A 133,985-nucleotide genomic window follows, 5' to 3' on the forward strand; every position below is an offset into this window, starting at 1 on the left:
ATAAAGAAATCAATAGAATATTGACCTTATGGGCTTATAACTTATATCTGGATAAAGGATCATTGTGTTTTAATAATGATTTATCACATTTTTACTGTCACTAAATAAGGACAATTGATGTTTAGAAGAGGTAAAGTTGTAAGGAATGAAGGAGCGAAAAGAAAAGAGTTGTGTGGGATGGAGGCCGGAAGAGAGGCTTGGATGGGTACAAAATTCGAGAGGATTTTTTTATATAATTGGTGGGCCAGGGATTTTATTACTTGAGGTTGGAGAATCACGATATTGTAAAGCATGAGTTCTTTCAGCACATCTATTAATATGAATGCAAATTCTTCTTCACATATATTAGGCTTTTTGACATTTCACCCGCCTAAATAAATATTATATTTACATTTCACCACCCAAATTAAAAATTGAATTAATATGTTACCTGAATTTAAAAAAATTTACAATATCATACCTCCATCTAATTCTGTCAACTTTTCCATTATTTTTTCAGGGGTTTTTTCGTCATTCCAAGCTTAATTCTCTCTCTCTCTCTCTCTCTCTCTCTCTCTCTCTCCTTTCGAAATCTACGACGACGGCAATATAGAACCCAAATTGGGGTTCAAATCCAGACTCAAAATCTAGTCCCAGAAGATGAGAATGTTGGAGGAAAGCATCTTGGATCCATGACGTTTCCAAAAAAAAAGAAGGGTTTGATGTGGAGGTAGAAAGGAGGAGAGAGAGTTGGGAGAAAGGAGGAGAGGTTGGGGTGGCTGGAGATTGGTGGTGGCGGTGGAGATGGAGATTAGGCTTGGAATGACGAAAAAACCCTTGAAAATGATGGAATTGGATGGAGGGGTGACATTGCAAAATTTTTTAAAATTCATGTGATAGATAGATTCAATTTTTAATTTGGGTGGTGAAATGCAAACGAGATCATAATCTAGGTGGGTGACTTGTAATAAAGCCCATATATTAATATCGATCCATGCCATATATTTTTCTTTAAGCAAAAAAATGATTGGGGTGCTGCCTCTAGTTTGATTATTGGAGCTGTCTATTTTTTAACTCTATTCAAAGATCATTCATCCAAAAAATTAGATCAATCGGAAACTATTAAATCATTTAATTTTGATCGAATAAATATACAAATATAATGATTTCTATATCTAAACAAGATCATCTAATCAATTATTTAAATGATTTTTTATTTATTTAATTTTTTACAAGAATGATTCCTTAAATTGAGACTTAGAAATAGATGGCTCCGATCGTCAAATAATAATACGGAGTCGCGCGGTCCCCTAAGTGATACATCACTATGGCTAAAATAAGGTATACCTCATTTGAAACTTTCTACTAGCTAATATATGTATATATACGAAATTGATCAAGTGTGAACATTCACTGTGAAAACTCGTTGCCGAGCACTTAGTGCTGTTTCCTTCGCTAATTTTTACCCTGTTTCTTGACAAGTTTATCTCCATAGTGTGCAAAATAGTTTATGAAAGCTTTATATTAAATTTTAACTCTAGTTATTTGAGCGGACACTGCGCTCAAGCAAAATCCAAACTTCCAAAAAGATCTTTTTGGATTTTTTTATTTTGCTTGCTTCTTTCAAAGAAAGAGAAAACTGACTGCTCCAGGAATAAGGAAACAAAACCCAAAAATATATAGACATTCAAACACGGATTTTGGGAAGAAAAAGAAAAATTATGTTGTTTTAAAACAGGAAGATGCTACCAATATGAAGGGCACTTCATTTTAACTTTGTAAAAATGGTGGAAACACTTAACAATGATTTTTCTTACAAATACTATTGCTCTACTAATAGCTAGAGAGAGAGAGAGAGAGAGAGAGAGAGAGAGAGAGAGAGAGAGAGAGAGAGAAAGCTGGAGACCGAGATGCATGTTGCCATTATGCCATATATGACTTGCTCTTCTTCTAAAACGTAGGTTTAATGAACACTACAAGGATATTGACATTTATATACTGGACGGCATAGTGGCATTATTTGCCTATAAAAGACTATTGGGTTGGAGTGTTCTTTTATCATTAGTCACTGGGTTGCCACCACCCATACTCCAGTGTCGAATACACCAATATGCAATGTAATAAAGCGGTAAATAAACTATACATAATAATAGGGTTAATCTGTCGAAAATTATGAATGAAAGTTATTAAACTTTTCTAGGGTTTCTCAATAGCTATACTTGGATGGATAATTCAGAGGGCTCCTAAGGTTTCTTGCAATATATACTATATATATGAGCCTTAATTTAGGGCTTCTAAGGTTCATCAAGGGTTGTTTTGCATATTGTGAGTGAGATCAAAACATGTCAGTTTCAGCTAGAAAAATAAAATAAAATTCCAGTGGAACTTCATGTCAATTTAGGAATTCATTCTGTTCACGAATCCATAATCTAAGTTTATTCTTATTACAATCCACTTTAAATGTGAAGAGCATAGATATATCTCTTCTGCTTAGTTCTTAATTAGAGCACCTCAAACAGAGGTAGCAGAGATCATGTACTATGCCACATAGGATTTACTCTCATTCAACCGAGGTAGCAAGAGCATGCAGCAATTTGAAGAAGGCTTCATACATTGGAATATTTGCCAGTTGAAGTAATTAAGTTGCATTTGGAGTTCATCCTAATATTGAATTGAGGAAATTACAAATTTGGTTCATCCCATTATTTTGCTGCACATGAACTTTAAAGTAACAAAAGATAAGGATAAATAGTAAAATAATATTTCTCTTAGCCATTTGCTTCATCCATTGGAATAAAAATTTTGTGGAAACAAATGTTCATAACAAAATGCCACATAGATGAATAAAGTAGATATTTAACCTATATATATATATATATTTGGTACATCCCGGAGATGCTTACAGTGATCTGTTTGCTAATTAGTTTTTATAATGGGTACTCTTTTTATTAATCTGAGAAGTAGAGGACATGTGATAAGAATGTTGGTGAGGAAGACAGTGGTCGATCTGATGTATATATAAGTGGAGAGTACGTGCTTGAGAGAGGACGAAAATAAAAAGGTACAAATACTTCTTTTGATGATTAATTTATTCAAAATTTCAAAAAAGAAATCTATACTATGATTAAAATAAAAAAAGATCTATTTAAAAAGAGTAAAAGAGTAAAATAATTGAACAATATTTCAGATAGAATCAGTTACGTACTTCTCAAACAAAAAGAAAATGAAAAACACTTGACATTCATTTTGCTGTTTTAATCCATTATCAAATATTTTCAAATAATTCCTCAAAGACAAGACACGTTGCTGTTTTAATCATATCCATTACCAACATTTCAAATAAAATTTAAACAAATATAAACACTGGACACGTTCATGTTACTGTTTTAATGCACTAACAGATATCTGCAAATCATTCCTCGATCAAATACACAAAAAAAATCCCTTATTTACTCTTAAATAAAGAATTTGCATTATAAAAAGTATGTTTAATCCAATACCAACATTTCAAATATAATCGATTATTCTCAAAACAAATAAAAATTTAAAAATGAAAATGAAAAAACTAGACACGTTGATGACATATTGCACCGGCAAAACTAAAAAGTGCATGCGTGTGAAGAGACTATATATATAGTATTTACATACAATAATGAGATTGAATAGGAAGTGACGTCACTGTTTTATTCCCGGAAGAGAGTCGGCCAAACAAACTTTCGGGCCAATTGTTGGAGATGGTCTGAATATCTCCTTATTATATATTTTTATGGACATATGGGACTACGTAATCCAACCAAAGTGTTATGATTATTCTTGAGCCCCTTAGTCAACAATATCCTAACAACCTTTTTGCTCCACATCATCACTTCCCCGCCCATCATGATCATCATGTGTGCTTAATTAACTATTACAATTAAGTAATTAACTGGTAATTAGCACACGTACGTACACATTATAATTAATATCATATATGTAGTACGTTTGTACGTACTAATCATTGAGTACCTCATGACTGAAGCCCAAAGCAGCTGCTAGCTGCATCGCCTCCGCTGCCGCCTCCAAAGGCGAATCCGGCCGCTGGTCTAGTTGTCGGGGTGTCGGTGGAGGCGGCAGCGGTGGTGGTAGAAGCATGATAGTGGTGGTGGTTGTTGTTGTTGTTGGGTGTAACACTAGTGATAGGGGACAGCCAATCAAGAAGTTGAGGTTGAGGGTGTAACATTTGATGATGATGATGATGATTTGATGATTGTAGTAACCGGACTTGCCTCTTCAAGAACTTGAGATAGCGAATGGCTTCGTCCAACATGGAAGCTGTGTCCATTTTGGTACCCCCGGGAACGAGTCTTTGGAGGATACGAATCTTTTCGCTTATCCTCTCTCGCCGGTGACGCGCAGCCACGCTCTGCGGGTCATCGCTGATCCGGACGTTTCTCCGTTTCGGCTTTCGGATTGTGGCCGGGTCAATGTCCACCGGCTGCATCGCCGCCATCTTGTACATCATTTCCTTCATGGCTCCAAGCTGCTCATCTCCTTCTTCTTCATCTGCCTCCTCCTCATCTTGATGATGATCATCTTCTAATTCCGTAAAATTATAGTTATCATTCGTAGAACCTACTTCTTGAAGTTGATCGTGAACACCACCAAATTGATCATCACTTGTTATTGTAGGCCGGGAAACTTGATGATGATGATGATGAGGATGATGAGGATGAGCAGACGAGGATGGCATTTGATGAAGAGGGAAGTTTGGCCAAACTGGGTGATGGACATAGGAAATTTGATGATGCTGATGATGGAGGATGGGATCTTCCATGGAAGTATGGTCATGATCAATATCTCCATGGCCATGGCTGCCAGAGTTGTTTGCGAGCTTATTTGTGTAATTCATGTCCATGTTTATGTGGGTGTGTGTAGGTTTCCAAGTTTTTCCTATATATTTAGAATGCAATTGCTAGCTAGAAAATATTGAAGAGAGAAGAAGTATATAATTCTATCCATCTATTGATCAAGTACTGGATTCTTGAGGTGGTTTTGGATTTGGGTTTGGGTTTGGGTTTGGGTGTGAGAGAGAGAGAGAGAGAGAGAGAGATGATTTGGAAGCAGATTTTTAGCGAAGGGATCATGGAGCATGATGCAACAAAGTACAAAGATGTTGAAATATAACAAGATATTGGGGGGACCCACATGGGGGGTGATGAAAAGTAATCAAAGGCTAGGGTTGAAACTTTTTGTATCTTTTTTGGGCAAACTTGCATGTGTAGGGTCTGCTGAGAGCTTTTTCAGGCCTTGAGCTAGACTACGTATGGATCTCTCCATTAAATTTAATTAATTATATTGACATATCACATATGGGTGGGGTGGGGTAAGAGAGCAGTACAAGCTAGCACTGAAATCCTAGATTCCTTGGGCTTCTTCTTTATGGTTTATGCTTCCTTCTTGTTGTTGAGATAATTACTTTCCCTACTCTTCCAGTCAATCTTGGACTTCTTTTGCTTTCCTGTGGTTTGGTTCCTTTTGGTCTCCACTCACACGCACGCAAAACCTTTTAGAAATGGGTGCTTAATTAACTTTTTAAGGGTTTGACAACTATGAGAAAAAAAATTTATGAGACGGTTTATAAAAGCATTTAATGTACGTATTTATTTTTTTCATCACGTAATTTGACAATTATAAAAGAAAAATTATGAGACCATATGTTTAATTTGTTGATTTCTCTCATCAAGTGACAATTAATCATATGATTAGAGAAATAAATACAAATTAAAACATGCATATAAGATAATCCCATAAAAAATTTTCGCTAACAATTATACGTCGCATTTCTTGGACGTAGTATTCTTTCTTCTTAATTTGATGTTGTACTTTAAGAAATATCAACACGCAATATGCTCGATATGTCACAATCTTGACAGATTAATTTTCTGTATTGAAAGATATATATTAATCAAATAACACCACCATATATATGATATCAATCATGACAAGAAATTAAGAAGAACCAGTAGTACATATATTTGCCTGATCGAAGCTAACAAGCATACATATTTAAATTGAAATGAAAACTCAAATTTTGACCTGCTAACTTCACGATATATATATATAAGACGTCATATCGATGGCACTTTTGATATCAATATGTTTACTTATGCTATAAGACTTTCTCATTATACCAACATAAACAATCATGAGAGATTTCTGGAAATAATTTCATGATCGATTGAGATGAAATCATATTATAAGGTTTTCATTATTAAATATAACAAACTACTTTTTTTTTTGGCCAGGAAAAGATGACAAACTACTTAATTAATTATCTATTAGATGCTTGTAATTAGGTGCATGTACATCATTGATAAGCCTTATTTTTTTTAAATTATAATAAACATAATGATACTAACAAAGAGCTCTAATGATCCTAAAACGTACAAATTCTCGCTTTTAGCTTGCTTTTAACAACGAAAAAGATCAACTCACTATTAATTTTGGATTTTTTACAATGTTGAATATATCTCAAATTTGAATTTCTTTCACGAAATAAAATTAAAAAAGAAAAAAAAAAAAACAAAGAAATTCAACTATGGTAGATGTTGAAACAACATAAATATTTATCCAAGAAACTTAATTTGAGGAATAATACATCTAAGGGTTAAATTTACTTGAATATTTATTGATTTCAAACCCTGCATGTGTAGTTAAAATACATATTTAAAGATTTCTATTATATATTTCAATTTTTCTGATTCATATATTAGGAGTTCTATCCGCGATATATACTACTGCAGGCTTTTTTGTTTTTTAGTGTAGGGGTAACATCAATGATCAAAAACTTACTGCTAGATAATGATATATGTACAGAAGGAATATTAATTAGACATGAAAACTTTCATTGCATCTATGTTATATATATTTCTTGCTGCTCTACACGTACAATTGCGCATGCACAACCCAATCATTCTAGGAATTCACTGAAACCCATGATGTAACATATATCACAGTTTTACATGGTTTTACATTAAATATGAAACCAACTATTTCGATCCATGCATATAATATATATATACATATATATATATATATGCTCTAAAATTAACTGGTTAGTAAATTAATACAAAGCTAACCACCCTGTTAGGGCCACTACACAATGAAATCAAAATTCGAACCGTTTATTTTTTAGGCCCTACTTTAAAGATCATCCCTTTAAAAAATTTTCAAAATCGAAAGTTATTTAGCCATTTGATTATAATGACAACTATTTATATGTTTTTATCGAAAATACTGATCGTCTATTTATTTGATCTCAATTAGATGACTACATGATTTTCGATTTAGTTAATTTTTTGCAATAATGATCTTTGAAGTAGGGCCTAAATAATTGATGGTTCGGATTATGAGATTAGTTATGTGGTGGGCCCCAAAGCATGGTTAGCTTCGTATTAACTTACTAACTGGTTAGCTTTAAAGCATTTCTCTATATATATATATGTGCATACATGTATAGTACAGACATATGTATGGTTAGCATGATTATATTGATGTACAATAGTTATTCTATGCACCAATACTTGGTACGCTCGCACACACATATATATATATTATATATGGATGTCTCTTTCATTGAAGTATATCTTATCTTAAACATGATGATGTATGATTTGTGAAACTCACTCTGCATTGTAATTTGATAATTAAAACTATTTATTTAATTTCTATCTTTTTTCGGTACGTACATATATAAGAGAAGCCAAGGCCGAAACAAGAAAACTCACATCAAGACATCTCTAGGCCTAGACACACCCAATAGTTAGAAGTGAAAGCCAAATGGAAGAGGGCATTCGAAGATCTTGAGTGTAAGAGTAATTACTCTTAACTACTAGAGCTACAAGCTCACAGTATACATATATAGATCACAGGCATAATATTAAATACTATAATATATAAAACACATGTCATGTTCAAAACTGTTGAATAAAAATTGAAAATGTGAGTAAAATTTTAGGAACCCAAAATTCATGTCCCAAAGGCCCTGATTTGGCATAAAGCGTGGGCATAGAGTAGTGATGAGCACATTTTATATAAAATAAATGCTCATAAATTATAGATAATAGTCCTTGTTATTTGCTAATTATAGTCTATTTTATGTTTCATTTTATTTTAAACAAGCTAGAGGACTGCTAGCTAATTTGCACACCATTTTTCCTCTCATTATACACCCATTACTTCTCCCTATACCACTTTTTAATTTTTTAAATTTCTCTCTACGTACACACCCTCAATTTTACCACGTAGCCATTGTTTTTGTCCATTTGGGATGGCATATGAAAGCAAAGCTGCATATTCTGGCTATTTACAAAGGTAAATTTAACTTTGGGTGCTTGTCGATACGGGCAAGCAAATTCATTGTCTTGCGGTGAAAGATGGGTTGATATCTTTTGTTTCTGTTGAAAATGCCCTTGTTACCATGTACGCAAAATGTGGGAATTTGGAATGAAAAAATGATGATATCTGGGCTTTCACAAAATGAGCAGGGTACCAAAGCATTAGAGCTCTTTGAGGAGATGCAATTAGAGGGCACAAAACCCGACTCTGTTACTTTTGTGAACGTTCTCTCCACTTTTACAAGCTTACCTTATATATTTATATATTTTTGTTTTATTGTCAGACCTCTTTGTGAAGTTTGAATTGATAGTACAGAATGGTAAATCATGTGCTTAATTTTTTCTAAGAAGCTCTAAACCTGGGAGCTGTTTTAAATTTTTAACATTGGTCTTGCAAGTTACAATCCAATCCCTCTTTTCATCAGAAGATTTTATTTTATTTTCGTTTTTGATAAGAAGCAAAAATTTGATTTGAAAAAGAGGAAGACTACAAAATAATTAATGAAAGGAGGATCAGTAGTCCATGTTGTGCTAACAATACAATATCAAAAAGCTTATGATAAAGCGAACTACATTGGTCTTGTATAAAGTATATTTCAAAGTTTCTTCATTTTCTTTAAAATTGTTACTTTCAGTCCAAATGACCTATAGGACTGCTTCTATTACACATCTGCATAAAATTTTACTCCTCTTCATCTTCTCAATTTTTCCAGAATCTATGCTGAAAAAATGAGAAATTGATTGAAGCGTTACCAAACCCAAACCACTTCCCCAGAACAAAACAATCTACTCCACACCTGTAGGGAACAACTGCACCATCTCCTTTGTATGGGACAACTGCATTTTGCTCTTCCTCTTATAATTTGTGGAATGCATTGGTATAGGATAAATTGAGTGAGTTTCTTGATATGTACATTTTTTAGTGGTTCCTTAAGATGGAAAGGTGTATGGATATCATATGCTATGCAATATGCTGGGAAGTGGAAAAGCTATTGTTGAATTGCCAGGAAAGTTGATAAGCTTTAAGTAAATAATCCTCTTCCATCCATCATTTAAAAACACCAATAATATCTAGAGACAATTTTTACAACATTTAAATTTTAAAAGTCAAAATAGAAGCTGAGAAAAAGTGAACCCTGTTATCTTCGGGAGCTGAAATGTCTGAGTGTTACCTCAAAACGACAGCAGCATTTCTCAGAGCCAGATATCTTTGAACATATTCATTCGGAAGTGATCTTATGAGCTTGAAGATATCAGCATTGGCATAGCGGAGGTTTGTCCTCGGATCATAGTAAGGTGCCTGCATGGTGCACAGAAAGCATTATTCTCCACAGTGAAGATGAAAAAAAGGACATTTGGGCATTAATTTATTCAACATTTTCTTAAGTTCGTTAGGAATCATTCACTTTGTCATCACATAGAAATTCTGCTTAAAAACATTAATCATACCAATAAATATAACAACCGGGAAACACAACAGGCAACATACAGCACAAGCTAAACTCATCAAAGTTTGATCAGCAATCTATAAAGCTGAGCACAAGTACAGGTACTGAGCAGGATTCTTAACAATTCAAGTTCAGGCAAAATTTCTCAGGTACATTAGGAAGGATTGATGGATGTACCAAGAGGTCTTCCTCATTTGTAGGATGTGTGAGAACAGCCTTGCAATTGATTTTTTACAGCAAAAAGACTAATATTATTTCTTTTTTGGAGAATGTTTATATTTCTTAGATTGTATAATGAATATTGATGGTTGATGAGAAAGGATTTATATGACTTACATGTGAATCCTCATATGGTTCATCAAAACAATCCTATTTGTTCTACCTCCATGACTTGCTTGGCTAAATTTTAGCTATATGAAGCATCTCCTATTTGTTTAAAACAATCACAGTCCCTACTATTTTTTCTACTTTTAGAATAATTCTTTCTTTAATAGTAATGAGCAGTGTAGATCATAATGGTGTTCCTGCCCAGCAACGTTCCATTTAATTTCACAGCTAATTGGCCTCATTATGCAAAAAATGTTACGCTATTTAATAGGACACAATCTGTTTCTTCATTACTTCTAAAATTGAAATTTTAATAGATTCTCATTGAACTTGGGTCATTTAATTTTCAATTGTTGATACTCATCAACAGGCCAGTTTGCCTCCTGAACAAGCTTGGCCCGAAAAACCATGCCTTGATTCTGAAACCAAGCTTGAATGACCTAACACTGCACTCAACCTAAAGAACGGACTCTGAGCGCAGCAACACAATCTTCCTTGATATTTCCATTTTAAAATATCCAATTACAGACTGTAATCACTGTGGAAATGTAAACAGAAATTTTGTTAGAAACTATGATCTGATAAGAACTCTATTGGTTGCTGTGAAGTTTCTTAAGATTAAAATTTATTATGGGAAGAAGAATTCATTAGATTTCAGAATTCTGTTTAAATAGACTAGGCAGCATAGAGAGAAAATTGGTAGAACTAGCAGGGTCTCTTTAAGAATGTCATAGGCTGGAAAGTCATGTGGTTAACTTAAAACAATACAGCTAGAGAGAATGAAAGAAAAGAGTTGTTAGGAAACTTAGCCAATGAATGAAACTCATGTGAATATATGAAATTTAAGATAAACAGATAAACTGATCCACCCACACCCTTAGTAATTAGATCGAATTAGATAATCATGCAGACCAATATCCATATCTGGGAAAACGTTTCACAATACCTCAAATCCTGTTATGTCACAAATTCTCTTGCATGGATGCATAGAGGGCGGCGACTCTATATTAACATCTGCAAATCATGGGAAAAAAAAAAGCTATTACTGGAAAGCAAACTATGTAACAAAATTTAAAAAGAAAAAAAAAAATTAGACAAAACACTTGGAACTGATATGCTTAAAATACAAGCTCACTATGTTTTTCTTGTACAAGTTAAGCAATTCATATGCACTATAGTAACACTTGCAAGTGGGTTTTCAATTTGATTGAAAACTATTCAAGGGGTAGAAAGTGAAGTCTTGAAATTAACTAGAATTACAAATTTTTTTATAAAAACTATAACTTACAATTGGGTTCATCAGGAGGGTAATTCTGGTAATTCTCGGCCTGAAGGATTTGCTTGAGGTGTTTCCAATGCCTCCCTCTTGATTGGCCTTTTGGGTACTTCTCGTACATCTGAATGCGCTTGAAGCTTAAGTATGTTGGCAACACTAGTTCTGCTTGAACCACCTCTGGCTCCATATTTTCCTTGTGAACATGAATGGATTGCAAAAATAGATCAAAAGCAAAATTATTCAATCCTAACCCCCAAATTAACGAACCCCCTCTGGCTCGGGACCAATCAATCAATAATGGGTTGAGATGGATTGGTCAATTAGCTGAGTTAACTGAGCCAACTCACTAGCCCCAAATTAAAGATCTGAAATGACTGTTGTCTTCTTCTACAAAGCTAACTGAATGAGCCCATTTTAGGTTTGAGTAACAGTGTCAAAGGAAGCACAGGGAATATATGTAATTCTAACAAAGGAAGGAGAAGAGGAAACTTACTGAAAGTGCCACTGCCCAGTAAATTAAGCACTTAGCTTAGTTCACGCCACGGTGACCACAGCAGCAGCTCCCAAAGCGTAGCAACGGCCAATGGGTAAGCAAACATCTATAAGAATGAGAAACACAGTGGAGAATTACCTTCAAGAATGAGGAACACAGTGGCCAAAGTAAATAATGAGAAATTTGAAGTCTATTTTTTACTACGGGTACAAGGGGTTAACACCAAATATTGCTCCGTTTGGTAACCAATAATTCCAATTCATAAAATATTTTCAAAAACAATGATTTATTTTCAAAAATTAAAATTTTCAAGAATAATTTTTACAATTTAAAAATCTGTTGGGTATGAAAAATCAAGTAGATTCCTAAATTTAATGATTTGCAGTATCCATTAAACTAATCACATATTTAAACAGTATTCACTCAACTATGCACATATTTAAACAACATTCACTAAACTAAGTGTGAACACAATTTTCTGCAAATTAAATTAAACAAAAAAAGTGTATAAAATATCTGTATTTAATAAATTTGAGGGTACGTTATAATCTCTGTATATATATTTTTTACAAGAATATTTCTTTTATTCGATCTTTAAAGTTGTGTTTGATCCAAGAGTGATGAACACTTGTTCTTGACATCACTTTTGTTCTTGAATCGAAGGATTGAATCTTCAAATCTTGTTGAACTGTTGATATTTTGATCAAGGGTCGTTGAGGCTTAATCTTAATCAATCTTTGACTACGAGGTGTGTTACGTAGTAATGGTTTTTTGGTTTTAGTGATAGAAGAATCGGCATGCGTGTATTGTGTTTGTTGATTCTTGACGATCTTGATGAAGAACTTTAAGAGTGTTTAAGTATTTTACTTTGGCCAGAGAGTTTGTCTGAATTTTGCCAAAGTTTTTTGGAGGTCCCTCTTATGAACAAGGAACTCATATTTATAAGCAAAAGTGATTTGGAATCCCCAATTTGAATTCCTAATTTATGAGATTGATTTTATTTAAGCCCTAATTTGATTGATTTAGGGCTAATTGGTTTAATTTGATATTTAAATCAAATTCCTTGATTTGTGGGATTGAGTCTTGATTTTGTAAATTAATGACTGATTGATTTAATATAAGTTGATTAATTTGAAATTTAGCTCATGTTTTAAATCAATTTCATTGATTAAGAATATTTAGCCAATCAATGTCATTAATTTAAGCATTTAACCAATTAAGGGTCATTTATCCTTGATTTTAGCCTTTGACTTTAGCTGACTGACAAGCTTTTCAAATGTCACCACGTGTCATCTTTGGTGACTTGTTTTGTGTTTATGAGTCACATGTCTCGTGTACTTGTATGGGGCACATAGCTTGCACTAGTCATCTTTGACTAGTGAAACGGTGAAACTTGTAGTTTTCACCAATTTTATTTTATCAAAATTTCGGTGTCTACACTAAGCACAAATTTAAACAAGCATATATAAAATTCTCATTAAATATAAATCAAAACGATGTGTTTCAATCAAAACGATGTCCAATCTAACATTAATTCATAGAGAACTAGTCGGTCAAATCTGAGATTCAACTTGGAATTGGAAGAGCCTGAGTTCACTAAGAATGGCGAGTTGCGATGAATTTCTCGATTGGAAACCAAACAGAATACTACTTTTGCTTGCTCTATGATCTAATACTCTTTTCAAATATGAGACTGCTTCTATATATCTCTATCTCTATCTCTATCTCTCAGTCTATAAGACTATGTGTTCTTTGTGCATTACTTATTTCTTGCCAAGTAGAAGGAGATGAAGCAGGGAGGTAGAAAGAATAAGTTCATGAAAGAAAAAAAATTAGAAAAACGATGTTTCGCCATTTTCATAAAGAGCATGTTTTTTTAGTTTTTTTTTCGAATATTCATTTTTCAAAATGATATGCCAAACGCATTTTTACTATTTTAAAATGAAATTATTATTTTTAATTAAAAAAAAAATATTTTGCCAATCGCCATGGGCCACTACCTTGAAATTGAGCAGCAACAGTCTTGCAGTAATTCTCTCTCTCTTGGATTGCAAAAACTATCTTCTCTCTGTACTTTCTTCTTCAGCCTTTTGGTTTTTTTTTTTTTCTTCTGAATCTCTCTTGCTTTATTTATAGAGACCACGTGAGGTTTAAATGATGAGATCAGATGAAGATAAGATAATTCTCTCCATTTAAATTCAAACTCATCTGATAAAAGATAACTAAACTTCCAGATCATTCCACATTATCTCATTTTCCAACCTATTTTTATTTGAAATGTGGCACATGGTACATGGGGATCCTATCTCAATCTTATCTTTTTTTTTTTTTTACGGTTCAACATAAACAAATTTGGAAAAATATTATATTAAGATGATGATAATATTATGTCAACATGAGGATACTATTATGTTATTTGGTTATCTAGGAACTATACAAATCCCAAAGACGAGCACACCCATTACCAGAAGTAGTATTCTTCACAAAAATGATAAAATGTTTTAACGTTGTTAACCCTTATTGTCCCGAGAGAGTTCTTAGACAGTTTGGAAAGGTACAGACAATCCTTCGTGCACCATGTACAATCTTTGAGGGGATACAAGGTGCAAGTGCAGAGTTTTAATTAATGTATTTGTGGGTGTGTACAAAACGGTGGGCACATTAAGCATAACATGTCAGATAACACGCGAGGTCACTACTACACCATAGTATGTCACAATGATATATCTCATATCCGGCATGGTTATCTAATACTCCCTTGGTGCAAGAGAGTATCTTCAAAATATTCAAGCGACTACTTCAACTCCGCAACTCGATCACGCCGCCCAAAAATTAACTAAGATAGGCTGGACATAGAACGTAACAAGCTAAATAAGTCTATATATGCACATTTTTCGCCACGCATCTAGATCGAACTCCATTACTGCAGCTACGATGCGATAATTACAATAAACGTCTAACACAACATTAGTGACACTGATAATGAATGGTCTAATGCTAGTGGCAAATTGGTTTGTGTACTTGTGTGTCAGATAGAGTGAATCAAATTGTCCTATATGTCTGTATTGTAAATCGAGAAGTTAGATTATGCAATGACTATTAGAAATATGTAGTTAGAATATTATAATACAATGAATTAACATTATACCTTCAATTTGCATGCTCATGCTTTTGATTTCTTTTTTGCCGAATTAATGCCAATAGTGCTAGAATATCATCTTTTCAGTTTTTAACATTTTTTTGTATGTATTCTGATCTTCATTTTGTTTTCTTGCATCTCTCATATCTTATCTTCTATTCTCATTTTTCTTTTTGGTGTTTTGTGGACTATATTCGGTTATGTTGTTTTTTCTTTTGGTTTTTTAATTATGACATGAACTTTGATTGTAGATGTTTATTAATGTCTGATTATGTATTATACACTATGAATGAATCCAAGTTAAATATTGATTGTGGATATTTATTAACGTGTGTTGTGGATTTATGTGTTATGCACTATACATTAATCTACAAATTGTAAAATTTGGAAAATATCTAAAAAAGCAAAGGGCATGCTGCCTAGTTTTTTGCAAAATTATTTAAAACAAACAAATGACATTTGACTCCTTGACATAAAGGGAAATAAAAGGGTCAGGCTTGATATGGTAGTCAGTCTTGGAGAAAAATAAGAGGGTTATGACTGACATGGCTAGTTTGGGCGAAACTAACCTTGTGAAGATACGTTGCGGCCAAGTGTGTGGTCCGCATAGCCCGCACTAGCATATACAGGTCCTTCGAGACGATCCAAGTAACAGAGGGCTTAACTTGACAAGAAATTAAAATAAAGTTATATAAATACAATTTTATAAACTTGATGTATTAACTATATAATTGAGGTATTAAAATGTAATTTAATATTTTTTTTTACCAATTTTTTTGAGTGCTACTATTTGCACATCTTTTTTTTTTTTTTTTTTTTTTTTTTATGCACACCCCCACTAACTTATTTTGTGAAATTACTTAATTGACACAAAGAGAAATGACCTTAAACGACAACTCACATTACTTAAAAAAAAAAACTCTCCTTACACACCTCAAACCCAACACTCCCAAACCACAACTACACACTCCTAAACCACAACTACACACCCCACCCTCAACCTCACCTCTAACCACAACCAAAACACACCCCACCTTCATCCCAAAATTGCCGACACCCACTTCTCGCCGTTAACCCGCCTTCATCGCCGCCATGCATCATCTCTCTACCATAGCCATTGGAAGTTGAAGGCATGCCCTAACCTAAAATTTTTAGATTTGAATGTAAATCTAATGCTTTCTTATCTAATTTCAATTGATTAATCAATTCCAATACATTTTTCGTCTGTTTGCGATGATTTGAAGTGAGGTTTTTTAGAGTGCAAAAGTGAATTTTCTGGTTATTCATTTTCGGATTCGCAGGTCGTTCGGCATTGGTCTGCTGAACATTTCGGTTTCGTTCGGTAGTAAGTTGTCGAACTTTTCAATTTTGTTCGGCAGTAAGCTACCGAACCTTACTATTGAACGAAACTGAAAGGTTCGACAGCTTGCTACCGTACGAAACCAAAATGTTCGGTAGCTTATTACTGAATGAAATCGAAATGTTCGGTAGACTAGTGCCGAACTACCTGCGAATCCCTATAACCTAAACCCGAAATTTCAATATTGAAACCCAGAAAACCCGCACTCCAAATTATCTCAATCATAAAAAAATAGGTCTTGAGATTGATTAACCGATTTAAATTTGATAAAAAAGCTTAGATTTGTATATGAATCAAAATAATTTAGCTTAAGGCATACCTATGGTTGACAACAATGGCTATGGTGTTGTATTAAGGTGGTGAGACCACCAACGACAGATTAACGGTGGCGAGTTGACGACAACTTCGACGGTTGAGTTGACGGCGGTGGTGATGGCTCCAATGATGATGTTGGTATACACGAGTGTGTTCTTGGCTAGGATCGGGTGGGCATGAGGTTGAGGTAGGGGTGTGTATTGTCTGAAAGGTTGAGTGTGTGTGTATTGTTTGAATTTGGGAAAGTGTGTAAGAGAAATTTGATACGATTAATGAGATTGATAATATTTTGATAATGAGAGAAGTGTGTTAATAATAAATTTTACATTTTAAAATATAGTAGAAGGTATGTAAGAAAAAAATGTGTGAAAAAAAAAAAAAAAGTGTGCAAATAGCAGCTCTCATTTTTTTTTTTTTTTGACATGTCAATACATGCCAAATTGCCATTAGCAGCTACCATACTCTGTGCAAGTAGTATTTCTTCACATTTAAATCATACAACCACCACTAGGCCGATACCAGGTACCCATCCTTAGATTTTAGTGCAATTAATATTTGTCCACATTTAAATCATTCAACAAGACAACAACCACACGAACCACACAGATGAAACTCCAGTCTGAATTGGCAGCTGTTAAGCACTGAGTGTCACAATTTTTTTCTTTTTTGTTTTTCCTAAATTTTCAATTTCTTCTAGGGATTGAAAGCCACGTGGATTTCATTTCCACACGCACAAAACATAAAAAACAGATAGTGAGAAAGAGGAGGAGTGAAGAGACTCGATTCAATTCAACCAGTCTTCTCCAATGGAGTCTACACTGTCCGCAGCGACACCGACAACGGTGTCTCTCCTAGCCGCCTCCAAAGCCCTCAACCGCCGACTCTCCAACCTTTTCCTCAGTCAACGCCTCCCGAGTCGACTCGTTGCTCGCAGACTCACTAACTACTACGGCTTTCAGAGGCCTACTCCTCCTTTCTCTTCGTCGTCGTCGCTGAGGAGCCTGTGCGTCGTCGACTCGCCGGTACGGCGTCGTCTGGAGTGCGTTGGCAGCTCCGCTGCGTCGTTTGCGTCCGGTGGTGGAAATGGTGGCTTTGGCGGAGAGAGCGGCGGCAGCGGTGGTGACGGCGAGGGTGGTTCCGGCGGTGGCGATGCGAAGTCCAAGGTGGTTGCTGCTGGGGGCGATGAGGTTTCGGCGCTCTCGGCTGACGTCATCATTCTCGATGTTGGAGTATGCATTCCTCTCTCTCTCTCTCTGTTTCTGTACATACACATTGCATATGTATTTGTGTATGTATTCTTTGTCTGTTTGTGTGTGATTTCTGAGATGAAGTTGCTGAATGTTTTGTTCTTTGGATGTTATCCGATAGGGAATGACATGTGGGGGATGTGCAGCCAGTGTGAAGCGAATTCTTGAAAGTCAAGTAAGTTATTTTTACTTCTTCCTTCTCAAAAATTTCATGTCTTTTCTGTTGGAAGTGAAATTTCATGCTCTGGGAATAGGCAAAAACATATTTTGGATACATTTTTGCTGAAAGGCTGCATTTGGTTACGTGCAATTGAATATCATTTGAAATTCCAGTCGTTGGGTTTGAAGACCTATGGAAGTGGATATGAGTTCTAGCCTTCATTTGCTCGACCAAATGAAGATCTCTTTCGTATAAAATTATAAATATCAGATTAGATATGAGCCACTTTGCCTTGCTGTCTCACATTTCAATCTTGTGCTATCAAAGACAGTCCAAGGCTAGTGGTAGGTTTAGTTTGGGTTGTTCTCATCTATACTATAATAAAGAGAACCCTTTTGCCAACCAGCATGTATGAAGTACAAGTATACCTAAAAGAGTATTAATGATATATTTAAATGTAGGGATTGTATAGTAATAATATAAACTTCCCATCTTCCACTACTTCTACTCATTCTCTTCCTACACTAATTCTCTGCATGTGCATTGCATGTGATAATTTTCTAGTGTGTATAAGAAGGAGAGATAAAAAGAAAAGGCTAACAATGGTCTTCTACTTATCATTTAAATGGCATTTGAGAAGGATGGGCATGTTGATTTTTCGATGAGCTTTTGCTCTGTTCTGCAAACTAAATCAATGTTATGCATTTTATCATATATATGGCAGCCACAGGTCTCATCTGCTAGTGTAAATCTCACAACAGAGACAGCAATAGTGTGGCCTGTGTCTGAAGCCAAGGTTACACCAAACTGGCAAAAGCAGCTAGGAGAGACACTTGCAAAGCATTTGAGTAGTTGTGGTTTCAAGTCTAACCTTCGTGGTAAGCATTTTGCTATTTCATAACGTTCAACTTGTTATTGTTATTTTATTGTGCATATTCAAGTATGAATTCCATGGTTCTCATTTACTGAAAAGTTGTATGCTTGGTCAATCTTTGTCATGGTTAATGTTCTTCCAGGGCATCACTAATTGCTTACAGTTTTTTCTGGGTAAAATTTGAACCTAAAATCACTTGTTCTTTATTCTTCATGCTGATTGGGGAGCTACAGTTTTTTGACTAATTTCATTGGAGTTTGTTTGCTGTGTTAGTTATATGTAGTAGGAAAAATAGAAAGAAACACCTGTTGCATTAGATTTTGTTTAGTTTAGATGGTGAACTTCTTGTTCACTGCTGGACATTATCTTTGTACTGTTTTGAATTTTTATAGAATGTCTGTTTATTATAAAAAAAGTCCAAGGGTGTGTCTTGTTATGCTTTATTAAAATTTTCAAACAATAATAAAAAACCAAAACAACAAATGAATCCCTAAGAAACAGCTCCTTTCCAAGGGGTGAGGAGATAGATTTGTTGTGGGATAGGGTTCAGCTCTGGTCTTCCCTTTGGGCTTGTTATCCTCTGAATTTAGGGATACTACTTTCCTAGCTTTAATGTTGGATTGGCATGCTGTTGTAATTTAGATTTTGGTGGTCTTTGTTGTTTCTGTTGCTTTGTGTTTTGTTTGCGCCTTGGGTGGTTTTTCTGAGCAGTGGACTTCTTGTCCCCTGTGTTGTACTAACCTTACTTTAATAAAAGTTTGTTTCTCATTAAAAAAAAAAAAAAAAAAAACCAGCTACTTTCCAATCAGCCAAACAGGAAGAAAGGTGTGTCCCGGAAATTTTTGTCTCTTATAAAAAAGATATAAATGGAAAGTCCTGGAAAACACTCTAAATGAAATAAAAACATTTTCTAAATCATATTCGGATTCATTTTAAATTTTTTTTATGACATAACTATTTTATGAATCTCCTGAAGGGTTAATTTGTCATACTATAAGTTCTTGCAATTCTTGATCCATTAACATGATGCTGATTGAGATTTGAACACTATGCATTTATATTTTGAAAGACATTCAGTGGTGATTGTTCTGAGGTTGGCTGTCAGGGTTTTTAGCACATTTATTTAAATGGGTACAAGGATATAGGGCTTCATCCGTAGAATGTTGAGTTTGTGTTTTTATCCTTGATTTCAACTCTAGAAAGCTCTGCAACATAAGGTCTGGGAATATATTGTAAGAAATTCGGCGAGTGAAAATTGGGAGAGAATGTGTGCGAGAGAGAAAGAGAGAGTGAGAAGGGGGCCACTGAGGGAGGGGGAGATTCAAACACTTAACTAGAGACTTTAGGATAGAATACAAGAGCTTTTTTATGGAGATTGATGACTATTCCTATAGGGATTCTTAATTAATCACACAAGTATAGGTCGAGTAGCTATCAACTTTCCGCTGGCTTGGGATTTGCTACTTGGCTCATAGGATGGTTGCGGGACCCCATGGAGAGGGAAGGCCAAGCTTTTTTTTTTCCAGCAATAAGGGGAAGCTCTTATCAATTATGGGTAGAACAATACAATAACAAAAATGGAGTGTTGGTGAGGCTTTCGACAAGTGGGGATGATGGTTTTGTTAAGAGCATTATTTTGCCTGAGGGGAAGGAGGCGGCAGGTTGGAAGAGGATAAAGGAGAATTTATGGTTAATTATGTATTGGGGACCAAAAGAATAATTTGAAGAATAGCCAAAACAGAGAAAGAAGAGAGTTTTTCGAACCCAAGGTAGAACCATAGACAACATAAAGGAAGCGGTGCTTAGAAGAAAAGACTCAAAAGGTGCATAAACAAGCCAGGGTAGGAAGGAAAAGATCCAAACAACAACTTCAGAGAAGGAGTTGGTGTTGGAACAAAGATGGGAAGAGAGGAATTAGAAAAGAAGAAAGACTTGAGAAGGTGGAATTTAACTGTGGATGTGTGGTGGTATGTGAGAGGCAGGTGGTTCACCAATCTTGGAGGACAATTCAGCAATCACTACCAGAGAAGTTAGGCAAGAAAATTGATCTTCATCCATTCTAGAGTAACAAAGCACTGTTTATTTGCAAAAGTAAAGAAGAAGCAGCAAAGATAATGGAAGAATACATACATTATATAAATGGGCAGGAAGGGCCTGCTTGGGAGTGTTTTTGGAAGTGCTAGAAGCGCTTTCAGATAATACAAAACGCTTCTGGTAGTGTTTTGTAGAAAACCTTAATGTTTTTTCTGAGTTATAGAAGCACTTTTAGTGCTTACTGCTGCTACATTTCTGAGGAGGAACTGTGGGAGACGGTTAGATTTTGGACATCTTTTTGGGCTTCAATTTCATCAGAATTTAGGGACATAATCTTCTTGGAAATCTTTTCAATTTGAAGGCTGCTGTGTTTTAGTTACTTGGTTGGCTTTGTTGTTGGTTAGGTTTGTGTGATATTATGTTAGTTGGTTATGTATATCTTGTTTTTGTTGGTCAGGCTTGTGTGAAATTATGCTGTTTTCTTGATGTTCGTGGGTGGATGTAAATATCTTTAGGAGTTGATCAGCAGACATTGCATGTCAGTGGACACCTTGTCCTCTGTTATCCTCTCTTTCATTTTTCTTTAATGAAAGCATGTTTCTGATAAAAAAACGAAAGATCAATATGTATTTAGTCCTTCAAGAGAGTTGTATATCTATTTCCGATTAGCACCCCAAACTTGTAAATGAGAGTAGCTATAATCATATATTTAGGGGTTTTCAAATGATTTATGTGAAGCTTGCTGGATTAAGTGGCAGGTCAGGGAGCTATGGAAGCAGATATATCACCATAGAAAAGCAAAAGATTTCTTGTCAGGATCAACCATAATTCTTTATGGTATGTCCCCAGATCATTGGATTTAATTTCGGTGATGTGTATATGCACAAAATATTTTACATCTCTCCACTTTCTTAGATATAAAAAAGAGGCTTAAAATCGTTATTAATTCAAAATTACTTGCTTCTTTAGGTAGTCTCAGCCAGCAGCTAATTGCGGTGGATTGGTTTGAGGGGCATTTCTGTTACAGAGCACCCATTTGTTTTGGACAATTTGCTGTTCCACTCCACTCTCTCAGCATAGCAGTCCCTTAATTGTCATTAGGAAATTAAGGATTCCTATCTTTTCATAAGTTGGTTGTATTTTATTCGTAAGATATTTGAGTATTAGACTAATCGTTTGCCAATATGGGCATAGTTGATGTTGGTATATGTTTTATCCACAATTGTGGAAAGCATTCAATATCTTCTTTCATAGATTTTGTAAACTGTACTTTGTAGTAGAAGCCTTGCTTCGTCCAAAAAAAAAAAGAGGCCTTGCTAATTTCTAGGACTCAATTATAGAATACTGAAATTGTATAAGCTTTTCATGTAAGCATTTCAATTATGGAAAATGTTATCTTCTGGTTGCATGGTGCTTATTTTCTGGGCAGTTTCTTTAGTTTTGTACTGTTGACTGTGTTTTAGGATAGGACAAATTTTTGTATTGGTTTTGTAAGTGGACTTCTTGTCCACTGATGTGATTTTGTTTTCTCTTCACTCTACTCATTAAAGTCTCAGTTTCTTAGATAAAGAAATAGAAAAAGGAAGCCTCTCCACAGTAGCAGCAACATAGAAAGCTCAAACAAACTGAAGGAAGACTGGCAAAAAAAAAAAAAAGCTGAAAAAAGACTTACCTCAATGAAAAAAAAAAACTAAACAAGGAACAAAGCCGAAATCACCCAATTCAATCTTGCCTCAACAAAGAGCTTATCCCACAATGAACCCACAGGTAGTGGAGGAATAGTGGAAGCAGTCATAGCATCAGAGATGAAGTCTTCTATCTGAAATACACAGTTTTGTATTTCTCCAATTTCAATAAAATTGATTTTAAACAAAAAAAAATACTTAAGTATTGTTTATCTGAATGTGTTGGCCACTATTACTTGGTCATTTTGTTTCCATGTTGTCATACTTGACTACTGAAGTAAATTACATTTTCTCCTAAATATCCCTCTGTCAGTCCTTCCTTCATCTTTAACTTCTCCTTCTCTCTTTACTTGTCTTCTCTATTAGTTCTCTACCAGTTCTACATCATTTTCATTCCTAGCTTCTTTTTTTTTCCTTGATAGGAAATGAAATTTCATTAATGAAAATGAAATCAGCCCTTTCTACACCTTCATCCTTCACCATTTTCACTGCCGGTTTCTTATTCTGTTTGGAAAGACAACATACTTACAAGGGTCAAAATACATATTCTACATGGATCTTCATGTCAAGCATCCTTTTATTTTATTTTTTGGGTGGCCATCATCAACCATCTTTAATGGGCTTGATTTTCCAATAACTTGTACCCTTATGAACTTATATGTATAATGGTTGGACTAATTGGCTACTCCTTGTGTGCAGATAGAGGAAGAGACAATTTTCTCGAAGTTTTTGAAAGGAAAATGGAAGAAAAGCGTAAACGCCTGAAAGAAAGTGGTAGACATCTTTAAGTAGTGAGCATCTCTAGTTTACTTGTATTTTTAAAGGGTGTGTAGCTATCTTGAAAACTGCTTCCAAGCTTTAACTGCTGATGAATTATATGCACTGCACTGCACTGCACTGTGCAGCTAATTTCTACTTTTTTGTTGTTGTAGGTCATGACCTTGCTTTCTCTTGGGCTCTATGTGCTGTCTGCCTAGTTGGTCATCTCTCTCATTTCTTTGGAGCTAATGCTTCGTGGATCCATGCGCTTCATTCGACAGGATTCCATCTGTCTCTATCTTTATTTACATTACTTGGTCCTGGGCGTCGACTTATCCTTGATGGCTTGAAGAGCCTTGTTAAAGGGGCTCCAAACATGAACACTTTGGTTGGTCTTGGGGCTTTATCTTCATTTACTGTCAGTTCATTTGCTGCCTTTATACCAAAGCTGGTTAGTGCTGATCCTTTTCTTTGTTATGGATCTCGTTCAATTTATAAAGTTTTAATTTGTATGGGTGGATGTAGAAATGGAATCCTCTGTTATTAGTGAGTTGGTTTAATGCATTGTTACCATGTTAAACCCTGTCGTCACGTTTATTCTGGAGGAGGTTAAGCTGGAGTGGGCTAAAGAGGGAGATAGCAACACTAGAATGTTTCATAGGCTGGTGAATGGTAGAAAACAAAATAACTTAATTGAGAAGATAGAAGTTGATGGGAGAAGAATAGTGGACAATGAAAATTTAATAGAAAGGGAGCTTTTTAATTTCTTTTGAGTCTTTGTATTCAAGAAAAGGAGTGGAAAGGGTGGTTTTGAAGGGTTAAATTGGCATCTGATAAGCGAAATTCAGGCTGGCTGGTTCGAGTTGAGGAGGTAATGAAAGTTTGTAATGTATGGCTGGCATCTTGCATCTTGCATCTTGGTGGATATCTTGTCCACTTTGTATGAAATTTTTTGAATGAGTAAAATTTGTTTCTCATTAAAAAAATGCATTCTTGAGGAAAAATCTCAAGCTTCAAATCTCTGGGTTGTCCAGTTCACCAGGCTCCAATTCAAATACTTGACTTTTTCTCTTAGGAAATAAATGTCTAGAATCAAATTGGTCCAACATATCTGTGATGGAAACATATCTATATTGTGCTTGTTAACTTTGCTGCTTTGTTCAATGGACATCCGGATGCAGGGGTGGAAGACTTTCTTTGAGGAGCCAATTATGTTGATAGCATTCGTCTTATTAGGGAGGAATCTTGAACAAAGAGCTAAAATCAAAGCATCCAGTGATATGACTGAACTTCTTAGTATTTTACCATCGAAAGCTCGTCTTCTGGTAAATGATGGTGCAAAAGAGTCAGAAACTATAGTTGAAGTTCCATCTAACAGTCTCTCTGTTGGAGATCAAATTATTGTACTACCTGGAGTAAGCATGATACCTCTTGCTTTTGTTATTTAATATTTTGTACCTCCCTCACCCCTTAATTACGTTAGTCTCCCAACTTGTGCTGCAAAAGATCAAAGTACTTGTGAATTATATCCTGTTTAGAGTTCTAAATTGTGGCTGCAATTACAATTTCCTTTTTCCATTGCTTTAGGACCGTGTTCCTGTAGATGGAATTGTTAAAGCTGGTAGAAGTACCATTGATGAGTCAAGTTTTACAGGAGAGCCATTGCCAGCGACTAAACTACCTGGGGTATGATTATTATGCATGCTGAGCATGGACCTTTCCCCCTTTCTTTGTACATAATTGATTTCACTATGGTAATTGCATAATCTATTTCTAATATGATTTTATCATAATATTGGGGAATTTTATGTTTATGCTAGAGTCAAGTTGCAGCTGGAAGCATAAATCTCAATGGAACTCTGACAGTTGAAGTGCAGAGACCAGGTGGTGAGACTGCTATGGCAGACATTGTTCGTTTGGTAGAAGAAGCACAGAGTAGGGAAGCTCCTGTACAGCGATTGGCTGACAAGGTCATCCATTCTTTCTTAGAGTACTTGTGCAAACATTTTTTTATAGTTGTGATTACACGGTAGTGATGTCCAAATTTGTGTATTATCAACTTACTATATTTTCTTACTACATGTAAGAGTGCCCATGGTTGGATTGGGTTGGTTTTGAGCCCATCCCATGAACCGAACTGTCATGGTCAGTTTACAATTTTTTGAAACTGAATTGAGCAACTAAGTCAATTAATTTTGGATTGGGTTGGTCAGGTTATTTGGTATGGGATTAGGCCCAAATTAAGTTTTTACTTTTTTTACTTAATTAGGTCAACAAAAAACCTTAAAATCTTAAGCACAAAAAAGAAAAAAAAGGTAATAAGGCACAAAATTTCAGCTGAAAGAGGAAAAAAAAGAGCCAAATTGAGCACAAGAAAGGTTCACAACTTGTGTCCGAAGAGGAGAGCTATCTTTTATTGGCACAAAGAGAGAGCAAGAAACTGCTGATTTGGTGGGAGTAAAAAAGAGTTGCAAATGTAGCTGCTTTTGCGGCTGTCAGGATTCAGTAATACCCACCAAAATTTCAGTGGGTATTGCCGAAATTTCTGAAAAATCCAGGATAAAACATTGAGCTCCACCGAAATCAGATGTTGCTGAAATTTTGATGCCACGTAGGGAAGGAGAGGCCTGCCCCCATGCGTTGGCTATTGACTCTCCGATAATTCTGATATTCCAGTTATGTTTTGACTGAAAGTATCAACCGTGAGTGTATTGGATCAACTAAGTAGAGTAGAAGCTTGATTGTGAGCTTGATACTAGCTATATATTTGCGAAAGTCCAATCATGAAACAGAAGCATCCGCATAGCTTTTCCGGAAACTCATGCACAAGTGACCTTGTGAGACCTGGAGAGGGTCAGATAGACTCCGTATTTGGTATTCCAAGAAATTTTATTTCCTGTTGTTCTAATTCAATACTTCTGTTACTAGAGGTATTCTTATGCATTACTTTTTGTTCTTGTATTTGCTTTTATTATATTTCTCTTCTTGTTTATTGACCAAAACTCTGAAGAAATTGTTGCTAAGCAACTAACTTGTTTACAGTTATGATGATATAATTTGTTGTTCACATTTGCTAGAATGTGTCTTTATCAGAAAAACATTTCTGGAGTTGGTGTTTATCTTTTGATTGGTTTCATTTCACCAGGTTTCTGGGCATTTTACATATGGAGTAATGACACTCTCTGCTGCTACGTTTTTATTCTGGAGTTTGTTTGGCGGACATATTTTACCTGCTGCCCTTCATGGAGGAAATTCAGTTTCGTTAGCATTGCAACTCTCTTGCAGTGTTCTGGTATGAGCATAGTTTTTTGAGTTATGAACTCCAAAGTAATGTTAAGACATCTTCACTATCACCAAAGAGTCTCATATGTTATCTTCTGGTTTACCTATTGGCTTTTAGAAAAATGTTAATAGAAGAAACATGATAGGTGTCATTCAGAGATGGAGTGTAAAATGGAATGTCATGGGGGGTATTTAATCCCGAAATACTCATGTGTTCTAAGTAAGATTTTGAGGGTTTAATTGCAAGTAAAATGGAATGTTTATTACATTGAGGGGAAGTAGAATAGTTAGCGTGTATTAGCTGTAATTATTAATTAGTTGTCAATTAGTTAGCTATATAGTTGACCTACCATATTTGGTATGGTATACCTGTATAAATATATTTTTTGAGATATATGAAATTTCATTCAGCCTAATTAGCAATTTGGTATCAGAGCCCTAGGGTATTTTCCTTTAAGAATTTTTTCTTCCGCTACAGTAACGCCGCTGCTACAGTACCATCAGGAAAAAAAAAAATCTCACTCTTATTAAGGCTAAAGATTTCCGCTGCCTAATCTCTTTGCTGAAAAAAAAAAAAAAAAACCCTAATTTGTACAGCTGCTGCCTCTTCCAAAGAGAAGCGACCACAGCCTTTCGAAAACCCTAGCCACAGAAAACTTCCTTCTCGCTCTCTGCTCCAGCTGATCAGGCAATTCTCTTCAACATGTCTGCTGGGCAAGACACTATGTCCGGCAGTGGCAAGGCTCTTGCCAATTCTGACAGCAAGCTACGTTCTGTTGTGACCATTCAAGAAACCTCTTCTCCAATCCATATTAATCTGGATGGTACTAATTATCGTGTTTGTATACCTGTATAAATATATTTTTTGAGATATATGAAAATTCATTCAGCCTAATTAGCAATTAGAATTATTGTGAGGATGAGCCCAAGGGTTCTTAGAAGGGAGTCTGATGCTGGAAATTCTTGGAAGTTGGAATTCATGGTATGTGGGCTGAAAGATGATGGGATGCTTGTAGTTATGTACTAGGTAACTCGGACTGGTAGAATTCTGGAAAATTTAAAGAATGGTGCATAGACAGCAGTTTTCATGTGCCATTCCTGTTAATATATCGAAACAGAGTGCTATTGCTAATAGAGTGTACATACAAAGATTGATGAATGGAACTTGCCCAGAAGTCATACCCCTCATAGAAACAAATATTCATAGTGCACAGCTTGTTGGGAACATAAAATCCTAAGTGAAACCAATCTGAAAACTGTAAGACCCAATTCTGCACCCGAACAGGGAGTCTGTCTAACAACCTAATTAACCCTTGTAACCAAGAATGCAAAATCTCCAACTATCACTTTAATGAAAGAAGAATAGTGTTCATAACAAAGTAGAATTAAGGTTATTTTAGGAGACACAGTCATTATATACTACTGTGCACTTAAGGATTTCATAGCCAAACAATGGACAAGAAATCCACTTCTATACAGAAACCCAAAATAAAACAAGAGCCAAGGGAAACTAGCCACAGGAACAAAACAAAAGAAAACACCAACTAATAATTGCCTTCTTATCTAACAGTAAGGCAGACAAGCTCACACCTCTAAAAGCGCTAGATACTGAATCTTCTCAGAAAAAATAAAAATAAAAATAAAAAGCACGACTAAAGCCCAAAGAGATGACAAAAACAACACCCCATCCCTCTTTAAGTCTTCAATAATTTTTCTTTCCTCTCCGTCCATAAAATCCAAATTGTTTAGTATTTCTGCCAATATTAAAGAAAAACTTCATAGCTCTATTGTCTGATTGGTATTTGTTTTTACTTTTTTATTTAAAAAAATTCTCCCTTTTTTTTGTTTTGTTGGAGTGAAGCTGTTTTTTCTGAATGCAGGTTGTTGCTTGTCCCTGTGCCCTTGGGCTAGCCACACCTACAGCTGTGCTGGTAATCTTTTGCAAACACCACTCACTGCCATACACGGAATGTTATTTTTCTTCATTGAAATGTCTGTTTTTGTCAAGACCAACATGAAACCTGCATGGAATATATAAATTTCAAAGTTATGATGGAAATGGTAAAATTCATAATGTTTCAACCAAAATGGTGTTTTCACCAAGATATTAGATATCGGTGGTATCAGGAAAAACTCGAGAAAAATAATGTCTAGATAATCTTCAACAGATGTTCATTTATTCAATTATCTATTATTTTGCCAAAATTTGCAAAATTATCGGTGCATAGTAGGTTTATTTAGAGTGAATACAATGCGTGCTTACAGACACTATTACTTAAAAACTTGTACTAAAAAAATAAGTTTTGGCATAAATTTCCAATATTTGTCATCATGATTGATTGTTTCATGTCCGTTTCTTGAAAGATTTCTGTTTTCGACTTATCAAGATACCAAATCAATGTGAAAATTTATTCATTGATTCCATTTTATATAAGTTATACATTTGAACGTACTTTCATGTGATTTCCAGGTTGGAACTTCATTAGGAGCCAAAAGAGGACTGCTTTTGCGTGGTGGAAATATTTTGGAGAAGTTTTCAATGGTGAACACTATAGTGTTTGATAAAACAGGGACTCTGACCATGGGCAAACCTGTTGTGACAAAGATTGTGACTCCAGAATGTGCAAACTTAGAGTTGAGTGGTGACATAAATTTTCATTTTACATGACAGTTTTACTGGCTAGCTAATTCTCCTTTTTTCTTGACAAGAAACATTAATTCATTAAAAATAGCAAGTACATAACAGAGAACTAGGAGTCCTCGGAACTAAACAAAAATCCTCCAAACACCAGCTAAAAACAATAAACTCAACACACATCCAGAACAAAAAAAAAACTCTCTGAGAAACAGCACAGAAATACCTGCCATAAAATCTGAATACACCGAAGCCCGTAAGGATGCCTAAAATCGAACCCTCTCGAACAAATATTCCTTTTCTAGTTCTCTTCTCCCCTAAAATCATCAAACACTCTTCTATTCTGCTCAATCCAAATTACCCAGGAAACATCCACCATAGCACATCTATGCAGAACCAGTGAACCACAATACAGATTAGTTGAAGAAAGATGGCTTCTTAAGAAGTCAGCAAGCTTCTACCAGGAGATTGCTTCTGGATTGCTATCTACCTAGCTACATGTGTTGGTGAAGTGTGTTTGAGTGGTTTTGCAATATTTGGATTACCAATTCTTTCCTAGAAGTAAACTATCCAGCAGCTTCACATTTGCAATCATATTCATATCTGTGAATGTGAATTGTCAATACAGTGAATTTGTTTGATCTGTTTTAGAATCCACCTATACTACTATATTGTTGGTGTTCTGCAACAAATTTAGGCAGTATTTGAGAATCCAAATAAGTTTTGAGTGGTTGAGGTTTTTTATTTCTTTTATTTTTTATACTAAAACTATTTGAGGCACAACTCCACCCAAGAACTCATCTTTGTTATGGATATACATTCCGTTACATTTCCTGCTTTATAATTTGCTCATATAACTACTTAAAGGATAAGGATATATTACTCTGTACAAGTGATTTTTTTTTCTTTAATATTTATGGCTCCAGATTTCTAATCTATATTTTACCTCTTATATTGGTCAAAAAAAAATCTACAAAATATAGAGTGCTAGCTTTTTTGCAATTAAAATAGAAATAGATTGACCTTTATTTTTTTAACAGAGAAAAGTCAAACCATACTTGGTCAGAAGTTGAGGTTTTAAAGTTTGCAGCTGGAGTAGAATCAAATACAGTTCATCCTGTTGGGAAAGCTATCGTGGAAGCTGCTCGGGCTGTTAATTGTCAGAATATGAAGGTGCTTTCTTGTCAAACTTTTTTGAATGTGCTTCATCTGGATCATTTTGTCTTTAACTTATTCAAATATATATTGTTCCATAGGTTGGTGAAATGGATTTTAATTATTGTGCACATTATTGTTGTGATTGCATTTGTTCTGGAATTTAATATGAACCTTAAGCTTCTTAATGAAATGAGCTTTGTGTGATTCTTCTTTGTCCTTCATGACTGCACATTTGGATTCACTTTGTCCTTCATTCCTGCCCATCAACATTCTTCATTCTTGTTTCCACTTTTCAATATTCATCCAGTATTCACATCATCCCAATCTTCTATTGTTTGGTTTGGGTCAGATCGATTCAAGTTTCCTCAGCCTGCATATATTTTGCTGCCCAACTAAATTTAACTGACATGTAAAACAAACAGACCAAATTTTAGTAGCTAAATAGACCAATTAAGGGTACAGCAAGTTCCAGATAGGAACCCGAAAGGAAAGGTCCCCATGTCCTTTTAGTGCAGCTTTCATAGAGGATCTGTAAGCTTATTATAGTAGTGTGAGGGGTAACTTGTCAGGCTAATTGTGATGTGGGAGAAAAGAAATTAATAGTACATGCATTAATCACCATAGAGATTGTAACCCATTAGTAACCATATTTGGCATCCTGAGGTTTGAACACCTAGAACAAACACCACATTAAATTTGGGATCAATTAGGACATGGTTTTGTACTTTAGGGTGTAGCATATAATTTAGGACTTAGGGTTTATGATTTACCCTTAGGATTTAGGGCTAGCCCTAAAAGTCAGAACTAAACCTAAAACCTGAACTCTAAACGGGAGAAAAAAAAAGTCATTGCTTATACGGCATGGAGTCAACACGGCAGATGTCCACAACTTTGCAGATTTCAAAGCTAATGCATTTAAAAATTTGTAAATATCCCATCCAAACCACTTCGATTGCATTGGACTTGGACTAAATGGATTAGTGGAATTTTTTGCACAGCCATATATGAGGCCTCAGTTTTTGTTGGGATGGGAAATATCTGCAAGCCACCTAAGCTTGTGACTCGAATATACCTGGCGATAGCCTAGAAGGATAAAACCCATGCCAAACTGACCAAGTGTTTGTTAAGTGGAAGGCTAAAGTACCTCCCAATGTACAGTTTCTTGCTTTGATTGTTGCTCAAGGAAAAAGGCCTTATATTTGCCTATTCCCTCATTGGTGCACTACGTGCAAAGGGAAAGCCAAGAGCATTGTTCACCTTTTCCTCCACATTCCAGTGATACTTGATGTAGTGGTATAAACCTTTTCAGGTAGCTAGATTGAGTCAGATAGTGTTTTATTCTTTTCATATTTTATTATCAAGAGGGCTTTTGCTTTTGGATGTGGGAAGGTGGAAAAGGTGTTGTGGAGATGCTATATTTTACTGAATTTTTTGGGTAGTTTGGTCAGGAAGGAACAATATAATTGTTGAGTATAAAGATTGGGAGGTAGTGGATTTCTTTGGCACAAGGCGGAAGCCTCTCTTTGGGTATATGTTTCTTCTGAATTCAGAGACTGTCCTTTTTCTTTTAAACTGGGATTAGGAAGCAGGCTAGCAGCTATCACTTAGGGCCCGTTTGGTTCGCTGAATTGATTTCTTGGGAAATCAATTCCTATGCATTTTCCAGGGGAAATGAAATGTAAGATTCCCATTCCTATGTTTGGTAATGCCGGGAAAGTAAACTAAGAATTATCTTTTTATTTCCATTCCCATGTTTGGTTTGTGCAGGAGTAGGAAATAAAAGTTGTGCAGTTTTTCAATTATACCCTCATCTATAATATATATAATGAATGAAGGTATTATAATTGGTATTTTCAAATATTAGAAGGGGTATATTTGTCTAGAAAAAATGTAATAAATGCTTTCCCCAGAGGAGGGAAAACAAAACCCAAGCTGGAAGGAGAGATTCATTTTCCCCCTTTTGGGTGCATCAGATTTCCGTGGGCCAGGAAACCATTTCCCATCCCTGCACTTACCAAACGTGGGAATGGAATTGATTTCTCATTCCCAAGCCTCCAAAACTTGAACCAAACGGACCTCTAGGGTTTTTTGTTTCACTTGACTGTTCTATGATTGTTGTTTTCTTGTTACTTTGATGTTCTGTTTGTTCATTTGATCTTTGTTTTTCAGGTTTTTGCGGGTTCCTCTGAGCGCTTTTTGTTAAAGTTGACTGTTGCTGCACTTTTTCTGTATTAGTTCCATGTCTCTTTGTATAATCTTATCAGTTTATCCAAAAAAAAGAGAGGTTGCTTGCATGCAGGATATTTTTATTTTTTTAAATATGTTTAAACTATTTAATTTGGGTCATTTTCTTAAGATGATTGAGTGACATGATTTTACCCTTGGTTTTGATCATTTTTTAAAGAGCATCAACTGGTCATCATTCTCTGAAAAATATGGTGCTCAGGTCTTTTACTCTATCCTTTTGTTTCAGGTCGCAGATGGAACATTCATGGAAGAACCTGGGTCTGGTGCCGTAGCAACTATTGAGAACAAACAGGTTTCTGTTGGGACTTTGGACTGGGTTCAAAGGTAATTCATCATTGGCCTTTTTGTAGTGTTACAGGTTTGATGGAATATATTAGCTTGGATTGTTGCATGTGAATTTATTGTAATGGTGATACATATTTCACATGTAACCGTATGTGAATCACTACTGCATAAGGAGGAGAAGAGAAAGTAAATAGTGAGAGGATACAAGGCTTGGGCCTTCAACATACATTTAATGAATTCCAATCTGCCTTTGACTTTCATTGTAAGGAAAGTGGGCATCCTTTTTATTGTAGGTACATTGTAAATTAGAGGTGGACGTCTTATCCACTGATATTGTGTTGTTTGTGTTGTGTTTATGAAAGTATCTTTCCTTTCAAGAAAATTTTTGCCTTTGATCTACAAAAGTGAGGATGTCTTATCCACTGATATTGTGTTGTTTGTGTTGTGTTTAGAAAGTATCTTTCCTTTCAAGAAATTTTTTGCCTTTGATCTACAAAAGTGAGCTTTGCTTATAAGGCTTTTGAAAGAACATCAAAAAGACTTAAAAAGAACTCGCAGAAATTTATTAAAGAGTATAAGACTCTTAGAAACCTTGAAAGACCCAAGTGTTTGTAGAACCTTAATAGATTGACTCTTAAATTACTCTTGGCATTAACTTTTAGGTCGACTCTTTGACTAACTCTTGAATGACTTATACAAATGGGTGACTGGTTTGATTACCATGGACATTTTTTTTGGACCAAAAGTTGACAAACTTCGGCCAATGAGATTAGTTCTGGGCTTCAAGAGAGGAATTTTATTTTTTTTTCTTCTTTTTGTGATTTTAAATCATTCAATCTTAGATTGTGTATTATCTCATTTCTTCAGGCATGGAGTTACTGAGAACCCATTTCAGGAAGTGGAGCCCTGTAAAAGTCAGTCTGTTGTGTATGTTGGCATTGATAGCAGCCTTGCTGGTCTAATTTATTTTGAGGATCAGATAAGGGATGATGCTGGACATGTTATTAAGTCTCTATCTAGTCAAGGGATTAGCGTATACATGCTATCTGGGGACAAAAGAAATAATGCAGAGTATGTTGCATCTGTCGTTGGTATTCCAAAAGAGAAGGTAAGGAGTTCTCAACTAATTATTTTCCCTAACTGCATCTTTCCAGTATTAAACAGTGGAGTCTTTAACATTGAAATTCTGACACCAATCTCTACCGGTTAAAAATGACCATTGATTCCCCAAACATGGGTGGACGGATGAGCCTTATTATGAGAGTGACAAAATGTTAGAATGGAATAAATTACTGAGGCATCTGATTAGTTAAATATGAGGATTGTATTACAGAAGAAACTACTGGTGAATGTGAGAAATTGTGAGTTATAAGCGGCAATAATGTTTGGTTATGACGGATGAGTCTTTAGGTGTTTGAGATTCAAAGTTGTAATCTTTATTTCTTTACAAGTGCTTCTGAGTTATGTTTAAACTCTCTTGACGGGGGTTATTCTTTTGGAGAAGTAGAGCTATATGGTTGAGGACAAGCATAAAATGTGCAGTCAGTCTCATAGGAACCATTTGATTTACCTGTTCCAAACTCCAAATATATATTTTTTCAATTACCCTTTTAGTAGGAATTGTTTATGCCCACATGTTGAAGTGTTACATCTAAATACTTATTTACAACCACAAGCAGAACATCAAAAGATTTTTCCATTATCATATTAAATGTAAAAACTGTACTGCGGTTTGCAGGTGATATCTGGAGTGAAACCAGGGGAAAAGAAGAAGTTCATAACTGAACTCCAGAAGGATGAAAACATTGTAGCCATGGTTGGTGATGGAATTAATGATACTGCAGCCTTAGCTTCATCACACATTGGAATTGCCATGGGTGGTGGTGTTGGAGCTGCTAGTGAGGTGTCCTCTATTGTTCTATTGGGCAACAGACTTTCACAGGTACTTCTAAAAAAATATAACTTTGGTAGTACACCACAAATTTTTACAATAAAAAAACCACTCCTTATTCAAATTAGCCTGAGCTTTACTTTTCTTCATGCCATACACTGTTTTAGCTTTAAAGCTGCATGCATCCATTTCATCTCTACTTTGTTTTGTAAATTGGTGAATCCCCCGCAGGGAACAGGGGGAAATGAATTACAAAAGGAACACTGAAAGCTAGGGATAAAATCTAATAATTGACTTTCTAATCAATTTTGGACTGCTAGTCCACTTTCTATCCCTTTTCATTAATATATTTTTCTGTTTTCTATTAAAAATAAATAAAATTGTCTGTAATCCATTTAATGCAGAATATAACACAATGACAAAGTGGCCTATAATCTAAATGAGGGAACCATAAAATAAAACCCTACAACAAACTCCATATGGAAGTTCAAATATAAATAAATAAAGTGAACCATAAATATATTAAAACCCTAAGTTGTGCAACTACACGCTGCGTGGTCATTGCATGTGAGTGTGTAGGCGCACATCATGGTCTCGAACTCTCAATCAGTTTTTCTTCAGAAAATGTTGCAGCATTCATGTAGTATAGTCTGCTTCTCATCTTGTATACACTGTTGTATGAGGTATTTGATGCTCATATCCTCCTGCAGTTGCTTGATGCTTTGGAGCTAAGCAGGCTGACCATGAAGACTGTCAAGCAAAATCTTTGGTGGGCTTTTGCATACAATATTGTAAGTCGTTACATGAAACAATAATAGCTGCTGTTCTTTTTCTTTTTTCCTTAAAATTTTTTCCAGCACTAGAAACATAAATAGAATGAGCACCTAGGAAAGAGATCATATTCCATGTTCTTGAAGTTTGTGCCACTGGAAGCAAGAGAATGGAGAGCCTATTAATAAGCTTATTACACAGTTAATTCAGAATCTTTTAGCATCTTTATAAAAATTTGAAAGAATGGAATTTTGAAGCTAATATTGTGATGTTATATCTGCATGTTTTGGCTCTCAGATCTTCTAGATTACTTGTTAAAGTTAGAGCATCCAACTCAAAATCAACTGACAATAGCTGGAGAGGTCTAGAATAATTTATATTGTCATGTAAGGCTTAGAATTTTTAATGTGGGGGATTCTATATTCTCAACATGTCCTCTCACGTGTGGAAGTTAACAAGTACACTAGAAAATCTGAGAACCACAACAAGCAGATATATTTGCCTATGAGTGATGCATTACCTCTTAGTGCAATCCTCCATGATTGAGGTGGAGTCATGTATTGAGTCATTTATTTTGTGAAATCGGTACACCTATGTCTTGACTGTAATTTTGGTGGTTTCTGCCTTTTTTTTGCTTGTCTTTGTAGAACGTCTTTCATTTCTTGTCAGCTTTTGTGTCCTTGGTTTTTAGGTTGAGGGCAGTTTCTTTTGTGGATTGCTGGTCCACTTTTGATTGTACTCTTTTTTTCTCTTATTAATAGACGTTTTTCTTTCCTATAAACAAAAAAAAAAAAGGCAGATATAAAATCACAATATTAGCTCCAGCATTCCATTCTTTTATACTGATAACTGAAAAGTGGAAACAATTTTAAATTTGACAATAAAGAAGCTTAAATTTAAATGAAAGCTAAACATCATCAAATTCGATATTTATTTAAATAAGAAACAAAAATGCAGATCCGTGTACAAAACACCTGATCGGAGAAGCTCAATTGGAATAATTGAACTTTCTCCCTTTTGGCAACTGATTCCATCACCTACACACTTATGCCTTGTTTCCTCGTCATATTAAAAAGGTTCAAAACCTGCACTTGAATTAAATTGATCAGACATAAGTTTACTACCTGTTCCGAACCGTAAGATGTGTAAACGTCATCCAACTGATTAGATCAGATTTTGTTGTGTTTGCTCTGTTGGTTTTTTTCTCATACCCCTACTTCTTAATAAGGTGCGTAACACAAGGGCAAGCCTTATCTGCTCTTTATTGTCTTTTTCTCCTTTAGATTGTTTCAAGATATTGCATATGCTCTGCTCTCTTTTCAGCAGCAATGTCTGGTCTTATGCTACTAGCTTTCTTACAGGTTGGACTTCCAATTGCTGCTGGAGTGTTGCTGCCAGTAACTGGGACCATGCTGACTCCTTCAATTGCTGGAGCCCTCATGGGATTGAGCTCTGTAGGCGTTATGGCAAATTCATTGTTTCTAAGATACAAGTTTTCATTGAAACAGGAAAAGATACATAATGGATCAGCACACACCAAAACTAATCAGGACCCGAATCTTCTCATGGACCAAAGTGCAGAAAAAAAGCACCCTCTTTCTGATGCTAGCTGGAAGGGAGCATGATAACACCAACAAAAACATAGGGTTCATGTTATACCACTAGATGGAGAGCAGCATGATAAGTTAACAGAAGATAAGGGTCCTAGCCTATTTAATTCTCTGAACAGATTTCTGAGAGACAAGGAAAGAGCAAACACCTTACTGCATATTTGAATTTAGGAAACTAATGCAGAGCTGGATAAAATGTTGAAGATGCTATCTTCCGGAGTTGAGTTGTGAAGGTATTCTTCACGGACAATATGTTGCAGAGAGAACAGCTAATTGTCTAGCCCATTTTAGGTTGACGCTATGCTTCAAAAGCTTGTACTTCGTATCAAACCTTTTGACATTGCCCATCTTTGACATTAGTCTTTTTCCTTATCATTGGATGGTATCTCCATTTTTCTTAGACATGGATATGTTCACAGACACTTTTGATGTTGTACACGCCAATACGCCATTGCTATTTTACTTTAGGGTCTATATTAAAAAACAGAAAACATTACTAATTGTTCAAAACTTGTTTTAAGTTTTATTTTCATTGGGAAAATTCGAGCAAACGGCCTGGCATTTACACCATTTTATAGTTGAGGATGTAACTTTCAATTTGTTTCAATTAAGGACTCCATTTTGTTTTAAGGTGCAGGATTTTCTGTCACTCTTGTCAGTTAAATGTGTTATGTGACTTGCACATGCTTGATTTGGAGGGGTATTTTTGACTTTTTTTTTGCCACATAGACTACTTAATAATAAAAAATAATAAAGTATTTTAAAAATAAAAAAATAGAAATAAATTATAAAAAAACAAACAAAAAATGAACCCAAACTTGAGCATCCATTAAACTGGAAACCGCAAGCTACTTTCCCTTTGTTTCTTAGAGTGCTGCTATTTGCACACTCTTTTCTTCTCTTTGTAAACCTTTTAAAAAAAAAAAAAAAAAACTCAAAGGAAAAGACCTTATACCCCATCCATTTTTCTTTTTGCACACCCTTCCTAAACAAAAAAAAAAAAAAACACACACACCCCATCCCCATCTCCCCCCCCCCCTAACACACCCCCTCACCCACACACCCCCTCCCCACCTCTTCTCTCTCCGGCACACACCCATCCCCGAGCAGCCTACCACCACCGGCGACCACCCCACCCTCTCTTTTTTTTCTTCCCCCTACCGCGACCACCTCCCTTCCTCCAACAAGCTCACCGTCGCGTGCCGGAGAAGAAAGCTTAAAAAAAAAAAATTGGATCGAGTTCGGTGGATCAGTGCCGAACTCGATGGTTTCGTTCTGTAGGTACCCACCGAACAATCCTATTCTATTCGGCGGATACCTGTCGAACGAAACCACCGGGTTCGGCACTGGTCTGCCGAACCCGCTGCAATTTTTTTATTTATTTTTTAATTTGTTTGGCTGTCTGCTTGGGTGAGAGGAGAGAGGGAAGGAGATAGAGAGAGAGAGAGAGAGAGAGAGAGAGAGGAGAAAGGGAGGAGCCGAGGAGGGGCTGCCGGGCTGGTTATGGTGGCTGTTTTGGGTGGTGCTGCGCGAGGTGGTGGTGCTGCGAGGAAGGTGGTGGCGCGCGGTGGTGCGAGGAATGTGGTGGTGCTGGTGCGAGGAAGGTGGTGAACGGGCGCAGGGAAAAAAAACAGAGCAAGGGGGGTGTGTACGGGGGGGAGATGGGGATGGGGGTGTGTGGGTGAGGGAAGGGCCAAATGGTCTTTTCTGTTGAATTTTTCTTTTTTTTTTTTTCAAAAAAGGTGTGCAAAAAGAAATTTAGGGGTGTGCAAATAGCAGCCCTCGTTTTTTATGTTTGGTTTTGGTATTTGCCTTTTCTTTGAAGTGGGCCTTGTCTGAACGCGGGGTTCGCTTTGGGCCTGTTTGGTTTGATGTAGATTTATCCCCCGTTTTATGCAATCAATTGGGCAGCGACTCCGACCAAGGGCAGATCTGCACAAGAAGAAGAAAAAATAAAAAAAAGTGGGATTGTTTGGAGATCCTTCATCTGCACAGATCACTCATGGCCACCTTTTGATTATTTTCCTAAATCAATGAATGTGTTTACAATTTTTTTTTTTCGGAAAGAAAAAAATTTGAATGTCCTTTGCATCCTGGAATTAATAGAAAATGAAAAACAATTTTGTGATTATTGTTTTGGCCAATGGATTTTATTTTAGTGTTTTTGGTGTTCTTAGTGTTCTTTGGGGGTGAGTGAAGGAGATGATGATGATGATGTTTTTCTTTGTTCTTTTGTTTTTTTTAATTTAATTATGGGTTTCTTTAATTTTTTATGTTTTTTATTTTAGAAGAAGGAGGAGGAGGAGGGGAAGGAGGCGTGATGTGCAGAAGGGTTGGTGAGGAAGAAGAAGAAGAAAGGGGAAAGGGAGGGGTTGTTTTTGTTTTTGGGTTCATTTTTTTTTCTTTGTTTTTTATTTTTTATAATTTATTTCTATTTTATTTTTATTTTTTAAATATATATTTTTTTTATTAATTAGTCCATGGCAAAGAAAAAGTAAAAAATGCTCTTCTAAATCAAGCATGTGCAAGTCACGTGACACATTTAACTGACAGAAGTAACGGAAAATTCTTAATTACACCTTAAAACAAAGTGAAGTCCTTAATTGAAACAAATTGAAAATGACATCTTCAACTGCAAAATGGTGTAAATGTCAGGTCCTTTTACTCAAATTTTCCCTATTTTTATTATCATATGATAGAGTAATCATACTTCAAATATTTTTAGAGTTCATGCTTAAGAATTAGAGATTCTTTGATTTATTGTATAAGAATTAAAAGGAAACTTATAGACATGATTTTGGGTCTTTAGGGAACAAAAACCATGGATTTAATATTGTCTTCAAAACTTTCTGAAAAAAATATTACAAACTTGCTTGGGCTCAACCATGGCCACCATTTTGTTTTGAATGACATTTACATATATGTGAATTTTTTTCATGGGGAACAACCCCTATGGTTTTCAGGATCAAAGCTAAGAGGAGAGAAAAGAAGGGAGAAGAAGATGAAGAGGAGGAGACGAAGACTTTATTTTTCTAATTTTTTATTTTAATATTTATGGTGTAAAAATGACAATTATACATTTGAAAATGTGGTTATTTATTTTTGACAAAAAATATAATTGACCTTCTACATATGAATTTGGATTTGATAGGACAATTTCGCACAAAAATGAACTAAGGAATAAAGTGGAACACAACTGATGAACGGTTCCAATCTTTTAAAAAAAATGGAAAAATTAGAGTTTAGTCTTTCTAACATTTTTTATTTAGAAAAAAAAACTTTATGACTTTTTTTTTCATCAAATAAAGTTTTTATTGTTTTTAAATAAAGCCCTTTGACCATTGCCTTGTCAAAGAAATATGTCATTATTTTTTTATTTTTGAGAATATAGGGTACGAGTTCACCTTATACTTTCCTAGGGTATAGAATGAGGTTTTTAGAGGCTGCATGTTAGGTTTTAACTCTGAAATTTTGGGTAGAGCCTAAAATCTCAGAGTTAAAACTTAATATAAAGCCGACAAACCGAGAGTTGAGAAAAAATAAAAATGTATTGTCGAACACTTGAAAATGACCACCAAGGACTCGACACCTAGTATGTGTAAAAAAATTGAAACTAATGGACCAATATTATATAATATGGAATTGTTACAATATTTTTGGACTTTAGTTAGAATTTTAAAAGTCATAAGGTTTTATTTAGTAAATTGTTAAATTAAAGGACCCAAATGGAAGTTTCCAAAAAAAAAAAAAAAACAATTATGAAGATTGGAAATTCAGAACTTATCTATAACACAATTCTTTATTATTCTCATTCCATAATGTAAATTCATAACCATTAATTTTTTAGATCTAACTATGAAGATCATCTTAAAAAAAATCAATTAAATCAGAAATCGTTTGATTAGGTAACTGTAATCAAATAAACAGACGGTTTTGATAACAATTTGATTAATCGTTTGTTTATTTGATAAATATTACATGACTAAACTATTTATAATTTAATTGATTTTTTACAGAGATGATTTTCAAATAATTATCTAAAAAATGAACAGTTCAGATCATGAAAATACACTTTGAAATAAGAATAATAAAGAAAAAGGTCGATGGAGAAAGTGAATTGAAAAAAGTGGATAATATTCCCCAATTACTTAATCCCATAAAGAAAAAACTATAGTCACATCTCTGAACAAGTCAAAGCAGTGACATCACCATCCAAAAGAGGAATAAGTCCATAGGACCATGGAAAGCCCAAATCAAATTGATGACTTTTGACAACAAAAAAAAATTTGATGACTCAAACATTATAAAAATTAATGGATAGTACTTTGGTCCCTTTTGGGGTACCTCAAAGTCACCTACTCTCCAAAATCGCAATTTTGGTAATGTTGACGCATAATTGAAACCGTTCACTTTTTAGATCACCTATTATAGATAATCTCTGCAAAAAATCAACTTAATCGGAAATTGTTTGGTTATATAAATGTTGTCCATTGAATATAAAAAATCAACAGTTTAGTCAAAAAATAATTCTTTAATTGAAAACCATCAATTTTTTCTACTTAATTGACAACAATTATATAACCAAACAATTTATGATTGATTTAATTTTTTATAGAGATGATCTTTAATAGGTTATCTAAAAAATGAACGGTTTCGATCATATGCCGACATTACCGAAATTGCGATTTTGGAGGGTTGGGTGACCTTGGGGTACCTTTAAGGGGTGACTCAAGTACTATCTATTATTAATTCTAGTGAAATTTTGGATTAAGAATCAAGTGAGACTAATTTTTTTTTTGTGCTACTATTTGCACACCTCATTTCCTCTCTTTGGACACCCTTTTTCACTATATCCCCCGACACTCCTCCTGTATTTAAATTTTCTCACACACACCCCTCCCAATTACAATACTAAAATATCTCAACCCTATTAATCTCACTAAATTTCTTCTTACACACCCACCCAACCCAAACACTACACACCTCACCAGCACATCCAAAATACACACCCCACCCCCACCTCCAACCACAACCACCAAACACACCTCATCACCCGAGATCCTCCCCCTCTCTCATATTTTTTTTTTCCCTTCATTTTTTCCTCTTCTCTCAGTTTTCCCTCTTCATCAGAGGAGGCTTAAGGATTGAAGATTACGGATTGGTGACAACCCAAGCAGGAACTAAGGACCTCGACCTGAGTAGGTCGTTCGACAGTCATCCGTTGAATAGAACAGGATTGTTCGGTAGGTGCTTGCCGAACTTTTCCTGGATGTTCAGTGGCTGTCTGTCGAACCAGCTGCAATTTTTTTTTTTTTAAGGTGGATGTTTGAACAGAGACAAAGAAAGGGAAAGGGAAATGGATGGAAGGAGAAAGGGGAGCCGACTTCCTCGAACAGAGACAGAGAAAGGGGAAGAGAGAGAAGAGGGAAGAAGATAGGGGGAGCCGGGGTGGTCGCCGATCTTGGCGGGGCGGGGCTGGGGTGGCCATCAAGAGGGAGGGAGAGAGAGAGAGATGGCTACTCACCGAGAGCTGGCCGATGATGGCTGGCTTGGCCAAGGCTGGCCGCGAAAAGGTGGAGTCGCGAGAGAGAGTGGGTTCGGGAGAGAGAAAGAGAATGAGGAGAAATAGAAGTTTGAAAAATGAAAAAAAAAAAAAAAAAGAGATAAGAGAGAGGGATGAGGTGTGTGAATTGTCTTTTTAGGTCTTTTCACATTAGGGTAATTTTGTAAATTTACTAATTAGGTGATTAGGGTGTGCAAATAACAGCACCTTTTTTTTTTTTTTGTCCAATATAGTGTTGATTGAATAAGGCCTTCCACTATGGTAAAGCCATTTTTTGTGACCCAAAACCCATTTTGGGTCACAAATAGTGCTGTGACCCAATTCTCCCATTTATGGTGCTGTGACCCATTTTGGGTCACAGTGTTTTATACATATTTAAAATATGTCTAATATTGATTAAGTGATATTTAATTGATAATTTTAAATTTAAAGTATAATAAAAATGATTCTAGTGATCTTATTTTAATGAGATCTTTAAAATAAGGTCAATATTGAATATATTTAAAATAAGAAAATTTCATAAATTAGACAACATAAGCCTTACAACATCGGAACTTCAACAACCACAAACAAGAAAAACAACACGATGATTTAAAGGAAAAACAAGTACAACATGATCACTAAAAGGAAAAAAAAACAAGAACAATACGATAATTTAAAGAAAAAACAACAACAACAATCATAATGAGAACAATATTGACGAACGATGATCCAGGTCGTCAATATGTTGGGGCAAGTGGTGGGTTCCCCTCTCGGATCCAGATGTGCTCAATCAAATTAGTTTTTAGGGATTCGTTGACATTTCGGTCCCTAAGCAAATTCCGACGAACATTCATCTCAGGTAATGATGATGGAGCGGCACCGGTCGGACATGGTTCTACACCTTCGTATTCAGCTTCTGCCCTTCTAGTGCTCGCTTCTGGGTCTATTGGGTCATCCCTACCGTCATCCTCAGGGCGCTCATCCTCCACGATCATATTGTGCAATATTATGCACGCCTTCATGATATACCCAAGCTCAATCGGACGCCAATAACGAGCAGGTCGTTTTATAATCTGCCACCGGGCTTTTAAAATTCCGAACGCCCTCTCCACATCCTTCCTGTATCCCTCCTGTCTAGCGGCAAACAACTTATGGTGGGGAAGAACGGGACTGTGCAATGTAGTGATAAGAGTTGACCATTGAGGGTAGATCCCATCTGCAAGAAAGTATGGAATGGTGTAGTCTATCCCATTCACAGTGAATTTCACCCTGTGGTTTCGGCCGGAAATCATATCATCAAAGAGATGAGAACAGTCCAGCACATTGATATCATTATTCGACCCAGGTATACCAAAATTTGCATGCCATATCCACGTGTCGTACCCAGCAACGGCTTCAAGGATAACTGTTGGGACACGATAATGCCCACGGTACACAGCTTGCTCGGCCATTGGGCAATTTTGCCATACCCAATGCATGCAATCCAAGCTACCAATCATACCTGGAAATCCTCTACGGCTCCCCTTTCGCAAAAGTTTCCTCAAATCGGCCGGAGTAGGCCTCCGGAGATACTCTGGTCCGAAGACGTCAGTGATGGCTCTCACGAACTTCAAGAATGATTGTCGTATGGTGGTTTGGCTAATGGTCATTGACTCTGAGACCAAATCATATGGAATGCCATATGCCATCACCCGCAGTGCTGCAGTCACCTTTTGGTGAGGTGTGCAACCCACTCTACCGACGGCATCAACTGTTGGCCGGAAATACTCATCCTGGAGGCAGACCGCTTCGAGAATTCTATTGAATAGCGGTTGGTGCATGCGGTATCGCCTGCGGAAAGTCACGGTGTCCTCGATTGGCGAGGGGATGAAGTAGTTGTCCATGAGACGTTCGTGGGCGGCTTCTCGATTCCGGTGTGTGTACCGGCGATTTGAAGAAGTACCGCCATGCCTTGGTGTATCGGCGACGACGGTATGACCCATTGACACAATCAACTTACCCACCATCTCCCTTCCCTCCTCTTCCCTATCCCATTCAGCATCAGAGTCCGAAGACGAGGAGGAGGATGAATACACATACAAAGTATTCATTTGGGTGTTTATGGAATGAGAAATGATCCTGAAATAAGATTGAGTGTAACATGGTAAATATAGTGGTATTTATACTGAAACCACTTGCATTTGAGATAAGGAATGAATGGTCCACATTCATTTGCTTTATGATGGTGTAGTCATTTCATGCATCAGTCTTATCTACTGTAAAGCATGCATCAGTCTTATCTACTGTAAAGCATGCATCAGTCTTATCTACTGTAAAGCATGCATCAGTCTGTGGTTAATAAGGGAGAATCCAATGTTGGGTGGAAATGTAAACATTAATTGAATAAATAGCAAACCATGACTTAAAACAAGATTGACGTTCAAATTAAAGGATACAATTAAAGAGCAAACATAATTTAAAACAAGATTAACATTCAAACTAAAAAACACAATTGAAGAGCAAGGTCTAATTCTAATTATTAGGCGGGTACCCCTGGTTTGAGTGAGTGAGGTTGGAAAGATCCGGGTAGTATCCAGATGGAGTGGACTCCGAATGGTGGTTAGCACGCATTTGCCTCCTTGCAATGACTTCAGCCATCTTTTGCTCCCAATACATCCGTTGCCCATCATTCATTTTGGAGAGGTCTTGGCCCATAATATTTTGTTCTTCCCATTCTAGCTGCCTCTCGATCCTCATCCTTTCTCTTGCGTCCTTTGCGGCGTCTCTTTCACTCCTTGCACGCTCTCTGTCAACTCTCGTTTGTATGAAAATCCTTGAATTTTCATTATAATGATCTACTGCCTCAACCATATGAGTTTGGACGGGCTCGGCTGCCTTGGCCCGTTTTGCATGGTTTCTCCCTGGTGGCCTTGGCCGCGAGGAACCGCATGGTTGGAATGGTGGTGGGTTTTCGTCCTCGCCAAGTGGTATGACTGGATCGGTCTCCTCGGGATCATCATCGGCGGGAGTGTCGGCATCGTCGGTGGCGGGGGTCTCTGAATCACTAACCCGAACAGGAGCATGAACGGCAGCATACTTTGCACTTTCCTTTATTTTTTCCCAAATGTGCACCCATGGAAACTTGAATCCAGTCTTGTTTCGAAAGCCTTCAAGTGCTTGCGTAAACTACAATAATAAAATAAAAATTAAAATATATAAATTTTCTTGTGGAAATGCAAACATAACTTACATAAATAGTAAATTTGCTACATTTATAAACAAAACAAAAACCAACATCATACAAATATATAAATATGCTTGATAGATAAACAAAATAGTGGAAATACAATATAATAATATCATTATACAAATATGCTACATTTATAAACACAACCAAAAATAATCATACAAATATATAAATATGTTTGATACATATACAAAACAATAAAATAGTAATACCATTATATAAATATGCTTCATTTATAAACAAAACATATAATAATTATACAAATATATAAATATGCTTGATAATTGGAGGATACAAAAAATAATCATGCAAATATATAAATGCATAAAAACTTACCACATTGGCATCATTTGCACCGCTTGCACGCATTCGCTCGGCCTCCAATAAGCAAGCATAAAATTTGTTGCAATCACGCGCAATATCTTTGAATCGTGCTTTAACACCGCCAACCTTACGAATTGTTTCACCCCCCATGTTACGCTTGAAAATTTCATAAATTTGTTCCCAAAGCATGGCGGCTCTAATTTGGGCACCAAGACAACCGTCGGGAGACCTCTCTAGGTATGCCATCACTAGGGCTTCATCTTCAGCTACCACCCAAGCACTTCCTCTTGGAGCCATGACAAAGAAAAAAAAATTTCCAATCAATTTGGTAAACAAAGGTTGTAAATTGTGATGAAACCATATGAGTGTTGTGTGATATATATAGACATCCTTGAAAATATAGCTGTTGGAGGGTTTGGAGAATTTTTTAAAATTTTTTTGAAATTTTTTGGCAATTTTTCGGATATTATATATATTTTAAATGATTTATTAAATATTTGTTTAAAAAAAAAAATAAAAAGGCCGATCTGGACCGTTGATTATCAACGGTCCATTAATCCCAGCCGTTAGATCCATCCCCGGCCCATCTAAAAAAAAAAAAAAAAAAAAAAAAAGCCCAAAAAGCAGCAGCCGTTGATCACCAACGGTCGGCCGATCTGGACCGTTGGTGAGAAGGAAGCCAGCCACGCGTCAAGCTTCCAATTCCCCAGCGCTGCAACCGAGCCAGCACGTGACGTCATCCGACAGGCGCGTCAGCAACTGCAGCTTCCGTCAGCAGCAACAGGCGCGGGCCCCACCTCCTGTTCAGCTCAGCAGCTCTCTCTCTCTCTTCACGTGGGCTGCTTTTTGGATTTGGGTCACAACACAATTTGGGTCACACATGAAACCCACTTCTGAGTTACACTTTGGGTTACACCCCATTTTGGGTCACACATTCCGGCCCGTAGTGAGGAGTTGTGACCCATTTGTGGTCCAAAATGGGTTTTTGGGTCACAAAATCCGGTGCATAGTGGAAGGCCTAAGACACACTTAAAAGTGGATCAACTATTTAATTTTTTATTTGAAATTGGAGTCTTTCTCTTATGACAACAACTAAAATGGTTGGTTGACTCCTCAAAACCAAGTCTTAAAGCTTTCCTTGTCCATTTCATAAACTTGTGCTCAGCTTCTTCCTCTTTGCTTCAACCAGTCTTCCCATGGCGGAGCGCGGATCGTACGCTCAGGGCCCTCGATTAGGTCAGATTTCAAGCTCTCTTTTCCTCATTATCATATAGAATTCAACTATAAAAAACTTTAAACTCGATCAGTTTCTGATAGTGTGATTTTGTGTATGCAGACATTCAACAATTGCTAGTAGAGGCTCAACACCGGTGGTTGCGGCCAGCTGAAATTTGTGAAATTCTTAGTAATTATCACAAGTTCCATATCTTATCAGAGCCTCCAAACAGACCACCAAGTATGGTTATTGACTTATTGCAAATATTAACATATATTGCTTTTTTTTTTTTTTTTTTTTTTTTTTTCTCTCTCATGTTTGCTTCTGCTGAGTGCTATAAATGCTTGTTTCTCTTGTGCAAAAGATCAGATCCATTTTTCTCTATTTTATATTCTTGGGTTTATTAGGTTCGACCCTCTTGTCTCTTTCTTTTATTGTCTTTTGCTATATTATTGTTCCTTGGAGGAATAGTATGGAATTTTTGGCTCAAAGTTGAAGAAGAAGGTGAAACAGTAAGAAAGCCGCTTGAGCGAATTTTAGGGTGTAGCCAGAGAAGATGACTTTCAGTGTTTGTGAAGCACTCGAGCGAAATGGCCACCTGCTCGAGTGGTGTCAGCAAAGTCTGCACTTTCTATTGTAACGTAGAGTCTTGGGGAGCCTATAGTTAGGCCTTTAGTGCTCAGCCTCCATATGGTGAGTAACAACTCCAATTTAGAGAGAATATAGTGAACCTCTATTGAGAGTTTAGAGTTTAGGATTTTGTGAGCCTGTGAGTTTGGGTGTATGTTAGATTCTCTATTGAGAGTTGGGTTGAGAGAAGAGATATTATTTAGTGTGAGGGAAGAATATATATGCTCTTCGATTGTAATTTTCTTTGTCTCCTTTTAGTGGGTCATATTCATTGCATGTGGGTGTCGCCCAATTTGGGAACCACTTAAATTATTGCGTTCTTGTGGTTTTTCTTGCTGCTTGATTTCTTCTCTCTTATTATCTTTCTTGAAGTTAAGGGTTTGCGATTTTGGGCTAGAAATTTGGTGCCTAAAGTTCCTCAAATTGTATGGATTGTATGTTTGGGTATTTAAAAGGCCCCTCTTTTGGTGTTGTCAAAAAGTTAATTTTAAGTATTTATTTCTGGGATCTGTATGCCTTGACTCTACCATTTACCTATCGTTGTTGTTGTTGTTGTTGTTGTGAAGTAATGTTTCATTGTGGAAACATAATAATTAGGCATAAATTCAATTTAGACACATAACTATATATGTCATTTCAACGGGGTCCACAAACTTTAAAATATTTCAAATATATACCTGATTTATTATCTAAATTGAAAAATGGACTTCCGTCTATCGATTTGTTGAGAGATCAGTTAAATGTCAGCTTAGCTTTTGCTGACGGGGATTAATTGGCGACGTGGCACCAACTCAGCATACCTTTCCCGCCAAATGAGCAACACATGTCCACCTGACATAGGCCCACACATTCATCACCTCTTTCCTGCTCGTCAAACGCTCTCCTGACTATTTAGTCTTTAAAAAACATCACGTTTTACCCTAAATTCGAATATAAATCCCTCACTTGTGTTTGATGAGCGAGAAAGAGATGGGTTTGTGGCCCCGTGTCAGGAGTTAGGTGGACAGGTGTCACCGTGTCGCTCATTTGGCGGGAAATGTTTGATGGGATAGCGTCACGTCGCCAAGTGATTCCGGTCAGCAAAAGACAAACTGACATTTAACTGATCTCTCAATGAATTAATGAATATAAATCTATTTTTCAATTTAGATAGTAGACCCGGTGTATATTTGAAATATTTTAAAGTTCATGGACCCCGTTGAAATGACATATATAGTTATGTGTCGAAATTGAATTTATGCCTAATAATTAATATGGCCCCAAAAGTCTCTGAATATCATTTGAGATGCTTTTATTCAACCTTTTGATTTTGTTAGGCAGAGTCACTAGCTCTTCTGTATATACAATGTAATTACTGGTCATTTCAGTTGTAGTATTTACACAGAACATTATAGCGTGAAACTTCTTCCACCATGCCAGGTGGTTCGCTTTTTCTTTTTGATCGGAAGGTTTTGAGATACTTCAGAAAGGATGGACATAATTGGAGGAAGAAAAAAGATGGGAAGACTGTGAAGGAGGCCCATGAGAAGCTAAAGGTAAGCTTGCAAAATAAGTATTTACTTGTATCTGGAGTGCGTGTGTTCGTAATAAATGCCTTGTTAAAGTCAACACTTTTTTCACTACGCACCCAAAGGATGCTCATGTAGGTTATTGGACTCATGCATTTCTTATTTGGATATATTCGAAAGAGAAAAATGGTCTTCATTGAAGTCAAAAAACATTTACTGGAGTCTGAGAGGTAACATTCTTCAAGTTATTTTAGGTTGGCAGTGTTGATGTTCTACACTGCTACTATGCCCATGGAGAGGAGAATGAAAATTTTCAAAGGCGCAGCTACTGGATGCTTGAAGAGTAAGTTTGAGTTATATATTCTTATTTATATATAATATATGCACTAATTTTGGTATTTAAAAGTTCATACTTTTTTTTTTTTGAAGAGAAAGATAATTTATTAATAAACATCAAAGAGTACAAAATGAGGACCCCAGAAAGTACAAACCATTAATATGAACAAAACATCAGATTCTACTAATTAAAATAGAATCCTAACAGCAGCCTTCCCATCTAAAACAAATGAAACCGATGCCCAAAGTGATGACCAGAACCTCACTTTGTCCCACAGCTCTTCCACCTCAGCGCCTCTATATTCTTCAAAATTCTTTTGTTACTTTTCCTCCAAATAAGCCAAATTATCAGCAACGCTCTGCCTTCCCATAAAGCCCTTAAATCTTTAACTTAACAAAGAAAAACATCCCTATGGAATTACCCAACTCAAATTCACCTCCCTAAATAGTTTTACCCCAAAAGATCCTATAATTTTATGGTTACATTTCTTTTTGGAATGCCCTAATGCAGTTAAGTTTCTAAAGGTTTCAGTTTTCTAAAAGCTTTTTCTCCAAGGTTTATGTTTTCAATTTTTATATTGTTGATTGTGCAGGGATTTGATGCACATAGTTTTTGTCCATTACTTGGAAGTAAAGGTATTCGTTTCCTCCTTCTTGTTCTTCTCCTTAATTTCATTTTCGTTATTGTTACAATTTTTTAAATCAAATTCTTATTTTGGTTTCTTCTCATATCCAGTTTTTGGTGGGCTTGATAACTTCTCTCATGTAGACCATCTTTCATTTAGTTAAAACACTTGCTCCTGCTGGTGTCGTTAGTCTTTCTATTGAAATCACCTACTAGTTGTTCTTAGGAATTAATAAGTAGGGCTGCAACTTAATTTCAGTTTATTTGCTTCGTTTAAGAAATTATACTGTGGTTGGTTTTCAAATATTCCATCCACTATTGGACTGCTCATCTTGAAGTTCTCTGATAATGGATTTTGCTTAAGGTCATAGATCATCTGATGCAGAACACTAATGAAAGTTCTTATACTGAGAGCAGTTAGGATTACAAGAAATTGGTAATTTGTCAAGTTTGGGTTCTATAGAATTAGGAAATTAATTTTGGTGCAAAAAGCTTTTGGTGGAGATCACAAAAATTAGAAAGATGAGGGAAGTCCCAAATTCCCAATTACAAGGACGAGGAAGATTTACCTACCAGCATCACACCTTTAGATTTCTAGAAGTGCCTTTTCACAGTTTTGAAGAAGATATTTGAGCTTGGCCATGTACTCTCAAAAAATACAATTTCTGACTTGTGAAATTAAATTTAAATTTCGTTTCCCAGATTCAAATTGTTTATGGTATGTCTCAGTTTCTTAAACCAGGTTTATGTGTCCTTTGTATATTTCTTTGGTTGTTAGTTCTTTTATTTTTAAAAACCTTTTGTTTTTATAGCATAAAATCTATTAACTTATGGATTGCCTTTTGGTTATTTTCTTATTAGGGCAATAGGGCAAATGTTGGAAGAGAGATTGATGAGGTTACGACGAATCTCCAAAAGGGCAGCCACTGGAATTCTAGCTCGTCTAACAGTAATTGCAGAACACCTTCAGGATATACAGACTATACAAGCCCGAGCAGCACCCATACCTCATCATGCGAAGATGCTGATTCTGGTATCTTCTGTCTCTGACTTTGTTAAAAGTGGTCATCTTTACATGCCATTTTGGTCTTATCTTGAGTTAACACGTGAACTTACCCTCTGGATTTGAGAAACTTCAGTTTGATTTAGATAATGAATGCCAAAATGACTGTGCAACGGGCACACTTCTTAAATATGCTTGAGAGTTTCCATTAACATATGTGAATTGATGCAGGGGATAGTCACCAAGCAAGTTCCTTATTTCAATCAGTTTTTGAGTCACCACAAATGGGGAATGGTCCTCTGATGGACAAAAAAGATGTAGATCTCTCACCGCATCCGTATTCAAGTAATGTTTTTTATTTTTTCACCTTTATTTTTTGCCCCAGGGAGGGGGTGTTGTTAATTTAGATTTCATTCATGGATGGCTTTATCTAATGCCTCTTACAGTGCAACATTTTAATTTGAGTATTATAACCCTATCAGACAATCAGGATGGCCAGTCATCAATTCATGGAACATATTACAGGCCACATTTTGAGAAAGTTCAACCTCATTATAGTGATGACTCTACTTGTGTGATTGATTCCCAAAAAACACTTGGTGTGGGATCCTGGGAAGAAATTTTGGAACAATGTACAACGGGATTTCATACTGTACCTTCTCATGCATCAATGTCTTCCATCCAACCTACTTCTACTGGATTTCCCCTTGAGCAACAAAATATAACTCCAGCTGAGCGTTTAGCAGGGGATAGAACATTAAAGGAGGAGTTTGGGAGTTCTCTGCCAATCCAAGAAAATTGGCAGGTATTTAACTGTTTCAGTGGTTCTTTATATACTTTGTGGCATGTTCTTTATCTGTTTATATGTTGTCTTATTGACACAGATAATTTTTGAGACGAGGTCAATGGCTTCCATTTGTTTGTCCTGGTTTTGTTGAACTGCAGATACTTGAGGATTTATTTCATTATGTGTGCATGTTGGGTGCTGTTCTCATAGTGTCCCACTAGTTAATTTATATAGACATCCAACTATAATATGAGTACAATATAATAACCCTGGTGCATTAATGAGGAGCATCTTAGCTTGGTAACCGATTACCTCACTGTTTTAATTTAATTTTCTGCTTGCATGATTTCATCCATGGATTCTGTTTACTTTCTTTTCTGGAACTGTTTGCATCTTTAATTAATAATAAAGTTGTCTTAAATTAAAAATTATGTGAATATACTAATTCTTAGATTGTTTATCCAGCTTCCTTTGGGAGACAATTCGCAGTTGCCCAAATGGTCCCCGCACCAGTCAATGAATTTGCAAACTCTGGATACTAAGTTATTTGAGCAAAGAACTAATGATGCAAATCTGAGAAATGCTCCTGAGCTCGTTACTAATCCTAATCAGCAGAATGAGCAGCTTGTACAGAACAACTTTCAAACACAGCTTACAAATGCAGAATCTCAATGCTTAATCATTTCAAATTCCGAGCATGACATTCCTAAAGATGGGAATATCAACTATGCTTTCACTTTGAGACAGCAATTATTAGATAGAGAAGAGGGTTTGAAGAAAGTTGACAGCTTTTCTAGGTGGGTTTCTAAGGAACTCGGAGAGGTAGATGATTTGCAGATGCAATCCTCATCTGGTATTTCATGGAGCACGGTTGAATGTGGAAATGTAGTTGATGATTCCTCATTGAGCCCCTCTATCTCCCAGGACCAGCTTTTCAGCATAGTTGATTTTTCACCAAAGTGGGCTTACACAGAATCCGAAATTGAGGTACTGAGTTTTTTTTTTTTTTTTAGTTATTCAATCACTATTTTTCTTTTCAGCATAGTTGCGGTACTGAATTTTGGAATATATCTGCTTACCGCAAGTAAATATAATGCTTACCAAATTTGTCATTAGAAATCCTTTTTCCTTCGAAATAGCTTTGTTGTTGAAAATTGTATCATCTTTGAGAGTTTTTGAGATATTTTGTTTTTACTTCTCCTCCCTTCCCACTATGCACGTTGGTTAAAAAAATTTACTATTATATTATTCCTTTGGCATATTAATATTTTTCTTCTAACCCAATTACAATAATTTGCTTTCTGACTTAAAAGATATTTTCTATTCAACTACCAAATGCTATATTATCTCCAAATCTATTGTGATCACTGGTTTCACATCATTTTGAATATGTGGCATGCCTATTGTAGATCTGATGGTTGTCATTTTATATGTGCATGTGCTCGATTTCTTATTTGTCATTTCATTTGCTGATGTAAAACAGGTTCAGGTTATTGGAACATTCTTGATAAGTCAACAAGATGTAGTAAAATATAACTGGTCTTGTATGTTTGGGGAAGTGGAGGTTCCTGCAGAGGTTATAGCCGATGGGGTTCTTTCTTGTTGTGCTCCGCCTCACAGGGCTGGGCAAGTCCCTTTCTATGTAACCTGTTCCAACAGGTTAGCTTGTAGTGAAGTAAGGGAGTTTGATTATGAAGTTTATCAAATGAGCTCCACTAAAGGTTCAGATATGACAGATAACTATAATAGTGCTACCAATGAGATGCATCTTCATTTGCGTCTTGAGAGGTTACTGTCTCTTGGATCTGTTAGCCCTCCAGGTCAACTATTTGAAGGTGTTAAGGAGAAACAAAACTTAATTCGTAAAATCATATCACTGAAGGAGGACGATGAATATTCAAGTGTGCCAACGCCAGTCAATGATTTGCTCCAACATGAAGGGACGGAACATCTTATAAAGCTGATGAAAGAGAAGTTGTACACTTGGCTTCTTCATAAAGCAATAGAAGATGGTAAAGGACCTAGTGTATTAGATGATGAGGGTCAAGGCGTGCTACATTTAGCAGCTGCTCTTGGTTATGATTGGGCCATAAAACCTATTGTAACTGCAGGAGTCAGTATCAATTTCCGTGACGTTAATGGGTGGACTGCCCTTCATTGGGCAGCATTCTATGGCAGGCAAGGACATCAGTACCTTTTTTTTTTCTTTTTTCTTTAGTCTAGCTTCTGTTGAATTTTCTCTCTCTCTTTGTTGCATATGCAAAACAACTCAGGGACTCTGGCATAAAATTAAATATATTCCTAAATATTAAGCATCTAAACTTTGTTACCACAACTTTGCAAAGCCCAGAAGCCATTTGACTTGTAAAACATTGAGCAGTACTCTTTCTCTCTCTCTCTCTTGCCCGCTCTCTGTCTCTGTCACACACACACACACACACTCAATATTCACATACACAGATAAACTAGTGCTTTTTACACAATATTATAGTGACAAAAGGCCTTAAATTTGATTTTAATCTGAACTCTTTAAGCTTTAAGCTGGGTATTTCCTTTCTCTCTTCATCCTGATAAATGGCTTGCAAATTATTATAGGCTAGCTCAAAAGCAAACTGAATAAATCCATTGCTCACCTGGGCTTGTGTTGTTTTTTAATTACTATCTACTACTATCTGCATCCTGTTCCAACACTGCTCATATTTTATTGTTGTGTGGTGTTTTCTTGCCTTGAACCTATATTAAATTCAGAGAGCAAACGGTTGCAGTCCTTCTCTCCCTTGGCGCAGATCCTGGAGCACTGACTGATCCATCCCCAGAATTTCCTTTGGGTAGAACACCCGCAGACCTGGCATCTGTTAACGGACACAAAGGAATCTCAGGCTTCCTCGCAGAGTCTTCGCTGACCAATTACCTTGGCTCCCTTACAATGAATGATGCGAAGGAAGATGGTGCTGTAGAAATATCTGGAACAAAAGCTGTTAAAACTTTTTCAGAACGGACAGCTACACCCGTGAATTACGGTGATATGCCAGATGCACTGTCACTGAAGGATTCACTTACTGCTGTAACTAATGCCACGCAAGCTGCTGTTCGTATCCAACAAATGTTCAGGATGAAGTCATTTGAGAGGAGAAAGTTAACTGAGTATGATAATGATGAGTTTGGAATGTTGGATGAGCGAGCAATTTCACTCATAGCTGCCAAATCACACAAGGCGGGAACAGTCAATGGATTAGCCCATACTTCTGCAATTCAGATCCAAAAGAAGTTTCGTGGTTGGAAGAAGAGAAAAGAATTCCTGCTAATTCGTCAAAGAATTGTTAAAATCCAGGTCAACCTTTTGCTTCTTGATTGCTTATTATTGCTGTTTTAGGCTTCCAAAAAAAAAAAAATAATAATAATAATAAACTATCTTATCCGGGATAACTACTGATGGTCCCTCTAATTTTGCGTCCCATTGATCCATATAAGTTCTTTATGCAAGTATTTTGACCATGGGTTGTTTTGTATATCAAAGTTATACTTATAGACTTGGGACTGCCAGTTAAGTTGGAGAAATGATGGAAAGGGTTGTTGAGTACTGAGAATTTTAAAACCACTTTCTAGAGTTAGAATTTGATTTTGGATTTGGGTCATCTGAATCATTGCTTTATTGGCTATTTGGTTTGGGGCTTCCTAATTACTTATTTTCCTCCGTCTTCTATACCTTTTGAAGTTATGACATCCTTTGAGAAGAATTTTTCAGAATTGTCTTTAACTTTCTGGGTCTTTGCTTCTCTGGAAGATACACCTACAACCATGAATGCTAACTTCCCGTTTTCATTTTATAAAGGCCCATGTAAGGGGACACCAGGTGAGGAAACAATATAAAGCAATCACCTGGTCAGTAGGAATTCTGGAGAAAGTGATATTGCGTTGGAGACGTAAGGGGACTGGTTTGCGAGGATTCCGACCGGATGCAGTTGCCAAGGATCCGAACTTACATGTTGTGCCTTCCAAAGAGGACGATTATGATTTTCTTAAGAAAGGGAGGAAACAAACTGAGGAAAGGTTACAGAAAGCTCTTACTAGGGTGAAGTCTATGGTTCAATATCCAGAGGGACGAGCTCAATATCGTAGATTGCTAAATGTTGTGGAAGGGTTCCGTGAAACCAAGGTATTTATTTATCTAAAATTGTTGCCTTTTGTTTTCAAAGTCATATTATCTTAATTACAGTTTGTAAAGCATGAATATTGTGTTTTTGTTAAGATTTTATCTTCTGTTGGTATTTACTGATACTGAGCTTGTAATTGTATGTTCATATTTATTGCATGTTATTTGATTATTAGGAAATAACCATACGAAGGCCATAATTTTTAGGCCATCTTTGCAACAAAGCTTTTGTGAGGGGCTTTTACAATCATTCTAAAAGTTAAGTGTTATTTTAAATTTTTGAAAACCTCCTGTGTGAAAATCGTGAAATCTCAAATATCTTGATACACTGAACGCAAATCCTCCTCAAGGGCTTCATTATCCCATTTTGGAGTATTTAGCTCTGATATCTATAAAAGCCTGAGAGCGCGCCCTCTTATTTTCCATATTAATAATAACCCTTGGGACCCTGTGGTGTAATTTGGAATGGAAATTGAATGTTTTTCAGTTGTGGTATGCAATGTCGAGCATTTTATGAATTCTGTTAATAGTGGAGGGATTAGTTCTAAAACTAAAATAATGTTGCAGACCTTTTTTCTACCTTTCCGTTTCAGTGAATTATTTTAGGTACTGTTAAGTAGTACTAAATACAATATCTGTTACCTGCAGTTGGGACTTACTTTGCATGTTTGTTATGATCTTTTAGCAGGCAAGTGATAGCACTATGGATGGTTCAGAATACAAGGCCGAAGGTGGTGAGGATCTAATTGATATTGACAAATTGTTGGATGATGACACTTTCATGTCTATAGCATTTGATTGAGTTTGCTCTGATTTTCCCTACCTGTACATTATGCCTGGCTGGGTTCTGGTGAGTGGCTTATAGTGATTTGGAGGGTCTGACTTGTCTGTATATATGTCTGAGCAATTTAGAGAGTTATGTATGATATATATTCCAAGCTGGTTTGCAGAAGCATAGCTTGGGGCATAGTTTTATTGTGATTGTAATTTTATTTATGTATATTTTTCCCCTTTTACAGAGACTTGGGGTAGTCTTAAGAATATATTGGTTCAGTTTGTTTAGAAAGTAGAGTATTTTGATTCTTGTTCTATATCGTAAAAAACATTGTAATTACCAATTCACTTGTAGCTGAATGTTTTAATAATGATTTGCTCCTTAGACAAAAAAATCTGTAAGCCATTGTCGAAGTACACCTCTTCATTATCTTATAAAGGAAAAACTTGATTCTAAAAGTTCTAAAAACTGCTGCAGTAACCAGCTCTAGGCTCTATGCATACTAAAACTCTAGCTTCTGTTATTCTAGCAAAGACATCCATAAATGTTGTCCCACTGTCAAAAAATTATACATTAAAAGAATACTAAACAAAGAATATACATAAAATGGAACTCAAGTAGACCACAGAATCCTACAATGATTTAATTTCAATATTGGCTCAAAAGATGAATAGAGATTTCATTTTATGGGTTGATATTGATCAGAAACACGCCTTGGGGGCAACTTTCGCAGGATGAAGAGCACCAAAGCAGATGGAACGACCTCTGCCAACTGCGCCAAAAGAAATGAAAACCATATACAGTATAAGATAATAATTCTATAATAAGCTGTCCAACACACTGATACTCCGGTTAGTTTTGCTTTCAATCATCTTTTCCTTGGAGCGAAAATTTGCTATTATCTTCTCAAGGAAAGGATTGGGGGAGAGGGTTTCAAATGTCAGAGATTTAGGTTAAAAACATGAAAGTTAAGGGTCCAAAACTTGCCATGTAATAAATAAGGTTTAGGATGGGATGATCCAAGACATCCACATTTGCATCTTTGTCAAATGCTGAGACCGCAAGCTGTAATGCAAATCAAGAAACAAGTATTCAGAAAATCAAGAATTTTCGGGTGTATGTGCTTCACAATTGAAAGGAACTGACCACAATGCATCTTATCAAGAAACAAGTGCAGCAAATGCCGGTGACCCATCCAACCTGCCATGTAATAAGTTAGGCACTGTGATTCCTTGCATAAATTGCAATACTTATTTACTTTCAGAATTGTACTGTCATGGTTATGCTCCTCAAGCATATCATGTAAACCTACCATTAAAAGGTACATAAACACAAAATCAAATTTCATTTAAATGATCAATCAAGTTAAAGAGAAAATTTGTTTCATTACAAGTTCTGGGGAATTTATCAAAAACCATTTATCTTTTATGCTTAAAAGGAGCCAAGATGACAAAGATATTGTTTTGAAACTTCAAATTAGAATATCCCTAAAGGAATGTGCTTTGAGTTCAATATGCCTATAGCAACATCTAATATCTTCCAATGATTTCAAGCTATAATATGACTAAAATATAAGCACAAACCTCCTCTAACTTTTTTTGACGGCCTCTTGATTCAATAGGGAAGTGCCTCAGCATGATAAACAACCTGAAGTCAAAATAATTCAAAGGTAAAAACTTGTTTTATGACTTAAGGCACTAAACACTTGGGCACTTTCACTGGGTTGACATAAGTTGTTACCTCCCACCATATATCAAGAATCCCAGAGCAGTACAGAATGAAGTAACTGCAAACAAATGTCGAAAGCAAATATCTAAATTTATCTTTTAACCTACACAATAGTTACCTCCCACCATAATAGTTTTCCAAGCAAAATAATGTCACTATCAGCAATGAATATAATATTAACTTTTAACCTGAAAAGAAGAGACTAGCAGCTTCTACCGCAGCACGACTTCGGCTTAATCTTATGAAAATCCAGATGCACACCTATCATCATAACACAATGACCAGGCAAGAGTGATGCCCCTAGTGTAGTAGCATAATAAAATTCAGCCATTCTTGTAAGTGCCTAACCATGTTCAACAAGAAAATAAATCATTTTTCCTTACCTGTATGGAGTATATACATCCATTTATAATATAATAAGCAGGTCTAAGTTTATCAGTCGGAAGGCTTCTTGCCTACAATAATCATAAAGTGAATCAGATGATGTTAATCAAAGCACAGTAATTAGTCATTACTCATATTAAGATTCAGGGCAAAAGAAAAGTAGATGTACCTGGTGATAGATCTCAGCCCAAAATAAGACAAGTAATGTATATGTTGAAAAAAATAAAAGACCAGGAAGATCCATAAGCAGCATTTCAAGAGCCTGTAATATATTTAGGCCGTGCAATCAGAAAAGATTCTATGACAAGACGATACAAAACATCAGAGCAAATGTTAGGGAAGCCTACTTTCACAGTGCAGGAAAAACAAACATATTTTACACATGAAATACAGAAGAGAAAAATTCCAAAATGTTGTACTTAAATGGAAGCAGGTCATTATCTCAATAATTATTACAGAGAGTATTACTTCCTTGACCAGTTGACCTATGTAATAATTGGGATTTTCTTTCACATTTTATGTATTGTTTTATTGCTATCCTATAACTCTTCAATATTTCTATCGTGACTAGGTAAACCACTGTTTATCTCATTTACCTATTCTACAGTTAACTCTTCAATACTTCAATGATTTTATAGTTAATGAAACTGAATTTTGGAAATGCCAATCTGTGACAGAATCAAGAAGCATAGAGCAGTCAATCAGTGCTCTTTGTAGTAATTTCATCAGGATGAATGGCTACTGCAAGACTCATGTTTGTGGTAAATTTCTATTGCTTCCATGTTTCACCCAGATGTAAAATTTAAACACAACTATGAAACTGAATTTCTGTTGAATATTCTAAACACAGTGCTCTGAATGTCTGAATTCCATGTTTCACCCAGTGCTCTGAATTTCTGTTGAATATTCTAAACACAACTACGAAACTGAAACTATACAGAAGATAGATTATATCTCAAACCAGAGCTACAATCATGTTTATTATTTTGGTCCGTTGAATCAGAAGCTACTTTAATTCCTAATTATATACAACATCAAACAAAACTTATTTCAATTATTTCTCTTCAGTTTCACTCACTCAAGGTAATAGGAAAAAAATAGCTTTCCTTTCCAGAATCATATGAACAGGAAATTCTATTCACAAAAATCATTTTCGTACCCAGTCATTCTTGTATCATTTTATTACAGCCTTGAAAATATACTCTATGGTCCTGTATTTTAAAGTCTAATTTTCATATTACGCATTTGTACATTAAACACTCTTCTGCCAGAACCAATACATTAAATTCTAGAACAGGACAGAATAATTGAGCTGCATATCATACCTGAGGTTTAATAAGGAACACACTCTTGTAGAGACCAAATAGGACCGCCCTCACTGTCAAAATGCATTTTGGTTTTCAGAAAAAGCATATACAATAAATGCTTGCACAAGTATGAAAAAGTGATACAAAACCCTTACATCCATTCACTAGAAAGTTCATCATATGGAAAACCTTTTGTATTGTCCATCCATATTCTGGTACCCTTAATTGAATGCGCACGAGTTGTACCTGAAAAGAAACCTCATTAGCAGGTCCTCACAGCAAGATATGCAGGACGTGCTTTTATTTCATCACCAAAATCTACAAGTGAAAGAAGCAAGATCTACATAGTTAAGCAGCATATTTACTACCAATGCATTTGTCACATTTTGGAATGTGTAGTACTTGGCTTTCCCTATTCAATCCTCATCTAAGGACCATACTACTGTTAGCATAGTTCCACACCGCCTTCAGAGAATGTGTAGTGTATAAGTACATGGGCACCCTTTCTTTACAAGCCGGTTCGGTTTTCAAGAATAAAGTATACATGGGTTTAACAACTACATGCTAAATAAGTAAATATGAATCTCTCACGTCTGTCAAGGGGAAGAAGACATGAATAAGATGTCACTGCTTTGAAATTCCATGTATCAATGTACCAACCAACTAATAAGACTAGGCATATGGACATCCCACTAGTTTTCTGATCACCATTGATTTTACTTATTTGGAACTTCACATATATTATTATTTGGGGAAGCTAAGACTTGTCTGAATCTGGTTGAGGTTATAAATTAATTAATGTACAGATTATATATATATATATAGATTTAATTTTTTCATAGTGACTACAATTGAAAGCAAAACAGAAAAAAAAATAAAATAAAATAAAAATATTGGGAAGAAGCTATATATATTAAAGATGCATTTTGAACCAAGAAAATCCATAGAAATGAGGAAGAGTAGGTACCAGAGCAACAAGGGAGACCAATGCATAAGAGGCACACAAAGCATAGTAAATGCCTCCAAATTGCCATTGTTGTTGTGATTCACTGTTAACCATCTCATGATTCCTCCACCAATGATGGTATTGATGATATTGTTGTGTTCCCTGTCTAAACACAAAGTTGCTCGTCATAACCACCATCTCAGTTCAGTTGAGTTCAATTCTCATATAGCTGCTCTGCAATACAAACACATTCACAGCCAAGGAGGAGGAAGAACAGCAAAGCTAAGGGAGTTGGCAAAATACAGAGCCAAGAGGAGACACGTGGACAGAGAAGAGAGAACACACGTAGGAGGTGTATGCCACGTGTGGATCAACCCTCGTGGCATATTCGTTGATTGCGCAACGGACATGCTTTACTTTTCTTTGTCACTGGAAATGTTCTTTTTTTTTTTTTTTGGGTTAATTTAATTTGAGAGCCGCTATTTGCACACCTCAAAACTTAATTTGTAAATTTACATAATTGACACAAAGAAAAAAGACCTTAAATAACAACCCTTACACACTTCATCAACTCAAACAAAAAAAAACACACACACATACACACCTTCCTCCTTCCTCTCTCTCTCTCTCTCTCTCTCTCTCTCTCTCTCTCTCTCTCTCTCTCTCTCTCTCTCTCCTCCCAGTGCAGCACCACCCCCTCCCTTTCCCTCTCTCCTCTCTCCCTTTCTCTGTCTCTGTCCAACTCCGGCAACTACCCCCCTCTCTCTCTCTTTCCCTCCCTCAAGATAAGCGACCACCCCGTCCAAGTCGCAGCCACCGTCCAAGAAGCCAAGAAGAAGAAAAAGAAGGTTAAAAAAAATATGTAGTTGGTTTGGTAGTCATCTACTTAACACTACATAATGGTTCGACACTATACTTCCGAACGGTTTCACAATTATTCGGCACTATACTTCTGAACGGCTTCACTATTGTTTGGCACTGTACTTCCGAACAATTTCAAGATTGTTCAGCACTATACTTCCAAACCAGGCTCCAGTTGCAAATTTTTTTTAAAAAGGTTTTGGCTGTCTGCTTGGGCGAGAGGAGAGAGAGAAAAGGAGGGAGGTGGTCCGGTGGGTGTTTTTTTTTTTTTTGAGTTGGTCTGGTGAGGGAAGGGGATGGAGCTGGGTGGGTGAAGGGGTGTGTGTTTGTTTTTTTTTTTTGTCTGAGTTGATGGGTGTGTTGGGTGATGGGGTATGTTGTGGTGATAAATTTTGTGAAATTTATAAAATACGGATATTATAGTAATTGGAAGGGGTGTGTGTATGAGAAAATTCAATTGTGGGAGCAGTGTGGTGGCATGAAATGACAAAAAGTGAAAAAAAGGTATGCAAAAAGAAAAAAAAAAGTGTGTAAATAACAACACTCTTTAATTTTTGTTGGTGCTATTATCAGAAATGTTGGTGCCACCAAAGTAGGCCTGCCCATCGGTCGGTTCGGTTAGGTAATGGTGCTTACTAAAACCAAAACAAAAAATTTTGGTATTTTTTTGTTTCGGTATTTTTTGGTAAACTTCGATTTCGGCAATTTTTGTATCTAATACTTTCGATTTAGCTTCGATTTATTTTCAGCACATCTTCGGTTCATTTTCGGTTGAATAATAATAATACTAATTATATATCAATATAAATTACAATTTAATTATATATGATGCATAACATATAATATTTGATAGATATATTTGCACTAATAGTATTAGTAGTTTAGTATAATAATAGTATTAATAGAAATAATATTAATATTAGTATTTGCAAATAATATATACTAGTACTATAGTACAAGTAGTTTAATAATATATATTAGTATCTATCATATTAATTTAGTATGTATATATACCAATAAATATGAATACTATGTATGATATACATATATATATGTAAGACTTACCTAATAATGAGGTTCTTATTTTCTTAAAAATGATAACAGTACTATATTAGAGAATGACTCCATATTTTAACCCACACTTTTAATAATATTAATATGATAACATTATATATTTATATTTTCTTATAGTTAATTAGTTTAGGGATTAATGTCAATTTGGTCCTCAGACTATTATATTTGTATCAGTTTGGTCTATAGACTTCTAATTTGAAAAATTTAGTCCCCAAACTTTTTCAATTTTTCCAATTGAGGTTGTTTAATCAATTTATACAATTTCCGTCCAAAGCTCCGTTTGCATAGAACCATGTGTCAATCATTTGCCCTCATTTTTTAGAGCAGAATGATCACTCTAAACTATATCATAACTTCATGCGCGTTTAAGCCCTAGACATGTTTATTTTATTTCAATTTAAATTGACTAAACAACCTCAATTGGCAAAATTGAAAAAGTCTGGAGACTAAATTTTCTAAATTAGAAACCTAGGGACCAAACTAATACAAGTATAATAGTCTGGGGACCAAATTGTCATTAATTCCATTAGTTTATAATATTAGTAGTTTAGTATTTATGTTACTAATATAATAATATTATATAAGCATATATATAACTTAATTTCGATAATTGTTTCGGCTGTTTTGGTAAATATTTCGATTTATTGGGTAGTAATCGATTCGGTTTCTTTTGGTAATCAATCGGTTTATTAACTTTTTTTGTTTTTAAAAAAAACCAAACCTTTTTTTTTTTTTTTTTTTTTTTTTTTCAGATTTTCGATTTTTCAAATTGTGAAAATCGATTTAGCAAACCAAAAAATTTTGGTCGGTAGTCAATCTGTTCGGTAAAAACCAAACCAAAGGACAACCCTACACCAGAGTCATTAATGGGTCGGGCCTAGTCGGAGACAATATCGAGGGTTCTAGGCCACAATAAGCCCTACTCTATCTACACGACCGGACAGGCTAGTAAAAATCTTTAATTGGGCTTATTTTCAAGCCTAAATTTCTAATATGTTTATATTATACAATGATTGTACAATTATAAAGAAATTAATGAGTACATGATACAATTAACAATTACTAGTCCCCTAGCACTCGCTCACGGGCGCCAATTGACTCTCTTTATGCGTAGTTATATATCAATTTATAAAGGACTAATCATAGGTTTTTCTCTTTTTTTTTTTCTTTTTTTTTTCATAAGTTGAATTGTGATATAGTGCCGAATATACCACTGTTCAATTTAGATATTAGGTTAAGTCCGGTGGGAATCAATTTGATGAAAGTAATTAAATGAATAATTCTTTTTTTTTAATCTTAATAAATGGATACTTTTGAAAAAAAAAAAACCAAATAGATAATTAACTTTAGAGAGGAAAAAACTCCAAATTTTCATTTGAGGCGATCTTAGTATCTCGGGCCGCCACAGGCTAACGATTTCTTCATCTTGGTTTGGAGAGTCTTTTTCTTTGTTTTAGAGAGGGTTTGTCTCTTTCTTTATTTTAGAGAGGGTTTGTCTCTTTCTTGATCTTAGAGAGAGTTTTTCCATTTTTTATTCTTGGAGAGGGTATGTCTCTTTCTTGATCTTAGAGAGAGTTTGACCCTTATTGATCTGAGAGAGAATTTGTCAAGGTTTTCATTATAAACTCTAGTTTTGTTTTGATTTGTATGTCTTCGTGGCTCTCGTAGCAGCTATGGTGCCGTATTTTGTAGCTATGATCGAGAAGGAAGAAAAGTTTTGTGATAGAGTAGATCGACAAGAAGCCTGTTATAGGTTTTTCCTACTGAATCAAGATTGATTGATGTTCGAGGATACTACGTTATCAATTGGAGATTAAGAGGTTTTTTGTTTTGGATTTGTTAGCAGTCAAACAGAGAGTTCAACTTATTGTAGGTGCGGATTATTTACTTATTATCGTGGAGTTAGACTTTTTTCAAGTGTGCTTAATTGTAAATCATTCAGCGGAGGAGGTCAGATCATTGTCGACTTTAACCAATTTCTCGAGTTTTTGTTATCAGTCGAGATAGCGTTATAGAAATGTTTTTCTTGTGTTGAAGGAATAGGTATGTTCTTTTAGTTAGAGGATGGCCTTGCATAGTTTATGAATTATATTCAATCTATGTATCTTATAACTGATCTTGATTCTTAATAAAATTTAATAATTTCTTTAAAAAAAAAAAAACTAAATAGATAATTAACTGCTAAGATATCTTAATATATAAAGTAAATTGAACTTGACTTAAGATGAAGGTGAAACAAATCGGTCACCAATCTCTCTAGTCTTAGTCCATTGGTCGCCAAGCTCGCAATTGGGTCTTGGTCTTTGTTCTCGAGTTCGTGTTTGGGTCTCGCCCCATCCACTAGACCTTTCGGCCGTATGAAAATGTTTTTAGTTTTTTGGGTCTTTTTCTGAGTCTACGTTTAGGCAAACAACGATCCAAATATCAGTTAAGTCTTGTTGTTTCCATTTCTACGACGCGTAGTTCTACTCGGTCGATACGAGTATCAACAATCTTTTTGAGCAAGATCCTTTTCTTATTTTATTTTTAATTTTCTTAATTCATATATTAGTTTTTAACAATTTCAACCCTTATAAATAGAATTGAATTTTAGTAGATATAGGACATTTTTGGAATATTGAAAGTATAACCAAACTCTCAATTTTGGCTTTATATATATACTAGCCTCTTAGCACATACTTGGCTCGCGCATGTTAATTGGTATTTTTACTGTGTTTTATTTTTGTATTTTGTTCTCATTATTTTATAACTTCTCACCACTCTCTTCACGTTTTAAAATAATAGGATGTCTTTTTTTATTTTTTAAATTTTATTTTACAACTATACTCTAATTTATTAGGTTATTTTTATATGATCGTTATGTTCCGTCAAACACATAACCTTATTCCATAAAAAACAGTCAAATGAGCAGTCAATTTTACATATGTGGCCTTCTCTATAATGGTCACATGTGCAAAATAAACCAAGAATTATTTTGACAGGGTTGGGCTATGTTTGACGGAAAAATAGTATGGAAAAGTACTTGTAAAAAAAAAAATAGTTTTGGGTACAAAAGACGAATCCCCAATAGTTTGGGGAATAAATTATAATTAACCCAAAAGAAAATAGGTGATGCGATTGAAAGACATCTGGAGTTTAAAGGGGAGAGATTCTAAGGGGGCCGTAGAAAAAGATACGGACAATTGGAGGTTCCAAGTAGAAAAAGATAGAAAAATGGGCTGACTTTTGGAAGAAAGGTCCCCACACTCTTCACAAAGACAGAGAGAGATGACGACCGAACCAATACCCCTATTGGCAATTATAAGAACCAACAAATCCATGAAACCTCAAAAACAGCTGTGTACTAGTCAAACAAACAAAACAGTGTCAGTAACAAAACCAAAACACAAACAATTAATAATTGAAAAAAAAAAAAAAAACGGAAACTGCAAAGTCAATAAGGGCAAGCTCTGCCTTTTTGGCAGCCATTATTTGCCCCTTCAAAGACTCCCCAGGAAAACTACAACAGTTACACACCTTCAAACAGTCCTCCCTAATTATACTTCCTTTTATAATTTTTTTTATTATTTTTTGTTTAATAATAGATTAAATTCTTTGTGTTTAAGTGGTGGTTTCTTTCTCTCTCTAAGAGGGGGTCAATCATCCAAATTTCAAGTCTTGTGCAGCTCTTTTTCTCTCGTTTTCTTAAAAAATTGGGAGATTGGTGGATCGGTAAGGAAAATTCTGAGGTACCCATTTTGTAATTCTGTATGACTTCTATGCTTTTTGGACTGTTATGGGTTCTGTGGCTGTTTTTGATGATGGGTCTGTTGTTTTGAATGATCAGTAGTTCTTATCTTCATCCTTCAGTTTATGGAATTTCCAAGAAAATTGTGTTTTTGTTAGCTGGGTTTTTTTAAAAGGATTAAGTTTTTTTTTCCCTTTCCTTGTTTTATTCTTTGTTGTTTTGTCTTGCAGAAGAGGTAGATGTTGAGTGATAGAGGAAGAAGTTGAGGTGGGATTGAATTATATGGATAACTTGTGTTGCTTCAATTCTCTCTGTTCTCAGGTGAGGATATCTTAGCTTTTTTCTCCATTCTCTTTTGCTAGTAATTGCACACATATGTTTACTTTCTCTATGGGTGCTTACTTTGTTTGTGCTGTAATATACTCTTAGGAGTTTGTTGTATGGTATATGGTTTAGATTTGAAAATTTTTATGATCAACTGTTATGTGGCAATTCTATGATGAATTTAGGGACTCAATATTTTTTCTTCCCTTTCCCTAGTTATGATGAATTTACATTGACAAGTTATATTTATATAAGACCCCTGCTTTTAGTTTACGGTACAACGATGTCTGTTTGGAAATCATGAAGATTTTCAAAAGTTTCGAGAATGAGAATGGCAATTTTGTTCTTAAAAGATTATCTAATATATTGTCTAATGGATTGTCTCAAAGTTTGTTTCTTCAAATAAGATTTTTTAAGCTTCTTCTTAGAGGTTACTATGATTTTAACCTCTACAAGTTTTAGCTTTTTCATTCTCATATGCAGACTCTATTGATCATGCAAGATTTAGTTGGAAGTATAAAGTTTCGTTCTCTTTAGGTTGTAGGAGGACGTTCTTCATGTAGCTCCGGCAAGGGTAGGAGCCATCAGGGCCCAGTCAAGTATGGCTTCAGCCTAGTTAAAGGAAAAGCGAATCATCCAATGGAAGATTTTCACGTTGCAAAATTTGTGCAACTCCAAGGACATGAACTTGGACTGTTCGCCATCTATGATGGGCACTTGGGAGACAGTGTACCTGCCTATCTTCAGAAGCATTTGTTTCCTAATATCTTGAAGGATGTGAGTTGTTCATCTAAAATGAAGCATTATGCGTTTTAAATTCAAACCGTGACCTGAAATGGGCATTTTGACACCACAAATGAGACCTATAATTCTGTTTCATAGCCACTTGAAATGACTTCTTTTAGAAATTTGCAATACAATTGAATTATGCCCTTAAGTTCCATTTTAACTGCTTCTCCTGACACTATAGGTAATACATTTTTTTCCCTGAAAAAATAATCTATGTAAAAAGGGCTTAAAATGGGCATATGTTATTGTATATATTTGTATGAAATAATTTGATTTTACAGTAGGATTCCAAAGCCAATTTACATACATTGATTTGAAAAATTATTTGTTAATCATGTCATATTCAATTTCTAGGAGGAGTTTTGGACTGATCCCAACAGGTCCATTTCTAAAGCCTATGAGAGAACAGACCAGGCAATTCTCTCACATAGTCCTGACTTGGGACGGGGCGGATCTACTGCAGTTACTGCAATTCTCATCGATGGCCAGAAGTTATGGATTGCCAATGTTGGAGATTCACGAGCAGTTCTTTCAAGGAGAGGGCAGGCAATACAGATGTCCATTGATCATGAACCCAACACTGAGCGGGGCAGCATTGAGGGCAGAGGAGGCTTTGTCTCAAACATGCCAGGTTCTTTAACAAATTCCAGATCCTGAGATCTAAATCTTATGTGTTCGCATGAGAGAGAGAGAGAGTGAGCAGTGAAAGTCCCTGCCGCACTCATGTAGGATTTTCATTTTCAAACTTAAAATCCATGCTGCATTGATCTAGTTTTTTAAGAAAGAATGGATGTAACATTAAAGTTCTGCATTAGGCTAGCTACCCTCTGGTTTTAGGATTTAGATTAGGTGCAACTGTAGATAATTCACTTAATCAGGTCTACTAGAATTAGATAGCCCAAAGATGAAGATGAGAATCATTTGGATGGCATCACAATTGAGACTTAAAAGATAAATGTGGATGATTGCAATTTGCAAATCTCATTTGAGTAAGTGACAATATTGTGAAGACTGAAGATAAAGAAGGTTAAATCTGTAATTGGAATCTGCCTCAGGTGCATAAAAGTCACTTGTCTTTTGATCTATCAGTCATTTGTTGCTTTAATCTTTCCCTTTTTTTTGCTGTTTCGGGATCTATGTTTACTCAATTGCATGTTATGGATGCCCAACATACTTTTGAACTGGTTCTAATTTTATAGAAAACTAGAGTTTGACGAAAGTTAAGAGTTGAGGTTGACAAGAAGTACTTATAAGCGTGTTTTTTATTTTCCTGGTCTTCCACAATTAGGGAATAGAGTGATCAAGTCTTCTGAATAATTTACACCGTTTTTGGACCTCAATTCTTCAGTGATTGATAAGCGTCCTTCCTTTTCACTTGAATTTTATTTTTTAAAGAAAAGAAAGAACTAAAACTTTTCCCTTCTCTATTCTTCTTCTATGTATTATTTTCCATATAAGCGGATGCTTTTAAAGATTTTATTTATTTGGGAACTAGAGTGATATGCAATATTAGAAAAGAAAAGACTGCTTGTTCTATGAGAAACTACTTGTTACCGCATACTATTTAGATGCTGGTAATTATCTGAGCATAATCATAATGAACGTTGTTACTTAGGACTTGCTTTCTAGTATATTCTTGCTCATACCATCGTTTTCCCTTCTTTACAGTACCAAAATATTCAATTCCCTACAAGCAGGAGCCTCCTTTGTTAATTTATTAGACATAGAGTTACTTTTTTAAAATTTCTTTTACTCAAGCACAAAAAGTTCTAGTTAAGGTTTAGCTTGTAGAGGAATTCTGAATTATTAAATTCCATTCTTGGTATTGACCTGGTTCTCTTTTTTCCCTTGCTCAAGTGCTTTGTTTTGTTCCTTGTTCTAGTGGTTCTCAGTTTCATTTTTGGTGTTGACTTGGGTTTTTATATCTCCTACAAATGGTTCTTCCACTTATTGAATTGGAATATAAGTTGTCTTGCTATCTATATGAAGTCAATGCATCAAGAGAGGGTTGGTATGGGGCTGATGCAGTAGGATCCATATGAGAAAGAATCCTAAAATTTCATAGGATCTAGTGCTGGACTAGAGTAGGCTATATAGTTCATAAACCATTTTCAAGAACACTAGGGAATCTATGGTTGCATTGTGTTGGACTGGTTCGAAAAAGCTTAACTATGTTTACTTGGTGGGTTCAAGTTTGGAAAATTAAGGACTTCGCAAGGAGGGGATTGACTAGAATTATTTGGTTGCTGGAAATCTCTGACAGCAGCTGGTTTGAGGAATTTTGAGATTGTTTGTTGGGCTTTTTGAGGGATAAAGTTAGTGGAGAAATTTTGGGGTGTTGGGGTTTATTTGAGAAAGAAAAGGTGTTCATTCTGGGTTGCAAATAACAAAAAGAGAATCAGACTTGGTGCTGTGCAGGGTGTATAAATAGTTCTCCAAATAGTAGAAGAGAAAATGAGAAAGAGAGCCCTTGCTCAGTGAGTAGCAACTAAGAGTTCATGTGCACATACAAGCGCACCCCCACACACAGTTTAGTGATGAACATCTGTAAGGCATCAGACTCATGCTCGATGAGAGTTTAGGGACTGAAATGTTTCACCCATGCATTGCTTCTTTGTATACATTGTATGATTGTATTTTTTTTTTTTTTTCTTGGAATAATCTATCATTCCTCAGGTGACATCAAAATTATATATCTAACCTTGGTACCTTTGAAATATACTAAAATTGGACAAAGGCACTCATGGGAAAAAAGTGAATTTTATTAAAATCGAAGAACTGAAAAGGCCTTTGAAATGTTGGTATCCAAAGCAAAATTGACATAACACTGCACTTATTATACCAATAAGATTGTCTTCAATCTGTACTGGATCTACATTATTGAGCGTTATTTGATGTGGATTTCTGTCTTTAGTCAATGCAATTGATGTATGTTTCATACCATATCAGGAGATGTTGCAAGAGTGAATGGCCAGCTGGCTGTATCTCGAGCTTTTGGAGACAAGAACCTCAAGACACACTTGAGGTCTGATCCAGACATCCAAAGTTCTGATGTTAGATCAGAAACTGATGTTCTCATCCTTGCAAGTGATGGTCTATGGAAGGTGATTCCTCTCTGCCCCACTCTTCCTTCCCCAACTGTTCAATCATAGATGCTTTATATCTCACTGTTTGCTATCAATTCAATTCATTTCTAATAAAAAAGATAATACATCTTCCTCCATCTCTCTGCCTCTTGAGTCTGTGCACCCCTTGCAGCAATAATCTTTTGAAAATTGTTTGCCTATTTTCCCTTTGTTTCTGACTTATTCAGGTCATGTCAAATCAAGAGGCAGTTGATATGGCCAGAAAGACAAAGGACCCGCAAAGGGCAGCCAAGCAATTAGTAGCCGAGGCATTAAACCGAGACAGCAAGGATGACATTTCATGCATTGTAGTTCGTCTTAAGGGGTGAAATAGAAGTGAAATGACTCACTTGGATTCTGGGATTTGTATATCAGGGGCTCTTTCGGGGGTTGGGATGCAATGATATGCAATGATTCAAAGCTTGGAAATCTCATGAAATGGAACTCAAGTGTGGAATCCTCTCCAATATAGGCTATATATTTCTCCCTTGACTCTCCCCTTTGTAAAATTTTACTTCTTGCAATCAGGTTGTGTGATTTGACATCTCTTCATTTCTTGGCCGTGTAGATTCATAGATCATTTATTACTGTGATACTGTATTTTGCATTGTTGTGACTTTAAAGTAATGTGGAATCATCCATCGATTTATATATATAAGCATGTATTTGGAATCCCAATACTAAGAATGCCTATGCTGAGAATAAAACCATTCTGCCATTTGATGTTTATCCTTGTTATCCTTATTTTTAATTGGGAAAATTTACATCTAATCTTTAAACTTTAATTCTTGTATCAGTTCAAGATGCACACTTTGGGTTGAACTAAATGGAGAAATTTTATTCAATAACCCATTTAAATACTCCTTAAACTTTTTTGACCATTTAGCTCCAAAACTAACTATAATGACCTTCTTAAACTTTTTTAACCCTTTAGCTCCAAAACTAACTATAATGACCTATTTGCCTATGAAATATTCATAATACCCTCTTTTTTTTTTCTCTATCTTCCCTAGCCAACCACTGCTCCTCCTCCCTCCCTCCCTCCCTCCTCAGTCAACCACTGCCCCACCGTCGTCGTGCCACTCGCCGGCCCCTTTATCCCTCGCCGCTGTAGTAAACCTAGCAGATACAACAAACTCAGAAGATGCAGCAAACCTAATAGATGCAGCAGCAAACCCAGCAAAATTCAATGAAAAAAAAACTCACGTTGTCCAGAAAAACCCACAAAAAAAAAACCTAAAAAATGGTTGATTTTTTGAGAGATCAAACCCATCAAAACCCATAAAATTTTCAAATCTGGTTGAATTTATGGTCGCTACATGGTCGAATTTGTGGTCGCCACATGGCTATAGCACATTCCACCATGTGGTGACCAGAAATTCCACCAGATCTGGGTTTTCAATTTTTTTTTTTTTTTTTTTTTCAAATTTGGGTTAGGAGAGAAGATGATGGGTCACTGGCCGGTACCTACCACCATCCTCCACCTCCTCCACCGACATCTTATCTTTGTCTCTCTTTCTCTGTCTCTGTCTCCCCTTCCCTCTAAACCCATTTAGAGAAAAACCCAGTTCTGGGTTTTTTTTTTTTTTTTTTTTTTTTTTTTTTTTTTTTTTTCAGATTTGGGTTGAGAGAGATAGAGAGAGAAAATAATGGGCGTTGGCCGGTGATGGAGGTTGCTCTCCATGGTTGCTGCAAGAAGACGGTGGAGGAAGGTTTTGCTGCTACAGTAACTCACCACATGGTCTACATTTGGACTGCCAGAGTATTTGTATAGGGGTATTTGGTTTGAAAAATACAAAAGGGTCAATATAGTTAGTTTTGGGGCTATGGGGTCAAAAAAGTTTAATGGGTGTTTAAAAGGGTTATTAAATAAAATTTCTCAACTAAAAGTACCCCTTAACTTTAATTTTGTGTTTGAAATGCCCAATTGCCCATTATGTTAACTTGGTTACATTTTTGTCCAAAAGTAATCATGGGCTACTCATGTGATCGCATTTTCAAGGTTAAAATTGTCAAATCACTTCTAATACAAATCAACAGAAGTCAATGTTGGTCATAATTTAAAAAAAAAAAAAACAAACTGCCCTAAAACGAAGGGGGATTGAGAACGATTGAAAAAATTAAGGGTTTGTAAATCATTTTGAAAAGGGTTTGTAAAGCATTTTGATTGGGGTTTTTTTTAGTTGAGAGCAAAATCATTTGTGATATTAGGGTTTTATAAACTTATTCCCAATCATCAATCCAACAAAAAAAAAAGAATGAAAAATAAAAACAACACAGACCATGAAACCACTTACGGGAGTTGAGAGGATCTCCAAATTCCTAAGAAAATTACTATTCTCACCCTCAATTAATGTCACCAATATTCTCCTTCGCGAACGGTATCCAATCTTAAAATTCCAAATAATTTTTCTCTTAATAATGAAAAACCCAAATCTAAATTCTTTACAAACCCTTAACTTTCTCCAAATAATTCTGTTTTACAATTGCTTTTACGAGTTATGATCAACATTAACTTCTGTTGACTTGTATTAGAAGTGATTTGACAACTTTGGGTCTAAAAAATAATCACATGGGTGGCACGCGATCACTTTTAGATGGAAAATGCATCTAGAATTCTAGACTAACAAAAGGGACATTTAAAACACAAAATTAAAGTTGAGAGGCACATCCCAAAGTACACGTCCTAAACTGACACAATTAGCAAGGGTTGAAGGACCTTAATTGTGCTTCCATTTGTTGTTCATAACTTCATAAGACAAAACCTGCCGCAGCGGCTCCAGATTGTTGGACAAACCCGGCAAAATTGAGCTTAACCCAGTTAGGACTTAAGAGGTAGAGGTTCCCATCTAACAGTACAACCTGATTTCAAGGAAGAACCAATATGATGCAATGGAGTTTGAAACTCTGCGAAAGAGATGAAGATAATATGAATTGCAAATTTGGAACCAACATAAAATTAGTCTGTTGACAAATGGGACACATGAAAATATTTTAATTTATATTTGAATTTTAGGCGGAAGGCGTAATTTTCATATTTTTGGTAAAATCAAATTTTGATTCAAACATGCAGGACCTGGAGGTTTATGATTCATGATTGTTGACCATAGTAGAAGTAGCATTATTTAAGATTCTCAACATAAAATGCCTATACCTTTGGGAAAACTGGAAGTTTCCAAACCAATTTCCACAGTTGATCACGAAGATTGTTGTTTTTCCAAGTGTTTTAATATAATATGCGTCAATTATTTTTGAAACTGGAGGGTTCATTCTTGTGTTTTTTTATTATAATGATTTTAGTACAAATAAGCTAAATATTTTATGTCATGCAGTTATTGGGTAGCTCAGTTAGAAGAACCATAGAATTATTCAAAATGCACTCAAATTTACCCCCTCCCTCAACTAAAAAATATAGAGTGAGTGTCCAAAATGCTAAGGTTGTCCACTAATGGGAAACTTTAGCTTTTGCTCATTTTGTTTGTGAGCCTCATTGAATGTTTTTCAGTTGTTTTTTTTTTTTTTTTTGTAGGACACTACTTGGGTCACCCCTCCCTCCAAAATTGTAATTTCGGTAATGTCGGCGCAATGATCGGAACAGTTCACTATTTAGATAACTTATTATAGATCATCTCAGCAAAAAATCAACTCAATTGAAAATCGTTTGGTTATATAACTGTTGTTAATTAAATAGAAAAAATTAACGGTTTGGTTAAAAAATCACTCTTTAATTGAAAACCATCAATTTTTTCTACTTAATTGACAATAGTTATATAACCAAACGATTTCTGATTGATTTGATTTTTTACAAAGATGATCTTTAATTGGTTATCTAAAAAGTGAACGGTTCCGATCATTGCGCCGGCATTGCCGAAATCGAAATTTGGAGGATGGGGTGACCTTGGAATACCCCCTACGAGTGACCCAAATATTGTCTTTTATATATATATATATATATATATGAGCTTCATTGATAATATTCTAAGTTTATGATACTTTCATAAATACTGTTGAGTATGTTGTGAATCCTTGAAGACGAACGTACACCATATCACTGGAGGGAAAATCATTCAGTGATGGCTAAAATTGTAAGTCCTATGTATCCAGGTTAGTTTTATACTTGGGAGGCAAATAATAGACGAACAATACTTGGGTCACCCCTTGGGGGTACCTCAAGGTCACCTGTCACGCCCCAAAACCCAGGTACGTAACAGAGGCACCTATCTTGAGAATACCTGAGACTACAACAACCAATCCTCCGGTGTTATAATCCCAAATATTCACAAAATAAGTTAAGCCTTTTGGTTTAGTAAAATGAGTTGGATTAGAGTGCTTGAGTTTGCAGCGGAAAAATATAGAAATAATTAATTCATAATTAAACCAACCCTCGGAGCTACTACTGTTTATAGTAACTTTAAAGAAACTGTTTATATAGACTCGATAATTCAAAAGTAGACAACCCAAGGACTCAGTATATATACAGGATATGACCAAGGGTATATAAAAATAGCAAAAGGTCACCAAAGACCTGCCCAAAGAACTATACTTACACTACTACAAAAAAACTCATACATATCACTATATTAATATCAATTTTATAGGTATTCGATATAATATAATTTTTAATATCGATTAAATGGTTTTTTTTGAAAAACTGATACATAAATTATTTTACATATCATCAAAATTTTAAATGCGATATATTTTATTGGACAAATTTATTAACTCTACTTTAAAATTGATATCTATACTAATAATGGAAAAAAGGCGCTACTGTTCACCACTTAAAAAAAATTTGACAACCCGCATTTACACTCTATAGCTCACACAGACTTGCAATCACACACCCACACTCACATCCAAACTCAACCACAGCCACAGCCACACCCAAGCTTATCCATCTTCTTCATCGATCTCCGACGAAGATGATTGAGCGCGAAGTTGAAGGTAGCTGGTTTTCCATACGGCTGTGGTTATAAGCTAGCTGGTTTTCCAATCCGAGAGAAAGAGAAGTCTGAGAAGTCGCGAAGAGAAAGAGAAGAGAGCTCGATCTGGACGACGTCGCAAGATCGAGAGCTCAGACTTCCCGATCTGCAAGTCGTGCCTCGGCGACAAGCCCTACGTCGGCTTGACACGCACCGATTACGGCAAGGAGTGCAAGATCTGCACGAGCCCCTTCACCGTCTTCCAGTGGCGGCTCGGCCCCGATGCCCTGTTCAGGAAGGCTGAGATTTTCCAGGCCTACAACAAGTTTAAGAACCTCCTGGACCTCGTGTAAGGCCTCCCAGTCTAGGTTTGTGACACCGCCCTCGCCATCGACTCCAACGACTCCATTCCCAAGAGCGATGTGAACTGAGTTCTTCGCCGAAGAGCATGACCGCAAGGTTAGTTTAGCGTAATCTAATTTTTTTTTTTTTGGATTAATTAAGGTTTTGGATTTTGGGGGATTTGGTTCTGGGGAGTGCAGGCTAGGGCGGAGTTTGATTACGAGTCTTGGACTAGGAGCCTTCAGATACTTCACAATGGACAAATATGCTTGTGTTTGGTATCTCTCGTACAAATTTGTCTTTTACTTCTTCAAGCCAGTATCCTTGCTGTAGGCAGAGGCAACAAAGTTGTCGAACTAGTATTGGAAGTGATGGTAAGATATTAATTTGTTGCTTATTCTATTGTCGGTCTAAATTTTGATTCATTATGGAGTGGGCTAATAAAATTATAAGCTAGGAAGATCAACTTTGTTTCTTTAGATATGAAAGAGCACACTAGATGGTTAGCATCACATTGTAGAGCTTTTTTTTTTTATTAATCTGAGATTAGGCTTAGAGATATAATTGTATTTCGATCAATTCTTATAATTTTAGAAATTAAGGATATAGGACTTATTGATATATGTTTGTGTTAGAGAGGTTATAGAGGTGTTGGTTTAGATATAGGATTCTCCATGAAGGTGATTGTTGTGCTAAATTTTTCTTGCCTTTTCAAGCATCAGTGCTTCTTCTCCATAAATATTTGTTCTCTTTCTCTTTATTTGTTTCATTTAAAAGTATTAAATTTACTTCTTTCTGTAGCTATTTATTAGTTAATGAAATTAGTTTATTTTAATGGTTAAGCTTGTATGTAATGTGTAAAGTAGCAAAGTTATGGACTTGACTGAGATCTTATTGAAATTACTTATGTTTCTTAAATTCTTTGTTTGCATGAGACTTACAAGTTTGCATTTTTTTAGTAATTTGTGAATTCTGTAGAGTTGAGTTCCTCAGTTGTTTAGGGTCTTAAGCATTCATACAAACTATTAAACACTTAATGAGGAATTGATAGAGTGGAACTGGAATTGGTCATTGGAGCAGATACATATACTACATGTGATTGAGATTTGTTATGGGGATATATTTAATAGCTTTATTCATACCACTGACAGTGCTAGTATTTCATTTCTCCAATAGCTCTTATAATTATTATTCGCACCACTGCAACTATACTGATTTTTTTTTTTTAGTGCTATAAGTTTTGGTGCTTATTATTGATGAATTACATGTGGTGCTATGGACCTATTTTCAGTCTAAAGATGGGGTGTAGTAGATTGCCAGGTTGGATGCATAGATATGTGTAAAGATGTTTTCAAGAATGATTTGGCAATGATTAGGCTATCTTATTCTTTGGTCTGTTGCAGAGTCCGTATTCAGAGGCACTTGCTAGTTGCTGATTTCAACTCATCAAGCCTGTCTTGTTTTCTACCTTGTTTCCCTTCAAGGCAAGCTACAAAATAACTTAAGTATGAGCTTCAGATTTATTTATTTATACATATTTATTTGTAGATTTAAGCACTGTCATTGGTCATCAAATACACTGTCAGTATAGCTTTGTTATATCTATATTATACATATACTACATGTGATTGATATTTCTGATTTGCCTGGATGGTTAATTTGTTTGGGGATTGTGAGTTATGGTATGCCTATGTAATATGATTTATAATATTACATACTAGCTAGCTAGTGGAGTTGTAAAACTCAGTCAACTTACAAGTTAGTGAGTTTTGAAGAAGCTAAAGGAACTAAGTAACTGGTGGTAAGAAAGGACCATATTTAAGATAGAGAAATCACCTTACTCAATTAAATAGACTTACACTTAACTTTGGCAGGGAAGAGAAACAAACTCAAACTCTTGTGTTGTTGCTGCACTCAATGCTATAGAAAAGTATTTAACTTGCTGTGAAATTAAATGTCTAAATGGAAAAATGCTGAAATTTATTGTTTATCTAGCTTAGTATTACTTGTGTTGTTTGTGAAAGGGCAATGACTCTCTTGGCTGGTATGAGATGCTTGAATCTGTTGCTTGCTTGTGTGAATATGGAAATGTATCTTATGAGTAATTTGTGCTTACAGTCCGACCTTCTAGTTGCGAAGAAGGAAAACAAGCGTTGCTGCCCATTATATTTCACTAAGGTGGGTTTGATGCCTTGAACTCTTATATATTGGTGCATTCTCTAGAGCATCCAGAAGACCAGGGGTTTCTCAACATATTATGGTATTATAACATGGCAGTAGTACTCTTTTGAACTTAGCCTTCAGTCCAGTATCTGATATCATAGCCATGGCAGTACGTGTGGTTCTTTTGTTGGGGGTCTTACTATTCTGCTTTACTCAGGTACACATTGGTTAATTTTTATGATTTTGTAACTTTGTTTTTTGCTCTATTAGAGAATAAAATGTGCTCTGTTGTGCTCTGTTAGATATTAATTTGACCAAGTTAGGATATGCATCCATGCTACAGGTTTCATCTGATATCAAGATTGAAGAAGAGTTACCTCATCTTTGACAAGCAACAAAAAATTCTATTCTTTTCTTTTTGTTTAAAATATTTTAAACCAATTTTTTTTTTTTTGTTTAATAATTGTATGATTTAACAGTGAAAAGTGGGTTTTGTTCCTTTGTGGGTGTTATTTCAGCTTGTTGTGAGAGGTGGAATCAGAAGGCTAATGCAAGACATAGGTGGGTCTCTAATATTATTGTGATATAATGCCCCAAAATATATATAGATTTTGGACCTGAAAACTAAGTTTTGAATGGTAAAATTATGAGTTAATTTGCTGTGTGTCTTGTTTTGTGTTAATTGATTAGACTGTGGAGGGCTGTGCAAGGAGAGGTGCAATGTTCACTCGAGGCCAAACCTTTGCAACAGGGCTTGTGGAACATGCTGTGTGAGTTGTAAGTGTGTGTCACTTGGGACTACTGGAAACAGAGAGCTTTGTGACAAGTGCTACACTGAGATGGTCACCCATGGCAACAAAACCAAGTGCCCCTAGCCCCTAGGCCCAACCAGTGGAGTCTGAAGTTCCTGATCAAATTGGGTTGTAGCTGTTTCTTTTTTCTCTGTCATTTTGATCAATTATAACATTGAACTATTGAACAGTGGGTATGCTGAAAAAGAAAAAGTTAAAAGGGGAAGACATAGATGCATTGTGTTTGTGTCAGCTATATATGTATGTGTGTAATCATTTTCTCTTGTAGCTACTGCTCAAAAGCCTCTTTAATATATATATATTATTGTTTTGTCCTGAAAATACCCATCATTTGTTTTTTCTTTTTTTCTTTTGAAGTCCTCCCTAATTTTTGTGATATGTAGACATAGGTGGGTCTTTAATATTTCAACTTGTTGTAAAACTTTTGGGTCCTTTGAAATATATGACAATTGATGAAATGGATTGTTTAGCTTATCTGTACAGGTTAATTGGCCACTGCCACTAAATAAATATGCAGTAGATAGGTCAATGATCTTAACCAATTATATCAGTTTTTTGAAAATAAATTTGATATCAAAACAGGTGTTACTTAACACTAATTTCGAAATATATAAGATCAGTTCTAATATAAAAACTGAAATGGTATAGAGTTTAGACATCTTTTTTGTGAAAATATACTGATACTAATCATGACTTCAAAATCAGTTCCACAATAAAAACACATATAATAGATTTTTACAATATCCATTATTAGAACCAATACCGATGTCTATGGAAACATTTATACCAGTTTTATAATTCAAACACATATAATTCAGATATTCGATATCAGTTATTATAAACAATACAGATGTCTATGAAAATAATTATACCAGTTATACGATTAAAACCCATATTATTAATATATATGATATCAGTTATAAACATAATACTGATATAATATATCATAAATATATCATTTATTGCGTTTTTAACCATCTGGGAAGGAAAAATATATCGTATTTAAAAAATGAACTGATTTAAAAACCTTTATAGATATCAGTTCAAAATTGATATGTAAACCAATGAGAATAGATATCACGCTTTCCAATATCGAATTTTAGGGGCCTTAGATATCGGTAAATTACTGATATGTATGAGCTTTTTTGTAGTAGTGTGACTAAATAGGAACACATGAGTTGACAAGCTCGAGACCGCACCACCACCCCCTTAATCGAGGCCGTCAAAGTCCACACGTGCAACACCTAAGAAGGAGAAAAACAACAATGTAGAGGTGAGCATCGCATACGTTCATTGCTCCCCTTTAGGGAACTCCCTGCTAGGTTTGAAAAATAGTTTGAGATAATTTAAAATCAAATGCACAACACGAACCAGTTGTCAAGCTTGTAAAACTAGTAGCATGCTCATACAGTTTTCAAAATACGGTTTTCCGGGCCCAAGTTCAGAATCATACATGTTGACCAGCCGTTAGGGCTAACTACCTTCTCACAAAAACATAACAAGGTCCTACAGTCATTTGACTAGGACAGGGTAGCGAAAGTGGCCATTTCATAGTTATACCGCCTAGACTGGCCTTCCAAGAAGGACAATCGACCAGTCCGTCCGTACAACCCTTCATGAGGTTTTGGGGATCGAAACCCAGTGTCTACCGTAATGGACCTTTCACTCTCAAGTCAAACACAACAACAATCTCACGAGAATATACATAACAGTCATCATTCCCATCATTATAAAACCAAGCAGATATGCCAATCAAAAACATGCATCTTTATCACACAGTATTTATTATATAGTACATGCAGGAAATCCACTAGTCAGAGTGTGTTGTCCCCCTACCTATCGTCCAAAGCTTTTGCATGTTCTCGAGTACAAATCACAACTTGCCACGTCGCAACGATCTCTTTTAGGTAACTGGAGTTCCTAATTTGACAACAACTGGTGTTAAAAACAGTTTTCACGTAAATCGATGACCTTGTTTGTTAAGACCAGGTATAATTCAGAGGTTTGGCACTAACGTAACTGCTAGGCTTCTCTGAATTCTTAATCCGACATGACCTTGCACCCCGAGGCAAACAGTCGTGTCAGACCGTGTGGTTTCTATATCTATTTTAATTTATTGTCGAGGAGATTGATCAGATATGAACCTACAACGTGACCAGGTCAGTGCATGGGGAAACTGAGAGAGCTCTGGCTCAGTACCTAACGCCTGTATGCTCATGGACAGACCTTAGTCATCACATTATTTGGTTACCACTGATATGGCCTCAATATTTATTAAGTTCATTTGATAACAACAGTTTAAACGGCGTTTCGTCTATAACCACAACTTAAACAACAACAGATTAAATAAGCTGGGTTAAGGGTATACCTGTTGAAGACTTCCCATGGGCAGAGTCTCGGTACTACTAGACTTGCTAAGTAATAAGATTAAAAGAGCCTAATGAACAAGAGATTAATTTAACAAAATTTTCGCAGAAGTTCGACAGGGATCAAGAAATTACATATGGAACTCAGAAATGATTTTTTTAAAAAACTTCACTAAAACATAGCCTTCACACTACTAGAATTGAAGAGCTCGTCGCCACGATCGCGTAGACGAAATCGGATCGTCGATCGGAGCTCTAGAACTCAAGATAAACTCAAAACAAGATTGAAGAAGAGAGAGAAATGAGGAGAGAGGAGAGAGAAGCTCTCTCTTGGGAAGCGTGCGCTGAGATGGGATGAAGACCAGCTGAGTGTGCGCCACTATTTATAAGGAGAGAGAGTGAGTCAACTCGGTTGACTCATTCGAGTTGACGGGTTGACTCAAGTCAACTGTCACAATTTAGACCAATGAGGAAGTGATACGTGGTGTGTGCACTGACACTTGGCTGCACATGCAGCCATCAGATCTTGCTGCCATGCAACGATGAACGCTCCAGATCGTGCCACGTGGCGCGATCTGGTGATTTCCTATTTTATTTTCTTTTTTCTATATTTCTCAACTTCAAAAATTAATTAAAAATAGCTCGGGACTCAGAAAAATACTACGAACTCGTATCGACTAATACTAATTAACTATGAGGTCAAATTACCAATTTGCCCTTAGAAAAATTTCAGAAATTTCAAGCTCCACAAACTAAGATAAAATGCTTTAAAAAAAAGAAAATTTGGGAAATTCATAAAATAATCTCCCGGACTCGGAATAATACGAGACTTGCACCGTTGGGTTTGTGAGTAAAAGTAATACCTTTTAAAGGTCTAACTTGGGTCAAAACCCTAGTCAAAGTTGGTCAAACAATTAAAGCTCAAGGTGAAAAAATTAGATTTTTCTGACAAATAAATTCTATAAAAATTTTAGAAAATAAGGAAAAATCCCAAAATAAATTTCGAAATTTCCGGGTCTCACATCACCCCACCCTCCCAAAATTTTGATTTCGGCAATGTCGGCATATATTCGGAACCGATCACTTTTTAGATAACATATTAAAGATTATTTATGCAAAAAATCAAATCAATCGAAAATAGTTTGATTATATAACTGTTGTCAATTAAATAGAAAAAATAGATGGTTTTTCAATTAAAGAGTGATTTTTTTACCAAACCGTTGATTTTTTCTATTCAATTGACAACAGTTATATAACCAAATAATTTCCGATTGATTTGATTTTTTTGCAGAGATGATCTTTAATATGTTATCTAAAAAGTGAACGGTTCCGATCATGCGCCGATATTGCCAAAATTATAATTTGGGAGGATAGAATGACAATGAAGTATCCCCAAGAGTGACCCAAATATTGTTCATAATAGACAATATAATTATTGCTCAAGAGCTCCTAGTTTAAGGGCCCTAATTAAGGGTCAAAAGAGATTCATGACATGAAAGACTGAGCCTAGTTAATGGTGATCAATTGACTGAGCCTTTCTATCCTGGATGTGGTATTAGACAAGGTATTCCCTTTCCCGATATCCTTGTTCTTTGTATGGGGAAGCTGTCCCATATGCATCATATAGTGAAGTTCATGCTAACCAGTGGAAGCCTAAATCTGCTAGGAGTGTCCCTTCTATCTCTCATCTGTTTTTTTGCAAATGATTAATTTGATTTTTTTTTTTTTTCAAGCTTCTTTGCTACCATATTGTCTAGAACATTTTAGTATGTGAATTACAAAATACACATCCAAGTGTAGACATTCCACTCTTTTCTTTTTCTTTAACTATGTCTCTTACATACTCTCATGCTAATTTTTTCATACCTTTTTCTCATCGGGTGTGATAACAATTTATCTTCTTTATGGTTAATATATGCTCATGTAACATATTTAAACAAATTAATAAAGAGACTACGAAATTATAAATTTTTGTAAGAAGATAAATTCAAGTAAATGATTTTAAAGTCTACTTTACAGCCCTTAATGATAAATAAATCACCAAATGTTCCCAAATGTTCAAAAGATTCACCTAAGAAGAAATAAACTCACATTTTTTTTTAAAATGGCGCTCAAACTGACAAAAAAAAAAAATAAATAAACACACTACATATGGTGTGTACAGTGTCAGTTGCCGCTATCCGACAAGAACTCGATACTGATAGCCAATGTTCGACAATGACTTTGCAATGACGAACATAACAAGGATTGATGTGACTCCATAAAAATGATTTTTTTGTGTTTTATATTGGTTTTATGAACTTTTGACATATAAGAAAGACATAAGATATATATATTATAAGTAGCATTTTTTATTGGTATTGTTGCACAGTGAGTATAGCCATTGTTGAACAGTAAATATAATTCTCAATGTTATGATTGCCATGGTTGAACAGTATAGCAATACCCCAGACGCATTAAAAAAAAAAAAAAAACACAGCACGCGCTAGGCTTGGTGCCTAGAATGTTTTTTCACGTGTTTTCATTAAAGTGATCCGGCCTATCATTGATTTAATAAGGATTATTGAATTTTCCTAAATGATTTAAAGGAAAATCCCCCTAAAAATTAGCTTGAATTGTGACTCAAAAGTCAAAAAAGCAAAATTGCTTCCATTGTCTAGGTGCCCTCTTATGTTTTAATTCGTCATTGTACTAAAACATTATTTAGTGAGAAAATTTGGTAACACCCATTTAGGGGTCACCAAAAAGTCCAAGGCCCGAAGCCAACCCGGCCTATTGGGCTCGAAGCCCGATCTAGCCTGAAACTTGGGCCGAACTGGGCTGGCCCGAATAGTCATTGGGCTGGGCTTGGGCCATCCTATTGAAGCCCACGGGCCGCTCGAAACCCAGCTCGCTTAGGCCTGCCCCAAAGCCCATTTACACACAATATATCTCAATAAAAAAAAAAAAAAAGATTTTGGCTATGTTGTGAATCGAACATGAGACCTCATAAAACAAATTTCAACTCTCAACCAACTGAGCTGACTAGTTTATTTAATAGGTTTTTCGTTTGTATACTCTAATAAATTATTAATATACTTATTAAGTTATTCTATAATACTATAATCATATAATGTTAGTCAATAGTAATAGTGTAAACTGTGTAATACCATAAATAATAAACTTTTAAATTATATACAACATTACAAATTTACAACTATAGTTATTAAAGTTATTATAATCAACTTTTATAATACAATTATAATTAAAGTTATTAAACCACGATCGTTCATTAATTTAACGATCTGCACCGTTCATTTTATATGTTGACAGTCAAAGATCATCCTTACAACAAATTGGTCAAATAGGAATTCATCTACCCGTTCGAATGTTCGATTATCATTAGAAAAACCACGATTATTCATTAATTCGACCACCGTTACGTCACTTTTACATCCCGATTGAGCTAATCTTTTGCAAGGATTCTCTTTGAGTGAGGAACTAAAATTTGAACGGTTCAGATCGTTGAAAACACGATCAATATGTGAGCTTCTACATATAAATATACTTGAAGAGTATAATTATAATAACTTTCTCATTGAAACCTTGTCGTTTCCATAATTATGAAGACCACCACGTGATTTCAACAATCTGACCCGTTCATTTTCTATATTCATAGTCAAATATCATCATTACAAAAAATCGGCCAAATCGAAATTCATCTACCCATTCGATCATCATTAGAAAAACCACGACTGTTCATTAATTCGACCACCGTTATGTCACTTTTACATTTCCGATTGAGCTAATTTTTTGCACAAATTATCTTTGAGTGATGAACTAAAATTTGAACGGTTCGGATCGTTGAAAACACAATTGCATCGTTTGTTTATAAAAATATGTAATAAATATATAATAAAACATATGTACATTTATATTTTATTATAGTTGTAATGTTATATATAATTTTAAAAGTTTATTATTTATGGTATTACACTATTAATAACATAATAGTATTATATAATAACTTAATAAACATATTAATAATTTATTGAAGTAAATAAACGAAAGAACTATTAAATATGTTATGATTCACAAACTTGATAAATAAAAGTCAGTTCAGTTGGTTGAAAGTTGAAGCTTGTTATATGAAGTCTCATGTTCAAATCACAACATAGCCAAAATCTTATATTTTTTTATTGAAGATATATATGTGTCTAAACAGGCTTTGGGCCCATTCTGGGCCTAGCCCGGCCCGGCCCTCTAAGCCCGCAAGCCAAAGACCGATGGGCGAGCTTTGGGCTTGTGTATTAAAGCCCAAGCCCAACTCGGCCTGGCTCGAAAGCCCTATTGGGCTTCTATAATTCAAGCCCGAGTCCAGCTCGGTCCAAACTCGAAAAATTTGGGCAGGGCTGGCCTGGGTCTGCCCATTGCTGACCCTTACACCCATTATTGTGATGGAGATCCTTGCGTACGTGCAAAAGTCCAAGACCGTCCTTTTTTATTTATTTATTTTTTTCTTTTGTAAGCCAGGATCATCCTTTCTGAAAGTTTAATTTAGGTGATCTGTTCACTTAATAAACTTGATTAATTTCACTTTCAGTGATCGGACCCCAATTTTTGGTTTATGTGATCACTCAGGAACTAGTCAAACAAACACAACCCAGACGGTTCAGTAACGAAAATATGAAACTTCAGATTGACTTCTAAAAACCAAAAATCACTTCTGTAAACAACACAAATCAAACACACCAAGGATCAAGTGACATCCTATACACTCAGAGGACCCATCACAGTAGGCATCCCAGTGTTATCCACAACTACAGTGGTGTGTGATTAGCTAGACAGTTATATAAGGCATATATCAATTTCAAGCATATAGCTACAGTACAGATTTGTGTTTAAAAGTTGAGTGAGTCAGTAAGCATAACAACACAAACAAGGAAGACAAATGCACACAAGATGTTCACCCAGAAAAACCACAAAGGGTAAAAACTGGGGGTCTATCCAGCTGACCAAGCAATCCACTAAATAAGAAGTTCAATACAAAGGGAGCACACAGCACACAAGCTCAATCACTAAGTCCTAGACTAAGTGGCAGCTTTCTTACCCCTTTGTGCAACTTCCATAAGCAAGGCAATCGGTCATTCATGAAGAAGGCAGCTCAACTCCAAGCTCATCAACCCATGGCACCAATTCGCACCAAGCCCAGTAGATTTATCAATGCATGAACATGATATGCCAATGTAGGATTCTTAAAAAGAAGATCAACCTTCTCAAGCTAAAGGCATGAAAAGGTTGATATTGAATCCTTCAACTAAAATCTAAAATGAAGGTGTTTGAAGAATATATAAGAAGATTTAAACACTCAAACCCATTTAGAATTTTAGATGAAACAAAAAACAAGTTCAGAAAATCTTTTTGATTTTTCAAGAATTAAAAGACCATTTTCTGAAAATGTTAAAGATGAGCACTTAACCTTGAAAATACCCAGACGTGAAACCCCAAAAATGCACGCTCAAAAAATGCTCATCCACACACCCAAAAAGATCTGAACAGAATGCACCATATACCCGTACACACCCACGCAACTTTCATGTTTGCCCAAGCCACGTGGAAGCCAATCAATGGCTGTCCACAAGAGACGAATGAGGGGCATATTCTCTTTGTCCTAGAGGGGTATCCTAGTATTACTAAGGATAGGAATGAGGAGCTGTAAAAAGGAATTTTGCTTTATTTTGCAAAAATCAGAATTGGGGAAGATGATGAATAGTGCTGATGTGTGAAGGTGTGTGGCGTGAATGGCAAAGATGCAATCAGATCTGATTGCTACAGTAGGGGGAACCAAGCCATGTGCAATGCACATGCATGTTTAGTAAAAAACAGAACATGGGCTTTCAATGAAATGGGCTTAAAAAGTAAAACCCGAAATGGACCTACTGTAGTGACTGTGACTTAAGTATTAACCACTGTACGTGAAAAACATTGTTCTTTATGATCAGTGAATGACTAGTCAAATAGACAAAAAACTGATATTTTCATGAAATGAATGAAGTGCAGTATACCTTGAGTCTTTGTTCATTCTTGACTTCTTCAATACAGCTGGACTTGACCTTAATCTAGCCTAGAGCTTGTGAGTGATTAAATAAAAATAAATACATTTGTTTTGACAAGGAAAATAGCCAATATAACAAATCCTAGAAACTAACACTTTCTAGACCATAGACTGCTTTCTAGAAGTCTAAAACTTTGACTTTTTTAATTAATAATTTTTACCTAAAAAAAAAAGTTAAATTAAAATTTCAATAAAATTTTAAAATTTCAATATCTTGTGTGTCAAGTAAATTCTAATGAAATGAATTTTAAAATATTAAATATTTAAATTGACATGAATTGCCGTATAATCAAGCTAGGCATAAATTATTTGGTAGCTTACAAACTATATCCTAACACGACGCTATATATATTTAATTAGTCAATGGTGAAATATGATCATCAAAGTGTCTTTCAGTAAAATAGAGCAGTAGAATATATGATACCTCACTGGTCATCTAGAAAGCTTTAGAGCATGTAAGCAAAAAAGAAAGTTTTAGAGCATCTTTAACATATTCTTCTATTTTGGATGCTCCATTTGGTGTGCCACGTAGGAAAAATTTACTCCAACAAACTCTTTAAATGAACTCTTCAAAATAGAGATTCAAGATTAACTAGTCAAATTTGAAGAGTGAATTAGACTTTTCAAATTAAATTTATTATTCATTTAAAAGTTATTTAACATTTAAAATTAATATAATCAAAATAAAAATCAAATTTTGTTTAAATTTGAAGAGTCTATTAAAGTGAATAATTTTAACTCTTCAAATTGCTACATAAGTCACCAAAGTGAGATTTAAAGAGTCTCTTGGAGATGCTCTCAGAGCACAGATTGACAAAAATGTGACCAAATAGACAACTCAAATTAATAATTGAGTTCAAATCATTCTTCGTTGGCTAGAAATTAATTTAAAAGTTTTCTCGTGTATATATATTAGATCATTTTTGTACGTATATATATATATATATAGAGGTCCCTTTCGTTGAGGTATATTTCAACTTAAACATGATGAAGTATGACTTGTGAGACCCACTCCACATTGTAATTTGATAATCGAGACCATCTATTTTCTAAGTCTCTATACAAGGATCATCCTTACAAAAATTAAGTAAATCAGAACTCATTAAGACATCTAATTGTGATAGAATAAATAGATGAATATATGGATTCCATTAACACTTAAAATGATGGCTCTTTATTCAAATTGTTAAACGATTTCTGATTTATCTAATTTTTTGTAAGGATGATTCTTGTATATAGACTTAAAAAATAGATGGCTTCGATCATTGAATTACAATGTGGAGTGGGTCCCACAAGCCATACATTATCATGTTTAAGTTGAGGTATACCTCAACATAAGGGGCCTGTATATTAGATACATATTTATATATATAGGGGCCTTCCAATAAGGAATCCATCGATCCTCCTGTGGGGTCCACACGGGTAGTTTTGTGTCGATCCAAACTGTCTATTTGTTACATTTCCAATGATAGATCTAAAAATCAGCCAAATCGAAAGTCATTTATTCATTTGATTAAGCGGTCAAAGTTTAGGTGTTTATAAATTGTTTGATCCAAATTAGATATCTTAACAGTCTCCGATTTGACTGATTGTTTATAGGAATGATTTATCAATGGAGATGTAAAAAATGGACGATTCTAATCGACATAAAACGATCCGTGTGGGCCCTACAGAGGAATCCCTCATTTAACACTAAATGAGGGATCCCTTATTGAAAGCCCCTATTTATATATATTGCATAAATATATATAGCATGACTTGAGAAGTCACTAATTTCAAATACTTAAAGAGATTATACAATCTCTTATATAGTCAAACAACATAAATATTAAATATGAGCCACGTACATGTGACTTCCCAGGGAAGTCACATGTGCTTCTAGAAGGGTGCTCATATGAGTTTCATAGAGTTGTGAAACCAATAAATATTGGCATGCAAAATCGTGCGTGTGGTTTACCGTTTACGAGTCAAAAAACCATACGTGCAAAAGTAACAGTAATTCAAAGAAAAGCAGCAGATCAAGAAGCATACAGCAGGAACTGACAAATAAGGAAGCGCATGAAAACTTAGACCGCCTTAATTACTAAATATAGTATCTGCGTTGAAAATTTACACACCAGCCAATCTCACCGACTAATCATCTAATGCTCATTAGATATAATTAGAAATGCTAGCTATTTTATCTCTTCTTTTCTCAATTTCACAGAATCGTTTTTTAGATTTACTACTTTTTAAATATTATTTCTGTAAAAACTAAAAATGATAAAATCATTTAGTCGATCATTTAAGTAGTATTATATAAATAAATAATTTTTGTTACAGTTAAATAACTAAATAATTTTTTATTTAACTGATTTGTTACAAAAATAAATTTTAAAGAATAATCTAAAAATAATTGAACGATTTTAATCGTAACATTATAGTATAGAATAGAATGAACATGAGAAAAAATTAAAAGGGAACAAAAAGAAGAGTATTGCTAGAATTCCTCTAATTAATTTGTATGGTTCCCTTTTTTTTCCACACACGAATTGACATGACGACACCTTGGAGTCTGGGACCAACAAAAGTACAATAATTGAAGAAAAATGTAACCACGTAGTAACTATTCACGTACTAGTCACTTTTTGTCTTGAAAGGAACACAAATTAAATAATTAATAAACTAGTAGTTACTACGTACCAAATTAACTAGCGGGAATTACTTAGGTCGCCGGTGGTGGATGGTCGCTGGTGGTGTGGGGTCGCCGGTGGTGGACTCCGACAATGACGATAGAAGGGGGTGGGCTGCTGGGTTAAATGAGTGGGTTGGGTGGTGATGGAGTTGCAGGGTTGAATAGAGGGAGTGTTTGACAACATATTTAATCAATTTTAAAAAAACCATATATATGGCTCAATTTTATTGGTTCACGTAGAACCTCAGTACAAGTAGATGCTCAAATCTCAATACCCAAGTAATTTCCTTAACTAGCTACGACACTATAAGAGTAAGCATGACACACATCATTTTGCATATCCCAGCTCAGTTTTCTCTCCTTAATTAGTCCTAAGTAGTGCATATATTATTCCGGCCATAATATAGTCCCAGACTCATGGGGTCCCCAACAGTGCCTAAGCAGCTTCCCACCATCAATTTCTCCATGGATGACTTGAAACCTGGTTCGAGTCTTTGGCTTTCCACCTCCAAACAAGTCCGCCATGCACTCGAAGAGTACGGTTGTTTTGTGGCATTTTATGACAAGATTTCTGCTCAACTTCTGGACCAAATCTTTGGCCAGTCCAAAGATTTGTTTGAGGTTCCCATAGAAAACAAAGTGAAGAACACAAGTGGAACCCTATCGTGGTTATATTGGGCCAAACCCTCTCATGCCTCTCTATGAAGGCTTGGCCATTGATAATGTCACTTCCCCTCAAGAAACTCAAAAGTTCAAGAATCTCATGTGGCCTCATGGAAACAACAACTTCTGGTATTAATTAATTAATATTGTAATATATAACTTATGTTCATACGTTATTAATTTTAAGTTTATTATTACTAAATTCTTAAGTTGATACATGCATGTGTTATAATTAATTGTTTTTGTTTTAATTGGTGCTGCTGCAGTGAAATCACAGACTCATTTGCACAGTTTTTGGCGGCTTTGGAACACAAGGTGGTGCAAATGCTATTCGAAAGCTTTGGCGCAGGGAAGCAATATGAGTCTGTTGCTTGCTCCAACAGTCACCTTCTTCGATTCCTGAAATACAAGACACCAGAAGACAATGACAAATACAGGGAATCAGCAGACAGTGATACTATCATAAGGTTTCCGAGCCATACAGACAAGAACTTCGCAACCATAGTTGTTCAGCATGATGTACGTTGGTGGCTTGGAGGTCAAAACAAAAGACGGCGATTGGATTAGCATCGAGTCCTCACCTTCACAATTCCTATTTATGGCAGGAGATGGATTGCAGGTGAGTCTCACTTCTATTAGCTAGAAATACGTGCGGTACAAAAAATGTGTTACATATAATTTTTTTCAATTATGATTAATTATACTCAATCTCATAAGATTAAATTTAATTTGTTTGATAAATTTGGTATAGGTATGGAGCAATGATAGAGTGAAAGCTTGCCAGCATCGAGTGAAGCATTGTGGGAACAAGACAAGATACTCACTAGGGCTGTTCACATTCAACAATGGGGTATTGCAAGTACCAGAAGAATTGGTGGATGAGAGGCACCCACTGCAGTACAAGCCATTTGATAGTCGTGGGTTTATACAATTCTATACTACAGACGAGGCCAAGAAAGCAGAGTCTCCAATCAGAGCCTACTGTGGTATCGGAGCTAATTAAAACTAGCCGCGAGTATTAATGAGATTTAAACAAGAGCTTTCTTGTAGTTATGAACTTATGATCGATATTAAGTTGGTGTAATAATTAATAATTAATTACTAATAAAGGTTTTGTTTGGTGCGACGAATCTTTGTTAATTTCCTACCTCTCAGCAAGCTGAGATTTTAGGCTAAAATTTTTATTGGAAGCAGAATTTAGTTATGTTATTTTGGAGTCCGATGAAAGTGAAATTAGCTCCTGATAAGCACCTGTTAGAGGGAGTTGAATTGGTCTTGGTTTATTAATTCGAGTTGTGGGAAAGAAAAAGAAAGCTTTCCCAAAAAAAAAAAAAAAAACCCATAAATGGGTTCTAAAAGAGCAAGAAGAATCTGTTGTAATAGACTAATAGTGAATAATTCTATTGTAATAAAAAAAAACCAGAAGTTGCAAGTTGATTGTACATCTTCCTAGCTAGTTTCTTAATCAAAAGTTTCCTTTTTTTTGGTGGAATTAAGTAATCTTTGTTAATTTCCCTGCTTCCAATACAGCATATTGGTATGTACAAAAAATATAAGTAAAGCCTATTAATAATTAATTGATATAAAAAAGATAATAATTGAGAATTTTAATTCTTATTATCCACTTGTCACTTATTTTTATTAAAATTGAAACACTTTAATTCTTATTACTCAATTACCACTCTATTTACAGCAATCAATAAGGTTGGACTTTACTCACGTTCCTTATAACAACGGTAACATGCATGTGCTGTTATATTGACTATATATTGTACCCAATTGGGAGGGAATTAAGAAGAGCATGACTCGCGTCAATGACATTGGAACACGCCTACATGCTTTGACTGCTTGCATAAAAGTCTGGTGGTCCTAAATTTTCATTTCCCAAGTCATAATCACATTCACTGACATGTATAACAATCACAACAACAAACTCCTTACGTCCCTCTAGTCAGACTAGTCCATATAGCAAAAAGTTTGTCATCGTTTAATGAGTAATTAATGCTGGAGTCCTCGTAGGTGACTGCGAGTGCCATCTATTGATCTTCTCAATTTTTTGGTAAAAGTTGATGACCTTATCCTCACAATCTGATCAGAACCGCTAATAATACGACACTTGTCTTTTCTTAAATGAAGAACTCAAGCAGCTAAAAAACTTCACGTTCCGTATATATGAAATAGATGAAAATGTTCAATTGGTAAAAAAAAAACAAGAAATAGATGAAAATGTTGATTTTTAATTTTAATTTTTAATTGATATGTTTATTTTTTATTATTTAACCTTTATATTTTGGCGATAATTTGATGGTTTATCTCTTACAATTTATTTTAGGCATTATGAGAGTTTTAATTTTCATATTTAACATTCAGTTGTAAATTTTTTATTTTGCTACAAAAATGCTATGTACGTTGAAATATTATCAAAAGCTTTTTTATAGCCTTTCTAATTTCTATAGTATTTTGTAAACTCTATAATAATTTTAGGACAAATTATATACATGTATTTCAAGTATACACCTCATTTTAATTAAGTATTTTAGCAAAAAAAAAGTTGCTTAGAGGTACTTCAACTACTATTTTTGTGACACTCAGGTACTTTCGTCAATTTTTCTGTCTATAAAGCCGTTAAGTGCCTTGCACACTGATATAACTTTTAAAAAATGACTTGGCCAAAAAAAAAATATTTAAAAATGACACATAGATTAAAAAAATAATAAATAAAATAATTATAAAAATTATAAAAAATTTAGAAAAATTTAAAAATTCAATAATTAAATTAAAAGAAAAAAAAAAACAGCCATATGAACTTCTTGATCATGATCATGATATCTCCGTGGGTAGAAAATTCCGCTCAAGCAATAGCAAATGGATCACTACCCATTTAATTTTTCAGTAGAGAATAATGGGTATCATGAGATGGATCATTACCCTTGTGTAGATCTATCACCAACCAATCTTCTTTCTCTATTTCTTTTTTCTTGTTGTTTGATCTGAAATGATTGAAAAAAACAAACAAACAAAAAAAATTGAAACACAGACTGAATTCTTCTTGCAGACTCTCGAGCTCTTCTCTGCAATGGTCGGGAACGATTTCCTTCTTGAGGCGATCAAGCATGGAGCAGACCTCGAGGCTTCAACGAACCCAGTCGGTCGGATCCACGAACGCTTCGGCGCTGCACGAGCACTGCGACGTCGTCGCCGAGGTGGAACTCTGCTAGGAGGAGTGGGCTTGGCTGCTGGGAGTGTGGGAGGGAGGAGGGGCTGTTGGGGTTTGGGGGATTGTCTGGGGGGTGTAAGAAATGGTACTTGATCCATCCACAGAGTACCCATTATTCTCAGCTGAAAAATTAAATGGGTAGTGTTGGCTGGGTTTCAATTTTTTTTTGTTTTTTTTTTTCAATGATTTCAGATCCATTTTTTTTGTGCTTTGTATCTTCCAACAAGAAGAGAGTTGAGGTAAGATCATTGATGAGATTGATGGGTTTGTTTGCTGTGTTTCTTTCATTTGAAAATTTTAGTTTTCGAATTAATTGTTTAATGGTTCACTCCAGTAATGAAAAGTTGTTTCTATATTACTAGTTGGACTTGGAATTCATTCATGGATCGGATCTTGTTCTTGAATTCTACAGGCATGTCTGGTGGCGTTGGCATGGCTTGAATTCTTGAATTACTAATTGTGAGTTGCAACCTAATTAATTTCTGAAACAAAGGTAGGGATCAAAGAATGCTACTTGATTGAATTGAAGGATTGAAGTGGTTTTCAAGCTAGTTTTGGGGCATTGTTATTTATAATAGAAATCCCAAAAAAATTCCAGATCTGAGAGAGAGAGAGAGAGAGAGAGAGAGAGAGAGAGAGAGAGATAAAGAGAGAGAGAGAGTGAAAGAGAGAGCTGGAGCTGGTGGCTGGAGAGGGGGAGGGAGGTGGGTGGGTGGGTTGGGTGGCCGACGCGGGGAAGGCGGAGGGAGGAGAGTAGGGGTGGGCACGGTGCGGTCCAGCCCAGTTCTCCCCCCACACCGACATTGCATTGGAGAAGCCTATCCGGTGCGGTGCGGTGCTGAGCACCGGAATTGATGCAGCAGAACTGGACCAAACCAGACTGGTAACAATTCCGGTCTGGTCCAGTGCACTGTTTCTGAATGATAGACTGAGATGAGAGAGTGAGAGAGTGAGAGACTGGGCACAATTAAATTCTCTCCCTTTCTAGCTACTTTCCTCAATTTCCCAGCAACCAAACAGATAAAAAAAGAATTAAAGAAAAATCACAGTTGATCTACTGAACACATAACATTTCTTAATCACCAAATATTCTCAATTTCAAACAAAAATTAACTTATTATACAGAGTAAACATGGATAGACAAATACATGAAAATGACCTTCAATGGCAAAGGGTCAAATGCATGAAAATTAACTTCTGGGTTTCTGAGAGAAGAGAGAGTGAGATTATGAGAGAGAGTGGGCGAGAGGGCGGCGAGACAGAGGCTCGAGTGGCCTCGATACCGAGCTGCTCGCCGCTGAATATGGCTCTGTTGCGCAGCTGCTTCTCCTCGTCGTCGCCGTTGAAGGAGATCGCAAAGAGAGGGAGGAGAGTGAGAGATCGCAGAGAATGAGGACTGGAGGAGAGTGAAAAGAGGAAGAGAGAGATCGCAGTGAGGGAGAACAGAGAGAAAGGCGGCAGGGTATGAACAAAGGAAAAATTGTGATTTGTGATTTAGGGTTTGATTTTTTTAAGTTTTAACTAATAAAAAATAATATATAAACTAATTAAACATATATATACTATTATTATACATGCTTTTTTAATATATATATATAAACATATATTGATACTATATAAAGATATTTGTAACTTTATAAACATGTAAACATACTAATAAACTAATTTAAACTAATAAACCCTAAACCCAAATTGGTTATAACTTTAATACAAATGGATTTGATACTAATTTAAAAGATAATTAGATATATATCCTTATAATTTATATAATAAATTTCATATAAAAACTAATTAAAAATACCCTATACCCTATACCCTATACCCTATACCCTATACTCTAAACCATATACCATATATTCTATATATACTAGTATACTCTATACCATATACCATACATACTACTATATATAAATTTAGTGTATAGAGTAATTAATAGAATTTAGGCCTTTAGGGTATTTAATATAATTTAAGGTTTGAGGTTTAGGGTTTATGGTTGATTTAGGAGTAAAGGGCTTTAGGGTTTAGGGGATATAGGGTTTAGGATATAGGGTATTGGGTATAGGGTTTAGGGTATTAATTTTATTATCTAGAAGGTGTATAAATATATAAATTGGAAAAGTAAGTCTTATAGTAAACATATACATACAAAAATTATAAGTTAGGATATACTATTGTATTATAAACTATATACTATATGATACTATCAAATATATAATTAGTGTTTCAATTAGGGTTTAAATTGGTAATTTGTAATTGACTAATCTAATTGGGGTTTGAGGGTTTCAATTGGGGTTTAGAGTATAGGGTTTTTAGGGTATAGTCTTGAAGTAAATATATACATAAAAAAATTATAAGTTAGGATATACTATAGTATTATAAACTATATACTATATAGTACTATCAAATATATAATTAGTGTTTCCATTGGGGTGTAAATTGGTAATTTGTAATTGACTAATCTAATTAGGGTTTGAGGGTTTCAATTGGGGTTTCAATTGGGGTTTAGAGTATATAGGCCATAGGGCATTTAGGGTATACGGTATAGTCTTATAGTAAACAATAATATATATAAAAAAATTATAAGCTAGGATATACTATAGTATTATAAACTATATAGTATATAGTACAATATATATATATATATAATATACTATATAGGCCATATAGGGATATATAAAATATATTTTAAGGTCTAAAATATAGCTAGGTTAATATTAATTTTATTATCTAAAATGTGTAAAAAAGTGTATAAAATTGTATAAATATGTATAAATATATATTTTTGGTCTTACACGGTCCGGTCCGGTCCAGCCCGACTTCAAGAAGAGCAACACCGGAACCAGAACCGTATTGGACCGGTCCGGTCCAGTTTGGTCCAATCTTTGACCAGTTTTGGTCAATACAGTTTTTACGGTTTTTTTACCCCTGGTTTGGTTCGGTGTGTCCGGTTTGCGGTTTAAATGCCCACCCCTAGAGGAGAGCTCGGGCAGCGAGCTGTTTTTTTTTTTTAATTTAATTATTTTAGTTTTTTTTTAATAATTATTTTATTTTTTATTTTCTTTTGTCCACGTGGCTATTTTTAAAAGCCACGTCAGTGTGCCACATAGGCACTTAACGGCCTCCTAAATGAAATAGTTGACGGAGGTACCTGGGTGTTGCAAAATGGTAGTTGAGGTACCTCTGAACAACTTTTTTTTGTTGAGCTACTTAGTTGAAATGAAGTGTATACTTGAGGTACATGCGTGTAATTTACCCTTTAATTTAATATACTCTAATAACCTTGAGTTTGGATGAATAACATTTATCGGTTATGAAATTGTTTTTGGGTCGGAGACGCTTTTGGTTGTAGTAGAGGTGGTTGTCGATTATTAAAAGTGTTTTCTTCAGGTTTTACAAGTTGGGTTAGTCCAATATCAGGGAAGATTTTGTCGAATTCTCGGTAGGATTTTCCTTGGTATTGAATCTCACATGATCACTTTGGGTTTCAGGATGAAATCTGGAGATGGCCTTGCCAACATAGGCTTGAAAAGCAAATTGGAAGTGGCAAATTTACATATAAAGTGGCTAAAAAAGACAAAGAAATTAGCTAGAAAGTCCATAGACAATGGCTACCAAAAGAAATTTACTGCAAAGTAGCAAATTATGGTTGTTACTGTTTGACAATGGCAACGTATAATCTTTTAAAAGGAGATTGTGAAATGAATTTTTAGAGTTTTACATGTGTTTACAGTGGTAAATAATCATATAAACTAGTTATAAAGACCATTTGTGAATACATGCACGTATTGACTTTTGCAGCAGATTTTTAAGACATGGTATTTGTTATGCAGGGGGTAGAGCAGGCTCCGCCGGTTGGGCGCTGTGCAGGAGAAGATGCTTCTATGGATGAGCAAGTCGCGGATTCTGATAACAGGACATCTCTTCCACCTCTACCACCACCTGACCAGCTCACATGACTCCTCATGAATATTAGCGAACGACTGAGGAGGGTGGAAGGTAAAGCTGTGGCAGACTCCTATCCTTGGAGACAAGGGAGCCACCCAGACCTTTCACTGCTCGAATCTTGTCTATTCCCTGGGTTGTCGACGTCTGACCCCCTAAAATAGCTCCATATACTGAGAAGGAAGACTCGTATGATCACCTCATGAACTACCAGTCAGTCCTGGGGTCTAAGGGTGTGGATGACACCACAAGGTGTCAGATCTTTCCTTCCACTCTCTCCGGCACTGCAAGAGATTGGTTCTATCAACTCTCCCCCGGCTCGGTCGATTGCTTCGATGAGCTCCGAGAACTCTTTCTAGGCCAATACATTATCTAGACAAAGATTATTTATACCACGGACGATCTGACATGGGTCCGTCAGGTCACCAGGGAGTCCTTCCGGGAGTATATTGCCCGATCAGCTAGAACGATCCAAGTGCCGCGATTGCGATGAGAAGGTTGCCTTTGTTACTTTCAAAGGCCTCCTAGAAGGGGACTTCTTGTTCGAAATCAACTGCCACAATCCGTACACCTACAAGGAACTAATGCAAGAGGTCATTGCCTATGCTACAACCGAGTTCAAAACATATAGGAAGAAGGCACTTACTATGAACCATCAAAGTACCGACTAAGCTATCATAGTGTCACCCTAACCCGAGCCCTACTCAGGTAATCAGTTTGGGGGGGTCCGAGAAAAAATTCAAGAAATTCAACGAGAAACATTTTAGCAATGATAGAGGCAGAGGACAACGAATGGAGGAAAATTATCAAGCGTCCTATGTCTCAAAATTTAAGGTGTATACTGTCTTCATCGTCATTTATACAGAATTATATCCCAAGATCAAAGACATGCTTCATAAGCTCTCACTCTACCCATCACAAACACGGTACCGGGTTAACTACAACGTGTTTTGTCTTTACCATAAGGACCATGGCCATGATACCGAGGTCTGTAGAGCTCTCAAGGAGCAGTGGAGACTCTGGTACAGGCAGGCAAATTGGACGGATTTGTGGACAAGGAAGCCATTGAGAAAGCTAAGGCTGAAGGACAACTCTAATAGGGTTAGGAGAAGTACGCCCGAAGTGCTCAGCAAGGCTTAGGCGTTATGGCTATGGACTTCCATCGCGGCAAAAAGACTCCAAGACTCGGGTGGTCGTCCATTTCCTTCGCTGAAGAGGAAGAGCTTGATTTAATTTTTCCACTTGACGGCCCCTGGTTATTGAGGCCATAATCACCAATTTTGATGTGGCCTGGATACTTCTCGATTATGGTAACTCAGTTAACATTCTTTTTACCTCAACTTTCACAGTTCTTGGGATCGACCAGGAGAGGCTCGATCGGTCGGTCGCTCCCTTACTTAGTTTTTCGGGCGACATATTCACTCCTCTTGGTGGGGTCTACCTCCCACTCACCCTTAGGAAGTATCCTTCGACCGCTACTACAACCACTTAATTTTTTGTAGTGGACTGCCCCACAGTAAATTTGGGACGACCAACACTTAACAAACTCAGGGTCATGATCTTCACCCACTTACTTATGATCAAGTTTTTGACCCCATACGAAACATGGGTGGTAAAAGACAATCAAGGGTCAGCTCGGTCATTTATACAACTTCTGTCAAGAAGAAGAAAGAAGCCAAGCCCTCTATGGCTGTTTCTAGTTTTCCCACTAGCCCTACCCCTGAACCTTCCAAGGATCCATAAGAGAGTCCTTCAGAACAGTTGCCCAACCTAATGATGATTATGTAGAGGAGGTTCCCATATCGCCTACCCACCCAAACCGCAAGGTACGAGTCGGAACACAGTTGTTGGTCTCCAAGAAGAACTCATCCATTTCCTCTGCGCCAATGATGAGGTCTTTGCTTGTTCCTATGACAATATGCCTAGGATCTCTCATGAGGTGATCTCTCATCACCTAAGTATTAATCCACAGCATCGTCTCGTCGGACAGAAACGTAAGCAATACAAACCAGAGATATATACGACTATGAAAGAAGAAGTCGGTAAGTTACAGAAGATCGGTTTTATCCACGAGGTTGCCTACCCGGATTGGCTTGCCAACATTGTCATTGTCAAAAAGTCTAACGGCAAGTGGTGAATCTACGTGGATTTCACTGATCTCAACAAAGCATGCCCCAAAGACAGATTCCCCCTTCTAAGAATTGACTAGCTGGTTGATGCTCTAGCAGGACTTAAGCTCCTTTGTTTCATGGACCCCTATTCCGGTTATAACCAGATCCTTATACATAGCCCTAACCAAGACAATACGGCCTTCATCACTAACCGAGAACTATATTGCTATAAGGTCATGCCTTTTCGGGTTAAAAAATGTCAGGGCCACCTATCAATGCATTGTTAACTCAATTTTTTCTGAGTATATCGGTAAGTCCATGGAGGTTTATGTGGACAATATGTTTGTTAAAAGCGTCCAGGCAGAAAAGCACTTCCACAAACTTTCAGAGATGTCTTTAGTGCTCAAGAAGTACCAAATATGTCTAAACCCTGCCAAGTGCACGTTCGGCATATTTACGAGAAAATTACTTGGCTTATTGGTCAGAAACCCTGAGAAAATTAAAGCATTGATCGACATACAATCCCCCCGGAAAGAGCCTTGAATGATGTGAACTTGTCTATGAAAGAGCAACAAAGAAAATGAGTATTTGAGATGGATACCCCTCACAATAATGTGCAACAAGAGTTAAAAAAGATAGAGGCCACAATTAACAAGAAGCTTGACTTGATTCTTAGTGCTCAACAAGGGAGTTCTAGCTGTGCACCATCTTCATCTATGATAAGCAAGGAAATGGAGCATAGTTGTATGATATGTGAGAGTTGCAACATGAGACCATGCAATGCCCTCAAGGAGGTTCATTTCTAGAATTTATGGAGCAATGCAACCAACTTCGTTATCAATAAAGACCAAGGAATGACCTATATACCAACACTTACAATCCGGGGTGGAGAAATAATCCAAACTTTAAATTGAGTGACCAACCACAAACACTATGCTATCTTAGTCGTAAGCAAGGCCAAGGCTTTCAAAGGCCTAATAGTGGATTCCAAGGTGTTAGTACCTCGTCATTCCACAACATGAGACAATGCAATGCAATGCAATGCAATGGTCTTTGTTGCAACATGAGAAAATGCAATGTCATCAAGGAGGTTCATTTCCAGAATTCATAGAGCAATGCAACCAACTTGGTTATCAACAAAGACCAAGGAATGACCCATATACCAGCACTTACATTCCGGGATGAAGAAATAATCCAAACTTTAAATAGAGTAACCAACCACAAGCACCATCCTATATTAGTCGTGAGCAAGGCCAAGGCTTTCAAAGGCCTAATAGTGGATTCTAAGGTATTAGTACCTCTTCATTTCACAACAACAACAAATGCATCAAGAGGTAATCAAGAAACCCTCTATTGAAGATTTGCTAACTATATTGAAGATTTGCTAACTAGTTTCATTATAGAGAGCAAGGGGAATCAAGCCAAGCAAGATGAGAAAATCAACATTTTAAGCAATGGTGGCTTCTTTGATAAGCCCATGCTAAGCCCAGCTCTTTCGAGTCTCTAAGTGGCTTCCTCGATTTCGAGCCTTTAAGTGGCTTCCAAAGCCCAGCCCCAGCCCGATCTGCCGAGCAGCTCTGCGTACGCCTCTACCACTACTCCAATCCACAATCCGAGCTTCTGACCCAGCCGAGCCCAAAGCCTCAGAAGCCCCGGAAAAGCACCCAACCCACCCAGGCCACCAAGCAGCTCCGCTTCCTAGCCTAGGCAACGTTTCCTAAGCCTCCCACCCGAGCTTCCAGCTCATGCCTCCGATCCCCCGAGCAGCACAAGCGTGTTTCCGCCCCTTCGAGCCTAGGCGCCACTCTCAAGCTCTGAGTCCCGATCCACCCACATAGCAATCATCTGACCCGACCTTTCATTTTCGTTTTCGACCCACAAAGTTCACCCAGCCTCAACTACTCCTCAAAATATCCTAGGTCTTATGTTCTCTCTTTGTCAATTTCAGAATACAAGTAATGGGGGGTTGGGCCCTTTATAAATATCTCTTGGGCTTTCCACTGAAAATGAAATTTTGAATTATAAAAGCCACATCCTATCGTTAAAATGGGCTAGATTCACCTAGATTTTGCCAAGTGTCTTTGGCTTGGAGTACGGAGTGATCTGAATTTACAACCAATAAAAAAAAAAACTTTTAATCCTTCATGCTTCACCCCCCAAGCTTTTCTTCGGTACAACTTTTATTGCTAGGGAACTTGGGGGAGTTATGAACCTCCTGGACAGTACCCTAAGCGGGAATATGTATGCGATCACTTGTCATTCTTCCCAACTAAGAAGTACCTTTTGATCGGAAACTTGAGGGACTTCTATTCGTACCAACTCTCATCTGAGCATAACGACAAGTCTTATAGACTTAGTATCAGGCCCAAGGTCTAAACAAGGTTCTACAAGGCCCAAAGCCCAAGAAATATGTCACACCTCAATCCTGAATAAAATCTAATATCTCGGAGTGAAACGTGACTTACGTCCTAATCGTAGATTAATAAAATTATTTCTACAATTAAGACGTGAAAAGAAAATAAAAATAATAATATAAAATAATTGAAAAAACTAAGTAAAGTGAAAATGAAAAATAGACTTTATTTAATAAACTACTGTTCCAAGAGTACCATACTAGATGTTCATCTTCTTATATATTACAATGTATTGATAAACAAACAAAACATAGTACCCATCAAATTCTCTAAATTTTCCTTGGGTATGCCACATCATCGATCATATTTCCGTCACCTGCACGATCTATTAGGGTGTGAGCTTTTAAGGCTTAGTAGGGTATAGTGATCCTTCATGGTCAGTTATCACATTTAATCAATGTCTCAGTAAAAGAAAAGAAATACAGATAATGATTTCAATTATATGCAATGAGAATGTGTGTACTTACTCCTTAACCATTCACGTTGACACATACCCAAGACAAATAGGCCTACACGTCCCATACCGTGCATCCTTTCACTGTGGCCCCGAATGTCCCAAGTATGAGCCAACACCCGTCCGTCTCTTAAGCCCAAATATTTTGAATATTATTAATTCCACTTTTTCTTCAATAATTCTTCCACAAATCACGAGATCACCAGGTACATCTCCCTTTCTCCATGGTGTCTCTAATAAATCACGAACCACCAAGTTCATTTCCCTCTCTTCTTGGTGTCTCAATTAATCATTTTCTTAACCTTGTTCACAATCACACTTTCCTTATGCACTTATGATTATGCAGGTAAAGATAAACATTAATGAATGTATACAGAAATTAAATTGTACATGCATAATAATTCAATCTTACGCAATTTGAGTGTATCACAGACTTAGGAAATTTCACAGTGCACACACAAGATTAATAATAAAAGCTTATTCACAAATATAATGCACTTGATACATTTAATGAAGAAATAACATCACAAGTAATAAAAATAAATTATCACAAGAAAATAAATCACACAACATGACGCAAAGATTAATTGTAATATAGTCCAATCATTAGGGAAAATAGAGACCCTACCTTAATTTCTTGAGCACAAGTTCCTTCTAGGTCCGTTCCTATATGTTCGGGTCTAAAAAGTTTAAAAGAAATATAGTTTAAATATAACTTAATTAAATTTAAATTTATTTCACTCTCTTTTTAAGGAGAATGTAACTCATACTCTAACTTAGAGGTGTCAGATTGACGCGAAACTTGTACCAATGGACTCATATCGAAAAATACAGTTGGGAGAATGAAAATTGGGCGAAAACGGTCGCCGAAACAGCCGCACACGCCACCACACGTCGGCGGTGCAAGTGGGGTGGCTGGCCGGTCACTGTTCATCGTCTCTTTAAAATAGCCCATATTTTCCAGATTTTCTAATTTTTGTATCTCATTTTTTACTCGACTTTTGACCTATCAAACCTTCACCAAATTGAGCAAACTTATACTTGTTTTAAAGCTCTGCATCACCTCTTTACAACCATATAAAGAATATGAAAAACGGAAGGTTGAAACTCAAGTTATAAGGCTCAAAGGAGGCCATACGAACATGCGAATTTTCTGGAAAAATTTCCAGATTTTTCATTTTTCTTGGTTTTTCATTTTCTTTCGTTTTCAACCCTCAAAACCTATTCATATGGCTATAATAAAGTTATAAATGACCTATTTTTAGTTTAACAATATTAAACAAAGAGGTATAAACAAAATTTTAAAAATAAAAGTTTCAAAAAAAAATTGCTGAGAACACCTATGGTTCCTTGAGCTCACCTTCATTCATGTCCTTTGGAGTTAAAAAGAGGCTAAAACTTGTGATTTCTACAGTAAAAAAAAAAAAATCACAGAGACTAAAAGATGTTAATTCAATTAATTAAACAAAGTCTAAACAACCAAGAAGGATGTAATTTAACTTTGAACTCTAACCTTCTCAAGTTTTTTCCCTCCCCTTTCTGTCCCTTTCCAGTTCACTCTCTCTCTCTCTTTCTATCCCTTAAGTGTGAGCTCTTCACACCAAAGCCCTTATTTATAATCCAACTTGTTGGTTGGAGTAACAAATTGTTGGCTCAAATCTGGTTATGGTAATTGGCTCTCATCATTGCCTAGAGGTGACTCATTCCTCTAAGAAGAATCAAAACCATTGATCAAGGTTTATGTGTCAAAGCTTATGTATATGTAATTAAGGGAATGGACGTTGGTATTATCTTCAAATCCATTCAATTTTTTTTTTAGTTGGGATTTTAATCTCTTGTAAAACAATTGGGCTAAAGCCCAAACTTAGAAATTTAATCTAATTTTAAAGCCCATAAATATTATTATTATTATTATTAATTTTTTTTAACATTACAAAATAGGCAAGGTTCTCCCAAGCTCCAACCTTCTAGGCTTCGGCCTCCTAGGCTCCGGCCTCCTAGGCTCCAACTTTCTAGGCTCTAGCCTTCTAGGCTCCAGCCTTTGAGGCTCCTGTCTCCTAAATTTTGACCACACGTACGGACCAAGCCACGTGTACAATGTCCCCAATACAGGTGATACACGGCACTCCCACAATGCAAGTTGTCACAAGGGACACGTGTCACCACCGGATTGGGTGGCATTCACCCCAAAGTACTATAAAAGGTGTACTTTTCTTATCATAAAAGGACAATTCAATTATTATTCAACTATTTACTCACTCTGCTCAAATAGTATCATGACACTGACTTGAGCGTCGAAAAAGGTTCGGCCAATACTACATCGGTGCCTCTCCCGCTTACTTTTGTGTGTTTACGCATAGTGCTTCGGATATTACGTTTCTTATCTCCATTTTCTAGTCAAACCAACTCACCTAATCCTACTCCACATCGACGTGTCAACATCTTAGTGGGAGGTCAACGAGTCCACGTGAGTTGACTCGACATTGAGTGCTCTACCATTTTTGAGCATCAATAGGGCCTACTTAAAACAAATAGTAATAAAGAATAGGATTCGCTAGTTTTGGCGTTGAACTACTTTATTTTTTTTTATTATCCCCTTATTACTCTTGTCTCTCAAGTTATAAAAAATTTATTTCCTTCCATATCGTTTACTATTTTTATATAGTATTCATTATCCTTTAATAATTTTTTTATTTAAACATTTTTTATTCATAAAAATTATACCATTGCAAAAATTTTAATGAGACCTTAAAAAAGAGACTAAACTTGAATATGTTAAAATATTTTAAATTTACTAATTAATTATGTGGCATTAATAAGTTGATGAAAAATATGAGTAAAAACTGAATTATTTAATGTTTTGGCATTGGAAATATAGCTTATAACTGGAGGTGTGATTAATAAAAATGAGAATATACTTGGAATATTCTTATTTTTAGAGCCATATTTGGTGTTGGCCATAGCCTATAAGCCGTGATGCTCTAAGGCGGCGGAGGATGCAAGAGAGAATGAGAGTCCAAATCTGAACTTTACAATCATTTACTTAAAAAACAATGGAGAATTTATCCCCAACAAAAAGAAATAAACAAAAACAAAAAACCAAAAGAAATAAAGAATAGGATTCGCCTTTCGCGCGTCAAAGCTACGGCCAGAGGGCGCAGCCCATCCCAGCGGCCTTAACCAACGCCATGCGGCGCACAATAGCATCCAACCATTAGTAATCAAACAAATCAACCAAATAAATCTAAAACCCTTCCAAAACCCTTGACGGTTGTAAACTTGTAGTTGTCGTTCTCATTCTCTCGCTTCGAATTTTCGAACCCTCCATTTTCGATTCCGATCATGGTGAAGGCTGCTGCGCAGGTGGTGAAGGCCAATGTCTCCTCCAACGCAAAGACTTGGATCGTCATCGGTCTCAGCGTCGCCGGGATCGTTATCCTGGCCGAGACTCAGAGGCGAAGACGACGAAGCAGAGCCCAAATCATTCAAAGAGAAGATTTCGGAGCATTTCTAGAGCGCTTCCAACTCCTTCCCTTCCCTCAACCCCCTCCGCCCGCCGCCAAACAACCCCTCGCTTCCCTCACCTTCGCCATCAACGACATGTCGTTCCCTCTCTCTCTCTCTCTCTGTGTTTTTAACTTGGTTTTATTTTCGAAAAGGTTTTCTGATTCTGATTTGGTTTGTGGGTATTTTAGATTTGATGTGAAGGGGTATGTGACGGGGTTTGGTAGTCCAGATTGGGCGCGATCGCACGAAGCTGCTACGAAGATGGCGATGGCGCTGACGGCTCTGTTGAAGAATGGGGCTACTTGCGTTGGCAAGACAGTCATGGACGAGTTGAACTTCGGGTAACAACAAAGCCATCGTTCTATTTTCTGTCACTTTGAATTCGCTTTCAAATTGAAAACAAAAAAGGAAAGGAAGAAATGGAACAAAGAGCAACAACATGTTGATCACTTGTTTGTATCAGGATTACTGGTGAGAATGTGCATTATGGAACGCCTGTGAATCCGCAAACGCAGTCGCATATTCCTGGAGGCTCATCTAGTGGTTCTGCTGTGGCTGTTGCGGCTGGTCTTGTGGACTTTGCTCTTGGTAAGCTCATTTTCATATTTTTGGAGAATCATGCTTGCTCTTTTAGTGTTCTGTATCAACTCACAATCAAAGGAAAGGTTTTAGACATCAAAGTTATGCTCGGGGACTCAAATTGGAGTTACCCTCATGGTTTAACACCTTAACAATACCTTATCATTTGAAGTTCTTATAATTTTATAGGTACTGATACGACTGGATGTGTGAGAATTCCAGCATCATTTTGTGGTGTCATTGGGTTTCGACCCTCTCATGGGGCTGTATCTACAATTGGAGTTTTGCCAAATTCACAAAGTTTAGACACTGTTGGTATGTTTTGAACTTCTTGTTTGTTTACTATTTAGTTCTTTTTTATTTTTTATATTTCTTTGATATTTTCGTATGATCATGTGGTCTTTTAGGAATTTTTGCTGGAAATCCATCTATTCTACATCGTGTTGGACATGTTTTGCTTCAACTGAATTCAGTGGAACCTAAAAGGGCAAGACGCCTTATATTTGCTGATGATCTCTTTCAGTTATCTAAAGTTCCTACAGAGAAAACAGTACATGTTGTTAGCAAAGCAATTGAACTTTTATCTGGGTGTAAGTTGCCTGACTTGCAATGTACTTATTTATATGGCTCTCAATTTTATATTGGCTGCGAAATATTTTTATTTTTAAATAAGAATGTTAAAGTCTTCCATGGGATATATCTCTATTTGGCGGGGGGTGAGGGGGGAGGTGTATGGAAATAAAAATTTGATAAAATCACAAATGATGATATATAAGACAAATCTATTAAAATATAACATCAACCAAGTATTTTCAACATCTAACAATTGAAAGTCTTCTTAGTACTTCAAGATTTGTAAGTTAAGAGATAAGTGGCAGATACATAAAAGTGAGTAGCCCTTTGGCTTTGGTTATCACTTTTCACAAGATCAGTAAGAGAGGATGAGAAAGGGAGACTTTTCAGAAGAACGCATGAGTTTATTGTTTTTTACTTTAGGTTACACACTTGTATAATTTTATATCTTTATTTATTTAATTTGTTATTTGTTTCAAAAGAGGGACTTCTTGGCATTCGGTGTTTGGTAAGAGAATGTAAATTTTTCATAAACTTATATGACTATTAAGTTATTAAGCAAAAAGAAGGCCAATTATTATTATTTACATTTGTTTAAACTTATATCTGTTAGAATTAGAAGTTATTTTAAGTTTGTTAGTTTGCCAGTAAAAGTACCATGAAAGCTTGAAAAGAATGAATATTTTGTAGAGAGACTTTGAGATAGTATAACTGCTTCTGTTTGTATATATTGAATGAATGATGAAAGTATACAGCACACGACCTTATATATCTAGAACAGACTACATAACAAACTAAGAAAAAAGCCAGTAAAAGTAAGACACCTGGCAAACTAACAAACTAAAAATAACTTCTAATTCTAACAATATCAGTATTATAATTGGGGGGCCATGGCCTCCCCAGCCATAACATAGCTTCGCCTCTGTCTCTGTTGTCTTAATGTGACAGAGTTGTTCATAAAAAATAAACCAAGTATAATTATGTTGAAGTTGCTTCTTTTATTGCTTCCGCAGACCATCCTCCAAAGCATATGAATTTTAGTCAGCATATTGCTTCACATGTACCCAGTCTAAAAGGATTTCATGAAGAATCCACAAAACATCAAAGTGGGATATTTACTTTGAAAGCTCTCGCTTCTGTGATGCTTTTGTTACAAAGGTATTTTAAGATTATTCTGGTCAATTATTCAGCCCTGGCTTCAGTTCTCTCCCTCTCTTCCCCCCCCCCCCCCCCCCCTCCCCCCAAGCGAACTGTCATTAAATTAGGATGATATAATTGCAGTTAGTTGAGGACTTGAACTTCTTAGTACTAACTTCTTTGATGTCTACAACTTTGTTTCAGATGTGAATTCAAAACGAATCATGAAGAATGGGTTAAATCAGTGAAACCAAAGCTAGGACCTAACGTGTCTGATCGTGTTCATGCAGCAATTAACACTACACATGAGAACTTGAAAACCCTTTATAAAGTAAGGACAGAGATGAGAGCTGCCCTTCAAAGTCTCTTGAAGGTATCTAAACTCTGTACAAACTGTTTTCTTTTGATATATCATTGATCTTTCCATTTCACTGGTGTTAGATTCTGATAAAGTGACTTCTGAGAACAAAAATTTCTTTAGGTTATAATTGTTTTAAATATGTCATTAAATTGTAAAATGCATAATAAGATTCTGTTTTTCTTGTTGTATTCTTTTTACCGTGTGTAGTCCTTTGATTGTGTTGTTTGTTATGGCTTTCTGTAAATTTGTTGACTTACAGGGATATTCACACATTATTGTTGGAATAGTTTGTATTTAATGAGAAATTTAAACTTAAAAGCAGGTACTTGTGAAATGATATTCCATAACCATACTTCTGATTACACAGCATGCCACAAAGACTCCACTAGGAATCTCCGTAGCCATTTTCCAAAAAAAGATTTTTTTCCTCGCCAATAAATTTTCAATTCAAACCTCCTTTCTCCCTAGTAATTGTCACCCCACATCTCCATATCTGACAATCTCTCCATTCTTTTGACAATTTTAGCCAAGTCGGCTAAGTTTGTTCCTTTGATTTATCATGGCTAATAATTTCAAATATTTAATGAGGCTTGATATAATGAAGAGGTAAGTTGATTTAGTCTGCTTTTACTTCCCCCCTCAAACCAAAATCGGGGAATAAAGCAATTTGTAGTTCCAACACTCTCCGCATTTTAGATTCTGTTGTGTTGCTAGTTACTTGAGTTCGAATAAAATTATTTATTGAAAATATTGGGTTCCCCTTGTTTTATTGTGATTCATGCTCAATTTCTTTGTACCCAATAGTTAATATGTACTGTACCTCATTTTATGTACCTCTATTTCTGACCTTCCCTTGGTGTCCCAGGATGATGGAATATTAGTGATTCCCACAATTGCAGATCCTCCATTAAAGCTAAATACAAAAAAAAGGCTGTTTTCTGAGTTCAATGATAGAACCTTAGCATTATCAAGTATTGCCAGCATGTCTGGGTGTTGTCAGGTAACCAAGTACTTTCAAAGTTTCAGCATTTATTTTTGTCTTTGATTTTCTGTAGGTTTTTATTTTTTATTTTAATAATCATATTTGCACATTTCCAGGTTACAATTCCAGTAGGAAAGCACAATGACTGTCCCATCTCTGTTTCATTCATCACGTTCCATGGTGTTGATAAATTTCTCCTTGATACAGTCTTGGATATGTACTCTTCTATTCAGGAGCAAGTCAGCGTTGCAGCATCCCATTCATCACCATTGCCAGATACCAATGGTAACATGGATGCTTCAGAACTCTTAAAAGAGAAGGTTTGTTCACTCCTAATATTTCATAATCTTACTTGTCAATACTTCATATTATCAAAAAATCTTCTGCTATTTTCTGTCATATTTACGTTGCTGTGTTGCAATTGCATTCTTTGCACAAATGCCACTTGCCACATTTATATGGTATATTTTGGGTTTGAATCTTTGTCCTCTCCTTTTGATGATACCTTTTAGTTTGCATGTCACTTTTGCAATTGACTTAAATTAAGGTTCCCAGTGGGTCTAATGCTTTCCTTTTCCCAATCATGAGCTCTTTTCTACTCTGCACTTTGGTAATGAATGACAAGCTCAATCTCATTCTTGGTTGGATTGGCCTAAATGACACCTATAAGTGAAAATTAATGAGCAAACTGTCGGGGCTGAGTCAGCTGACACATGTATAAAATTTTGTTTCTTCCGAGCCTCGACTATGTTGAGAATCAATCAAAAGGAACAAATGAAACCAAAAATAATAAAATGGTTTGTTTTTTGATAATAAGTAAATGATGCAGTCGGTATAGCAGTAGAATTTTTTGGTGACACAATTCTGTTGAATTTTATTTCATCACCAAAATATTTGTAGAAGTAGAACCACTGCATCAACAAGTATTATTTTGCTCTATTAACTTTTATGTCTGTTTTCAAAGTAGTCTCTGTTTACTCAAAAATCAGTTTGCAGGGAAATGCTGCATTTAAGGGGAAGCAATGGAATAAGGCTGTGAAGTACTATACTGAAGCTATCAAATTAAACAGGATGAGCGCGACTTATTATTGCAACCGGGCAGCTGCTTACTTGGAGTTAGGGTGGTATGAGCCCATCGAATCTGTTAACTAATCTTTCTGTTGCAGTGTGTTTGTGTATCTATGTGCTTATTGGTTTCAATCATGCAGCTTCCAGCAAGCTGAAGAGGACTGCAGTAAGGCAATATCACTTGACAAGAAGGTGAGAATTCATTTTGTTATATCTTTTTCATTCTTTGACTTTGTAAATATTGGTCGAAACACTATGAATAAAATCCTGTGATGTTTAATTGTTTTTTGAAAAAGGGTAGTTGGGAGTTCAATTTACAACTTCCTGATGGTTACAACTAATTTGTTTTCCTTTCTTCAACAGTTGGGATGAGTGTTGAATCATTACAATTTTATTTTCTGTTGGGAATTAACTTCATTAGTTTGGTTGTGGTTCCTTACTCTTTAACTCTTATTGTTGCCTGGAGCATCCTTTCAATAGAAGGATTGAAAAATATTGATCCAAACTAGGTGATTAAATCTGATTGTTAACATTATAAGTTTAGTTACTATATCATTTCACTATTTTCAGAATATGAATGTTACTGCTCTAACATTTTTTAATTCCTTTTTAAATCGTTTCTTTAGCCAATCTGTCATTCTGTCATTCTGTCAATCACTCAATCATACCATGCTTAACCCCCCCCACCCTCCCCCAAAAAAAAAAAAAAAATTATGAATGGAGCTATAGCCACCATTCAAAATACTCACCCCACCCTTCTTTTAGAAAGTTATAACCATTTATCTTCTTATAAAACTACCTTAAAGGACAACCCTAAAAACAGAAAAAAAAATATAACCTTAGAGGTGTTTCATTTTTATATTTTTTTTATTCAAGGGTATTATGGGCATTGATGGGTGGGCTGAGTAAAGTACTTTTTTTTTTTTTTTTTTTTTTTTTTTTTTGTGGGGGTGAGTAGTTTGGGTGGTTATGGTGCCACTCTTAATTATTTATGAAGTTACTCTGCAATGGGAAGTACATAATTAATCTTTCCCAATACCCATAATTTTCCCTTCATTTCCTCTTTAATTGATAATGTATGCATCCTGGTTTCTACTTGCCAAAAAAGTGCCTCTCTCTCTCTCTCTCACACACACACACACACACATACATAGATACTCATGTGCCTGCGTGGACACACTCCCAGATGCACACACCCAGACGCGCACACAGACACACAGACACACAAACGTATACATGCATGTGAGCACAAGACTGGGCAAAGGGCGCAGGCTGGAGTGGATTTCTGCCTGCCCTTTTTGTTGATGAAATTCAGAAACCTCCCCTGGTTAAAAATACATTCGTGACCAGGGTGGAAATTTGGCTTCTATCCTACCCACGCCCACTTAATTTAGTTGTTCAAATAAATATCTATATAAACAGGAGAAAGAACAATGCAAATTTAAGTATTGAATTTTTAAATCACTATGATATGGAAACAGGGAAGCAATGAGGACCGGAAATTGAAGTGAAAGTGGTAATTAAAGTGAGTTACAGTCACAGCCCATTGTTCTGCTGCACTGGTAGTTACCTTTCACTAGTAGGTCTTTCATTATACCAGTTCCTTAAAAATGAGTAAAAATGGTTTGGTTTTAGTGCTTAATTGAAAGTCAAGTCTACTTCAGATTCTCCATAAACTTAATCTTATTTTCTGACGACCTACTATTGCATTATATGCGAGGCGTAGATGTTTTTATCTAGTCTCTCTTATTGCTTGCGACGCTTTATTTTTATGAAGGTTGACTTTTTAGTTTCAACAAATAGGCTTGAACAAAATTTGTGCTGCCTATGTAAGTGAATGTACATCGTATCATTGAACAGCTACGACTTTTTCAATATTTGTGCTCATTTTTTCTTTCTTCCTACATTGTGCAGAATGTGAAGGCATATCTTAGACGTGGAACAGCTAGAGAATCACTTCTTTTGTATAAAGAGGCTGCTCAAGGTTAGAATCCTGATTTCATGTATTTGTATGTTAAACATGCTGCTTCAAAGTTTAGGAATGCTGCCCTGATATTTCACATATCCTGTTAAACATCTTTATCTTTACATGAACTCAATTGTAAAATTGTCAATGTGATCTACTTTATGCAGTCAAGTAATCTGCCCAGTTCATTGAGTTGTGGGATGGTAGGCATAATCTAGTAAGTTAGGTGAGTCTGTGGGGAAGCTGCCTTCATCCGTCTACATTTCTCTTTGTTGAGAGTATCCCACATCATAATGTGAAACCTTGCCTCACAATATATAATGGCATGGCCTCTCTACTCATTGCCAATTGGTTTTGGGTTGGATATGTTGTTGGAATTTAATCGGTGCAAATTGAGATTCAGATATGAACCACACCACACGTCAAACCACAATTGAGCATAATAATATAAATAAGGAAGATAGATAGTGCACTCAAGATGTGGTTCTGCAAATATTTTGCCCACGTCCACGAGAGATACTTGTTCTTTACTATGAGAATAAAAATGGTACAAGAGACACACTTGAGTTAAATCATCAAAATCCTTGTACAGTCACACTCACCATATTTCTCAAGAACACATTATCTCACGACGAGATTCTCTTTGTACTCTCTCTGTCCTTCCTGCACCAAGGAACTCACAAATTTCTATATAAGTAAATGTCTTAGGCCTCTATACCTATTGCCAATTAGTTTTGGATTGGATGCTCCAATTTCTACATGGTATCAGAGCAGACAATCCACGTGTTAGGCCCAATGGCCACACGTGTTCCCATATCACCCGATATAAGTTGCCCACGTGTTTGACTCAAGTCCTGCCACACATAAAGGAGCGTGTAGAGAGTAATCCCACATTGGAATGTAAAGCCTTGCACCCATTGCCAATTGCCAATTGATTTTGGGTTGTGTGTTCTCATTCCTGATGTGAGGCAAGGCTTCACATTCGCAATGTGGGAAACTCTCAACATGCCCCCTCACATGAAGCGTGACTTGAGCCAAACACATGGACAATTTATATTGGATAACATTGGAGCTTGTGTGGCTGTTTGGCTTGGCACGTGGATTGCCAGCTCTAATATTGTGAATAAGTTAGAGCATCCAACCCAATACCAATTGGCAATCGGTGGAGAGGCCTAGGGCATTCTATATTATGAAACAAGGCTTCACATTTTCGGTGTGGGATATCCTCAACGGTCCATAATTATTGTTTCAATAAGGAATGGTGAATAAGATTCAGTTTTGAATTTAAAGATGGTCTCCGAGCCTTTTTTTTTTTTAATAGAAAATCCATGTGGCCAGCAGTCGCATAATTTTCCGAACTGGAATGCCTTGGAGCTTTGGCCTTTATCATCTCCATCAAAATGATAGAAACCATTTTGTATTGATAGAGCATCAAGGCTGCTGTCCCTCTCTTGCTTGAGGAGTGGTTGAAACTTGAAACTTGAAATGCACAGCATGAGTTGGGATTGAGTAGTGAAGATTCTACGAGTTTAAATTGTAATGCACTGTGAGCTATTAAGCACTCTGATTTTTTGGAGTAGAGTATTGCAATGGCATTGCTTATTCACAAATTTTGGTACTAGTGGCCCATATTGTTCTTTTCGGTCCCTGGTGGTAGAGTGAAGATATTGAGCCTGTCATATGTATATCTGATGTTTTTTTTGGTTAGAATGTGTCTGATGTTTATGTAGGTTTTTTCAATGCTATCTTTTTAGCACGTGTCTTCTAATCTCAGCAAGAAGATATAGCATCTCATGTTGCTGTTTCTTGCTATCCATATAACAAGAGTTTCTGAGGAACATAAGAAATTTGATCAACAAAAATCCTTTGCAAACATGCCAATCAGAATCACAGAATGTATTCTGTTAGTGGCTTAGTTTACCTGATATTTATTCCATTGTCCTTATCGATGTAGCCATGTCATGTCATGTGTGATCAGTGTTACTATATTAGAGTAAGAGATTTGCTTGTTAATTGAATGATTAAATGATTTTAGTGCAAAGATATAATTGAATGATTTACAGTTTTGGTAACTTCTCTCCTTTGCTATTTGCAGATTTCAAGCATGCCCTTGTTCTTGAACCACAAAATAAGGTTGCCAATTTTGCTGAAAAAAGACTAAGAAAACTTATGAGTTGATATTTCTGCTATCAACAATTATATGGTGTAATACTGGTAGGAAAGGAAGATTAAGAGATGGAGGTTAGGTTTTGTTTGCGGCTGCTGCGATTTTTGTTCCTCTTATGTGCATATATTTTTTTTTTCCTGTAATTAATTATACTTTGGACTGCTGTTGAGAGGCATCTATATATATACTGATGGATACTTGCACATATCACCATTTTTGATAAGCTGAAAGCTAGCATACTTTATTTGTTCCACAAGAAAAACATTATAGGAGAAAAAAGAGATGTCCATCTTGTAATTTTTGCAAACCTCCAAGGAAGCCAATTTGTACTCATTCTCAAAATTCTTTCTTGTTGCTTTTCCCCAGCCGGGAATTGTATTAACCAGCGCCCTTCTTGGCACATGAATTGGCAGCTTGTGTACGTTGATTACTTCAAATTTGTATTAGATTTCAGTTAATGTTTTCAATTTGTGGAATTGATCAAAATTATTCAATATTAATATAACTTGCTGGTTCAGGCCTCTCCTCTTCCTCCTTTTTTTTTTTTTTTCCTGTGTTCTTATTTTCTACTTGGAAAACTTGCAGCTGTTGTGTTTGTCTGAGTACAGGGGCTACACTAAAAGGCGATAGAATCTCAGCCGTCCAAATTTATTGAGTAGATCCAACCATTGTCAAAAGTTTCTGAAAAAGAAAACAAATACACATCCATCCTTAAACAGAACAGATGTAAATTAAAAGAAAAAAAAAAAAAAAAAAACATGCGATTGTAATCTTCAAATTCATTATTTATGAAATATAGAGATAGATAAGTGCATAGCCATCAATATGGGGAGACTGAAACTTTAATTTTGGTTCTGTTTTTTACCAACGAATTAGACGCTGCAAATGGTGAGTTTTTAATAGGTGTTCATACTATTTCTTGTATAAGTAAAAACTGAGTGTATTGCAAGATGAGAAGTACTGTACGTTGTCGTGGAGATTAAGTAGTTAATGAGAGATTAAGTGGTGGATTTGGTTTCAAGAAGCATTAATTTGGTTCTTGGCAAGGGTCATAAATCTGTCTCATATATAATCATATTCCTTCAAAATATACATATATATTTTAATGAATTTAAATTTTGTAACCTTCCGTTTGTATATATATACTCGAAGATTCAGAACCTGACTTTGATTATATTCCTTATTTAACCCTAGACACAGATGGCGGGATAAGTTTGATGTTCGCCTTTTAGAGCCAGCAGTATATATATTTAGCCCCAGAATTATCATATATTCATGAGCTTACCGGAACTTCTAATACTAATCATGCAACTAAATCTAGCTGATGATCAAGAAAGCCTGGATCCACAATCTATGTTTAATTCTCTAATTTGAGAGTCTCACAAACTTTTCTAGGAGAAATTCACATTTCAAATGCAATTACTCAAAACATGTGAAAGTGTTATGGCAGATGCCTCTTCCTTTTCATCAAAAGATGAGGACACCTCTATAATTTCGCAGACCCCTCAAGAACCATCAAATATATGGTAAGGACCTTAATCAATAAGATGATTGTTTTGCCATATTTCCTTTATCAACAATAAAGGATGGTAAAGTAAAAAAGAAATAGTGCACTTTGCAGCTTAAGTTAAGGAGACAGCTCGACTCCTTAAAAAAACTATAAAATAGAATTTAAAAACTGTAAGTTGGCAGTTTATTCTTTAAAAATGCAAAAAAAAATTATAAAATGAAGAAAAGCCCATTATTATAAAAAAATTCTTTAATATATGTGCACAACTGCACATCATAATATTATCATTAAGTCACCTGTTATTTTTGTGATTACGTAGTATATATAGGCACACATAAATAGCAGGTTAGCCAAAGAAAGAAAAAGGACAAAAATACACATATAGCTTCAACATCTTTTGAACCAAACAAACTTTGGAGTTTTCTTTTTGTGGTTGCATACATATTACAACATATAGAGCCGAAATACACGCTTGTTGTGATAATTGTTCGGCCTCTCTAGGATTCAACTAAATCAGTCTCTTTCTTAATTAACTACCAACTACATTTATTAATTCTAGAACAGTCATTATATTTCTACATATATACACACACTTAATAGATTCATCAACATCAATTTCCATCTCATGTAACCAAGCATATTTGCATGCATGCATGCATGTAATTTTCGTGAATTAACTTCCTAATTTCTTTTGATTTAATTCCTTAATTAATCTGAATTCAATGTTCCCTCTTAAGCTGCCGAAATGCCTGAGCTTTACGGCTTCCATAGATTGGTATTACCGGCATTCATTTACCAATGCCGGTCTTCGGTCGGTCATAACCAATGTTGGTGATGGCACCATCATGCATTGCTGGGTGCCAAAAACCCATAAACCAAACAAACCCACCCTCCTCCTCCTCCATGGCTTTGGCGCCAATGCAATGTGGCAGTATGGCGAGCACCTCCGCCACTTCACCCCCCACTTCAACGTCTACGTGCCTGACCTCGTCTTCTTCGGGCACTCCTACACGTTGCGCCCGGAACGTTCTGAGTCGTTCCAGGCGCTATGTGTAATCAAGCTGATGGAGTCGTACGGGGTTCAAAAGGTGAAATTAGTGGGGATAAGCTACGGTGGATTTGTGGGGTATAGCATGGCAGTGCAGTCTCCAGAGATGGTGGAGAGTATGGTTTTGTGTTGCTCTGGGGTGTGCTTGGAGGAGAAGGATATGAAGGATGGCTTGTTTAGGGTTTCGGATTTGGATGAGGCTGCAACCATTTTGTTGCCGCAAAAGCCAGACAAACTCAAGGAATTGATGCGATATTCATTCTTCAAACCTGCCAAGGCTATCCCCAATTTTGTCCTCCACGATTTCATTAATGTAAGGGCTCTTTATCTTTCCATCTCTACTATATGGGTTGTGGCAAAGCCTTTAAACAATAAAAAGGAATCTTCCGATTTCTGATAGTACTGATTATCAAATTTTTTTAGTTAATGCTTTGTCACTTAACGTGGAATTTTACTTATTTTTCAATACAACACACTGTCATAAGCTACAAATTAAACAAAAGAACAATATCCAAGATAGGTTAGATTATTATATAATGGTTTCCTATAGAGAATAACTAAAAATTTAAAATTTTCTGATATATATAATGATTTGAACATATTCTAATCAAGTCATTATTTACGCTTAATTAGCAAATCGTATATAGTACCGCAAACTTTAAGTTTGCAGTCATTCTCTCTATAGAAGAACTATATTAGATATATCAAATAATATTAGAGACACTAATTATGATCCTAATTTTTTACCAATTGATGTAGCAAATGACATGTCAGTTTTTACTTGCTATAAAAAAATGAGATTTCATGGGGAAAAAACAAGAAATTAGATTTAAAGTAGCCCTGAAATAAATAAATATATATAGCTTTAATTTTATATATTATCTCTCATCTCCCTCTCCCTTGTTATTTCTCTCATATTTGTAGCTCGAGCCCTCTCTCTTGCCAATTATTCATTGGTGATATTAAAGATGTCGTGCCTACAATTTCTATTTTGACAGGTGATGTGTTCGGACTATGTAGAAGAGAAGAGAGATTTGATCCGGGCAATACTCACAGATCGGAAACTGGTTAACCTACCCAAGGTCACACAGGTGATGCCTCTAATTTTCTTCATCATGCTTAATTATATATGTAATATATCTTTTTAATTGTTTTGTTTACAGATACAGTGTAATAATTAATTTGTATCTTCCCTCTTTATTTTAGTTAATTGCGTTAAATTAATAATTGTTATATGGCCTGCTTCCGGAAAACAGCCCACATTGATATTATGGGGAGAACAAGATCAGATTTTCCCTGTGGAACTAGGGTACAGGTTAACAAGGTAAATGAGAAAAAAAATAATAATTTCATGTTCATTTCACCTTTAATTTCTTGCAAGTAAATTAATTTTACCTCTTATTAATCATATTTTTTTTCTTTTGGAATAGGCATATAGGTAAAAGTGCTAAATTAGTGATCATAAAGGACGCAGGACATGCTGTAAACCTAGAAAAGCCCAAGGAGTTTGTCAATTACTTAAAATCGTTCCTTTATGGCTCACTTTTGGTTCCTTCAGTCTCACCCACGTGGAAAGATCACTTTCACTCGCACATCAACAAAGTCTATTGACTTGGCGCTTAGAGCATGTACATTGCTAAAGCAAGATGGAAGGCTAAATGCAAGATTTAGTTTGCTTTTAGCCAAATACATAAATTTGTACATTGCTAGAAGCAAAAGGTAAAAACTCACATATTTAATTTATTAAGTGCATTCATATATACTCTTATAAATTAAAATTTATAAATTAATATAATTTAATAATTATATCATTGTAATTATTTTAAAAGATAATTACTAATAAACTCACTTTGGACTACCTAATTCCCATAAAGTCCACGTTTTAAATTAAGCTTCCCAACAGGTCCAGTTTATTTTCGTCCGGCCCAAATGTTATTCTGCACGGTCCATATTTAACTTTCCATCTCTTACTCCGTCTCTCTCTCTCACTCCCTCTCTCATTTCACTCTTCTCACTCACGCATTCTCTCTTTTCACTATCACTCTATCTCTCTCTCCTTGATGCATCGCCGTCTGCCCATGGATGGCAGTGAGACCCACCTCCCCGCGCTCGCCTTTTCCTCCTCTTCCTTCCCATGGCCTCCGATCATTCCGGCGGCGATCTTCTTCTTCCGGCCAGTTTTTCGGCAACGACGAGATTGTCAACTCACTCAAGGAGCGCTTGAAGTAGAAGCGAGCCTCGTTGCTCGACACAGATGGTGGGTTCGTGTGTGTGTGTGTATATATATATATATATTTTAACTATTTGTAAATATAAATTGGTTTTGGGGGTTTCAGATCTAATTGGTTTTAGGTGGTGAATTGCTCACAGAATTGACTGCGTGAGATTTCATCTTGTATTTGAGAACCCTAGAATCTTTTATTGGGTTTTTATCTACTTATATATATGGCTTTTAATTTTTTATTGTTGCTGCTACTTAGACTTGAACATATGTTTTCTTGCATAGTTTAAAATTGTATTACTTTTGCTTATTCAGTAGTGCTAGATATCCCACATTTTTATACCATAATTTCATACCACCTTATATGGCAACTTACATGGCATTCATACATTGCACACTAAAAAATAAAAAGAAAAAGAAAAACTATGTCCAATAAAATAATGACACATGAGATGGTATAAAAATGTGGTATAAGAATGTGGTAAGTATAGCATTATTCTTTGCCTATTAATGACTAGGCAATGAGAACATAGTTTTGATTGTTTTATTGTCTCTCAAATAGGGGGAGAAAATAAAGAATTAGGAGGCTGCAGTATAAATTGCAAAAGTGAGGTTCAAAACAATGGCTTGGAGTGTAAATTAATATAATTTAGGGAAACTTAGAGTGCAGTCCATTTTATGAATTTTTCTTAGACTAAGACCGGTAGTGATTTAAGGTTTTTAATTAAGTCCTTTTATTTTTCTTCTTTGACGGCTTTATGTTAAGTTTTAACTCCAAATCTCGGAGTTAAAACCTAACATGCAGCCTCTACAAATCTCACTCTACACCCTAGGAGGGGAAATACCCTTCAAATTATGGAAGAATTTTATTATGAATTAAAAAGATTTTCTTATAAATTAAAAGGACTTTATTATGAATTATAATGATTTTCTTATAAATTATTATGAATTAAAAGGATTTTCTTATAAATTTTAACACCCTCGGTCTCCATCTAAAAACTGTTTTTTTAAAGGACCTAAACTTAATTATTTCTATAATTTATGGCCGGGTCTATAAAAGTGATTGTTATTGCTACATGAAAAGATTTTTCAAGAGGTTTGGCTTATGGTACTGTAGATAAAATATGATTTGTTGTTCATAATTGAAGCTTACAATTAAAAGTGCTTGTCTTGGATACAATGCAAGTTAAACTATTTGCTTTATATCCAGTTATTTCACTTACAAAGTGCTTGTTACTGCCACATGCAAAAATTTATTAAAAGGTATGGCTCCTAGCTAGTACTGTAGGTAATTTTATGTTTCTCTTCTACTATGTATAGATCCGGTGGTTTTTCTATAATGTCATCCTTTCAGCTTGAACTTAGCTATGTCTTCTCCATCTGGTGGACTTTAGTTGGGTTGGTTCAGTCACTGGACTTTAGTTGGGTTGATATGTAGTTTATTTGTTTATTTGTGGGTCTAATAGGTGATGTGGATCTGATTAATCAGTTTGTTTATTTGTTTGGTTGTTTTTAATTGCAGAAGCTTTAATTTTGGTTTATTCAGATTTGATTACATGTTTGAAAGTGACAACCTATTATTGTGTTTTTTATGTTCCTTTAGGCTTTGAAATTTGATTTATTTTGATGTTTTCATATTGAATGATTGTCACTGCCATGTAATAGCAATAGGTGATTGTTACTGTCATGCAATAGCAATAGGTGATTGTTACTGCCAGTCAGTAGCAATAGGTGATTATAACTGCCATACAGTAGCAATATATAGGTGATTGTTACTATCAAACAATAATAATATCTGATTACCACTACCAGACAATAGCAATGTGTGATTGTTACTGTCAGGCAGTAGCAATAGATGATTGTTATTATCAAATAATAACAATACATGATTGTCACTGCCAAGCAGTAGCAATAGAGGATATTCCTCATCTTGATTTTTTGTGTTTTATGCTAGTTGTTAGTATTTAACATGTTGCTGACAAGCATTTTCAAGTATTATTACACAATTGCACACAAACACTAGAGTAATTTACCCATCCAGGTACATATTTGAAAGATATATTAAATAGTTTTATTACTGAAAAACATGCATAAAAGGTTCAAGTTCATTTTTGCCCATGAACAATTGGGCCTATTTCAAATAGCTCCATATACTATCAAATGTTTCAAATGAACCCATAAATTAAATTAAATTATACAAAATAGCCCATCTGTCAAATATTAGAGGGGTAATTTTTTCATTTCATCTATTAACAATATTTAATTATTATTTAAATAACCAAAATTAATATAAAATAATTATAAAAAAAACCCACCCGACCCGTTCCCCCCCACCCCTGCCACCTTGCCCCTCCACCCCCAAGTAGGCGCCTACATGGCCATGGCGACAACCCCAGCCCGTTCCCCCACCCCCACCCCCGCCACCCAGCCCCTCCAGAAACCCCGACCCGCGAACCCAAATCCTCAGTGAAGTCGAGCCCACGCCAAAGTCCGACCTGCTTTCCTCAGCCAGTCAGCCATCGTACATTTCATACTCGGTTTCCCCCACCAAGCCCTATCCACCCCACCAACCCAGCCCCTCTTTCCCCCGCCCCCCCCACCACTCCACCTCCCCCCACCCACCCTGCGCCACCCCCTCACCCCAACCCCACCACCCTCCTACTGCCGACAGCAACCCCACCATTCCCGCACATTCAATGCCGACGCTATCGTCGTCGGTTTCGGAGTCCGACGTGTCGTTTTGATCAAGGAAGGAGCGGAAGAGGTTGGTGAAGACGAAGGGGTGGAGGTCGTCGAGCCAATGGAAGGGCTTCTCGAGAGGAGTGCGCCAGTCGGGGTAAAGGAGCTGAGTGACGACGACAACGTCGTTTGAGGCGGCGAGGTCGAGCGCGTCGTAGTAGGATTGGAAGTGGTGGTAGAGGTTGTCGACGTAGGGGGTGGGGGAAGTGGCTGGGGTTGTCGCGAGAGAGAGAGAGAGAGAGAGAGAGAGAGAGAGAGAGAGAGAGGCTGGGTGGCGGGGGTGGAGGGGCAACGTGGAGGAACGGGCTGGGTGGCGGGGGTAGGGGTGGGGGTGGGGGTGGGGGAACGGGCTGGGTAGATGGGGTAGAGGGGCAAGGTGGCGGGGTAGGGGAACGGGCTAGGGTGAGTTTTTTTTTAATAATTATTTTAGTTATATTAATTTTGATTATTTAAATAATAATTAAATATTGATGATTGATGAAATGACAAAATTACCTCTCTAATATTTGACAAATGGGGCTATTTTGTATACTTTCGTTTAGTTTATGGATTCATTTGAAATATTTGATAGTACATAGAACCATTTGAACTAGGCCCTATAGTTCATGGGCTAAAATGAACTTGAACCTAAAATTTATATATAACATTTGATTAATATGTAGTACGGTTTAATGTTACAAATAGTCTCCATTGTTCTAAAATTGTACATATTTCAATTCCTAGTTTTATTGTTATCTGAATTTCAAATAATTTTCATTTCATGCTCGATCTCTTGCACTTTCTTTCAGTCTTTGTTATATTTTTAGTTGATCATTAGAAACTACGTTTCCAAGATAAGAAAAGAATCTAGGACGAGAAGATCGTTCAATGTAATTTGTAGAAAATTTGATGAAACACAATTAAAATGCACAAAACACGCCCTCCCGAAAAATAAATATATATCCCGATGTAAGTAAATAGGTAAATCTAAGAGAAAAATGGGAGAGACCCACATATCTACTTACATAGATATAAAAAGAAGAAAATAGGAGTATGGACCTGCTCCTTTACTGTGGAGATTTTCAGACTTCTTGAAGTGGGCAGACAGAGATTCGCACTTCTGAACAAGAAATTGGACATGCATTAATGCGTTTGGTTATTACTGGACAAGAAGTACCACATGCCTGTGAGGTACTAATATAATAGAGATGGTTAATTTCATATTGTTATCCTGTGTACTAAGCATGTTCAAACTTTTTAAAGAAAAATAACACCACTAATAAAAAAATTTCTGATAGACAAAAGTGATATCTAATTAATGTTTATGAATACTAAAATTTTGACAAAATCAAAATGTTATAACATTGTATCTTACTGTTGTTGAGTCTAAAAAGTTCAAGTTGTTAAGAAATGCGTCCAACAATATTAGAAAGATTCAAACATATATAGTACTGGAATGTTGAGTTGCCATTGATACCAATAAAGCTTAATTAAGCATAGCATACTAAATGTTTCAGTCAAACCTGGTTGCTGGGTGTTTGTACCATGGATTTCAAGGAGGTCGATCATTTGAGCCCAAAAAGAGTTAATAAGCCCAGATTCAAGGCCCAAATCCGTGAGGGCCCAGGTCTTTAGCAAGCTTGAACAACCTTGGCGAACAACAATTCTTCTCGGCTAAACCAAGCAAGAGGGTTAACAAAGGCTAATCATATGAAGACATGTGTCTTAAAAAGCTGACAAGTACTGGATAGCAGCTGTCATAGAAGGGATAAGTACAAATGCCCAGACTTGTTTAGTACCATACACGTGGGGCAATCCAAGTGCACTTTGTTTAGGATTTTTAGAGCCCATTCGAGTATAAATAGAATGGTGACGGCTAAAGAAAGGCCCCCAACAATTCACATAAAAACTCGCTCACTCTCTAAAATTCCGTGCAAAGATGATTAGATCAATCCCTTTGCCCCCTTTGTATTTCGTTCAGTCGTATTGATTTGGTTTCCTTTATTATAGCTTTGATTTGTTCCGGCACATTTAAGAGCTTCGTTTATTACCGTTTCTCTAGCAATTATTTCTTGAAATTAATGTATTTCGTTACCAAAAATTAATCAAAGAAGCAATTATTTCTTTAAATCTTGGAATGCCTAGGCATAGAAAAGAATCAATCGCAATTGTTTGATTTTCTTTTATTTTTATTTCATTTTATCTTTATTTTTTATCCTTTAATCATCTTGCAAATCATTCCAAATATGATCTAATTATTTGGTGGCACGCCATTTTCGCACAGATAATCCAATGTTGTGGATCAAGTTTAGGCCCAATTCATGAGCAAAGCAATTTTGACCATAACACTGAGATTTAACTTATTGATTTTATTATTTAGGATGTACGTATTCAATAGTAATTCTGTGACTTTAATTTCATTATAAGAAATTAGAGCAATGCCCACTTTCATTAGTTGCACAGAAAATGGTGATAATTGAGAAACATAGACTAAAGTGCCTCGATTTTAACAAAAATAGATATTGGACAATAGGGACTAAAGTTCCTTATTGCCACCCCTTCTTGTGCAACCAAATGATAGTGAGTTTTGCTCACATTTCTTGTAGTGTTTGTGTAATGATTATAGGTTACATCATGTGTCATAACTAGTTCCTAGTAGCAATTGGTCAAAAGATTCAAATACATAGAGTGATAATAGGAAACTAAAAGAGAAAATACGTACAAGAAGAGAATTCGAAAGATCAGATGTTGATGTGGTTGATCAGATCGAACATTTTTCATTTTCATGACTGGGCAGTTGTATTTTCCATTGTGTCAAATGTCAATGAATTAGCATACCTTAATTATTGCAAGTATTGGAAAAAAAAAAAAAAAAATTAGATGGTGTCAATATTTCTTCAATGTGAAGCTCCTTATATATATGTTTTCTGTTGGCTATAGTGAATTAAACACACTCCCAACGGTTATTAATCAACTTACTACTTTTGTTATTAAGGGCTATAGATAGAAAATAAATAAATAAATAAAAATCCACTTTCTCCACCCTTCTCGCCTTCCCCTTCTTCTGTATATCACATTAGTCGGCTGCAGCAACGCCTCAAGCAAATACCAAATTTCAACTCCAAGATATAAAATTTCTTGGTGAGTTGATTGACTTGCCTAAGTGAAGTGGTCACAATTATATAATAAATACAAACATAAACGTTGGAACGTACATTGAGTCAGTCAGCATCCAATTAATGCGTTTTGGTGAATTTTTCTTTTGGTAAATAGTTATTTTAGAGTTGTAGGGCCTAAAATTAATTAAGGAGGCATAGATTTGTGGTGATTATAAGTCATTATCCAGACTACTGGATCAGGACGGACGACCCCTTAGCTTGTCGAATTCCCTTCCTCACACGTTTACATCACACACTCTTCACCAAATTAAACACCTTAACATCCAATCAATGAGAGCATCGATCACTGCCCAAAATCAACCGGCAACCGCACACAAACTTTGATGATCGATCGATGGAAGGCTCCCCCACCAGCATGCTACCCCCTTTGCTCCTCCGCAACCTTATCACCTCCCTCTTTATCTACACCGAGAAGTTCCTGACCAACTTGGCTGAAAGACACAAACTTCTCCAACTCATTCGCTACGTCTTGCTCTCTTCCTTCCTCTTCTTCCTTCGTTTTCTTCCTTCTCTAAACCCTAACTACGATTATAAGCCTCCCAAGACCAACACCAAGTTCACTACTAGTTGTGCTGCTACTACTACTCCTACTTCTGATCATGAATATCACAACCACTACATGCCCGCTGCTGACTCGGCTATTGCCCGAGCACTTTCGCAGCTCCTCTCCATCGTCAACGACATCCCCGTAAGCTCCCGCAAGTACCAACTTGTTCGATCTTTAGCGGAGACCCTCATCGATGAAAACAGTAGAGACGGCGTCGAGGCTTTACGCCAAGTCAACCGTACGGTTCTCTCCGCGGCTTTTTCCTCCACTCTCACCCAGCTTGAAGCCGCCGCCACGCTGGAACAAGGATGCCAGCGTGGCAATGACGCTGCCAAGCTGGCTGATTACCGCCTCAGCCGGGTTTTTCGCCGGGCGGTTCGGTCGCTCGGGGACGTGGCGTGGACAAGGACTAGTACTGCTGAGAAGGTGGGGGAGGGGCCCGCCGGGTCGAGCAGCTCGGCGGAGAAGCTGGCGGCTGAACTGCTTTGGTTGGCGGAGAAACTGGCGGCTTGTGGGTACGCTGAAGAAGCTGTGCGGAGATGGGCCTCGGCGTCTAATTTGGCTTGGCTCTCTATTTCAGCTGAGCCGCGCCTGCAGGCATCCTTTGTCAAAATTTCGGGTATGTATACCTTTCGCTGCATAAAACAAACTTTGATTTAATTCCATAGAGTGCACGCTTCTCTCATCCACATTGTGTCATTCATATATGATTCGGGTCCTATACGGAATCTTGTATACCAATAATTTACAAGAAAATTTTCTATTTCATTAAATAATAAGATTAAATCTGACATTTTCTGGATTTTACAACGATACTATTTGTAACCAGCTATATCAATATTGCAAGAAAAATATTTATAAAGACTACGATATGACATTTGTAGGGATTTATTGTAATGTATTATGCTGTATCATTACAGATGATTTCCAATCGAAATGTTACAACCTTAGGAAAAATTATTATATGTAATTTGACTATTTTATCATGTTCTTGGTTCGTACGTCTTTTTTTTTTGGTTTGTACGTCTTGTTTACATGATTTCATGATGTTCTGCTGTCGTACCATATTTTCTCGTCTTCTTTCTTTTTTGTTTTAAACTTTTGTCATTATCGTTGTCCAACATTGTAAATACAAAATTAGAATTAAATTTCAAATATTAATAGTTTTTTAGCAAAGTAGCAAGACAATAATTTTTTAAAATTTAGGTACTAACCTAGAGCAAGACATTTTGAATTAGGTTACAAATCGGTTTGCTATATAGTTGTGATTGTCGAACAGTCACAGTTGTGATTGTTTCAAATTCATAAAAATTCAAAATTTATAAGGGTCTAATGCTTTTAATTTAGCCTTGGGGGATGAAGTCTTATAACCCAGAGACTAAACATTAAAGTTTAAGCCTTGCAAATTAATATTAAAAAAACAACAAATCAATAAAAAAGTTATGACTGTTAGATGGTCACAGCTCGATATAACCACACATATTTTTTAAAGTTGGTACCTAAACTGAAATTTAATATATAAACTAAAATGACATAAACACTTTGGTAGATAAAATAAAAAAATATTACAATTTGATAACTAAAGCCAACGGAGCTCATATTAAAACCATCATCAATAAGAGTAACGCAAGCATGGTATATAGGGGCAAACTAGGTAATTAAGATACATGATTGAGATTGCGTCTCATGGAGAAACTAGGTACGTGCACGTAGGTGCAAATTTCATGGTAGAGATAATGCATCGCTATCTCTCTATTAGACTTAGTTTGTGCAGATAAATCGGGAATTGTATTATGGAATATATTCCATTTCATTTTCTTATTACTTTTTTTTTAGAAGACATTTTCTTATTACTTAAGTTTAACTAATTACAAGATAAATCATACAATTATGGCTTCTAATTGTACCCACCGTAAACTGCTTCCTTTGTCTCATTTAAAAATTCTTTTTGCAAAAACTCTTTTTTCCCTTCAATTGAAAACAATATAACACAAACCATATCAGACCCCTCCTCAGAGAGAGAGAGAGAGAGAGAGAGAGAGAGAGAGAGAGAGAGAGATGCCAGCTAACTAGGGCAGGGGGGACGGCTGACGGTGGGTGGGTGGGTGGGTGGGAGGGAGGAGGAGAGGGTGTGGGGCTCGGGTGGCAGGGACCCCGATCTAGGTTTGGGTTTGGGTTTGGGTTTGGGGAAAGCAATTGGGGGTTACACTAGGGTCTTTTAACTTTCAAACTAAGAGGGGTGTATTCAATTAGGATTTTAAATAATTTTGGTGGAATTAAAAAGTCTGGTGGTATTCAATCAAAATTTTTAAATAGTTTATAAAAGTCTGGTGGTATTCAATCAATACTTTTAAAAAGTCTATGATATTCAATTAAGACTTTTAGAGAGCCTATAGAAGTGACATGGTATTCAAAAAGTCATTGACTTTATTAAATAGTAGACTTTAAAAGACTTTCATGGAATTTGTAGTGTAAATTATGTTATATCAAAGTCAATAATTCTCCAGCGTTCCCTCTGTAGATTTCAAAAGATTTCAAATATTAAAAAGCTATTAAAAAAAATGGTATTTATTTATTTTTTAAAGAGTGATGCTAAACCCCATAATCTTATTTTTTCACCCACCTCTTAATTTATTTTTTTCTAATTACTATATCCTCTTATATTAATTTTCTTTTTCTCTTATATTTAATTGATTCCTCATCTTGGGTTGGAACCAACAGCGTTGCCACAATGCAATGTAACAACAAGATATTCAAACCAACCACTTCACAGTCTTTAAGTACTCAACAAAATCACAAGATTATATATTCATAATTTGAGAAATAATGTTACCACCACATCATATAATGTTCTCAACCTGTCAATTCAATTAAACAAATTCTAACAACTCGTTAAAACATAATATTTGACAGTCTAACAACATAAAAACATAAAATTCAGAACACTTATAATAAATTATGGAACAAAATAATTTTGGTCCCTACAATTCTAGCCTCAACTTTTTATATTGTTTTCAATATTAGGACAATTTATAACACATGCATCTCGGTCTTGAAGCTCATCTCCATTCCATTCACTCACGGAGGACAAAAAAATAAAAAACATATTTGAGAAATCCTAAAATAAATAATAAAAAGTTATATCAAAGTTATTAGAAGTCTATAAAAATCCTTCAAAATCTATGAGAAAAGTCAGGGAAACTCTAAATAGAATTCTGTCAAAGTCTATGTGGAGTTTATGAAAGTCATTAAAAATCTATCAACTTTACCAAAGTCAATGACTTTTAAAAACTCTACAAAAGTCCATTAAAATCTTAATTGAATACATCCCCCTAAATTACTAATTTAGCATGACAACATGTTGCATTATTATGTTCTAAGACAAAAATTATCACCGAGCGCTCTACATTTACATATGCGCGTTTGTTAATTGCATCTACAGTTACAACATTGTAGCTTTATTATATATTCTCAATAAAAAATACTAATTTCAACTTATTTATGTTGAGGTATGATTTTTTTGGGGCCCACAAGAGTTGTTTTGTGTCGATCCGAACCATTTGCAATGATTATCTTCATTGATAGATCAACCTTACAAAAAATTAGTCAAATCATAAATCATTTGCCTATTTAACTTTGATAAAACAAATGGACGGTTTCATCGAAAATATTTGGTTCGTCCATTTATTTGATCAAAGTAGATAGGTAAATGATTTCCGATTCGACTAATTTTTTGCAAAGATGATCTATCAATGGAGATGTAAAAATGAATGGTTCGGATCGACACAAAACGACTCGTGTGGATCCCAACAAGGTCATACCTCAACATAAATAAATTGAGGTATATTCCAATAAAATGAGCTGTATATATATATATATATATGTATATAATGTTTTGTAGATTGAGGATTTATTTATTGTCATTTAGTTTGAAGTAAAAACTGTAATTTCTTCAATTATGGTATCAAAGAAAGTTATCCACATATCAGGTCAAATAGTCACACATGCTCTTACGTTACCAAATATACAATTTTCACATATTTAACTCAAGTGATCATGCCACGCATGTATTGGCATATTAAGAGTATCCACATAGACGTGAAACCTAGCTTTGTACCAAGTTTTATGATCAAGTGTTAATTTGCAATAATTCACATTAATTCTATATGTTGATATTTTTAATATTGATACGTACATACATATATATATATATATATATGGGTGCACAGTACGTGAATAATGAAGATGGATATCTAAGTATAATTAATGCAATATTCTTGATTTGCAATTGCAGCATTGTTGTTCAAGCATGCCAAAGACATGGGAACAGATGAAGCTGATGATGAAAGCAACAACAGCATCAGCAACAAGAAAGAGCAACAAAAGCACACAAGGATGCAGATGCTACTGTCATGGCTGCCATTGCTTTGCAGAGCCAGCAATGGCACCGATGTCCCTGTTATGAGCATCAGCGAAAGGACTGATCTGGAGAGGGTATTGGAAGAGACAATAGAGATGCTGGAACAACAAGAGGATCAAGAGAAAGTGTTGTCCTTGTGGCTCCACCACTTCACATATTGCTCCTATTCTGATTGGCCTAACCTCTATGCCTCCTATGCTCGCTGGTGTAATGCTTCTCGGAAGCTCTTGCTTCCCCAATTATAATCACTTATTATTGAGTATTTGTCACAGTAACCAAACATATGCAGAAATGTATATTGATTATCGATGAATGCTAGCTACCAACTTTCTTCTTTTACTTCTTTTTTCAACCTTTCTAGCTTATTCTTCATGTGCTATTTGAAATCTACCTACACTTAAAAACTAGTGCAAATTACATTTAAATCATGCGAAGAATGTTTTCATATTTATAAAAGGCTTATTCGTGTCATTGCTCCCTGAAAATAACTTCAATTTTCAATTTGCCTCCTGAAACTTCATTCCTTCCACTTTGCCCCTCAAACTTTACAAAATACTATATTTCATTAAGTCTGTCTATGAATCTGTCAAAAAAGCCTACATAGCGCTTATGTGGAAAGGATAATAAATTGTCACGTCAGCTTATTTGACGGAGCTTGTAACGGACTTGACGAAATATGATATTTTATAAAATTCGGGGGATAAAGTGGAATGAATGAAGTTTCAAGGGACAAATTGAAAATCGAAGTTACTTTCAGAGGCATCGGCGTGAATAAGCCTTTATAAAATGCAATTATTGCATTTAATTAGGTTCATGCATGTTAAGTCACATGACAGTTTAAATTGTTGACTTTTCAATTCTTTAGCTCGATCGGCTAGCTAGCAGGACTTTACGTTCTAATATTGTATACCTGATGTTTTTGACGGTTGAATGTTGAATTGATTGAGTATGATGCTAAGCTTGCCCACTCAACCGTAAATCTATCGCCACATCACGTACCCGTGCTGCCACATTAGCCTTGACTCTTGAGTCATCGTGCCACGTGTCAAGCTCGCTCTAAATTGTGATAATTTTTGTATTGTCATTCATACTATAAACTTAAGAGCAAATTATAATTTAGTACCTCAACTTTATATGTTGTTTCAATTTAGTACCCTAACTTTGAAACCTTGCAAAAAGTACCTCAACTTTCATTTTGTATCAATTTAGTACCCCAACTTTGAAACCTTGCAAAAAAGTACCTCAACTTTCATTTTGTATCAAAATAGTACCTCCGTTAGTTTTTCTGTCAAAATAGCAGGGGTATTTTCGTCTTTTCCTTAAATTTAAAAAATTTAAAAAAAATAAATTTTTTAAAAAAATTATTTTAAAATAATAAAATTTTTTTTTTAATAAACAAATTTTAAAAATTTTAAAAAAATAAAATAAAATTTTTTTTGGGTAAGGGGTGCAGGGCGGGGAGAGGAAGGGAGGGGCTGGGGCTGGGATGTGCGACGGGGGTTGGGGCTGGGAGGTGCGACGGGGCTGGGCGGAGGGGCAGGGGTGTGCGACGGCGGTTGGGGCTGGGGGAGGGGGTGCGACGGGAGTGGGGTGGGGGGAGGGGTGGGTCGGGCAAAGAGAAGGGGAGTGGGTGGGGGTGGGCTGGGGATGGGCTGGGGAGGAGGGGAGGGCTGGGATGTGCGACGGGGGTTGGGGCTGGGGGGTGCGACGGGGCTGGGCGGAGGGGCAGGGGTGTGCGACGGGGGTTGGGGCTGGGGGAGGGGGTGCGACGGGAGTGGGGTAGGGGGAGGGGTGGGTCGGGCAGAGAGAGGGGGAGTGGGTGGGGGTGGGCTGGGGATGGGCTGGGGAGGAGGGGAGGGCAGGGAGGGGGGGCGGGCTGGGGAGGGGAGGGGAAGGGAGGGTGGGGGCTGGCTGGGGAGGGGAAGGGAGATGCTGGTTGGGGAGGGGAGGGGTGGGGGTGGGGGCGGGATACCCCTGCTATTTTGACAGAAAAACTAACGGAGGTACTATTTTGACACAAAATGAAAGTTGAGGTACTTTTTTGCAAGGTTTCAAAGTTGGGGTACTAAATTGATACAAAATGAA

At 35.9% G+C, this 133,985-nt stretch overlaps 9 protein-coding genes, 1 long non-coding RNA gene and 2 pseudogenes across 19 annotated transcripts; 8 read left to right on the top strand and 4 right to left on the bottom strand.

Annotated features, from left to right (window-relative positions):
- Nucleotides 1–3,969: 3,969 nt before the first annotated feature.
- LOC147277345 (uncharacterized) lies at nt 3,970–4,873 on the bottom strand (annotated as a pseudogene).
- A 4,473-nt stretch (nt 4,874–9,346) lies between these two features.
- Nucleotides 9,347–12,055, bottom strand: LOC147277346 (protein EIN6 ENHANCER-like). The gene is made up of 4 exons (XM_086254902.1): nt 11,899–12,055; nt 11,418–11,598; nt 11,076–11,143; nt 9,347–9,654 (listed from the first exon to the last, which is right to left on the bottom strand). The coding sequence occupies exons 2-4, from the start codon at nt 11,590–11,592 to the stop codon at nt 9,523–9,525; spliced, it is 375 nt and encodes a 124-aa protein (XP_086111028.1). The 5' UTR covers nt 11,593–11,598; nt 11,899–12,055; the 3' UTR covers nt 9,347–9,522.
- A 5,246-nt stretch (nt 12,056–17,301) lies between these two features.
- On the top strand, nt 17,302–37,752 carry PAA1 (P-type ATP-ase 1). Of its 2 annotated transcripts, XM_086253074.1 has the most exons (18): nt 17,302–17,941; nt 18,081–18,134; nt 18,844–18,997; nt 21,766–21,864; nt 23,412–23,486; nt 23,645–23,922; nt 24,653–24,886; nt 25,059–25,157; nt 25,292–25,441; nt 26,617–26,763; nt 28,634–28,684; nt 29,224–29,387; nt 30,429–30,561; nt 33,020–33,117; nt 33,946–34,186; nt 34,817–35,020; nt 35,680–35,760; nt 37,102–37,752. In XM_086253074.1, exons 1-18 carry the CDS (start codon nt 17,519–17,521, stop codon nt 37,363–37,365), a joined length of 2,949 nt encoding a protein of 982 aa, XP_086109200.1. In that variant the 5' UTR covers nt 17,302–17,518; the 3' UTR covers nt 37,366–37,752. The 2 variants fall into 2 exon arrangements, with proteins under 2 accessions (XP_086109200.1, XP_086109199.1); XM_086253073.1 differs by lacking the exon at nt 21,766–21,864.
- Nucleotides 37,753–43,632: 5,880 nt separating this feature from the next.
- LOC147277348 (uncharacterized) lies at nt 43,633–46,742 on the bottom strand. Its single transcript, XM_086255625.1, has 3 exons — nt 46,458–46,742; nt 45,426–46,060; nt 43,633–45,013 (listed from the first exon to the last, which is right to left on the bottom strand). Exons 1-3 carry the CDS (start codon nt 46,740–46,742, stop codon nt 43,633–43,635), a joined length of 2,301 nt encoding a protein of 766 aa, XP_086111751.1.
- Nucleotides 46,743–47,534: 792 nt separating this feature from the next.
- On the top strand, nt 47,535–57,821 carry LOC147277349 (calmodulin-binding transcription activator 2-like). 2 transcript variants are annotated; one of them, XM_086252945.1, is made up of 13 exons: nt 47,535–47,681; nt 47,782–47,901; nt 49,711–49,826; nt 50,054–50,142; nt 50,729–50,771; nt 51,622–51,793; nt 51,995–52,108; nt 52,246–52,568; nt 53,016–53,537; nt 54,034–54,728; nt 55,299–55,881; nt 56,383–56,706; nt 57,389–57,821. In XM_086252945.1, the coding sequence occupies exons 1-13, from the start codon at nt 47,642–47,644 to the stop codon at nt 57,503–57,505; spliced, it is 3,258 nt and encodes a 1,085-aa protein (XP_086109071.1). In that variant the 5' UTR covers nt 47,535–47,641; the 3' UTR covers nt 57,506–57,821. The 2 variants fall into 2 exon arrangements, with proteins under 2 accessions (XP_086109071.1, XP_086109072.1); XM_086252946.1 differs by having other exon boundaries at nt 57,392–57,821.
- Nucleotides 57,822–57,987: 166 nt separating this feature from the next.
- LOC147277350 (tobamovirus multiplication protein 1-like) lies at nt 57,988–61,107 on the bottom strand. Its single transcript, XM_086252947.1, has 10 exons — nt 61,053–61,107; nt 60,916–60,968; nt 59,760–59,852; nt 59,590–59,661; nt 59,395–59,467; nt 59,219–59,264; nt 59,062–59,125; nt 58,625–58,678; nt 58,466–58,543; nt 57,988–58,250 (listed from the first exon to the last, which is right to left on the bottom strand). Exons 1-10 carry the CDS (start codon nt 61,075–61,077, stop codon nt 58,158–58,160), a joined length of 651 nt encoding a protein of 216 aa, XP_086109073.1. The 5' UTR covers nt 61,078–61,107; the 3' UTR covers nt 57,988–58,157.
- Nucleotides 61,108–67,163: 6,056 nt separating this feature from the next.
- LOC147277351 (putative protein phosphatase 2C 9) lies at nt 67,164–72,472 on the top strand. 2 transcript variants are annotated; one of them, XM_086253872.1, is made up of 6 exons: nt 67,164–67,506; nt 67,736–67,826; nt 68,367–68,606; nt 68,973–69,249; nt 71,568–71,722; nt 71,932–72,472. In XM_086253872.1, the coding sequence occupies exons 2-6, from the start codon at nt 67,788–67,790 to the stop codon at nt 72,070–72,072; spliced, it is 852 nt and encodes a 283-aa protein (XP_086109998.1). In that variant the 5' UTR covers nt 67,164–67,506; nt 67,736–67,787; the 3' UTR covers nt 72,073–72,472. The 2 variants fall into 2 exon arrangements, with proteins under 2 accessions (XP_086109998.1, XP_086109999.1); XM_086253873.1 differs by having other exon boundaries at nt 67,164–67,489.
- A 4,065-nt stretch (nt 72,473–76,537) lies between these two features.
- On the top strand, nt 76,538–80,249 carry LOC147277352 (uncharacterized). 6 transcript variants are annotated; one of them, XR_015123801.1, is made up of 6 exons: nt 76,538–77,381; nt 78,411–78,491; nt 78,882–78,937; nt 79,126–79,387; nt 79,514–79,731; nt 79,861–80,249. It is a non-coding gene; the product is annotated as an uncharacterized LOC147277352 (long non-coding RNA). The 6 variants fall into 6 exon arrangements; XR_015123800.1 differs by lacking the exon at nt 78,882–78,937 and having other exon boundaries at nt 76,538–77,124; nt 77,208–77,381; XR_015123803.1 differs by lacking the exon at nt 78,882–78,937 and having other exon boundaries at nt 78,411–78,512.
- An 11,140-nt stretch (nt 80,250–91,389) lies between these two features.
- On the top strand, nt 91,390–92,905 carry LOC147277353 (putative 2-oxoglutarate-dependent dioxygenase AOP1; annotated as a pseudogene). The gene is made up of 3 exons (XR_015123923.1): nt 91,390–91,908; nt 92,046–92,398; nt 92,531–92,905. The product of XR_015123923.1 is annotated as a putative 2-oxoglutarate-dependent dioxygenase AOP1 (transcript).
- A 14,167-nt stretch (nt 92,906–107,072) lies between these two features.
- Nucleotides 107,073–116,571, top strand: TOC64-V (translocon at the outer membrane of chloroplasts 64-V). Its single transcript, XM_086253582.1, has 13 exons — nt 107,073–107,519; nt 107,613–107,765; nt 107,888–108,012; nt 108,193–108,318; nt 108,411–108,593; nt 109,590–109,734; nt 109,918–110,086; nt 110,940–111,074; nt 111,173–111,376; nt 112,053–112,180; nt 112,265–112,316; nt 114,039–114,108; nt 116,186–116,571. The coding sequence occupies exons 1-13, from the start codon at nt 107,260–107,262 to the stop codon at nt 116,266–116,268; spliced, it is 1,833 nt and encodes a 610-aa protein (XP_086109708.1). The 5' UTR covers nt 107,073–107,259; the 3' UTR covers nt 116,269–116,571.
- A 1,918-nt stretch (nt 116,572–118,489) lies between these two features.
- LOC147277355 (alpha/beta-Hydrolases superfamily protein) lies at nt 118,490–120,426 on the top strand. Its single transcript, XM_086255259.1, has 4 exons — nt 118,490–119,128; nt 119,814–119,906; nt 120,072–120,139; nt 120,246–120,426. The coding sequence occupies exons 1-4, from the start codon at nt 118,490–118,492 to the stop codon at nt 120,424–120,426; spliced, it is 981 nt and encodes a 326-aa protein (XP_086111385.1).
- A 6,680-nt stretch (nt 120,427–127,106) lies between these two features.
- On the top strand, nt 127,107–132,239 carry LOC147277356 (1,8-cineole synthase). Its single transcript, XM_086255433.1, has 2 exons — nt 127,107–128,099; nt 131,775–132,239. The coding sequence occupies exons 1-2, from the start codon at nt 127,268–127,270 to the stop codon at nt 132,143–132,145; spliced, it is 1,203 nt and encodes a 400-aa protein (XP_086111559.1). The 5' UTR covers nt 127,107–127,267; the 3' UTR covers nt 132,146–132,239.
- The last annotated feature ends 1,746 nt before the right edge of the window (nt 132,240–133,985 follow it).

The sequence above is a fragment of the Dryas octopetala genome, chromosome 8 (assembly GCF_963921425.1).
Source record: "Dryas octopetala chromosome 8, drDryOcto1.1, whole genome shotgun sequence".
Taxonomy (NCBI): Eukaryota; Viridiplantae; Streptophyta; class Magnoliopsida; order Rosales; family Rosaceae; genus Dryas; species Dryas octopetala.

Coding starts and splice junctions, on each gene's coding strand:
- LOC147277346 (XM_086254902.1), bottom strand. CDS start 11,592: ATGGAGCCAGAGGTGGTTCAAGCAGAACTAGTGTTGCCAACATACTTA. Junction 11,144..11,417: donor CCCTCCTGATGAACCCAATT/GTAAGTTATAGT, acceptor CATGATTTGCAG/ATGTTAATATAGAGTCGCCG. Junction 9,655..11,075: donor GTGACATAACAGGATTTGAG/GTATTGTGAAAC, acceptor TGCACCATGCAG/GCACCTTACTATGATCCGAG.
- PAA1 (XM_086253074.1), top strand. CDS start 17,519: ATGGAGTCTACACTGTCCGCAGCGACACCGACAACGGTGTCTCTCCTA. Junction 21,865..23,411: donor ATCAACCATAATTCTTTATG/GTATGTCCCCAG, acceptor CCTTGTGTGCAG/ATAGAGGAAGAGACAATTTT. Junction 24,887..25,058: donor AAATTATTGTACTACCTGGA/GTAAGCATGATA, acceptor CCATTGCTTTAG/GACCGTGTTCCTGTAGATGG.
- LOC147277348 (XM_086255625.1), bottom strand. CDS start 46,742: ATGGCTCCAAGAGGAAGTGCTTGGGTGGTAGCTGAAGATGAAGCCCTA. Junction 46,061..46,457: donor GTGCAAATGATGCCAATGTG/GTAAGTTTTTAT, acceptor TTATTATTGTAG/TTTACGCAAGCACTTGAAGG. Junction 45,014..45,425: donor CTCACTCACTCAAACCAGGG/GTACCCGCCTAA, acceptor ATCTTATTTCAG/GATCATTTCTCATTCCATAA.
- LOC147277349 (XM_086252945.1), top strand. CDS start 47,642: ATGGCGGAGCGCGGATCGTACGCTCAGGGCCCTCGATTAG. Junction 51,794..51,994: donor ATGCGAAGATGCTGATTCTG/GTATCTTCTGTC, acceptor GAATTGATGCAG/GGGATAGTCACCAAGCAAGT. Junction 53,538..54,033: donor ACACAGAATCCGAAATTGAG/GTACTGAGTTTT, acceptor GATGTAAAACAG/GTTCAGGTTATTGGAACATT.
- LOC147277350 (XM_086252947.1), bottom strand. CDS start 61,077: ATGATGAACTTTCTAGTGAATGGAT. Junction 60,969..61,052: donor GAACTTTCTAGTGAATGGAT/GTAAGGGTTTTG, acceptor GCATTTTGACAG/TGAGGGCGGTCCTATTTGGT. Junction 59,468..59,589: donor GATGTATATACTCCATACAG/GTAAGGAAAAAT, acceptor TTATGATGATAG/GTGTGCATCTGGATTTTCAT.
- LOC147277351 (XM_086253872.1), top strand. CDS start 67,788: ATGGATAACTTGTGTTGCTTCAATTCTCTCTGTTCTCAG. Junction 68,607..68,972: donor TTCCTAATATCTTGAAGGAT/GTGAGTTGTTCA, acceptor TTCAATTTCTAG/GAGGAGTTTTGGACTGATCC. Junction 71,723..71,931: donor CAAGTGATGGTCTATGGAAG/GTGATTCCTCTC, acceptor TGACTTATTCAG/GTCATGTCAAATCAAGAGGC.
- TOC64-V (XM_086253582.1), top strand. CDS start 107,260: ATGGTGAAGGCTGCTGCGCAGGTGGTGAAGGCCAATGTCTCCTCCAAC. Junction 109,735..109,917: donor GTGATGCTTTTGTTACAAAG/GTATTTTAAGAT, acceptor ACTTTGTTTCAG/ATGTGAATTCAAAACGAATC. Junction 114,109..116,185: donor GTATAAAGAGGCTGCTCAAG/GTTAGAATCCTG, acceptor TGCTATTTGCAG/ATTTCAAGCATGCCCTTGTT.
- LOC147277355 (XM_086255259.1), top strand. CDS start 118,490: ATGTTCCCTCTTAAGCTGCCGAAATGCCTGAGCTTTACGGCTTCCATA. Junction 119,907..120,071: donor ACCTACCCAAGGTCACACAG/GTGATGCCTCTA, acceptor TCCGGAAAACAG/CCCACATTGATATTATGGGG. Junction 120,140..120,245: donor CTAGGGTACAGGTTAACAAG/GTAAATGAGAAA, acceptor CTTTTGGAATAG/GCATATAGGTAAAAGTGCTA.
- LOC147277356 (XM_086255433.1), top strand. CDS start 127,268: ATGGAAGGCTCCCCCACCAGCATGCTACCCCCTTTGCTCCTCCGCAAC. Junction 128,100..131,774: donor ATCCTTTGTCAAAATTTCGG/GTATGTATACCT, acceptor TTGCAATTGCAG/CATTGTTGTTCAAGCATGCC.